Genomic DNA, 144,179 nt, shown 5'->3' with positions numbered 1-144,179 from the left:
GTTTAAAATTCTAAGATTTTTTAAAATCGGTTTAGGATTATCCAACTAGAATTTTCCAAAGAATACAATTAATATTTGGAATTACATATTCAGACATTGTACGTTTATGATTATAACTGATAAATTGGAGCTTTTTCACCTCTCTCCCCCTTCCATATATGTCCAACAATTGCAAATTTGTACGAAATTTTCACCTAAAAATATAATCATCAGAACAATATATGTATATCATTAGTTTGGGCTTTAGATTGTTTGCTTCCAAGTCATTAGCAAACGTGATTTCCATGATTTGAAATGTGTCAAACAATAACATAAGTTTTTAAATAAGAAAAATGTTCAATAAATAGAAACAGCAAAATTTCCTTTAAAATCTTACCTCCACAAGTACTCTTTTGAATTTCTTCTTTAATGGCCTTTATCTCGGAGTAGCTGGTTACGCTGAACACATGAGTACAAGCGGGATTTGATGCTATAGTGTTCAGTGTTTGTTTCTGTATATTGTTACCAACACCTATTGAGAAAACAGTTATACCTGCTCGGTGTGCTCTTTCGGCAGCATGCCTGAGAAACAGAATGACATCTAATGTAATAAGTATATCGTTTAACATAGTGCGTTCAGTATTGTTATATAACAAGTCTTCGTGTGGTACATATTATAGTAAAGTAAGCAAACTGGGGTATAACTTATATAAAGTCAATAATTATTTCGTGATTTCTTACCTCCGCCGTACAACATAACTGTTATTATAAACTTGTTTAACCCTCCAAATGTCGATGTGCATACCCGAAGTCAGGAACTTCGTCAGTAATTGCATTTATTTTTGTTAATATCCTGAATTTATCTTTTATGAAATTCGGTATGAAGATAGATCAGTGACATTTTCTGCTACATTAATTCACTATTCGTCTGTACTTGGAGTGATAAAGAGCTTAGCAATGTATAGACACTTGCCACTTGTTGACAGACTACCGTATGCTGACTTCTCTATGTCTTTTGTTTGTTTTTGTGTCTTTGGATTGCTGCCTTATACCACACATGTATATGATGACATAAAGCTGTAGAGCTAGATAAAGAATTGCTTATGTCGTAATTATGAGCAGGGCTTCAGATAATTATCTGGAAGATATTACGAAATGATAAAAAAAATCTGCCAGATGAAAATTTTAATAATTCTATATGAATTTTATGCATTACCCAGTTGCAATTATATACAGTACCCTTGTCATTTTCCGTCGTTTTAAAATATTTTTTTCGACATAACCTAGAAATATACCTCGTGTCTATTTCGTCATTTGCATCGCCGTCCGTAATGACAACCATTACTTTAACTGCATTATTTCGGCTGCCGTGGCTGGGTGTAAAAATGTTAGTTGTAGCCAGATCTATCGCCTCACTGGTAGCGGTAGAACCACCAATGAATGGTATTGCTGCTATGGCGTTCTTCAAGTCTACTTTATTCGTATATCTATTAAGATAAAACTCGGATTTAGCATGGCTTGCATAAGATACCACAGCTACCCTGGTCTTGTTTGGTGTTATGTCAAAAGAATCAACAACGTTTCTGACAAAGTTTTTTGCTCGTGCGAAGTCATCGGTTGATAAACTGTTAGATCGATCAATGATAAAAGCTAGATCCAGTTTTTCATGTCCATGACATCCTGAAATTGAATAAGTCGGAATTATAAATCACTCTTAACAGACAGGCAAATTAGGAACAATTGACATAATCGTGGATAGATGTAAAACTATTTGTGATGGTAAATATATGCTATGAAATTATTTTTTATTACAGAAACTAGACTCTCAAAAATTATTAAAACTACACTTTACTTGAAATTTAAAATTTCTTGGACCCACACATTAAATTACAGATATTCAAAACTATCAATTTTAAACGATTATACTTTTTGAAATTTTTATCTGATCAAACATTAGACTTTAAATAGTAGAAATTTTTTTTGCAAATTCATAATTGGAGAACGAACATTTACCGGTAATGAAAGGGGGCCGATATAATAAGTTACCAACTGAGAAAACACTTTGTAATATTTGTAATTCGATAGAGGATAAATCTCATTTGTCTTTTTTATTCATTGTTAACTTAACTAAAACCTAAGAAATATATATTATGACTAACTTCTATAACTTGGTTTCCTTTTTAAAACAGTCACTTGCATTTAGGACACGAGGAATTTAAAAATTAATGTGTAACAAATATCATTGCTGTCTTTGTAGACTGTACATTTATTTACTGTTTATTTAGCATTGCAGTTGTTGTTATATGCATATGTAGGAGCCCTTTGCTGAGCGTTATAAGTGCTTGACAAATTTGAATTTGAAATAATGTGTTGATATCTAGCTATTTTACAAGATAACAAAGAAACAATGTAATATCTTTTCATTCGTGGTAATTTCTCAGTTACTCTTTTTGTTTTGCGCATACTGGCCCAAGTGCAAATAACTGTTTTTGCTGATTGATGATGATGAGCGAGACCGGGTGCGTTAAGAGGATATAAGCATGTCCTGTTACGCATGCATGTTTAGGACAGTTCAACTGAGTTCACCTATAACACGTTTTGTCGAATTGTATGGTTCTCGCATAAATGATAATCAATGACTTCTGAACTTATGATCTGATTTATGAATCATTTCTTGGATCATCTTTTTTCCGATAATCGATCTTTACACAATTTTAATATCACAAATCAAGTTTAACTACGAAGAAAACATCTGAACGCAACTTGTAAAATATCTGAACGCAGTGTAGAAAAGTTAAAATCAAACGTAAAAATTATAAGTTGAGCAACGACCTTATCAAATTAACCAAACGAATTTAATACCTTTATCGAGAATTTTTGCTTCATTTGTGAAATTGTTTCCAGCTTTATTTACGAAGTGAAGTTCGTAAAAATGAGCCTGGTCTTCTATTCGCCATTCAGTTCCGCCATGAAGTATTGTATAAAGAGCAGCTGATATTCCAGAATGCAATGGCTTCCTCAGATCAGACCATGTGACTCTACTCCAATCTATCCCGAATTGATTTCTTATAATGTTGTATTCAGCTGTTAGTCGCACTGCATTGCTATGGGTTTCGTCAAAAATGTTCTTATCAACCTTTCAATGAAATATAAGTGAACGTTATCTTTGGAGTGAGTGGTTGCGATGTTTATATTTCTTACTCTTGATGCATTCGGACATAACACAACAACGAAACAGATAGATTTATATTTTTGGCCAAAATATATTATACCTCGGGAAAACAACTATTGTCAAATTACAATTTTGAAAGGCTACCAAAATGGGAACCAAAATGGTAAATTGTTTTATTTAGCTGAACAAGATTAAATAGATAAAGTTTCTGAATTACCTTGATTTAAATATTTTCTTCATGTTGAGAAATTTTTCCAGGACACGTATTTGAAAACTTAATATTAACAAATTTTGGACTATTCTACTTTACAATGTGGCATAAAACTTTGTTTTGCAGATTTTGAGGATAACGTCTGAAATTTACATACCTGCCAAATTCCTCCATGGTATCCATCCCGAAATGTCTTAGCGTCATATCCGTTATGTGACTGAACATATGCTAACCTGACAAGGAATCTTTTGTCGTCAGCGAATAAGCAAGACTCCCTAATAAGATTAACTACAGCATCCACAACTTCTGAACCAATAGCACCGGGCTGGCGGGTTTGGTCGGCTGCATAACAGACGACAGTAAAGAGCACGAGAAGACAGCAGACGTTCAAAGACGCAGACATATTTCTCTTAACTGATAATTCGAAAGTCAATAGATCTTGGCGTAAGAAAAGGTTATCAGGGTTGAAGCTTATGTGCAAGTATAATAAAACCTTATCGAACATTAGATCGAAGATTAGAACAAGGAAGAGAGTCGACTTTTGATAGGCTATAGTCACCGAAAATCCCTCAGGAAAATCCACTAATTTTCAGTGTTGAAGTATTGAAGCTACAAACTACTCAAAATACGTTTTTTATTTATTAATATATACTGTCAGGTATATTGTAATAATATATCTGTAAGAAATCTCTATCAAAAAATTATCTGGCTATCTCTGGTTTTATTGTTTTTATGGTTGTTGTCTCACTCACGTATATTCCACATTTTTTATATCGAATATTCATACATAATCGAGAAAAAAAACCCAAAATCGACCTAATTGGAAATGCCTAAAAATCATGATTATTATCTTAATAATATCTGGCTGTGATCTCTTTAAAAATAAAGTATTGCGTCAAGTGATCGCCGGGTATACCTACGAGGAATAAGAATGACTTTAACTGAAAAGTTATTTCATGTCAATGTTTAAGCGAAAGAAAACTTTTGGGATCAGTTATGGATAAATTGTATATAAAACTAACGAATCAAAAAAGTGTGTTTTTTTAATTTTGTAGCGACGTCGCAGATTTCTTTTATGTACGTATTTGTTTTAACTACAAACCAGAACCGTCAAAACTTACTATATTTTAGCACTATTATACGGATAGAATTTTTGAACAAGAAAAGCCAAAAATTGGTTGAAAGTACACGAGCCAAGCGCCTCATTGCATACTTGGAAATAACAAACATAACAGGGAAATTGGTTTTAATTCTATTCTATACCTTGAAAGTTGCTGGTAGGTATTCATTTATAAATTAAAAAACGTATTCCTTGCAGCAAGTACATTTTGTTGTCATGTTTATTTTAAAAACAACATTAAGTTTGTTTATTATGTGGAGAAATTTTCTAGACTTGGGACAATTAAAAGCTTGACATGTGAGGTGGGTGCTATTCATCGCTGAAGGTCCCCAGATATTTACTCCGTGCAACTATTGTTGTTGGACTGTAGTCTCCAGTATATATGACCACTGATTAAAAAAAACTTTATTTTTATTGCATTTATTATTCCGAACGCTTACATCCGTACCCATTTCCAGTTGGAAGAAAATCTATATATAGAAATATGTATTACTAGAACAAAGCATAAGAAGAAACAAAAATAATTGGAAAATACGACATCAAGATATGAAAAGTAGCCAATACCGATAATAGCTGATCGCAAAAGTTTTCTTGGATAGGAATTATGGGTGAAGTGGGTTGTATGTTACAACAGTATTTTATCCTAACTAAATATTGTGGTACGTTATTCTCTGTGAGGAATGTCATTCGTTCAGTTTTGATGAAACTGGAGTTTACAGACAACTAAATGATGAAGACATACAATGGTTTGTTGTCTGTTTCTACTCGAAGCAATATGATAAAAATGGGATCATAAACCGATTAATATAAAGAAGATTGCTAAATCGGCTAAGAATATCACCATACTTATGGAACTATGTGACACGCTACCAAAGTTACTTGGACTTTCAAAATAAATACACAGTCACCTATCGTAGAACCTTTATTTGATTGCTGGCTAGATTTAATGTAGATGCGATTTGTTGCTGATTTTAACCAAATAAAATAAGCATAATAAGGCCGCCATGCATTAAAGACGTATTACAAAAAGGACACTTTTAAGGTTTTACCAACTCTTCGGTGTATTTGTGAACATTTGGTCAAATTATAGATACTTAATTGATTTTTTTTAATTTTTGATAGACTTGGACGAATTTTAATATCATCCAAAAAAGAAAGGGAAAAAAGCACATTCAGCCTATCCAAAACCCAGAGTTTATTGAATGTATACTCTCTTCCAAAAACAAATTAATTCATTAGTTGCATTTTATTATCATCATTTATTTTGTTTTCATAAATCATATCAAAGTTTTCTGTAAAAATACTAAAAAGTAAATCCAGTACAATTCAGAACACAGGCGCTTGGGGAATTACCCGCCCCCCCTTTCCTCCTTTTTTTATAAATAAGTTTTGTTTTTTTTTTGTAAATATTCTATAGTATTCTAACTTTTTTTAACTTATTAAATATGTTCTGCTATTTCCATACGGTGCAACAATAGGTTATAAACTTTGACCCTCTGTATTATTTTTTTAAATAATAGAGGGTCAAAATTTATAAACTATTGTAAATTCGTACGGAAAAGAGCGGGACACATGCATTAAATAAGTGAAAATGTTATAGAATATTTACTAAAAAAAAAAACCCCACACAACAAAAAAAGATTTAGAAAAGGGCGGGTCTATTCCCCAAGCGCCTGCGATTCAGAATCAAACTTACTATGGTCAGAGACATATAATACTTTTATTATATGTCTCTGCTCTAGTTTTTACTTTGGCTAATTCATTAGTCCCAGCAGAGACATATAATACAATATGTCTCTGGTCCCAGCAAGGATTTGTATAGTATACAATTACTATACAAATCCTTGGTCCCAGCTAGTTTTTTTAGAAATACCCAGCTGGATCCTACTGGAAATTTGGTGCAATCCAGAATCATGCCAGCCTAGCTTGTACAAATCTGGATATCTTGATTTCTCACTACTAAAGCGTTTAAAATCGACCTACAACTACAGTCACTGTGTTATTCATTTTTTTTCTGGGGGAGGGGTCAGGTTTAACCTCAGGGTTTAACTTGACGTCCTCATAATTTAGTCAAGGTTTTGTATAGTATAGATTTCAGTATACAAATCCTTGATTTAAAGTGCTCTAAGTCAGACAGTTGTTTTATTCAATTAGCCCAAGGATTTATATAGTAGAACATACCACAAAATTACTGAGTATACCTCTTCATTAATGCTGGTCAGGGACCTATATATATATTACTCAGTCACTATTAGTCCTAGATAAATGTGAACTATTCGATTCATACGGAATCGCTGCTTTTCCTTTACGGTAATATGCGACTTTTAATTTTACCTAACTGGTATTTTCCGATACTGTTGGAGAAAGGGAGATATATTTTATGTTTTTAAACCAGGCGAAAGAAAAAAGAAGAAAAATACATGTTCACTTGTAAATTACTAAAGATATTACTCTGTCATCACACCATAGATTAGAAAAGATTCAGAATGTCATGTCCTGTAACAATAGAACTAAGGTTAATATTTGATGGTTTTAACTTAAGTTGATGAATAGCAAATAACCAGCCCTTCTATTAGAATATATATTTTCATAAATGTACCCAGGAACATATATATTGTTAGATATACTGTTCCCAGATGTACCATGATGCCCATGCAAATTATATAATTTATAATTATTACGTCTTCGAAGGCTATTTTAATTTTTGCCTTGATGTCAATGAAGGATCTATAAAAATCAACATTGAAAAACACCCTCTGACAATGTCTGATGACATGATTAGGGGAAAATCGCTTAATTGCGGACAGCGCCGATATGCGGACGGAAAACGAATATCTCACCTTTCAATAAAATTATGGAAAATTGAAATAAAATAGATATAACAAATAAGGTGTTTTGTTTACTATTGAATCTATTTTGTTGCAATATAAGGTTATCATGATTATTGCTTACGATTTACTTGTGTGTCATGTGATTGAAATTGCATGCTATAAATAGCTTATGTCAACAAGTTTGAAAACCGGGAAATTTTGAAAAAGGTCCAAAGTCAGCGTGTCACATTCAATACACAGTTGTTCATGTAAGAATGGCAATTTTTGTGTTGAAAAGCAATAGGCATTGCGTATTTTATGCAAGGAAACATTTATTTTAATTATTTTTACTGATTTGTCTAAATTTTGATCACAAAATAGGAATAAGCAAGTGTCCGCATTTTCACCACCGAAAATAATATGATAGCCGAAATGCGGACACAAAATATTTTGAACAACTAACACGTGCAGTGGTGCATATGTCAATACCATGATGACGGAAATAAACAAAACTCTCTTATAATCTAGCATTATTAGTTTCAATCCGATACATTTATATCAATAAAGTGTTTATTTGAGTTTATTTGTTTTGCTTTCATTTTTATATTACGAACATAATGCATTTACAAGTCTGATTTCCACTCTAGTTGGCAACTTGCACACATCTTTAATAGGCCAAAAACTGAAAACGTTATCCCCGGGCGGGATGGCAAGCCAATCTATTTCTCTTTCTTTACAGAATGTTTACATGTTTAGGACTTTTTGCGAAAGCACATGGAATGAAATAAAAAGGTACAGAAAACAATCGCCCGAATGAAATTGCAACAATGTCTCGTAGACGAGTGGCTATTTGACAATGATGTTATTGGCTATTTATTTATGAAATTAATACGTTTATATATCAAAACATGAATATGTATCAACACTACTATGCAAAATTATTGAAAGTGATAAGGAAAATGAATTCAGCAGCATTGTGTTTGTTTCTAGAAAATCAAGTAGAAGAGGTGAAGAGTTGGACATTCTTACTGCTAAAGAGGCAGATGAACTTATTGATATCACGAATATTCTTTTGAAAGAAATGTTTTTACAAAACTTGTCAAAACATGATAGAAATAATGTAACCAATACACAAAAACAAACGAGGCCCCTTCACGGGGAGGTACCAGTAATCGCATAATCACCAAATTTTTGCCAACATAATCACATAATCATTAAATATTTGCTTTGGTAATCAAAAACTTATTTTCTTTAGTTATCAAATAATCATAAACTAAATGCTTTGTAATCATATAACAATTCAAATGTAAACTATTTAATAACTAAAAAGTTTTTAATGAGCTCTTCCCCGTCCTCATCCTTCTCCTCGGGTGAAAATGTATTACCTGCATCTTCCATATTCCTATCGTTAACCTGTTGTGTTTTAGACATTTCCTCTAAAGGCACAGAACTAGGTATGCATGTTCTGCACACGCTGGTATCCTTTCGCGAGTCGGATGATATCCGATGCCATTATTGGTCAGAGAACGGGCATTATATATGTATATATGTGTAAAAGTATATATGTGACGAAATGCACCGACGCCTATAGCGTATCATCATGCGTGACCACAATATACAGCACTACGTCTTTATTATGGCCTGTCGACTTTTGGCGGGTGCCCAATTATAGTAATCACTCTGCCCGTCTATTCATCCGTCCGTCTACACTTTCTATGTCGTAGGATAACTCAAATTTACTCCGACAGATTTGAAAAGAAATTTTAGCACCACATTTAGTAACATTAGAGGAAGCTCCCTTTCATTTTTTTTTACTTTTCATTTTCGAGATATTGGACTTAGGCCAGCAAGACCCTTCAACAATGAACGAATCATTCATATCCTACAAGGTCAAGACGGCCCCTTGCGTCGACTTAAGTGGTACTATTGATAAAAATAAACCAAAGTTCACCTTCTTGCTCCCTACCCGCCTCAGAGTGCCAACTTGTACGATGTTTGTGTACAACGGTTCTCCAGTCGAAAGCACCAGGGATACAAGAAAAGTGCAGTAATTTTGAAAGACATCGATCGCCGCTAAAATATGCTTTGAAGTTACACATGTCGGGAGCGGTCAATGAATTACATATATTTATAATTACGGGCTAGGTTTTTCAACATATATTTGTCATACATTGCCCAACAAAAGACCAATACATTACATTAGAAACAACAAATGATAGACAATACATATAAAACTAAACATAATTCTGACTTTTCCATAATTCCCCAAAATATTTTGGTGTCCATTTTTTCATATTCTTATTTTTTTTTTAAACATTTCAATTTACAAAATTTGCATGTTCCCTCACACCTTGCGTTTTCCCATAAATTTTTGATTTCCCAATTCTTAAAAATTAAGCCTTTTTACCCATTCCATAAACTGTTTACAGATGTTCATGGTGTAGGATGGGCCGCAAAAAAATCATGATTGTCAAAGAGTACATAGAAACCCGAGGATAAATAAAATTATCTTATAAGTATCGGAAAGTGCAAAAAAAAATCTCGCCTCAAGGCATCTTATGCTCTTGAGTGAGGGCTACAGATTTTTAAGTGATTAGGACATTAAAACACATTACAATGAATGCCATACGATTTAAAATTGAAAGTTATCACAACTATATCTCGTATATGTGCATGCATGCATCTTGGAAGACAATATCCCGATGGAAGTTGTCAGTACAAAAAAGTTTCTGCATCTTATATCATGGTATGGCATAAGATATTTAATGAACTTTTTTAATTTTATTTTCTCACCTTTCCACATGTATTACCAGTTCATGCGAGAAAACCATTCTCAAACATGCTTGAAGATGCACTGAAAGGGTATTCCTGAGGGTATTCATGAGATCTAATGTTATATATGCTTAATACCTGCGTTTTGAATAGCAAGAACTGTTTAAAAATAAGTGTCCGCAATTTGACGACAAGGTGTCCGTATTTTAACTCCTCCTGTCCGCATTTACGCGACTCGGCATTTCCGCGGGTTTTAAGAGTTTGCAATCTACCAATCAAGAGAGGAGACCTGAAAACGCGGGAAATAGTCCATTTGATACCCCTCTATCCTCTCCTGTCAAATACAACCACCAGTATGTCCGCAATTGGCCTCCACGGTATCCAAACTTCCAGATTTGAAAAAGTGTCCGCAATTAGGCGAATTTCCCCTATCTGGAATTATTATACCTTACATATATATATTATAAACAATTCAGAGGGAGGGTAGGAGGGGTCCTGATCCCGAAATCCCGGGCTTTAAAACATGAAATCCCGAGGTCCCAAATTTAAAAAAATTAAATCCCGACATCCCGAAATTCGAAAAAAAGAATTCCCGGATCCCAAAAGGGTCAATCCCGAAATCCCGAGCTTAAAAACACCCAATCCCGGAGTCCCGATAAAGGTCCTATCCCCCCTCAATTCAGTTGGGTAACACATTATCACGTGACATAGAATAATTCAGTTAATTTTCATTTAATTGCAAGGAAGGACGAATTACCCTAAAAATTTACACCAGCGGTATGGTTATTCACCAGCGAATAACCTTTTGAGTTTCTTGATTTCTACACGAGTTATCTCCCATGAAATTGATGTCACAGACGTAAGTCAACAAAATGGCAACGTTCACGTCACAAGAAGCCCATCGAGTGACGAGGAAACAAGGCTTTGGACATGCATCTAATGCGGATAATATCTTTTATAAACGGTACCGGTCCTTTTCAGGACCATCAATTTTTTACAAAAAGATTCTACCTTTGTTGTACATACATGACATACAAGAAATTCTAAGACACAAATGTATTTTCAAACGTCAACTTGTGTTTGTGTAACTATAGTAAGGTAAGTGCTTTTTCAATGGTTCAAAAGGCCCTTCCACTGTTCGTTCGGTATAATAAAACAATTGTGGCCCCTAAGAAGTGATAAATATCCAAAATTGTCAACCCTAAAAAATTATTTCACTTCGGGGTGCGCCATCAGTGAAATAACTTTCTCGTGTTGACAATTTTGGAGATTCACCTTTTCTAAGGGCCATAATTGTATATTATCATGATTATTTGATTTTTTTACCATATCTCTCCTATGTAGGCTATGAGTATTTGTATATGTTTCATAGATTTGTTGTCCTCATGGTCAAGAGATATAATTCATTGACTGAGTGGACAATGTAATTCGTTGACATTGATTGTTATGGAAGTGTGTAAACATGGTAAATGCGACTCGATGGTTTCTTAGTAGCATAAATGCAAAGTCTAATATTCAGTTTTCATCATGTTCATTGATTGGAATTGAATAAAAAATACATCAGAAACTAATACTTAAAGCTGGGAACAGCATATCTAACGGGAAATGAATCTGATAGGCTTTTCAGTATAAAATTGATAAAATCTTGGACTCCCCGAGACTTCGTGAGATTTATGGAAATTTTTAGCGTCTGACTGAAAAACTATCGGATCTGCTCAATAAATTAACCAAATAATTCTAATCGTAAATAAATACAAGTTTTATCATAAAGCAGATATATTTTTTCATATAAAATGACCAAAATAAGCAGTGTTCTCCCCAGGAATTTTGGATAGCATCACATTTGGCGTAAAAAAAAAATTGTATTTATATTTCAATGTCATTTGTTGCGTCGCGGCGATGCTCTCTTTCTTTTAAGTTATGTTGAATTTTTTCAATTCATAACTGAGAATACAATTAAAGTATAACTGTTCTTTTAGTTTATTTCTTTAATATTCATTTATAGTTACAGAATTATATTTTTCTTGATAGAAACTACCAACTAAAAATCTAGTACAAAAGAGAACTTCTTTTATATCAAAAAGGAAAAGAAAGTATCATATAGTAATACCATTTCAATTAAAAACTATTCTGTTTATCATGTTTATGAAATTCATTATTTCCTGGGACTCAATGTATCAGTCCCAGTTGTTTCAAACAGATATATGTTTTTAACATTGTTAAACTACTTTATCAGTAAATTAATTGAAACAATATGCGTTTACATAGAAATAAATACATTTTGCAAGGAGATCTAACAAATAGTCTGTAAATTCATGTGGAATGAGAAGCTTTCCCTTTTGGGATCATTATTATTAGCTCACCTGACCTGAAAGGTCAAGTGAGCTTTTCTCATCACTTTGCGTCCGTCGTCCGTCGTCCTGCGTCCGTCGTCCGTCGTCCGTCGTCCGCAAACTTTTACAAAAATCTTCTCCTCTGAAACTACTGGGCCAAATTTAATCAAACTTGGCCACAATCATCATTGGGGTATCTTGTTTTGAAAATGTGTGGCGTGACCCGGTCAACCAACCAAGATGGCCGCCACGGCTAAAAATAGAACATAGGGGTAAAATGCAGTTTTTAGCTTATAACTCAAAAACCAAAGCATTAAGAGCAAAAATTGTTCATCAGGTCAAGATCTATCTGCCCTGAAATTTTCAGATGAATCGGACAACCCGTTATTGGGTTGCTGCCCCTGAATTGGTAATTTTAAGGAAATTTTGCTGTTTTGGGTTATTATCTTGAATATTATTATAGATAGAGATAAACTGTAAACAGCAATAATGTTCAGCAAAGTAAGATTAACAAATAAGTCAACATGACTGAAATGGTCAGTTGACCCCTTTAGGAGTTATTGCCCTTTATAGTCAATTTTTAACAATTTTTCGTAAATCTTAGTAATCTTTTACAAAAATCTTCTCCTCTGAAACTCCGTGGCCAAATTAAACCAAACTTGGCCACAATCATCATTTGGTTATCTAGTTTTAAAAATGTGTGGCGTGACCTGGTCAACCAACCAAGATGGCCGCCACGGCTAAAAATAAAACATAGGGGTAAAATTCAGTTTTTGGCTTTTAACTCAAAAACCAAAGCATTTAAAGCAAATCTGACAGAAGTAAAATTGTTTATCAGGTCAAGATCTATCTGCCCTGAAATTTTCAGATGAATCGGACAACCCGTTATTGGGTTGCTGCCCCTGAATTGGTAATTTTAAGGAAATTTTGCTGTTTTTGGTTATTATCTTGAATATTATTATAGATAGAGATAAACTGTAAACAGCAATAATGTTCAGCAAAGTAAGATTTACAAATAAGTCAATATAACCGAAATGGTCAGTTGACCCCTTTAGGAGTAATTGCCCTTTATAGTCAATTTTTAACCATTTTTCGTAAATCTTAGTAATCTTTTACAAAAATCTTCTCCTCTGAAACAACTGGGCCAAATTAAACCAAACTTGGCCACAATCATCATTTGGTTATCTAGTTTTAAAAATGTGTGGCGTGACCCGGCCAACCAACCAAGATGGCCGCCACAGCTAAAAATAAAACATAGGGGTAAAATGCAGTTTTTGGCTTATAACTCAAAAACCAAAGCATTTAGAGCAAATCTGACACGAAGTAAAATTGTTTATCAGGTCAAGATCTATCTGCCCTGAAATTTTCAGATGAATCGAACAACCTGTTGTTGGGTTGCTGCCCCTGAATTGGTAATTTTAAGGAAATTTTGCTGTTTTTGGTTATTATCTTGAATATTATTATAGATAGAGATAAACTGTAAACAGCAATAATGTTCAGAAAAGTAAGATTAACAAATAAGTCAACATGACTGAAATGGTCAGTTGACCCCTTTAGGAGTTATTGCCCTTTATAGTCAATTTTTAACAATTTTTCGTAAATCTTAGTAATCTTTTACAAAAATCTTCTCCTCTGAAACTCCGTGGCCAAATTAAACCAAACTTGGCCACAATCATCATTTGGTTATCTAGTTTTAAAAATGTGTGGCGTGACCTGGTCAACCAACCAAGATGGCCGCCACGGCTAAAAATAGAACATAGGGGTAAAATTCAGTTTTTGGCTTTTAACTTAAAAACCAAAGCATTTAAAGCAAATCTGACATGAAGTAAAATTGTTTATCAGGTCAAGATCTATCTGCCCTGAAATTTTCAGATGAATCGGACAACCCGTTATTGGGTTGCTGCCCCTGAATTGGTAATTTTAAGGAAATTTTGCTGTTTTTGGTTATTATCTTGAATATTATTATAGATAGAGATAAACTGTAAACAGCAATAATGTTCAGCAAAGTAAGATTTACAAATAAGTCAATATAACCGAAATGGTCAGTTGACCCCTTTAGGAGTAATTGCCCTTTATAGTCAATTTTTAACCATTTTTCGTAAATCTTAGTAATCTTTTACAAAAATCTTCTCCTCTGAAACTCCGTGGCCAAATTAAACCAAACTTGGCCACAATCATCATTTGGTTATCTAGTTTTAAAAATGTGTGGCGTGACCTGGTCAACCAACCAAGATGGCCGCCACGGCTAAAAATAGAACATAGGGGTAAAATTCAGTTTTTGGCTTTTAACTCAAAAACCAAAGCATTTAAAGCAAATCTGACATGAAGTAAAATTGTTTATCAGGTCAAGATCTATCTGCCCTGAAATTTTCAGATGAATCGGACAACCCGTTGTTGGGTTGCTGCCCCTGAATTGGTAATTTTAAGGTGATTTTGCTGTTTTTGGTTATTATCTTGAATATTATTATAGATAGAGATAAACTGTTAAAAACAATAAATGTCGGCAAAGTAAGATCTACAAATAAGTCAACATGACCGAAATTGTCAGTTGACCCCTTTAGGAGTTATTGCCCTTTATAGTCAATTTTTAACCATTTTTTCGTAAATCTTAGTAATCTTTTACAAAAATCTTCTCCTCTGAAACTACTGGGCCAAGTTAATTATAGATAGAGATAATTGTAAGCAGGAAAAATGTTCAGTAAATTAAGATGTACAAACACATCACCATCACCAAAACACAATTTTGTCATGAATCCATCTGCGTCCTTTGTTTAATATTCACATAAACCAAGGTGAGCGACACAGGCTCTTTAGAGCCTCTAGTTCTGTCAGCTGTGCCATTTCTGCGTCTGTAGTTATTACCGTAAAAATGCGGATTTTGATCATAGCTGGTCCGCTTCCGATCCGTAATTAGTACAAATATATCGGCGGTCGAAGAAAAATTTACGAAAATAAACAATGTTTGAGAAGCGAATTGGATGAATATATCACGATTTTACTGTAATAAATAGATGAAACATTACCTAAAGGCAATTTTCATCACGTTCTAATGAAGTATAGAACTTATTTTGCCCAGAATCGAAATGGTTTGTGTACGCTCTCGAGTCACAGGCGCTTGTTTCTATCCATGGGAAGCCCCACTATCAACGTATATTTACGTTGATAGTGGGGCTTCCCATGGATAGAAACAAGTGCCTGTGTCTCGAGTACCGGAATGGAAAGAAAACACTTCTTTACAAGTTGTTAGTTTGAAATAACAAACGACCAGCCTGTTAAGTTCGCTCGTTTTTTTGTTTTGTTTTTTTCTTCTCTTAGGAGACGAATTTGCCTTGATTCAAACGTAGATTTCGAATTGTTTATGATTTTCTCGATGTCAAAATTTTGCAATTGGGCCACGTGTTATCAGTCATGTCATAAGTGTCAGCTTGGGGTATTCGTATCCAAACAGTTATCACCCAAAGGGCAATTAACACCTATTTAATCAATCTTAATTGCCTCTTATGTCCGATTTGAAGGGATTACAATTAAAGGTGATATAATTTTTATGATCACAAGCGGCAATTCAATGAAAGTTCGAAATTTAGGACATCGATATTGCGGCAATGTATAGAGCAGACAAGAAAAGCATAGCGTCCTCAAAATAATTATAGCGTCGCGGAAATTATTATAGCGTCACGGTAAAAAATTATAGCATCGCGGGGCCGCGACGCTAAAACGGCCTGGGGAGATCACTGATAAGTTTGATTTATTTGATGTGAAGTGTTTTATAATGGTTTGTGAGTCATGTGAGTTAGGGAATGCAATCAGCGCCATTTTTTTATTACCCTGTTTGCATTCTGTGATGAAATGAATGCGATTTTAACAAATTTGAAGTGATAGAATTCAAGTTTGATACACTGGCATCACTATAAAACTAGTTTGAATGACTTTTATTGATACTATCAGAAATTATTAGGATAATAGCGAGTACGTTTTAAACACATGTCCGTTTCCGTATTGTGTATCTTTATTAACTATGACCCGACGATAAAATCGGCTACAATTAGGTAGTGTCAAGTCCCGTCAATATATACATTGATATATGTTCCTGCTTATAGCTATAAGAAAAATAGTACATAATACCAAAAATACTTTTTAAGATTCCAGTTTCAGTCCAGCTTAACTTTTGCAAGATATATATATTTTATTATTAGATTGATATTCTGGGAATTCTTCAAACAGTCAATTTGGTCAAGGTTATCCTCGTCATGGGTTTTCGTGCTATTAAGAATGCATTGTGACATCACAATTTCTATTGAAAAAGTATGCATAGTACGAATTCATATGATGTACGAAATCATATGATCTGACCTTAATACTTATTTTTAGCTCACCTGGCCCGAAGGGCCAAGTGAGCTTTTCTCATCACTTGGCGTCCGTCGTCCGTCGTCGGCGTTAACTTTTTACATTTTGAACTTCTAAAGAACCACTGAATGGAATGAAACCAAACATGGCATGAATGTTCCTTATGAGGTGCTGACCAAGTGTTGTTACTTTGTAGCCGATCCATCATCCAAGATGGCCGCCAGCGGGGGACTTAGTTTAACATAGGATCCTATGGGAAATGCATACAAATGACTTCTTTTAGAGAACCACTGAATGGAATGAAACCAAACATGGCATGAATGTTCCTTATGAGGTGCTCACCAAGTGTTGTTACTTTGTAGCCGATCCATCATCCAAGATGGCCGCCAGCGGGGGACTTAGTTTAACATAGGACCCTATGGGAAATGCATACAAATGACTTCTTTTAGAGAACCACTGAATGGAATAAAACCAAACATGGCATGAATGTTCCTTATGAGGTGCTGACCATGTGTTGTTACTTTGTAACCGATCCATCATCCAAGATGGCCGCCATCGGGGAACTTAGTTTAACATAGGACCCTATGGGAAATACATACAAATGTCTTCTTATTGAGAACCACTGAATGGAATGAAACCAAACATGGCATGAATGTTCCTTATGAGGTGCTGACCAAGTGTTGTTACTTTGTAGCCGATCCATCATCCAAGATGGCCGCCAGCGGGGGACTTAGTTTAACATGGGACCCTATGGGAAATACATAAAAATGTCTTCTTTTAGAGAACCACTGAATGGAATGGAACCAAACATGGCATGAATGTTCCTTATGAGATGCTGACCAAGTGTTGTTACTTTGCAGTCGGTCCATCATCCAAGATGGCCGCCAGCGGGGGACTTAGTTTAACATAGGACCCTATGGGAAATACATACAAATGTCTTCTTTTAGAGAACCACTGAATGGAATGAAACCAAACATGGCATGAATGTTCCTTATGAGGTTCTGACCAAGTGTTGTTACTTTGCAGTTGGTCCATCATCCAAGATGGCCGACAGCAGGGGACTTAGTTTAACATAGGACCTATGGGAAATACATACAAATGTCTTCTTTTAGAGAACCACTTAATGGAATGAAACCAAACATGGCATGAATGTTCCTTATGAGGTGCTGACCAAGTTTTGTTACTTTGCAGTCGGTCCATTATCCAAGATGGCAGACAGCAGGGGACTTAGTTTAACATTGGACCTATGGGAAATACATACAAATGTCTTCTTTAATAGAACCACTGAATGGAATGAAACCAAACATGGCATGAATCTTCCTTATGAGATGCTGACCAAGTGTTGTTACTTTGTAGCGGATCCATCATCCAAGATGGCCGCCAGCGGGGGACTTAGTTTTACATAGGACCCTTTGGGAAATACATAAAAATGTCTTCTTTTAGAGAACCAATAAATGGAATGGAACCAAACATGGCATGAATGTTCCTTATGAGATGTTGACCAAGTGTTGTTACTTTGCAATCGGTCCATCATCCAAGATGGCCGCCAGCGGGGGGACTTAGTTGAACATAAGACCCTATGGGAAATACATACAAATGTCTTCTTTTAGAGAACCACTGAATGGAATGAAACAAAACATGGCATGAATGTTCCTTATAAGGTGCCGACCAAGTGTTGTAACTTTGCAGTCGGTCCATCATCCAGGATGGCCGACAGCGGGGGACTTAGTTTAACATTGGACCCTATGGGAAATACATACAAATGTCTTCTCTTAGAGAACCAGTGAATGGAATGAAACCAAACATGGCATGAATGTTCCTTATAAGGTGCTGATCAAGTGTTGTTACTTTGCAGCAGATCCATCATCCAAGATGGCTGCCAGTGGGTGACTTAGTTTAACATAGGACCCTACTGGAAATACATACAAAATGTCTTCTTTTAGAGAACCTCTGAATGGAATGGAACCAAACATGGCATGAATGTTCCTTATGAGGTGTTGTCCAAGTGTTGTTTCTTTGCAGCCGATCCATCATCCAAGATGGCCGCCAGCGGGGGACTTAGTTTTACATAGGACCCTATGGGAAATACATACAATTGTCTTCTTTTAGAGAACCACTGAATGGAATGGAACCAAACATGGCATGAATGTTCCTTATGAGTTGCTGACCAAGTGTTGTTACTTTGCAGTCGATCCATCATCCAAGATGGCTGCTAGGGGGGGGGGGGCTTAGTTTAACATAGGACCCTATGGGAAATACATACAAATGTCTACTTTTAGAGTACCACTGAATGGAATGAAACCAAACATGGCATGAATGTTCCTTATGAAGTGCTGACCAAGTGTTGCTACTTTGTTGCCGATTTACTGTTCAAGATGGCCACCAGGATATTTTATTAAATAACGGGACCAATATTAATCAAAATTTGGCCTCAATCATTATTTGGGTATCTGTTATGATTTTTATCTATCTTTACATGATTTCTAAAACCAAAGTAGAGTCAGGTGAGCGACACAGGCTCTTGAGAGCCTCCAGTTTTATTTACTTATACAGGAAAATTAATTTGGCAGTAAAATTTTATGGATGTAAGATGTTTTGGCCACACTGCCACTGTGGCTATAGTACTTTCCGCCACATTTGTTTCGTACACACTTTGTACAGTACTTTTGGACATGGTTTTTTTTTTTTATCATGTTTATAAAGGGAGGAAAATATAATTGTTTCTACAAAAAATCAGCTTTTAATATAAGTAATAAATTCATATTTTCTTCTTTTCTTGAATTTCCCTTTACTTCATAGATGTAATGGAGTGTTTAATTGTCTGTCATAAATAGTTGTCTTTACTATTCATTTAAGGAATGACTGTAATATTTTTTCTGTCTATGAAGAAATAACATCAAAAATGTGGTGCACACTGAATAACCCGCATAGCGGGTTATTTTAAAGTGTGCACCACATTTTTTATGTTATTTCGAATAGACAGAAAAAATATTACAGTCATTTCTTAAATTCCATTTTAAACCGGAGTAAACCATTAAAAAACGTTGATGACGTCACAGTCACATGACAAAATTATGTCTATGAGCTGATAAACAAAACAACTTCAGCCAATCAGAAGACGCGTTACATCCAAAATTAAATTATGAAAGTATAAATTCATGGACAATGAAAAATCTCATTTGTCTGTTATCTTCAAAATACTGCTAATCAACGAGTCTCCATGGAGCAATTTTTGAAGACCTTGCACACTGTTCATAGTACATTTTTAGCTCACCAGGGCCCAAAGGGCCCCATGTGAGCTTATGCCATCACTTGGCATCCGTTCGTCCGTTGTCTGTTGTCGTCGTCTGTCGTCGTAAACTATTTAAAAAATCATCTCCTCTGAAACTACTGGGCCAATTACCTTCAAACTTTAACTAAATGTTCCTTAGGGTATCTAGTTTATAAATTGTATCCGAAGTTTTGATCCATCGACAAACACGGCCGCCATGGCTAAAAATAGAACATTGGGTTCAAATGCAGTTTTTTTTATACGACCGCAAAAAAATTTTTGTGGTCGTATATTGGTATGACGTTGGCGTCGTCGTCGTCCGGCGTCGTCCGAAGACACATTGGTTTTCGCACTCTAACTTTAGTTTAAGTGAATGGATCTCTATGAAATTTTACCACAAGGTTCAATACCACAAAAGGAAGGTTGGGATTGATTTTGGGGGTTATGGTACCAACAGTTAAGGAATTAGGGGCCAAAAAAGGTCCAAAAATAAGCATTTTTGTAACTTCCAGACATAACTTGTGTGTTAGTGTATGGATCTCTCTGACATTGTACCACAAGGTTCCATATCACAAAAGGAATGCTGGGATTGATTTTGGGGGTAATTGCCTCAAAATTTTAGGAATTAGGGGCCAAAAAAGGGGCAAAAAACAAGCATTTTTCTAGTTTCATACAATAACTTGTGTGTAAGAGTATGGATCTTTCTGAAATTGTACTACAAGGTTCCATATCACAAAGGGAAAGCTGGAATTGAGTTTGGGGGTAATTGCCGAAACGTTTAGGAATTGGGGGCCAAAAAGGGGCCAAAAATAAGCATTTTTCTAGTTTCCAGACAATAACTTGTGTTCAAGTGTATGGATCTCTCTGAAATTGTACTGCAACGTACCATACCACAAAGGGAATGCTGGGATTGATGATGGGGGTAATTGCCTCAATATTTTAGGAATTAGGGGCCAAAAAGGGGCAAAAAACAAGCATTTTTCTAGTTTCAGGACAATAACTTGTGTGTAAGTGTATGGATCTTTCTGAAATTGTACTACAAGGTTCCATATCACAAAGGGAAAGCTGGGTTTGAGTTTGGGGGTAATTGCCCTAAACGTTTAGGAATTTGGGGCCAAAAAGGGGCCAAAAAACACATTTTCCTAGTTTCCAGACAATAACTTGTGTTCAAGTGTATGGATCTCTCTGAAATTGTACCGCAAGGTACCATACCACAAAGGGAAGGCTGGGATTAAGTTTGGGGGTGATGAATCATAAGGGGGTTCAAAAAATTGGGGGGGAGGATTTTTTTTTTTTTCCTTTTTTTTCTTTTTTTCCTTTTTTTTTTCTTTTAAAATTTTCCATTTTAAGTTGGTTATTTCTGATTTATATTTAAAAGCAAATAATAATGATATGGTAGGAGGTACACACCAAACAGGATGTGTAAATTATTATATAATAAGTATTGTGCAATAGCAAGAAATTTTCAATTGCACAGTATTGCACAATAGCAAGAAATCTTCAATTGCACAGTATTGCGCAATAGCAAGAAATCTTCAATTGCACAGTATTGCGCAATAGCAAGAAATATCAAATAGCACAATATTGCGCAATAGCAAGAAATTGTCAATTGTACAGTATTGCACAATAGCAAGAAATATTTAATTGCACAGTATTGTGCAAAAGAAGATACTTCGTATAAATTGCTTATTTCTTGACCAATTTCAATGGGGTTTTATTCTTGAATTTTTGGGGTTCTTTAATATGCTGAATCTAACCGTGTATTTGGATTTTGGGCCCCGTTTTTAAATTGGTCCACATTGAGGTCCAAAGGGTCCAAAATTAAACTTTGTTTGATTTCATCAAAAATTGAATTATTGGGGTTCTTTGATATGCCGAATCTAACCGTGTATTTAGATTCTTAATTTTTGGTTCCGTTTTCAAATTGGTCTACATTAATGTCCAAAGGGTCCAAAATTAAACTTAGTTTGATTTTAACAAAAATTGAATTCTTAGGGTTCTTTGATATGCTGAATCTAAACATGTATTTAGATTTTTGATTATGGGCCCAGTTTTCAAGTTGGTCCAAATCGAGGTCCAAAATTAAACTTTGTTTGATTTCAACAAAAATTGAATATATGGGGTTCTTTGATATGCTGAATCTAACCATGTATTTAGATTTTTGATTTTTGGGCCCCGTTATCAACTTTGTCCACATTGAGGTCAAAAGGGTCCAAAATTAAACTTTGTTTGATTTCATCAAAAATTGAATTCTTGGGGTTCTTTGATATGCTGAATCTAACCATGTATTTAGATTTTGGATATTGGACCATAATAGGTGAATGTCCAATTTAAAATTTTTAAGATCTAAGACCACATTCATTCTGTGTCAGAAACCTATGCTGTGTCAAATATTTAATCACAATCCAAATGCAAAGCTGTATCAAGCTTGAATGTTGTATCCATACTTGCCCCAACTGTTCAGGGTTCGACCTCTGCGGTCGTATCAAGCTGCGCCCTGCGGAGCATTTTATTTGTTATTATTTTGAATATTATTATAGATATATATAAACTGTAAGCAGCAATAATGTTCAGCAAAGTAAGATCTACAAAAAAGTTATTATGACCATAATTGTCAATTGACCCCTTAAGGAGTAATTGCCCTTTAAAGACAATTTTACACAATTTGTTCATCAAGTTTGCTAACATTTAAAAATCTTCTCCTCTAAAACTACTGGGCCAATTACCTTCAAATTTTAACTAAATGTTCCTTAGGGTATCTTGTTTATAAATTGTATCTGAAGTTTGTATCCATCGACAAACATGGCCGCCATGGCTAAAAATAGAACATAAGGGTCAAATGCAGTTTTTGGCTTATATCTCAAAAACTAAATCTTTTAGAGGAAATGTGACAGGGGTAAAATTGTTTAATTGGTCAAGATCTATCAGCCCTGAAATTTTCAGACGAATCGAACAATCCATTGTTGGGTTGCTGCCACCTAATTGGTAGTTTTAACAAAATTTTGGAGTTTTTTGTTATTATTTTGAATATTATTCTAGATATTTATAAACTGTAAGCAGCAATAATGTTCAGCAAAGTAAGATCTACAAAAAAGTTAATATGACCATAATTGTCAATTGACCCCTTAAGGAGTTATTGCCCTTTAAAGACAATTTTACACAATTTGTTCATCAAGTTTGCTAACATTTATATGTAATTAAAAATCTTCTCCTCTGAAATACAGGTGAGTGATTCAGGCTCTTGAGAGCCTCTTGTTTTGTAATTTATGTGTGCATAATATATTTCTCTGTTAAGCTCTTGAGATAAAAGTTTGAACCTTGATTAAAAAATTTGAACAAACCAAAAAGAAAATTGTATAGGCATGGTTTGACCTCTCAAAACTTGAGAATTTAAAGGATTTAGAAAAAATATACTTGTATAAGTAAATTTTTGGAAAAGATGAAAGGGGGGTAATTTAAACCTTGATAGGAAAATTAAAATAATACAAATTTACTCATACAAGTAAATATTACATTCATCTTCAAGTAAATAAACATGACTTGTGTAATTATTACCCCTGACTGACAAAAGAAACCAAAAAATATCCAAAACATACATAGCTAGATATTTCCTACGTATACCACAACCACATAATACCATTGCCATTTCCTACCATACATTTTGAGACCCCCTTACAGGTGACATTTCAATCTTAAATAGATACAATACTTGAATAGATATCTTGCAACAACTTATGCTTTGAATAAAAAATTTGTATTTCACTTGAAAGAAATAATTTAATGAACATGATGAACAAGTAATTGTTTACATGTGTGGATGTACATGTCAGATTGGCTGGATTACAACTCTGATGATTCTTTGATTAATAAGACTTACTGTCTTTTGTAATTTTGACAGGACAAAAGGCTTTTTATATGTAAAAAACTAATTTCAATTCTACATGTGTATTTTCAGTGGAGGAGCAGAACTTTTGTTTGATAACCAGAAGAAACATGAAGTGGTATTACCCGAAAATTCAAATCCATGTAAGTTGCATGTTTGTTAATACATGTAGACAGAAAGTCTCAATTTATACATGAATTAAAGTTTGTCTGGACATTTAGCAACAAAACGTAGAATTATTTGATTCATGATTAAAAACCAATACTGTATAGTCCTCTAAAAAAGGCCAGACATAACAAAATGTGGAACATTTAAAAAAAAAAAAAATATATGATAAAACAATTTTAAAGCATTTAAAGACAACCACTGAATAAAAGGCTCCTGTCATTGAACAGGCACATAAAGAATAAGGCAGGAAATTTGGCCTAACACTGGAGAATGAGGGTATGTTGGACAAGGTAAGGAATTTGGCCTTGCAACAGGTCACCTATGGACTTCTCATTGGGTTGTTGCAGGGTTCTTTAACGTGCACTCTTTCTTCTCAAGGCATCAGATTTTAATGTTCCCATTACAACAGAACTAAGACCTAATAACAGGAGCCTAATACCTTTGTAAAAAATGATTTTCCACTTTATCTTTTCAGAAATCACACTTTTATTATATTTATTGTAAAAAAATATATAGCTATGTACACAAATGAATTATCAAAATTAAGTGACAACATACATTTGTACAATGTAAAGTCTCATGAAATTATATTAACAGGGACTATTAAAACACTTCTTCCATGGGTTAGAGACAATTTGCTGAAAGAAAGGCCAGAACTTTTTATGCAAGGAGAAACTGTGTAAGTTATATTTGTACACGTGTCAGCTCAAAATCTAGAGGGACAAATGGGATATACCTTTTATTGTTAATTCACGGTATCCAAAAGGACATTTAGGAAATATATCATCAGCACTTTGTGTCCTTAATTTGTTTACCTTTTTCAATCTCTAAAACCAGTGTAACCAAGTTTAGCCCACTTAATCCTTTGGGTGTCTAGTTTCAATATGGTATATCATGTTCCTACTAAAATACATATGTAGCAACATGACTTTAGCAGTCAGGGGTCTTATTGAAATAAGTGATTTTTAAATCACTTATTTAAGTAGCAAATTTCGAAGTTTTGTCACAAATTGTGATTTTGTTGTTTTACCAAAATTTTAAACACATAGGTTTAGATAATATCTTTTCATTAGTAAAACTGAAAAAATGAACTTTTTGCTTCTTTTAAGCAGCAAGGTTTATGCCTTTGATGCAATCATTTAGCTGCAAATTCTATTTTAGTTAAAAAAATGCTATAAAAATGGCTTTACATTATAATGAACTGATACTTTCTTAACACATTTTTCCCAGCAGTGGGAGTATTTTTCCTGTAAAATTCAAGGTTTCATCTTATAGATTATGTAATAAAATTCTACTGTTCGCGATCAAAATTTCACTGTTCGGGGGTGTTGAAATTAGTGGGGGTTATTAAAATAATGATACTTAAAGAAGTGATTTTTTGGAAGGAAATTGAGGTATGATACTTAAACAAGTGATTTTTATTTCATTATCCTAGATTTAGTACAAGGTCATCACCTGACATGAGAAAATCACTCATTTAAGTAAGTCCCCTGACTGTTTAGTCAAAATAGTAAGAATATAAAAGTCAGTGGCGTAGCTATATGTACATGTAAGATAAAACACACGTCCTTGCACATCATAATACCCTTCAAAAATAGCATCATAATTTTCATAATAGATAATTATATTATAATGTTTTTTTTTATTTACTTAAATAGATCAGTTCACTAGCGTTTTTTTTATGGACTCTTGAATTGGTTTTCAATGCTCTTCAACTTCGTAATTCATTTGGCCTTCCAGCTGTTTTGATTTCAAGCTCCACTGATAAGTCATTTAAAGAAGGAATACATTTCTGGTTGTTATGTTTTCTGCTATTCTTGAGACTTTTAACATGTTTAAAGCTTGGTTTTATATACCCTTTAAATCTTTAAAGGGGCATTAGCTACAAGATATAAAAAAAATAGAATATGATTTTTTTGTTGTTCAATCATTGATGAAAGTGAAATAGTGAAATAATAATTCACTTTTAGCAGCCAGTTTGGTTCAATTTGATCAAAATAAGCTAAGAAACATCACTGATGAATTATGAAGGTAATTCGACCTTATTGAATCCGTATTCATGTAACCTTCAATTTAACCCCATATCTAGAGATAGGATATGCATAAGCTAGGCATGTTCAGCTATTAAAAGGACTAGAATGTCAACATTGAAAGTGAAATAAGGGTAAACCATTTGGTTGACTGATTCGATCTACAAAAACTCATTCTTATACATGTAAAAACGAAGATTAACATATTTTTTAACCTATAATATGAAATCAAGCAGACCTAGAAAAATCCAATTGCACATGTTCGCTATCTATTTATATCTATATTTATGTTTATAGTGGGTTATATGACTGTCAGCAGTCACTTAGATGATTAATTAGATGGCGTCTAGACTAAAATACACATGAAATGCTGATACATATTATTGATTCCATGCATAGTAAATTGTTTATTTAAGACTTTTTTATAATTTGGATATACGTTTTAGTATGTTATATAAATCAAATATGAGAATTTGAGGCAAAACGGTGAACATGAATTTGACAGCTAATGCCCCTTTAAGAAAATTGCAATCCCAATCACAAAATATCTACAGAAGTTTTTATTTACAGGCGCCCTGGTATATTGGTTCTAGTAAATGATGCAGATTGGGAATTAATGGTATGTTTTATTATTATATATTCTATCTACATGAAAATATATATATGTACTGTGAACACGTTTTGAATATCCAATACCCCTTATACATTTATAGCAGCAACAAATGTTTAATAATTATTATTATATAAAAATAAGGAAATGTGGTATGGTTACCAATGGGACAATTATCCACCAGAGTTCAAATGAAGTGAATGTACGCAATTATAGGCAACTGTAGGCCTTCATCAATGAGAAAAACCCATACCGTATAGTCAGCTATAAATGTCCCCGACATGAAAAATGTGAAACAATTAAATTGAGAAAACCAATGGCCTAATTTATATCAAAACAAATGCGACAGACATGAACCAACGACAACCACTGAACTACTTTCATGGTAGCCATGTGAAATGTACTGTTGTAATGTATTATTGTAAGATTTTCTTTTTTTTTCTGAAATTGCAATGCCAAAAGCAGTGGATCAGAGTGTTCTGCTAATATAAAAGAATATTGTGGATTCATTTATTTTTTGTGGGTACCAATTTTCATGAATTGAGGAAAAATTAGTATATTCGTGGATATTTGAATTTGTGGTTTGGCAGTAGTCTGCATTCAAGTCTTTAACAAATTAAAACTTCGGTGAACATTTAAATTTGTGGTTTACACATGCATTTACTCGCGAAAATTAGTATTCCAAGAATAATAATGAATCCACAGTAGTTTATTTTTCTTGGCTGCCTATAATTTTGAAGAGATTTTTTTCCCTCTTTGCCACTAATCATTCCTTGCATATACGTCTAACTAATGTTCTTAATTGAAATCTTAAATAGATATTCAATACATAAAATATCTTGAAATAAATATATATATTCTAAGAATATTAGACTATCAACCAGTTACTTCTTTGAATTGATGATATAAAACATTTGGGAACCATGTGTTATGTATGACGTAGAAAAATAAATGTATTATTATCTTTCTGTTTATATTAAATTTGTACAGTTTTCATCTTGATATTTAAAATATTTGTAGGAGTCACCAATGTTATAGAAAATGTAATACACATACCGGTACATATATCTATCCTTGTATTCACATAGTTTACCTGTTTAATAAGATTTATAAATATTTCAATAAGTAACTTTTAATTAATAGAAACTAGGTATCATTGTACACTTCAGTGAAATTAGAAACAAATTAACATATTTTTATGCCCCCACTGTAAGGTGAAGGGAGCATTAAGTGTTACCCTTGACCAACCATCCATCTGTCTATCTGTTTTTCCTTCCGTCCCAAAAGTATTTTCACATATTGTAAGCAAGCTTGAGCGGGGACAATTCTTATCCTCAGACACATTTTTCTTTTATTTTGGTTATAAGAAACAGTATAAAAAAGAAAACAGCACGTTTGAAGGACTATCTATTAATTATGTATCTTATGATAACGAGTGTCATGGCATTAGCGCATAAGCATGAATATAGAGAACTATTAAAAAGTAGAAGCCATGATTTGTTTCTTTACATGTTTTATTCCACTTCATTGTTTTATATTGTTTGGTTACAGGGGGAGTTGGATTACAGTTTACAGCCAAATGATAGGATCGTGTTTATATCTACATTACATGGAGGATGATTTTCTCAATGACAGATGAATTTACTTAATAAGATTGCTATATTAGGTGTATGGAATGCTTTGGAAATATCCTATGTTAGGAATGATTAGAATATGACACTCTATTATTTTACATGGGATTTGTAAGAAGCTACCAAGTAAAACAATTTAGATTCTTCTAAACAATTTGTGATATATAATTAACCAATATCTGAATTAAAATTCGAATTGAAATATAATTTCTTCTTTTTTATGTAATTATTACTTCTAGCATAGTGTGTTTTTCTTGTCTTGCCTGCAATGAAAGTTACAGAATGTGAGTCATAGGGATGTTGATCTGGCAACAATAGTGTATTTGTCTAAAGCTTTATATTTATGAGGGTAGAAGACCTAGATAATTCATACCTTGCCTACAGATGCCTCTGTTCCGAACTTTAGTTCTGACATATGTCAATTGTCCATTAACCTTGACCTCATTTTCACAGTTCAGTCACTGTATAGTTTTTTATCATGGGAATTTCTCTCATTATGAGTACCAGGTTAAAAGATAACTTTATTTGGTATATGGGATTCTTACAAGGTCGATATGTCTTTCAAGCAGGGTTCACCTGACCTTGACATCATTTCATGAATCAGTAATCAAGATTAAGTTTTTAAGGTCAAGTCCATATCTCAAATACTTTGAGCATAGATCAACTATATTTGGTGTATGGAATGATTGTATTCTAAGTTGCACATTTTTGTTTGGCAAGAGTTTCTCTGACCTTGACCTCTTTTAATGGGTCAATGTGAAGTTTTTTTATGTTAGGTCCTTTTCTGAGACAAGCAATAAGTCTTCTATATTTGGTGTATTGAATGTTTGCAAAATGTACATATCACCCCTGGACCTCTCTTACATAGATCATTAATAATGTTAGATTTATGTGATACTTGTAGAACAATGTAAAACCTCTATCTTAAAGACTTTCAAAATAAATTCAATTATGATCTGACGACAGTAAAGCATGTGAGACATTTCAGAGTGTTAGCAAATGAACTCTGTCTGCTTTAAGCATTTTGAAATAACTATCTTCTATTATTATATACTAAATCAATTGAATTTTTAACAGTTTTACAAAACAGAAGGCCTGATCGAGGTGAATTAAATCAAGTGTTGCGTCAGGGAACTCAGATTAATTGCTATTGAGAACCAATTTTCGGTGATTATTTTGTAGCCATCTTTTAAGCAGTGTGATTCCATCAGACATATGATATAGATATTTGACTAATATTGAAAACCATATGTTGAAATTCAGATGTATTTTCTGTTTGAATTTCCCATCAGCTGATGGCAACAGCAACCTATGGCGGTAATCACCTTTGACAAAAACTGACAGCAAAACAACAATGGATATGTAATAAACTATTATGACATCTGTATACCAAATCTGTTGGATGTGTACTGATTGCTATATTTGTCTGGGAAAACTTGGTTTATAAATGATTTGAAATTGGGCTTTGCACTTTATTTCAGTAAGTATGAGTACTCTTAAAAGTCTTAGATCTAAGTGGTTGTTATTGGATGCTGTCTGCAATTCTTGTTATTTTTAGCTCACCTGGCCAAAAGGGCCAAGTGAACTTTTCTCATCACTTGGCGTCTGTCGTCATCGTCCGTTAACTTTTACAAAAATCTTCTCCTCTGAAACTACTTGACCAAATTTAACCAAACTTGGCCACAATCATCATTGGGGTATCTAGATTAAACTAGAGGCTCTAAAGAGCCTGTGTCGCTCACCTTGGTCTATGTGAATATTAAACAAAGGACGCAGATGGATTCATGACAAAATTGTGTTTTGGTGATGGTGATGTGTTTGTACATCTTATTTACTGAACATTTTTCCTGCTTACAATTATCTCTATCTATAATTAACTTGGCCCAGTAGTTTCAGAGGAGAAGATTTTTGTAAAAGATTACTAAGATTTACGAAAAAATGGTTAAAAATTGACTATAAAGGGCAATAACTCCTAAAGGGGTCAACTGACAATTTCGGTCATGTTGACTTATTTGTAGATCTTACTTTGCCGACATTTATTGTTTTTTACAGTTTATCTCTATCTATAATAATATTCAAGATAATAACCAAAAACAGCAAAATCACCTTAAAATTACCAATTCAGGGGCAGCAACCCAACAACGGGTTGTCCGATTCATCTGAAAATTTCAGGGCAGATAGATCTTGACCTGATAAACAATTTTACTTCATGTCAGATTTGCTTTAAATGCTTTGGTTTTTGAGTTAAAAGCCAAAAACTGAATTTTACCCCTATGTTCTATTTTTAGCCGTGGCGGCCATCTTGGTTGGTTGACCAGGTCACGCCACACATTTTCAAAACAAGATAACCAAATGATGATTGTGGCCAAGTTTGGTTTAATTTGGCCCAGTTGTTTCAGAGGAGAAGATTTTTGTAAAAGATTACTAAGATTTACGAAAAATGGTTAAAAATTGACTATAAAGGGCAATTACTCCTAAAGGGGTCAACTAACCATTTCGGTTATATTGACTTATTTGTAAATCTTACTTTGCTGAACATTATTGCTGTTTACAGTTTATCTCTATCTATAATAATATTCAAGATAATAACCAAAAACAGCAAAATTTCCTTAAAATTACCAATTCAGGGGCAGCAACCCAATAACGGGTTGTCCGATTCATCTGAAAATTTCAGGGCAGATAGATCTTGACCTGATAAACAATTTTACTTCATGTCAGATTTGCTTTAAATGCTTTGGTTTTTGAGTTAAAAGCCAAAAACTGAATTTTACCCCTATGTTCTATTTTTAGCTGTGGCGGCCATCTTGGTTGGTTGACCAGGTCACGCCACACATTTTTAAAACTAGATAACCAAATGATGATTGTGGCCAAGTTTGGTTTAATTTGGCCACGGAGTTTCAGAGGAGAAGATTTTTGTAAAAGATTACTAAGATTTACGAAAAATTGTTAAAAATTGACTATAAAGGGCAATAACTCCTAAAGGGGTCAACTGACCATTTCAGTCATGTTGACTTATTTGTTAATCTTACTTTGCTGAACATTATTGCTGTTTACAGTTTATCTCTATCTATAATAATATTCAAGATAATAACCAAAAACAGCAAAATTTCCTTAAAATTACCAATTCAGGGGCAGCAACCCAACAACAGGTTGTTCGATTCATCTGAAAATTTCAGGGCAGATAGATCTTGACCTGATAAACAATTTTACTTCGTGTCAGATTTGCTTTAAATGCTTTGGTTTTTGAGTTATAAGCCAAAAACTGCATTTTACCCCTATGTTTTATTTTTAGCTGTGGCGGCCATCTTGGTTGGTTGGCCGGGTCACGCCACACATTTTTAAAACTAGATACCCCAATGATGATTGTGGCCAAGTTTGGTTAAATTTGGCCCAGTAGTTTCAGAGGAGAAGATTTTTGTAAAAGATTACTAAGATTTACGAAAAATGGTTAAAAATTGACTATAAAGGGCAATTACTCCTAAAGGGGTCAACTGACCATTTCGGTTATATTGACTTATTTGTAAATCTTACTTTGCTGAACATTATTGCTGTTTACAGTTTATCTCTATCTATAATAATATTCAAGATAATAACCAAAAACAGCAAAATTTCCTTAAAATTACCAATTCAGGGGCAGCAACCCAATAACGGGTTGTCCGATTCATCTGAAAATTTCAGGGCAGATAGATCTTGACCTGATGAACAATTTTACCCCATGTCAGATTTGCTCTTTATGCTTTGGTTTTTGAGTTATAAGCTAAAAACTGCATTTTACCCCTATGTTCTATTTTTAGCCGTGGCGGCCATCTTGGTTGGTTGACCGGGTCACGCCACACATTTTTTAAACTAGATACCCCAATGATGATTGTGGCCAAGTTTGATTAAATTTGGCCCAGTAGTTTCAGAGGAGAAGATTTTTGTAAAAGTTTACGGACGACGGACGACGGACGACGGACGCAGGACGACGGACGACGGACGCAAAGTGATGAGAAAAGCTCACTTGACCTTTCAGGTCAGGTGAGCTAAAAATGTGTCCGATAACCCCACCTGCCAACCAAGATGGCTAAAAATAGAAACTAGAGGCTCTAAAGAGCCTGTGTCGCTCACCTTGGTCTATGTGAATATTAAACAAAGGACGCAGATGGATTCATGACAAAATTGTGTTTTGGTGATGGTGATGTGTTTGTACATCTTAATTTACTGAACATTTTTCCTGCTTACAATTATCTCTATCTATAATTAACTTGGCCCAGTAGTTTCAGAGGAGAAGATTTTTGTAAAAGATTACTAAGATTTAAGAAAAAATGGTTAAAAATTGACTATAAAGGGCAATAACTCCTAAAGGGGTCAACTGACAATTTCGGTCATGTTGACTTATTTGTAGATCTTACTTTGCCGACATTTATTGTTTTTTACAGTTTATCTCTATCTATAATAATATTCAAGATAATTACCAAAAACAGCAAAATTACCTTAAAATTACCAATTCAGGGGCAGCAACCCAACAACGGGTTGTCCGATTCATCTGAAAATTTCAGGGCAGATAGATCTTGACCTGATAAACAATTTTACTTCATGTCAGATTTGCTTTAAATGCTTTGGTTTTTGAGTTAAAAGCCAAAAACTGAATTTTACCCCTATGTTCTATTTTTAGCCGTGGCGGCCATCTTGGTTGGTTGACCAGGTCACGCCACACATTTTTAAAACTAGATAACCAAATGATGATTGTGGCCAAGTTTGGTTTAATTTGGCCACGTAGTTTCAGAGGAGAAGATTTTTGTAAAAGATTAAGATTTACGAAAATTGTTAAAAATTGACTATAAAGGGCAATAACTCCTAAAGGGGTCAACTGACCATTTCAGTCATGTTGACTTATTTGTTAATCTTACTTTGCTGAACATTATTGCTGTTTACAGTTTATCTCTATCTATAATAATATTCAAGATAATAACCAAAAACAGCAAAATTTCCTTAAAATTACCAATTCAGGGGCAGCAACCCAACAACAGGTTGTTCGATTCATCTGAAAATTTCAGGGCAGATAGATCTTGACCTGATGAACAATTTTACTTCATGTCAGATTTGCTCTAAATGCTTTGGTTTTTGAGTTATAAGCCAAAACTGCATTTTACCCCTATGTTTTATTTTTAGCTGTGGCGGCCATCTTGGTTGGTTGGCTGGGTCACGCCACACATTTTTTAAACTAGATACCCCAATAATGATTGTGGCCAAGTTTGGTTTAATTTGGCCCAGTTGTTTCAGAGGAGAAGATTTTTGTAAAAGATTACTAAGATTTACGAAAAATGGTTAAAAATTGACTATAAAGGGCAATAACTCCTAAAGGGGCCAACTGACCATTTCGGTTATATTGACTTATTTGTAAATCTTACTTTGCTGAACATTATTGCTGTTTACAGTTTATCTCTATCTATAATAATATTCAAGATAATAACCAAAAACAGCAAAATTTCCTTAAAATTACCAATTCAGGGGCAGCAACCCAATAACGGGTTGTCAAATTCATCTGAAAATTTGAGGGCAGATAGATCTTGACCTGATGAACAATTTTACCCCATGTCAGATTTGCTCTAAATGCTTTGGTTTTTGAGTTATAAGCCAAAAACTGCATTTTACCCCTATGTTTTATTTTTAGCTGTGGCGGCCATCTTGGTTGGTTGGCCGGGTCACGCCACACATTTTTTAAACTAGATACCCCAATGATGATTGTGGCCAAGTTTGGTTAAATTTGGCCCAGTAGTTTCAGAGGAGAAGATTTTTGTAAAAGTTTACGGACGACGGACGACGGACGACGGACGACGGACGCAGGACGACGGACGACGGACGCAAAGTGATGAGAAAAGCTCACTTGACCTTTCAGGTCAGGTGAGCTAAAAAGGGGTAAAATGCAAGTTTTGTCTATTATTTTGGAAACCGTTATAAATAGGGAAAATCTGACTTGAGCCAAAATTTTCTACCAATTGTTCAAATACGTCACAACTGTCAAATGACTTCTTATAGGAGTTATTGCCTTTATTATTTTTTTTCATTTTTGCCTATTATCTTGAAAACTATAATAGATAGAGAGAAACTTTAATTTGCAAAAATGATCAGCAAGACAAGTTCTACAAATAAGTCTGCATGGTCAAAATCGTCAGTCGACTCCTTATTAGAGTTATTGCCCTTTGATGACAATTTTTATCATTTATTTTACTGCTTACATCTTAAAAATTATAATAGATAGATAGAAACTTAAATAAAGCAAAAATGATCAGCAAGACAAGACCTACAATTAAGAAAATATGGAGGAAATCGTCCAACGACTCCTTATTGGAGTTATTTCCCTTTAATGATGATTTTTTACCATTTTTTTGCGTTTTGCCTTATAGGATAAAAATTATAATAGATAAATAGACACTTTTAAATCACAACTAGACAAAGTGATGCCCCCGCACTCCACTCTGAAGTAACTGTATTATAACAAAGTCAATGTAGGACTTTCTTTGAGATATTATTGTGTCTGGGAGACACAAATAATGCCCCCGCAGATGCAAAGTGTTATTTTAAAATACACAAAGTTAAGCATGGGAGCACATAGGTCTATGGTTCACTGTAGGATGAGTTATCTGGAAATGTTATGCACCTCTTATGCAATTATATACTCCAAAAATGATAAACTATCTCCCAAAAGAGCAAATATTAATAAAAATCAAAACTCTGACCACATACACACCTTAAATATATGCACAAACAGCCAGCAAAGTGAAAACTTCCTAGCATTCAAACTGTAGGAGTAGTCATCTGGAATAACTATATTCCCATAATGGGACGGACGGAAAGACGGACAGACAGACAGGGGTAAAACAATATGCCCCCAACTTTTAGTTGTGGGGGCATAAAAATGATCAGCAAGGCAAGATCTACTAACAAGTCAAATTTTGCCTATATAAATGTAGACTCACTATTTATAGGAGTGATTGCCCTTAAATGAGGATTTTTATTACCCTCTTTTGTGTTTTGAGCAAAAACTAAAGAAGATAGAGAGAACTAAACAGACTAAATGATCCACAATATAAGATCAACAAAACAGAGATTTTTGTCATGAATTCTATTCTAGTCTACAACGTTGGAGAGTGTCCTTTGTTGAATATGCACAAAGACCAAGGTGAGCGACACAGGCTCTTTAGAGCCTCTAGTTGTTTATTGTTGTAGTATAATCAGGCCTCATTTGAATTGTTTATCAATTTTGCAAGTCAGAGGGCCCTTTTTTTTTTATCAAAACCCTAAGTATAATAGATAAAGATCACTGATATTGAGGATTTTCATTATTAATAAGACGATAACATTTGAATGACTGTTGTGCATTTTATTTCATAACAACTACTTTTGTTGTCAGTTAGAATCACTTCTTAGCTGAAAGTCCACTGGTAAAGAAAACTTATCTCTCCATCCATACACATTTTGAGATTTTTGAAATAGCAGAGCATCATTTAATTAATTCACTCTCCTAGTAGTTCCTTTTGTTTGGCTTCCATTAATTTTTCAGATTCGGCAGTCCTCTCTTGCTTAATGTCTAATATCTGAAAGATACGAGCACGAGACATATTAGATACTTGTATGCTAACATCAATTTTTAAATAATAAAATCATTTAATGCAGTTCACTAACTATGTGGTCAAAAGTAATATTTGGTCAGGTCGTTGTCTCTTTGAAACATTCCTCGTTTCCATTCTCAATTTTATTTGTGCTTTCAATCTATCTTCTTTACCAACTATTTGATTGCTGATATAGTTCTATTTGATAAATTTTTGTATCATATTTCATCTGACTAAAACCATGCCATTTTAAGTCAACTTTGTTCATTTTTTACATGTTTATGAATCACAGTGACCAGACTATATCATCCTTTTCATTTATTATGAGAATTTACATAATTTTGAAAGGTTTTTGAATTTTAGAAATTTTTGGAGTTAAATAATAGCTCTCATCATACCTCCCCCTATTATGTAGCTCTTTTTATTTTCAAACTGAAAGGGGCTAAAAAGGGTTTCCAAAATAGTCATATTATTCTGACTTGTCAATATTTTTTATAACATTGGTCTAGATAGAATTATGTTGAAACAAGCCAATGCCTAATACTTCATATGAACTAACAAGCTAATTAATACAGGACATGTACCAATCTTTTTGAAGTGGTTTCTAATGTTTAACTGATTTGCAACTGAATAATTTATGCAATAAATGATTTTGCTTTTGCAGTGCCTTAATTATTCATTCAATATCATTATGTTTATCTTAAGTATTTAATACTTGAAGAAAGAACGTGAGGATGCTTGACAAAAATGTACATGTATTTTCTTAAATTTGTCTTTTTCCAAAGCTTTAAAGAACACACTGTCAGTTGACAGAACCTATATCCAAGTATGAGGTAGTCATTTTCATAGAACCTATAACAAAGTATGAGGTTTTAGAAATAATACCTTGATCACAGGGTAGTTACCTTGATAGCACTGAATGACTTTAAAGCAAAACAGATTGAAAATGGAATACAAAATGTCGGGCTGGCTTAATTTGCTTTCTCAAAAACAAATTGTTTGTCTTTGAATGGTTTATGAAAATATGTTGATTTTTCCTTAGATGTTTCACAAAGTAGTACAAACTAAGCTCAAGCTGACTTGCTAAAGTCATATAATGCTGTGTTCATGAACTCTTTACTGTCTTTTCAGAATGTAAGAAACTTCACTTTTAATATGGGAAGAGTTTTTAAAAATTTGGGTAAACAATATTTGCAAATGACATTTGAGATTGTGACCAAAAAAAAATGTTGTGCCAGCAATGAGTTATTTCTTCATTTCAAAGTTTTATATTTCTATCAGGAAAATACAAACCATATTATTTAAATTCCTTATCAAATCTTCACTATGTGTTTTCTTCTTAGAATTTACAGTCTTTGTGTGTTTTGCATATAAACCATCCAGATGTGTCTTTGTTTGATTAAACATTTTTTTTGCATCCTTTGCTAATTTTTCTCTATGTTCCCTAGTTACCCTGAAAAAGAAAAAGAATATTCAAGGTAAAATTGTATGCAATTAAAAATATTAAAGAAACTACATACGACTAAACATACGAAAACCAATTTCAAGAAAAATTTCATGAAGCTCTTATCTCTGATTTGTACTTTCTAAGAAAAAAAGTCTTATTGCCCAATAATGATATCATTGTATATACATGCTTAATAAATAAAAATTAAATCAATACAGAAGAAATCGCTACCAGGCAGATAGTGCCCTTAAAACTCCTAGATTTGAAATAGAATATTCATAAACAGAAAATGAAATATACTTGCAAAAATTAAGACCTGAATTTCTATTATCAAACATGTCAAATAGAAGCCTTTAACTTACCTTGGAATAGGTACAAATATTGTGGTTTTTTCCATATATGGATTAACATTCATACCTGTCTCTGATAAAGATTTAAGAACTTGTTTGGTGTACTGGAAGAAATAGATATTAGTTATAAATTTAAAAAAAAAATCAATGTTGTGAATTAAGATTGCAAATTAAATATATATCTTTAGTTATGACATTGCTAAAGCAGAAATACAGTAATGAATATGCTTTGGTGTTAAACGCAATCGGAAAATTTCAAGACTTTATATTAGCATCATGAAGAAAGGGGACCATGGCAATTTAGTTTTTAATAAAGCATAAATTTGTCATGTTATCTTGCATGCTGTATGGAGGCCGTAAAAGTTTCCTTTTTTCTAAATCTTTATTCTCATATTTGACAGTTATGTCATATTTATTCTTGAGATAACTTCTGTCATGTCTGTTAATTATACTTCTTCAGTTTTTTTTTCAGCCGGTATGTTTTATCAAAATTGTTATGCAGTCCATCTGAATTATTTCCCTTTTCATATATTATTCCCTACCAAGTTATCTTACAAATATGATGATGTGTTCTATGTTTATTGCAAAGTTTGTATTGTTTTAGTATTTTGCTATGTGGTTGTTGGACAATAAGATTTCTTTGCCTGTCATAGTTCATAAAATGTAGAAATAAAACGTTTTCCTCAATGTTCAAATATAGAGTGACCAACTTTAAATCAGTGCTGGAGTCGGTTTTGAATTTACAGTATTGAGTAAGGTGTGAGTTTTTGCAGCATGTTGAAGCCATTGCTTGAAGATGAAAAACAGCAATAAAAGTGGTTTTCTTTTTTCATTAGGATTGCTGCCCTAATTCTCTTCAGAAAGGGAATTTGAAGAGTGATTATAATACACTTTGGAGCTGAAGTGTTGTAAAAAGCAAGTTACTGTACATGTTTGTTCCTCAGGCTCAGATATATTATTGGGTGATTGCTCCAGAGATCAGTCAGATTAGCCAGGGAACAGAGAACTTTTTTTTCTTAAATTGTTAACAGTTTTACTACAAAACCCCAAAGACTATTCATGGTAAATATATAACACTCAGGGTTCTTGGAACCCATGTTTAATTTTTTTTACTGTTAGATGTGTCCAATTAAAATGCTATAGAGGGTGGTAATGACTTCAATAGTGTCTTTTGCAGCTACTATGAGAATGATTTTTTTTGTATTATCAATTGAAACATTTACACACAACATATTACAATAAATATGTAACCAAACCTTTAAGTAATTGTTCCTGAATTACCATCAGTTTTCCTTACCTGAGGTGATGATGACATATTAACCATTATAAGTTGTGGACTCTTCTTCTCTATCTGGGCTAATTGACTTAACTTGAATCTTCCATCATCAGTATGCACTACAACTCTTTCAAACGCTCCTGAAAAGAGTTTTTTTTTGTTAAGTAATGGAATACAATTTTTTTTTCAGATTGTATTTTGAATTCAAAAATTAAAATAATTTCGTTTAGTCCTCACTCAGTTTTCTGGCAAGGATATATTTTTGATATATTACATGCATCTTTTTTCCATATTTTAAAAGAATAACAAGAATGTGTCCAATTGTCCATAGTACACAGATGCCCCACTCGCACTATCATTTTCTATGTTCAGTGGACCGTGAAATTGGGGTCAAATCTCTAATTTGGCATTAAAATTAGAAAGATCATATAATAGGGAACATGTGTACTAAGTTTCAAGTTGTTCACCTGTTGTAGTCCTTATATTCAAAACATGAAGATAGTCATCCTTTAATTTGTCCACAACATCTTGCATACTTTGTTTCACTGAGTCTAAATTTAAAATGTCTCCAATTTCATTTTGAGTCAGTTGTACTTTTACTACTTTAGATGATATTTTTCCTGAAAAAAATGAGTAAATTAATTAGTTTGTATCTGGGATAGGTATGCAAGGTGTCTAAAAAGTCAGTTGAGAATATTTCTAAATCTTCCTGATATATGATCATGATATCTTTTGAACTTTTTGTGTTGCTTAGATGTGGTCTCATTAACATATATATACCACCCCTCCTTTGTTTCATACATTTACATGAGGACTGTAAAATAGGAAACATTTAAAGCTGTTTAATATAAATATATATATAAGAAGCAATTTACAAGTCTAAATTGAAAACAACATTCAAACCTATGATTGCGTTGGATAAAAACAGCAATTTTTATACGTGTGCATGCAAAACAAATTTCTTGGAAGAGGGGTCTGAATACAGCACAAACAACATTTTCTAAAAGACCAAAAAAGTGAAAAAGTATATTTTAACAAAACGCATTTGACTAGCAGGTCGAACAATGGATGTTCTTAAACCCTGCTGACTGCCATTGGCAATTTACATATATATTTAATACTCTCTACAAATTTGTTTGCAATTAACACATACATTTTTATTTTCGGTTAATGATAAACACAACATTTTTTGTGACTTGTTTATCAACTTTTCAATTTTCTGTTAGATGAAGTAAAATGGCTGTTTCTATGGAAATACAGCAATCTAACTTGAAACTTACTACCCGTTTCAACAAGCTATTTTTTTTCTGAATTCCTGTGGCAAAAAAGCAATGTGGAATTTATGTTAATATGGATTATACACGACTTTTAAGGTTACATATATTATGTAATTAGTATGCTCAACACATCAAATTTTGTATACATTGTATTAATTATCAGTTCTACATGAACTTGATTACATTGTACTAGAATAAACGGATTATTGTAACAACACTTAAAATAATAAAATGTAACTCAAATTGATCTAGTCCGTAAAACAATATTCATTTTTTATACTAAATTAGTTATTGAACAATGAATACAATTTATGGCAAAATTTAAATATGTGATTGAAATTTGCCATACCAAAATTCAACTTCTACTGTTTTAATGAAAACCACCAAAATATCCTGTCACAAATATATCCTGATTTACGATCAAGTATTGGCTGTTGCTTATAGTTGGAGGTCTTACAAATGACTTTTAGTATTTCACTGTCTAGAGTGCAACTTCACTTCAACCACATTACTTTTACACAGAAAAGAGACATACATGTGTAAACCTCAGATCTGTGTACGGCCTCAAATCTGTGTCCGTTTCTCAAATCTGTGCCCCATCGTGACGTCAATCGCTAATCTATGTCTGTTAAAAAAGATATGGCCTCAAATCTGTGTCCTTTTTTCAAATTTGTTTTCAATCGTGACGTCATTGGCAAATCTATGTTCGTTAAAAAAGATACGGCCTCAAATCTGTGTTCTTTTCTTAAATCTTTTTATGCCAGTCTAATAAGTACGGCCTTATAGGATTTTTGTTTTATTAAGTCATTTCCCATTATTCAATGTTAAGTTGGGATGTGTTCTCCATGTGCGTGCTTGAAAATTTTACAAGTGTGTGTAATTATTGTATGATTCACATTTTATTGTAAAACTACAACATTTTCAAATTGTTTGCTTTTCTTGATCCAGTGTTTGTTCTGTAGTAATTATGGTTACTTCCCTTTACTCATTACTTCTTGATAACAAATACGAAAATGACATCTGTATATACAAGCAACTAAAGATACATGTACGACCTTCAACAATGAATTGAACCTTTTCTGTATCATAATCTGTAAACACATACACCTATTTACAAACTTTTTTTTTTTTTTTTTTTAATTTATCATATTTTATTGAAATCTGTACATTTGTAAGTGGAAAACATCAAGTACCAGTACCTTATCCCGGCCTCGCTAACATTAGTAAATAACATATTTATACAGCTGTTAGTTTTTGTTAGTACTATACATACAATTTTCCATACTTAAAAAAATTATGTACCATGTCAGTAATATCAATAAAGAAGCTTACCATTAAGATTATCAAACATATATTATAATTATCTAATATAACAAATGCACAGGTTATGAAAAATATATAATTTGTGTTGTTTTAGTAGTAAAATATAAAGATATATAAGATATTTCTGTAGATTTTTTTAATTCAAATAATGAAAAAAAACAAAAAAAAGAAAAATAAAAAATAATTGAAAGATAGATAATCAGATGAATTTCAAAGAAATTAAAAGTTGTTTTGTTTGTTTTGGTTATTTATTTGCACAGATGAATCATGTAGTTTTTTTCTCATATAAGAGACAATATATCATATGCAAATTCTATGTCTATTAATTTATGTACACATAAACAATGTAAAAAATAACTGATCATTCACTGAAAAGGATGGCAAAAGCATTCCAACTCTGGTCAAAAATATCTACTCTTTTATTTTTAACAGCAATTAATTTTTCAGTGCTGTTACCTGTATAAAGACTTTATTTTACTTTGCACTGCCTGCAATCTAATTAAAATTAAATCTCCGCACTTGCTCCTCGTTGTTTATATGTCGCGCGTGGGAGATCTAACAACAGCCGCTTGAGGGTCATGTCTAGGGTCAAATTTACTGTAGCCAATCAGCGAAGGTGCTACAAAGTGTTAGGGTATTGGACTGGCATAGGAGTCTTAGTAACGTCAAGAGGTCTTCCGAATGTATATAAACAAAAATGGCAGCCCCCATGCGAAAAACGTTTCGTAACATACAACTGTAATAATAGTTTGTATTATTGCCTTCCGAGGTTAAAATGGCATCAAGTGAAGTATGCACCCCCAAGGAAAATATCAGTATGAACAAACATTTGTGTTTTATGCGGTTTTTCTTTCATCCAGATAGAAATCTCCTCAACGGGAGAACGTGTTGAAAAAAAACTGTTCAAACTGAAACTTCAGCAGAACTCAGAGAGAATCGCAATAATTTCTAGTGTTGTTACTGGTTTTGAAGTAAACACCGAAGTAGACAATGACAATGGCGTCTGTATTAAATGTTTTAGAAAAGTCCAACAGTCAATCAAATTAAAGAAAGATGCATTAAAAATTCAAGAAGAACTAAGTGACTAACTTCGAGTGTCTTACCACCTGACCAATCAGAAAGATTAATTGCTAATAGATTTGTTAATCTGCAAGGTGGAACAAACAATAATATAAGCTTAGATGAATACTTGAGAGATGTTGAACAAGGATACAAAAGTAACATGTTCAGGACATCAGACAAAGGAAAGTATCCTTCAACACTCTAAAGAGTATCCTCACCTAGTTAATTTTGCAAGCCATTTTGATAACATTACCAATTTAACAGGAAAGAAGGGGTTCCACCATATACGGCATACCAAGCTGATGTTCAGAAAATTGCAAAAGACCTACTACAAGAAAATGTACTACATGTAACATATAAAACTTCAAGAATAATAACAATTAAGTGCAAGGAGCTAAAAAAAGACAAAAACCCATTTGACAGTGCATTTATAGGACTTCGTACATTGATTCATCGCCGTGACATCAACCAACAGTCCCCTTCCATCGCCTTCAAATCCACATATTTGAAAAATATTGCTTGGAATTAAATTATTGTGAATAAATTAAGTGTGCAGGTTTAATTTTCTCTTAAGTCATAACCTTAATTAGCTGGTACTTTTTTAGTCGTTTGTTGCTGATATTAAAGTGTCATAAGTCAATGAGACATCAACCCAACAAACAAAGTAATGAAATACTTTCAGTTTAGTTGCAAAATATCATGGTCATTTTGATCAGGCAGCATAACTACCTACAAAAACATGTTTATAAAAATGTGGCATGATTTCTAATGAGACAACTATTCAAAAGGGACCAACTTATTTTTCTGTATTAAAGTTCACAGTTCCACCTCTGACTTTGAGTAAAACATATAGCAAGCTGTACAAAGACCCGAAATGACTTTATGAAAACATCAAGCACGTTTGTACAAAACAACAATGAGATAAAAACCAAACTTTTACAGATTTGTTCACAAGGCGACCAGGCAGCATGCAGATATTTACCCTATATGTACATGTAAAGAGCTGTTGATAAAACTTATACAAGGTGGTGTTGGTTAAATGTGCTTTCCTGAGTGATGAAGTTATTAGTGCACATTATTTGGTTCAATTTCTATCTTAGTCAAATTAAACACAGTAACTTAATATAATAAAATGCTCTGCTGGGCCCAGCTTGATACGACTGCAGAGGTCGAACCCTGAACAGTTGGGGCAAGTATGGACACAACAGTCAAGCTTGATACAGCACTGAATTAGGATTGTGATTAAATATTTGACACAGCATAGGTTTCTGACACAGAATAAATGTGGTCTAAGAACTTATAAATTTTTAATTTACCTATTCAAACACAAGTTATTGACTGGAAACTACAAAAATGCTTGTTTTTTGGCCCCTTTTTTGTTCAAAATTCCTAAACATTTAGGAAAATTATCCCCAAACTCAAACCTTGCTTTTCCTTTGTGATATGGAACCTTGTAGTACAATTTCAGAAAGATCCATACACTTACACACAAGTTATTGTCATGAAACTAGAAAAATACTTGTTTTTTGCCCCTTTTTGGCCCTTAATTACTAAAATTTTGAGGCAATTACCCCCAAAATCAATCCCAGCCTTCCCTTTGTGATATGGAACCTTATGGTACAATGTCAGAGAGATCCATACACTAACACACAAGTAATGTCTGGAAGTTACAAAAATGCTTATTTTTGGCTCCTAATTCCTGAACTGTTGGTACCATAACCCCCAAAATCAATCCCCACCTTACTTTTGTGGTATTGAACCTTATGGTAAAATTTCATGGAGATCCATTTACTTAAACTAAAGTAAGAGTGTGAAAACCAATGTGTCTTCGGACGACGACGCCAGCGTCATACCAATATACGACCGCAAAATTATTTTGTGGTCATATAAAAAAGAAGATGTGGTATTAAGTCTATATTTGACTGTTTTCTTGATGAACACATTGGTCTTGAACAAAGTTGTAAGTAAGATATAGTCCCCCTTCATGTTATTGTCTTGAATATGCATGAAATATTTGCCACTGAAACTAAAGTGAAGAAATCAATAATCAATCAACCTGTCAATGTGTATTTTGAGCAAAAATAATCATCCTCTATGTATACTGTTGGCTACACCAAGTTAAATACAATGAGTTTGCTATATAGAACAAATATAACATCATCAAGAACAATGAACAAAAGGTCAAAGTCATACATATGAACCATGCCAAAACTTAGCACAAAAGGACATACATCAATAGCAATAATTCTATACACCAAAGATAGTTGACTTGTTGATCAATAAACCATGAAAAGTCAAGGTCAGAAACCAACCAGAGTGATTTTTATAGTTCGTTCCTGTGTTGTACTGTTAAACCACTGTCCAAGGTTAGGATCCTGCTAACATGTTTAACCCCGCCACATTCTGTATGTATGTGCCTGTCCTAAATCAGGAGCCTTAGGTAATTCAGTGGTTGTCGTTTGTTTATGTGTTACATATTTGTTTTTCGTTCATTTTTTGTACATAAATTAGGCCATTAGTTTTCTTGTTTGAATTGTTTTACATTTGTCATTTCAGGGCCTTTTATAGCTGACTATGCGGTATCGGCTTTGCTCATTGTTGAAGGCCGTACAGTGACCTATAGTTGTTACTTTCTGTGTCATTTGGTCTCTTGTGGAGAGTTGTCTAATCATGCTCATTGGCTATCATTCCACATCTTCTTTTTTATATAATATGGACATCTTACAATAATTCCACACCAAATATATTTTTTTGTTTGTTTATCATGTTTATAGTAATCGAGATGCAGACTTGACCCCGAATATATGCTTGTTTCATGAAATGAGGTCAAGATTAGGCGAATCTGCAACCATATCTGACAGACATGACAGACATGGCAGACATGGTTTTCTCTTTTGAATTTTTTCATATTTTTCTGGTCGGGGCCTTTTGTAGCCGACTAAAGGCATGGGTTTTTCTCGTTGTACTACAATTGCTTATATCAAGTTATTGAAAAGTCTGGAGGGTAATTGTCTGATTGGCAATCATACCGCATCTCTTTATTTTTAAGATGAAAACAAGTAAATATCTTATGATGTGTGTCAATCAGTTACTGTCTCATTTGTTTTTATACGCTACATCTCTTTTTAGTCACATTGACAGCTGCAGGCATGACATGAACCCAGATCTAGAGTGGCACAATCAATACAGCAATTGTAAGGGGGTTAAAAGTCAAAAAAATTTGAAGAGTCTAAAGTTGAATAAGTTACAGAAACCAGATACTGAAAAATTAAATAAATAAATATCAACTGTTTGAATCATCTTGTATTTCTAATAAAGCCATATCAAGATCTTCGAAGTATTTATAGGCAGACAAATTGTAGTCTTCAGTATCGCTATCTGAAACAGCAGAATCTTCTTGCTCCTCGAGCTCCTCAACAACTTGTTCTGACAGAAATAACTTCTCAAGAGGTAACATATCACAGGATTCACAATTACAAGACTTAGTACACAAGTCACAGCATGAATGTTTCCTGCTTTCTTTCTTCATCAAATCATCCAAGTCTGAATTTCTGAGGAAATTACACATCAGATCCTTTCTCCTACAATCTTTAGCTCTAAGAATTGCCTTAACTTCCGGTTTCAACTTCTGCAAGTGGTATCCATTGTATAGGATATTGGCAACTGATGGATTTCCATCCCTCCCCACTCGCCCTATTTCTTGCAGCAAATCTACCAGATTATTTGGAGGTCCAAATAATACCACTCCACTACACTTTTTTACATCTAAACCCATTCCCAGGGCACTGGTTGACAAAATAAGTCTCAAAACACTACTTTCCTCCTTCAATGCATTAATTATGATGTTTTTGTTAACATCTGGAGTTTCAGAATGGAACATCTCAATATACTTGGCACAATGTGGCAATTCTGTTACAATGTATTTATAAAGTTTGGAAGTGTCATTTATCGATTAACAATACAAAAGTGTACATGGGAAGTCCTGACTTTTTTCCTCTAATGCATCTACTAACCATGTCATTCCCATTTCAATTTAATTTTTAATTTTGGAAGATACTAGTTTAATATTAGACTTGTTTGGTGATAAATTAATTTCTGTTGTGTCCTCCGCTAGCTGCAATATTTTCATGACCTTTTTTCCTAAAGCTTACAGTGCAAGTTGCACTTAAAGCCAATACTGTAGCATCGGAAAAGAGGGATCTTAGTTCACCTACATTTGAAAACCATTTTCGAAAAGCCTTTTTTTCTGTCTCCTTCATCTTGGCCCCTGAAAGAAAAATAGAAATAAGTACTTCTATAAAAACTTTTATAAAAGGTAAATAGCAGCACCTCTTGCCTAGATTGTTAATTCTTATGGCAAAACAAAATTAAATACATGTATGTGCTTGTCCATATTGTTATGTAACAGCCTATCATTCAGTGGTTGTTGTTGGTTGCTGTCTATCACATTTGTTTAGGGTTTTATTTTTCATACATTCTTATAATTACATTGTAATGGTTCATCATTTTGCAAATAGTGGTCTTAAAAGAGCTTACTTTTTAGTATTAGGTTATCTCGTTCTTGAAAGCTGTACAGTTCTGTACCAGTGGTCTTAATTTTTTATTTCTATATTTTTGAAAATCTAAATTCATAAAAATGGGAAGGGAGTACACATCAATATATAGAAACAATTCATCAAAGTTTCATGCAAATTAGTTGAATAGTTTTTGAGTTACTGACAGGTTGACGATTGACAGACAGTCACAGGTTAGGGGAGGGTTGGGATCCCGCTTACATGTTTAACCCTGCCACATTCTGTATAGTGCCTGTCCCAAGTCAGGAGCCTGTAATTCAGTAGTTGTCATTTGTTTATGTGTTACATACATTTGTATTTGTTTTTCGTTCATTTTTTATGCATAAATTAGGCCCTTTGTTTTCTCGTTTGAATTGTTTTACATTGTCATTTCGGGCCTTTATTTATATACATGTAGACAACGGTAATATGTCCTGTAAATGTGCGAATAGAAATGAACATGGGGAATAAACATTGTATCCACTTACCAAATTGCTATTGTGTGAAACTCATCAATTACAAACAACTTAATGTTCAACTTCTTTAAACAATAGGGATCACCAACCAATGTTTCTGGAGATGCAAGAATGACATCTATCAACCCCTCTTTGATTTGATCGTCACTCTGGGGAAGATGATCCTAAAATGCAAAAAAAAATGTAGGTGGGCAGTCTCCAAAAAGACATATTTCTATGATAACTTCTATAATTTAAATGTACACTGTACAAATTATTTGAAATACCCTTTCTCCATTTCACTGCGTTTGATTAAAGATTGAAATCCAATGAAATAATTCTTATTGTTGTAAAGTCCAATACAGAAATGAATATAGCTGAGATTTCAATGAATGCATGGCATATTTTCTCGATTTTGAGATGTTTCTGCCAATGTATCTGTTTGGCCATCCAACAAGGTCTTTTAGACTGCACTTTTTCATACTTTTTTTTATTTTTTCATTGTTTAACACAAACATGACAAATAACAATCTAATTTAAAAATTAAGTTTCCCGCACGTTTCTGAGCCACGTAAAGCTGATTATGCTGTATGATTTTGCTAATTGTTGAAGGTCAGATGGTGACCTATAGTTGTAAACTTTGTCATTTGTTGTCTGGTGGAGAGTTGAGTTGGCAATTTTACTTCAAGTCTTGTACATGTATGACATCTTCTTATTCTTATATGCATGTATATTTGTTTTGAGATAGATTATTAGTACATGTAATTAACAACAATTCCCTTGGACTCTGGCGCTTCATTAATACAACATGTAGTATGAAGAACTAGCATTATGGCCAAAACGACTGTAAAATACTGGCAATATGACCAATACAATCTGTTCTCGGTTAAATGAGACAAATTTATGTGCTACCATGGCTATGATCAACTGCTTCTGCAGTTTTTTTTAACTTTGCTCATGTATATTTAAGTTTCATATTACTGCTTTGTTACTGTTAGTCATGTGTATGTGTTGATATACTGAAGTTTAAATGTATGATCCTGCAAATAAATTTTATTTTATTTGATAAGGCATACATGTACATCTTTGCCTGGTCAGATGCGGATCCAGGACTATGGAAAAGAGGGCCCTGCATCTAGACACCATAAGGTGTGGGAATAACTTCTTAAGACATTTTTGTAAGATAGAGGCATTGCATTAATTATATAAGTAGCTCCAACAGCATAGGTGGATCCAGGGGGCCTAGGCCCCCCTTTTGTGGGAAAAATTTAGTTGATTATATAGGGAATCACTGAAGAATGACTGGAGCGGGCCCCCTCTTAGGTCAGTCAGTGGGCCCCCCTTACAAAAATTTCTTGATCCGCCATTGTACAGGGGGATAACATGTCACCCCCTAACTGATTTCTCATGTGTTATAAACATCTTTATTATACAACACTGCCAACATAATAATTATAATATAAATTAGGTGTTTAATGGCATTAAATACTATAGTATAGACTATTCCATTTATTGAAGCCTTACTACCACTGCATGCTTAAAGTTATACTAACCTTTGTATGCAGCAGTAATATTTCCAATGTGCGAGAGTTTTTCCACCTGGTCCAGCATCAGAGCTACTAAGGGAAAACAGACTAAAACTTTTCAGTCAGAACTGTTTTCAATAACCTCCCGGACAACTGGAAGGTACAGTTGAAACGGCAGTGACTTGCCAAAACCAGTCGGGAGTACAGCCACGCACTTCTTCTTGTTAACTAAACACTCTAAAATTTCCTTTTGCTCCTTCTTTATATCATTTATACCAAATTTTGTCAAAACGTTGTCCAAACTGGGCGCATCCATGTTATTTAACGATCCGATAATGGTATACAAGCCCGTCGCTGATTGGTTACCCGAAATTGATTTTCTGCACGCTGATTGGTCGGTCAAAGTTCACCAAATTTGACCCTAGACATGACCCTCAAGCGGCTGTTGTTAGATCTCCCACGCGCGACATATAAACAACGAGGAGCAAGTGCGGAGATTTAATTTTAATTAGATTGCACTGCCTGCAATGTTAAAGCTTTCTTAAAATATTTGAAGTTGAAAATATATTGTTTTATTTGCAAATAAATCAAATTTGCAGCATTCCCCCTAAATGATTTTGTAATATCCCCAAACAGAAAATGTTTTATGGTAAATGGAACACTTATTTACAAACTTTTTGTTCAATGTTTCAATGTATAGATACCACATAAAAATGTTTAGGGTATAATTTATTGCCGTTTTAACGACGACATTTTGTGCCACTATCTTATTAAAAAAGGTTTTTTCTGGTGACAATATTCCGGTTTCGAATCTATGTATCTTTTAAAATCCATTGTGTACCATGTTATCAACCACAACATAATTCAGTGTACAAATTAATGGCATAACGAGCATACATGTTACTTTATTAATGTGCCTTCAAGAATGAAACTACACATATTTTTTTTTTACTTGATTACGTCTTGCTATGTATTACGTCACTACATTTCGATAAAGGACATAGATTTGAGACAAAAATGGCCATACATTTCAGTTAATAAAGGACATAGATTTGAGACAATACAGGACATATATTTGAGACAATAAAAGACATAGATTTGAGACAATAAAGGACATAAATTTGGAACGTCTATGACGCAATATTAAAAAGGACATAGATTTGAGGCTTACATATGTATATAAAATGAAATAATACTGAAGAGGAATTTACCTTTCTTCTCCTTGCCAGCTTTCTTTGCATAACAACACACACTCCATGTCAGAGGTAAATTGACATTAACTGGAACATGTACAATATTGCTACTCTTCTTGTGGCTGCTTATCTTATTAAATATTCCAGTGTGGACTGTTACAAACTGTCTGGATTGTTGCAGTGAAAATAACAGTTCGTGAATACTTCTGCGGCAGCGAGTCAAGTTTCTCAGCGAGTTCATGGCAGTCCTGTTTATAAAGATAAAAGGATCTGTTATTAATTAACTTGATTTATTTAATGACGATTTTTACCATTTTTTTGCGTTTTTACCTAATATCTTACAAAAATCTTCTCCTCTAAAACTACTGGGCCAAATTTTACCAAACAATGCCAAACTTGGACACAATCATTATTGGGGTATATTCATATTGTTTCACAAATGTCTCGGTTTCTGGTGACCAATGCCTGCCAACCAACATGGCCAAAATGGCTAAAAATAGACGAAAGGAGTAAACATCAATTTTTGTCAATTATCTTTAACAGACAAACGGAAGTAATATAAAATTTGCAGATTGACCTTTCATGTCAGAGTCAGGTGCCACTTTGACAAACTATTTAAAGGCCCCAATACTACCCATTCTAGTTCAAACACAGGTTTGAGTACCAGAGATGCATGTGTGAAGGTTAAAAAAAAGTCAGCATGATACATTTGCCTCAGGTCCATGCACTTACGTAGGGTTTGTTTACCACAAAGTCTGTCCAGTGGCAAGTATTTCATGTATGATGAACCTTGAATACTCTTTATATCCCTGATGTTTATATATTATTAAAAGCTGTCATAACACAGGCATTTGTTTCTATCAATGGGAAAGTCAACTATCAAAGTATAAATGGAGCTACCTGTGTTACATAAAGCCCGTTTAATTTAAGCAAGTCCTAAACGTTGTTAGAACTTACATGTGCATGTGTATACGTTGTAGTATTCGTAGGGTTAGTTTTAGGTCATCAGACAGACCATCTAGAGATTTCCGAAGAACTACCCAGAAATCCCTCTCTTCCGGTAATGAATAATGGCTATACAGACGACATATATCACTGAAGAGCAATCCGGCCGTTCCTGACTGCAGGAACGACCATCCAAGGTATTTATCGGTATTAGGTTAATATCGGCAATCACAACATTGGCGCTGCGAGCACTAATTTGCGTGGTGATTTGCAATTTAGGGCTCATTTTGTGAGTTGAGGCGAGGTTCGCTTCAACAGAATTTCTCGCGGTAAAGGATTCGGGGGAAACCTTTGCCGATCGTTTTTTGTTGTGTAATACTCTGGGAGAGCATATTACATAACATCACAGGGGTTTTGCAGCGCGGTAGAACCCCTGTTTTTTGTGTAGTATTGAGTATTTGTTGTTTTTTCGTATTTTCAAGACGACTTGGATCACGTGACCTGGGAGGAACGGGTTACCAGTCGTTGTGTTGTTGTTTTGTTTACTTCTGTTATCCGCAGACCAGAAGGACGGGTTACCAGTCGTTGTGTTTTTGTTCTGTTTACCTCTGATAACTGCAGACCAGAAGGACGGGTTACCAGTCGTATTATTGTTCTGTTCGCTTCCGCTACTAACCGCAGACCAGAAGGACGGGTTACCCAAAGCGGAAGTATTTGTTATTCAATAAAATAAAATAAAATAAAAACATCTGTATTATTAAAAGTGTTGGTTGTTGTTGTTTATTGATAAATAAATAAACTTTGTTATCAATTGTTGTCAGTAATTTACAGTTACTCATGTCACTGGTAAACATTAACCAGTGCAGTTTTCAAGAGTTGCTCCAGCTCCCAGGTATAGGCATCAAAACTGGGGAGCAAATAATGGACATAAGGGATGGCAAGGGCTTTGTGACTGAGGCTGATTTAGCCACTATATCCCACCTAAGAATCACTATGGCCCTCATAGCTACGCTGGACTTCAGCACCAATGGGGGTGGCCAAAATATTGGGCCACCACCTGAGGCCCGAGGCAAACATCAATTAAAGATAAACACTATTATAGATGGGGGAGTGGTTGTCGCACCAGGCATGCCATGCCAAACACATGGCCAGTCTGTATTTAATCAAGAAAGATGGCACCAGGGGCAAAGTCCTGGGGCTTGGGGAAGGCCCAGCCAGATGGACTCTGCCTTCCTTGAGTATAGAACATATTCTGAGGAGGCCAGATCTAGGCCTGAGACCACAGCTAATTGGAGCGGGATTTAAGGGGAACAGTTGCCGCAAAAAGAGATGGGCCACCACAACGCTGGTGACCCAAACCAGGGTAACAACCCTCACCCCGAGGGTAGTAGTATTATTGGGTACAAGCCGTATTGGCCAGGCGAAGACCATGCGTGGGACAAGAGTGCCCCAACGAAAGGGGGCACACCTTCTTATCCCAGGGGTATTGCAAGCAATTATACTAGTCAGGGGTCAGCACCTGGTACCCAACCGGTGAACACCGGTGGGGGACTGTATGACACACCCCGTAGTAGTTATGGCATGTGGCAAGACAATAGGGGCAAGGACACAAGGCAGACTCCAGCCCATACCTATGGAGATAGACAACCCCTGGGTTGGTGTAATCAAGGGTACACACCCGTGCCCCCAGAAGGGGTCACCATAAGGGGGAGCTATGGGCAGCAGGCCTACCCAGTAGCATATAATGAGGATAGGCCTAGGGAAAATACAAGGGGACCCGACAGCAGAGGTGGGTCACGAGGAGTTTCAAGAAGCGCCTCAAAAATCAGCAACGCCCCGAAAAATATTAAGTATGAAGGGAAGAGCAACTGGCAGGCTTTCTTCACAAAATTTGCAAGGTATGCAGAGGTTTGTGAGTGGGGCCCACAAGAATGCAAAGATCAACTTTGCTGGTGCCTTGAGGGAAAGGCAAGTGAATATTATGCCCTCATTACGGAAAGAGACAGGGAGGTGAGTTATAGGGAGCTAGTTGAAAAACTGCACAAGCGTTTTGGTTTCAAGGCGCTCCCTGAGACTGCCCGGGTCCAGTTCAACAATGCCAGGCAAGCCCCTGAGGAGTCTCTTGAGGACTGGGCTGACCGTGTGTTGTCCTTGGCGACCAGGGCATTTAGTAACCTCCCTGATGAGTATATGTATGAGCAAGCCGTAACACAGCTGTGCCAGGGCATTGAAAACAAAAGAGTTGGGAGTGCAAGTCTCTAACCTCCAGCCCCAAAGTATTGAGGAAGCAGTAGATAAAATACGGCTATTCCAACATAACACCAAGGCAATATATGGCAAGCCAAATAGGCGTGAGGTCAGGCAGGTAATGGGTGGGCGGTATGAAGATCACCCTGAGGCCTTCCATGAGTATCAGGTGCCCCATGTAAGGGCTACCATGGCTCTTGAGAGGGCCCCAGACAGTGCATGGGAAGCGGAGTTTGAAAAGTCCAATAAGAAGTTTGACAAAAAACTTGGTCAGGTCCATGAAAAACTGGACGACATGATGGACCAATTTAAGAAACTCGTCACAAGCCCCATTGCAGGAAGCCCCTCACCGGGCAGACAGACAGGGGCGGAAGGTTACCACCACTGTGGGGAGAGGGGCCATTTAAAAACGGATTGTCCAAACTTGGGAGGTAAGTCCATCTCAGGAAGTCCCTCCACTCATAGAGGGCCTCCAAGGGGAGTGTGCTACCACTGTTTTAAGCCTGGACATGTAAGGAAGGACTGTCTAGATTTCCAGGGGAGGGATAAAACTGTTACCTTCATAAATCAGTCAAGCAGAACTGCAACTGGACCATTAAACTTCAACGGGACTACTCAGGAGGCCGGAGTGAGTCCCCGCAAATGAAGTTAGGCCTCTCAGAAGTTGCGTCTGTACCCCAAGCCAGAGTAGCGGAGGTAGCTATAGTGGGCCCAGGGGTAGGTGCCAGGGACAGGGAGGGGAACAGAGAACCGAGTGTGTTGGTGAAGGTTAGAGCAGAGATTGAGTCAGAGCAGTGCTCCAATTCTGACAAAGAGGCAACTCCTTCAGGCGGATTGGACTGCTACTTATTTAAATGTCTTGCGGACATATTGAGGCATGGTGCACTGGAGTTGGTCCAAAGCCTCCTCCCAGGTGGGTATTTGTTGGTGGAGGAAATCCTTAAAAGGCACCCAGGCTTTGCCGGGTACTCTTTACCGGATATTCATAAACTGATCAAGGTTGACGAGGACAGGAGGTTCACTTTAATAAAGGACACAGACAGTGGTTGTTGGAAAATAAGGGCCAACCAGGGGTATTCCTTGATGGTGGATACCCCAGCCATACCATTAGTAGAGAAATGTGAGGTGCCCCAAAGCAACTTAGTTGCTCCAGCATTGCTCACAGGGGACCTGGAGGGTCCAGTAGCCAATATTATGAGGGAACCCATAGGAGCTATCTTGGCAATTGAGAATAGCAGTAGCATTCACAAGGTTGCTGCCCAAACAGAGACAACTTTGGCAAGTGATGAGGAGGCCCAAGAAAGTTGGGACTCCACCTCAGACGATGAGGTAGAAGGGGCCAGTGATGAGAAGATAGTCACAGTTTGTCCGCAATACCAGGATTCGACATGTCCTACTCCTATTGTTGACGGAGGAATGACTGACAATACTGAAAACAGTCATACATCTCTCACTTTTGAGGACCCTTCCTCAGCGGGAGAAACTGACAGAAAGGCCGCAACTGAAAGCAACAGTCCGCTCAACAAAGAAAAAGTTATTACTGTAGAATCTTTATTAGACAAAGAATCTGCATACTTTAATCCAGACAATCCAAGTTTGAGTTTGGGGTCACTTTTGAAAGCAGATAATGTGGGCACTAATTATTTTTATCTGCAGCCGCCCCCAGTAGACAGTGGGACACCAGTCTTATGTGTGACCATTGCCACAGTTAGATTGGGTCCCACCAGAAGACAGTGGGACCCTGGAATTCCCTACCTTAACAAAGATATATTTACAGTGCAAGGGAGGAAAAATGAGACCAAACTCTTCACAATGGAGACGGGATCAGCACAACCTCCTGGGTCCAACTATATAGAAGACTTGCAGCCACTTAGTGTCCAGGGCATAGTTTGTATAAAGGAAGGGGAGAGTTGGCATACGATTCAGAGAACAATTCACAGTTGGCTGGGTTCCCAATTTGTTGGGAACCCATTGCACTAACTTTTTAGTGTATCAGTAGACCCGTGAATAGGGTCTGTTTGGGGGGTAGGTTGTATACTTTTTTGAAATTGTTGGGGGGATAGGGTGTATACTGTGTATTATAAATTGATGCATATTTTCTCTAAATTGGGTATGATTTCCGTATTTTGTTAATTTTTGGCGAAATTCACAGGGCCCATTTCAGTAGAATGGGCCTTATTAATAAAACTGGGGGGAGTGTAGTATTCGTAGGGTTAGTTTTAGGTCATCAGACAGACCATCTAGAGATTTCCGAAGAACTACCCAGAAATCCCTCTCTTCCGGTAATGAATAATGGCTATACAGACGACATATATCACTGAAGAGCAATCCGGCCGTTCCTGACTGCAGGAACGACCATCCAAGGTATCTATTGGTATTTAGATATACTCGGAATCACAACAACGTCATCATTTTCTGTGTAGCCTTCGGAAGCGTATTATTTTTGTTCTCGGATTTTATCAAACTGAACAACACTGCAGACAGCATCAAACGAAACTGGGTAGGTTCTCTTTTTAAACAGACATACATGAGATGTAAAAGTTCTTAATTAATAATTTGATGGAAAATGAATTAATAATGATAATGGTAAAATGAAAACTCTTAAAGTTATAAGATGTTCATTAATATTTTTAGGGCTAGGGTCAGAGTTTGTTTTAGGTTTATTAAGTACCTCCAAACTGACCATGCATCACTCATAGTTTATTAAAAATAAGAAGTGTTTTATGATATTCAATGATACAGCTATCCAAAAGAACAAAATAAAGAACTGCAATTTAACCAGTCAAGCTTGACATGTACCTTGAACAATAACCAAAACCAATTATCCCATACAGTATGTATACATGTGTAGCAAACTGCATAAGTGGTCTTGTGATACAGTGATAGCCAGCTGTTTGACTCAATTGCGGGATGTTGTAGGTACAAAACCTGGCTGGTTCAAAACAAAGACTAATTGGTATTTGCTGCCTCTTCACTAAGCATGCTAAGCAGACAGCATTTAAGAAGGTGTAAGAGCAAAGACTGTTCGTCTTGGAGTCAGAATATAATGTGTCTAAAAGCTGACATGTCTTCCTGCAGACTGTTACCTTGTACATGTGAACTAGCACGTTTAAAATCCAGCTCGGTGTGTGTTGGTCTAGTAAAAATCAGGGTAATATTCATATCAAACTAGCATATTCTCGTCCTGAATGTATGCATTTCATTTGCCTCTGGACGAGCAATGAGAACTTGTTGGCAATAATGTTAATATTTCCCATCATGCCCATGCAGTGTTCCTCGAAAAACCATCGAAAACTGGTGGTCTTGTCTGTCCTGACCACCTAAAGTCAGGTTCACCAATTTTGAGTGTAGTGGTGGTCCTGATGTTCATTGAACTAAAAGATTGTGGTGGTTTTATTCTCTTTTAGCTATATATAGGCTGTCTGGTATTTAGTGTAGCTCCTGATTACAATGTATATCAATATAATTATGATAATGGGACCATATAATTATTTTTGTGCAAATTGTTCTTATCTAATTTATGCCCACATGTACATGTACAGTATAGAAATACGTGATTACAAAAAATTTTCACTGGAACCACCAGATGTGCATAATGTGTAGTCTTGGTGGTACTAATACCTCCAGCCTAAAAAAGATTTCGAGAACTCAGCCCATTCCAAAAATTGTTATCTAATTCATGACTGAATAGGAAGAGATACATGTATGTAAAATTATTAATAGCTTTTGTCCTATGATTTGACAGATTGTTAGAGTAATTTGATAAATTTTATATACTGAATATATATACATTTGTACAATGTATTAAAATGAAGTGTTATATTTTCAAAAGTACTGTGGATTCATTTATTTTTGTGGTTACCAATTTTATTTGTATTTTTAAGGATCATTTGATTTTTAGGTAGTCTTACATGTACAATATTAAGTTTAACCCTTGTCTGTCTTTACGTCCCCAAATTGGTTTCCGTTCTCTAACTTTAGTTTGCCTCAACCAAATGTTATGAATCTTATATACAATGCTTATTACCACAAAACACAGATCAAGTTTGAATTTTGGTGGCGTCACTTTTAACGTTCTAGAGTTATACCCCTTTACTAATGGCAAAAATTGATGAATTTTTCGTTTCCGTTCTCTAACTTAAATTTGCCTCAACCAAATGTTATGAAACTTATACACAATGCTTATTACCACAAAACTCAGATCAAGTACAAATTCGGGTAGCATCACTTTTACTGTTCTTGAGTTATGTCCCTTTATAAAGTTATATGCAAGCGGGGGCATTATCAGTGTCCCATGGACACATTCCCCATTTATTTTGTTGTTATTTTGAGAATTTGATGGTGATGGAAAATCTATGCTAGTCTTTAAGCTCTGATTAATTTTATCATTACTATTTCAGACCGGGGCAATTTAGAATTTAACATATTGATTGTATACACAGTGATACATGTAGACACCTGTCTGTTGTTAAAAAAAATTTTGTTGACTGACCCTCTAGATTTATTTTGGTTATTTGTGTAAATGGTTTGCTGTCTCATTGAGATACATGTATATATATTCAGTCATGATAATGAAATACAGATTTAGATAAATTCAGTAAAGTAGTATTCAAAGCTCTAATTAAAGAATACAGTTTGGAAAGGAAATCTAATTTATAAAAACAAACACACATGAAACAATCATCTCATGATCTCAATCCAAATGTACATTTGTATTACCATGATTACAATACACAACTGGTTTCTACCAAATCCAATTATAAAAGATGTAACAGGAATGTTTATATATATACATGTATATATAATTTTGATAAAATTATTAAAATAGATAAAATTTTAGAAATGGAAGAGCAACAAATTAGATTTACAAAATAATGCATTAAAGATTGGTAAGGAAAAGATACAATCTGAGGCATATATTGCTTTGTTATTTCACCAAAACTAATACATGTAGTATAAAAAGTTTTGTGTAAGGGATTTCAGAACATGTAGATATAAATTAAGGTATAATGCATATGTCAGCAATAATTTGACTGTGATGTTATGAGGGAGAATTGTCCTGGATGAGACATTCAGGAAAAAGGGTTATATATATATATATATATAGGAACATTCTGGCTAACTAAAGCTAGTGTCATCCCCCCAAAATTTGTGTAAGTAAATACATTGTACTTTTAAAGATTATATAAAAGAATACACAGTCTTTGTGATTACATCATGTATGAATAGTTATACTCTATGTTATTTCTTAGCATATACATTTTTATACAACCGCAAAAATTAAAAAATTTTTGGTCGTATATTGGTATCACGTTGATGTCGTTGTCAGCGTCGTCCGAAGACAGATGGTTTCTGGATAATAACTTTAGTATTAGTAAATAGAAATCAATAAAATTTTAACACAAGGTTTATAACCACTAAAGGAAGGTTGAGATTGATTTTGGGGGTTATGGTCCCAACTGTTTAGGAATTAGGGGCCAAAGAAGGGGCCCAAATAAGCATTTTTGTAGTTTCCAGACAATAACTTGTGTTAAAGTGTATGAATCTCTCTGAAATTATACCACAAGGTTCCATACTACAAAGGGGTGGTTAAGATTGACTTTGGGGGTTATGGCTCAAACCATTTAGGAATTAGGGGCAAAACAAGGGTTTTTCTGGTTAAAGGACAATTGAGACAATTTAAAAGCAGTGTAAGGGAGGTAATCCAAATCAAAATCCAAATCAATTTAAATAACAATGTTTGATTACCTCCCTTACACTGCTTGTAAATTATGTATTAAGAAATTATGATTGTCTGAGATACTGACCATAACTTGAGGGAAGGAACTATTTTTTGGAATAAGGGAAAGGGGGGAGGTGAAAAAAATTGGAGGGGGACAATTTTTCTCATTTCAGATTTCAGAAATTAAAAGAAAATTTCTTCAAATATTTTTTTTTGGGAGATTAGTATTCAACAGCATAGTGTATTGCACAAACGCAAAAAAACGGGGTAAAATTTTTTTTTGGGGGGGGGGGGGGGGGGGGGGGGGGGGGGTCAATTCGCATAGTGTATTGCACAAAAGCAAAAAATTGAATATAAATTCAAATCATATAACCAATTTGAAGTTCTTTGACTACAGTTATTCTGTGCCAGAAACCTATTATGTGTCAAATATTTAATTACAATCCAAATTCAGACCTGTATCAAGCATGAATATAGTGTCCATTTTGGCCCCAACTTTTCAGGGTTGGACATCTGTGGTCGTATACAGCTGCGCTCAGTGAAGCAATTTATTGTATATATGAGTTTAACAGTCAGGATTTTGTGCAACTTTGTCATTTTACTTAATTTACCGTTTTAACCAATATGAAAAAGAAATTTTCCAATTCAGACTGCTAAAACGCCCCCCTCAAAAATGTTAAGATCTATATTTGTGTACCAACAGTATATTTCTACAAAAATTATTAGACAATTTCTTACAGAAGTTGTTGCCCTTAAATAACAATTTTTTAACCAGTTTTGGCATTTATGCTGTAACAGCAGAAATGGAAACAGAGTACATTATCACCAATAAAAAATCTATGTGTATCACAATGCTCTTTGACTGAAACCATCATTTAACCCCTTATACCAGTAGGTGTTTTAATTCTAATAAATCATGAATTTTAACCAGTTTCAATGTATAGCATTTTTACTCATTTTCTGTAAATATAAATGAAAGACAGAAACTGTAAACAATAAATATTATCAGCAATATATGATATGATCTACATACAAAAAGATAAAAGTACATGTATAATAGTGTTAGAAAGGATCTATGTGCTAAATAATGGGAGATAATAAACCTGTGATTTGCGTTAGGTTGCGTAACAGTTCATTAGGAAGGCAAATTGTCCAAGGAGTATCCTTAAAAGGTTAATAAGTTACAATAAGGATATTTATGCTGCTAAATGTTGAAGAGTATGACTCAATTTCATCAAGGTATAAACACTGAAAAGAATAGTCATAGGATGTCATTAGTTAACATACATTGTACATATAGGTACATAAGAAAATAATATTTTGCAAATATTTCTTAACACAGCAAAAACCTTTATGAACCATTCAACTGTATACATATCAAAATATAAACAAGTCAAAATATATATATATACATGCATGTATATATATATGTTAAAACCAATAATCTAAGTTGAACTGTTTTGTTCGCATAAAAAAACGAAACTGGACCTTTAAAAAAATTGTAAAAATTCCTTCTCTTACATGTATATAAATGGCCCCCCCTGCCTTCGACTTATTGGGGATTTTCACCCATGAGATGTGCTGACTTGACTCTTGAAACTCTTTGGTATATATATACTGAATACCCCAAAACAGACATTCAAAGAAGTCAAAATGGCATTTAATATAAAAATGATGAGATGAGGTATGATTGCCACCAAAGTTCAAATAAAGTGGATGTGAGCAATTAAAGCACATTTATACAGTTTTTTGCCTCGCTTGACGGAGTCAAAAAGCAAGACAAAGGTATGCTGTTTCCGGCGGTGGCGTCGTCAACAATGTATTAGTTTGTGATTAGGTCTAGTTTATGGTGAACCACTAGTGGTAAGTCAAAGATATCTGGTATGCAGTTGTATTAGTATTGGCACATCTCATTACCATGGAGATTATTTGGCCCTGCCCCCTCAGTTATGGTCTATTGACTTTGAAATTTATGCTTAGTTTTCATGTTTTAGATTGTGATTAGGTCAGTTTATGGGGAACCACTAGTGGAAAGTTAATGATAATTGGTATGCATTTGTATAAGCATTGGCATATCTCATTTCCTTGGAGATTATTTGACCACGCCCCCTCAGTCATGGTCTATTGACTTTGAAATTTTTGCTTAGTTTTCATGTATTAGTTTGTGATTAGGTCAGTTTATGGGGAACCACTAATGGTAAGTTCATGATAATTTGTATGCAGTTGTATAAGCATGGGCATGTCTCATTTTCCTAGAGATTATTTGGCCCCACCCCCTCAGTCATGGTCTATTGACTTTGAAACTTTTGCTTAGTTTACATATATTAGTTTGTGTTTAGGTTTGTTTAAAGAGAACTACTTTAATGATAAGTCAATGGTATTTGGTATGCAGTTGTATTAGCATTGGCACATCTCATTTCCTTGGAGATTATTTGATCCCGCCCCCTCAGTCATGGTCTATTGACTTTGAAATTTTTGCTTTAAGTTTTCATGTATTAGTTTGTGATTAAGTCGGTTTATTGGGAACCAAGAATGGTAGGTCAATGATATTTGGTATGCAGTTGTATTAGCATTGGCACATCTCATTACCCTGGAGATTATTTGACCCTGCCCCCTCAGTTATGGTTAATTGACTTTGAAATTTTGATTAGTTTACATTTATTAGTTTGTGTTTAGGTTTGTTTAAAGAGAACTACTTTAATGATAAGTCAATGGTATTTGGTATGCAGTTGTATTAGCATTGGCACATCTCATTTCCAAGGAGATTGTTTAGCCATTTACCTTCAGTGATGGTTTATTGACTTTGAATATTTGCAAACTTACATGTGAAAGTGTTGCTACTTTAAATTCAACATTTGCATTATCGAAACTACAAAAAAGCGAGACATATCTACATGATAACAGTTTATTATACTCATTAAAAACTTTTGTACAGCAGAATGAAAACATCTCATGACATGACAGACATGTTAAGACATTCATTAGGTCCTCTTGTGCTTAAAATCCTCCCTGGAGATTTTAATAAAGGAAATGCCTGATAGTTAATTTAGAGCAATAAGAGTTAATTCCCTTTGCATATAAGAATAAGAAGAGTTACACTTGTACCTTTTTCCTTATTTTAGTAACATATCAAATCAGTATCTTTAATCATATGTGTACAATGTAGTAGGTTACCCTGTAGGCCAATTTTCATTCATATTTTGAATTGATATTGCTAAGTCAGTCAGGGGTACTACTTGTACAAGTAATCCTTATTTACTTGAAGAAGTAAATAAAATAAACTTATATAAGTTAATTATAATATTTGAATAATCTCCCCTTAATTTTCTCAAAAATTTACTTGTATAAGTAAATTTCCCACAAAAATTCTCAAGTTTTGAGATGTAAAGACATGCCTTTAACAATTTTTCTCAGGTTAGCTCATAATTTTTGAATAGAGTTCAATGTTTCATCTCATTAATTCAACAAAGAAACTGATTGCACAAAGATCTTAAGTATTTGCGCAAGGCCTTCAAAAATTGCCTCTTGGGGCCTTGTAAATGAACAGTGTTCTGAAGATAACAGACAAATGAGATTTTCATTGTCCATGTAATTACACTTAAATGATTAGTAAAGACATCTGCAAAGGACAGACAATCAAAAATTCTATTAGAGCAAAGAAGTCATAAGAATTCAAGAAAAGAAGATAGGATGTCTTTTTTACTTGTGTAAGTGAAAAAATCTGAATGTCTAAGGGACATAACTAAGCCCAATTTTTTTTTACCTATACAAGTAAATAAAATACACTTGTATAAGTATCCTACAAATTTACTTATATAAGTATATTAATATTTACTTCTTCAAGTAAATAAAAATTACTTGTACAAGTAGTACCCCTGACTGTAAGTTATATGCTGAAAAATATGTGTTCTGTGTTATATAATTTGATCATGATCAGTTTGAATATTTTCACTGAAAAAATCAGGAAATCTGTGTTAAAGATAGATATTAAATAAAACTATATAATATAAATCATGTAAATTTTAAAGATGGAGAGTAACATTGACCCTACCCTGATATCTTCTAGTTCGTCATACACGTATCAACTGCCATTCCTGAAAGAACAATAATTAAATCATGTTAGTTACCAGGAATTCATTGTAATTTATTTAGTGAGATTGCTATACATGACTTACCTTATTGGACACATTACCATAGATTCACAGATTTTGCTTCTTGCTGTATGTTTTTACCATAAGATCTAATTCAATGATACAGGCTCCTTTCATGTGTATGAATATCATACTGTTGCTTGTTCATACAAAAATGGATTGAAAAGTACTTTTCAGGTAAACTTGGTAAGTATAGAAGTGTGAGATTAGAAAAACCAGATTTTACATGGGCCATAGTATGTATGGTACAGATTGAAAAAAAAATATACATGAAATGTGAATTAAGTAGCATGCTACTTCACATTTCATGTATATTTTTTTTTCAATCTGTGCAGTTGTTTACTTTTTGTCTCGCCTTGACGGAGTCAAAAAGTGAGACATAGGTATGCTGTTTCTATCGGCAACAACAATGTATTTATTATGCAGTTGAATTAGCATTGGCACATCTCATTACCATGGAGATTATTTGGCCCTGCCCCTTCAGTCATGGTTTATTGACTTTGAAACTTTGCTTAGTTTTCATGTATTAGTTTGTGATTAGGTCAGTTTATGGGGAACCACTAGTGGTAGGTCAATGATATTTGGTATGCAGTTGTATAAACATTGGCATATCTCATTTCCATGGAGATTATTTGGCCCAGCCCTTTCAGTCATGGTCTATTGACTTTGAAACTTTATCTTAGTTTACAAGTTAATGTTTGTGTTTAGGTTTCTTTAAAGGGAACAACTTATGAAAGTCAATGGGATTTGGTATGCAGTTGTATTAGCATTGGCACATCTCATTTCCATGGAGATTGTTTAGCCCTGTACCTTTAGTCATGGTTCATTGACTTTAAATATTTGCATAACTTACATGTTAAAGTATTGTTATTTTAATTTCAACATTTACATTATCAAAATAACAAATAGGCAAGACATATCTCTGTGTTAACAGTTTATTATTTTTGACAGCAAACTTTGTTTGTTACATTACAATGATTGATGATTTAAGTACTCTTTCATGTTTATTAGTTACAGTAGATTGTTTACTGGTGGCCATTGGATAGCCACTTATATTTGTATTTTTTTCCCATTTGAAAGAAGCATAAATGTAATGCAATTTGTATTTTTACCTTTTAGACAGCTCACAAAATCTAAACACAACATATTTTCATCACAGATGTTGTTATATTTTGGTACTCTCCTTTGTTCTGGTTACATGGGAAACAGGGCAAACCTTTTGAAGAATTTCTCAATGATATTTTAAAGAAGAATTTATTGAGCCCATTCCTCCTTGGATAATAGCAACAAGGGAAGAATATTTTTCATGATAATGATGATTGAGATATTTCTTGTCACTTCTAGTCATGGTGCCAAGCTATTAGTTTCAGACAATATATACCTGCCATCTTGAAATTATTATTCAACAAGAGTAAGTTGTAATTGGCTGCCTAATGATGTGAATTAAGTTCTATTGGCTTGAATAAGTTGAAAAATATGGAGCATTTTACTTAAAGAGATGAAGTTATAAAAGAGCAGAATTTTGGATCAGTGTGGGTATTCCAGACCCAATTGATGAATATATTTCTAAAGGATTACTATAGGATTGCTAAAGGATTGCTATAGGATTGTGTCAGATACACACTGTTGGATAAGCACTGATAGTCAAAACTGATACAATATTGTGCATCCCCTTTGTTTAAGTGCCAGTCTTTGTAATTATAAGAATCAGGCAATTTAGAAGAATTTCAAAATATGGCCGAAAAAACCCTGCCAACCTAATCATTATATTTTGAAGTTACCCTCATCCTGAGTTAGAAATGGTGGGTTTTTCATTTCTGAGTGTCTGGTAATTCGAGAAGTCTCTAGATGACTTTTTGTTAGTACAAAGGCAAATTATGGAGTTAGTTCCCCTTAATTGTAAATTTCTAGTACATTTCAACGAAATTATATTTTGAAATACCAGAACTGGAAAAGGAAAAGAATGTTATATTTGTACATCATTATACATTTTGAACTTACATGCATGTAAACTTTGGTGGGTTTTTGTTTGTCATTTTGTCACCACTGTCTGATTCTTAAGCGGATTGGAACTTAATCGGCATTAAACACAATTCATTTTTCACATTATTTCCTATAGATGATGTTAATAACACCACCAGTCTTTACTTTCCTATTATACAAAATGAAACATAAAAGCTCTTTCATAGTCCCTCATTATTGACCAAAAGAACTGATGGCGCTATTTTTTTCTTTGTGTGCCATTCCCCTTTAAAGTCACTTTGTTCCTTTTTACTAAGGCCAAACAAAAAAGTATTTGTGTTTACTGTTACATGCTGAAAAGGTATAGGTAGGTAATTTTTTTTATTTTTAATATTTTTTTTACATTGAGTCTATGGGAGCAACATTGTGACTAAAACAGTGCTTAATCAAAAATGGTCAAAAAAACTTTAGGGTAGGGGATAAAAATTAGGGTAGGTAGGGGTACATTAAAAACACATACTTTTTTGTTTGGCCTAATAAAACTGAAACTCAAATAAAAATACTTGAAATAAAAAAATATAAAAAAAATGATAAATATTTATATAGTAAAAAGCTTACATTCATAAAGTTTGTGATTAAGTCAGTTGAAAGGAAACCACTAGTGGTACATTTGTAGGTCAATAATATTTGGTATGCAGTTGTATTAGCATAGGCACATCTCATTTCCATAGAGATTATTTGACCCCAAACCCCACAGTCTTGATTGATTGACTTTTAAACTTTGTTATAATTTTTTGTTATCTAAGTTTAAGATGAACCACTAATGATATTTGGTATGCAGTTGTATTAAGCATTAGCACATCTTATTTCCATGGAGATTATATGGCCCTGCTCTCTCATCATGGTTCATTGACTTTGAATGTTTTGTATACATGTAGTTTACATGTTAAAGTACAAAATGTATTGCCATTTTAATTTCCACCTTTGTTATACTATCAAAATTACATAATGGCGAGACATATTTCTGTGTCAACAGTTTATTATAGTTGCAACTACATCTATATGATACTTTATAATTCATGATGCATTATATCAATATATTTTGGTAATTTTGTGATAAATTATTTCACTTTTTATTATAATAACAGCTTTAATATGCAGTTTTTGCAACTATTATTTGATGTTGCAGATTAATTTATTTAACCTTTTAAGAAAATGCATCCCTACAAATACTGGTAAGAATGCCCATTTGTTATAATCTTTTGATATAATGATTGAATAATGATATTATATACATATCGTGATGATAAACAAGTTGTAAGTTTCTTAGGTTGCTCAGGCGTAAATATTAAATGATGAAAAATTTACTTTATTACAAACAAACTATTGCTTAAGGCAGAAAATTGGCTATAGAGATCAGTTTGTACTCTAGAGTAGATCTTTCTGGAACATAATTTACGTTTTTCTTGAATTACGCTATTGGTACTTGTGTATAAATACTAGGTCTCTTATAAATTTTGTTTAGTGATCTTCTGAAAATTTCTTGACCTCTTCAAGACTATCAGCTATATATTTTTCATCACTAACTATTTTCAGTATTATGAAATATTTTGGAATACACAGCTTTTGAGTTTATTAATTATTTTGACATTGTGTGTTCGTTCTGTTATCAAAGTTAAATTCATATTTATATTGGATTTAGAGGAGATTGTTTGCATATATATAACAGCTGAAAAAAAATGTCACTTGTATCTAGAGATGTGCCCATAAGATATGAACCAGACTTTTGGCCATCTTGTTATGAAAGACATACACCAATCTACAGAGATCCTATTCCATATGAAAATGGACTTTCTAGATATGATGACTTTTATAGTATGCCATATGGTTTTGAAAGCAGACCATTAATGCGAAGCCAAATGTGGTCAAGTTTTGAAAGAGAAATGGCCAGAATGAATGAAGAAATGAAAAGAAACTGGGCTGTTTCACGTAGAGTGGCAGACGATAACTTTGCTAAAATGGGAGATAATTTCCTTGCTCCATCAGCAGAAAATTGGAGGTTAATGGAAAATTTTCGGATGGATAATCCTATAACTGAAGATCGTTCAGGAAGAAGAAAATTTTATTTGGAATATGACACATCACAATTCAAACCAGAAGAAATAACTGTAAAAACATCTGGCCAGCAATTAACTGTTCATGCAAAACACGAAGAGAAGGATGAGAATCGTTCATCTAGAAAGGAATATTTGAGAAGCTATCTATTGCCCAAAGAAGTAAATCCAGAACTTTTGACCTCTAAGCTAAGTGAAACTGGAAAATTAACAATTACGGCCTCTCTTCCAGCTCTGGCATTCGAAAATAAAGAAAGACTTATAGCAATTGAGCACACAAAATAATGCATATAACAGACTGTCAGTTGAAAGGAGATTTAACATCTTAAAACAGTTTTAAAATCACTGAGCTTTAAAGACCATATATGAAGACATTTTATTAACAAAGAATTTCTGACAACTGACTTGTGAAAATGTTTTGTCAGAACTTTTATATTTTACATTATGTAAATATACATCTTTTACTGGTATATACTTTTCATAGAATTTTGTTGTTGCAGTTGTTGTTTATTTACTTTACTAATTGATGATTTTAAATTAAATATTCAATGTTGTTTCAATTTTTTTATCTAATTCTTTTTTATGGCTTATTTTCATTAGTTCAAACTATTACCTTTTTTATCCAAGTAATGCATTTATTTTTGAAGTACTTGCACAAAAGTAGTTGTATTGAGATATTCTTATTAAATTACTGTTGAATCATTTATTTTCATTTTATTGGTACCAATTTTAGAATTGCCTCGACAAAAGAGTATGATCTACAATGATCTGTATATATGCCCTTGCTACTGTGTTGCAAGGACAAGAAAAAAAAGCAAGATAACTTTGATTCATGAAATTTACAATGATTACTGTGAATGCATTCCTTAATTTGACTTTTTTTTTACAACAAAACACCAACCAAATGATGAACAACAAATATAAACTTACTGTCACAAAGAAGGATCCATGTTTGATAAGAACCAAAATTAAAACTGTTCCAAAGACATATGTCCAAAAATTAGTTTTAGTAAAAAAGAAAACATATTGGTACTTGCTGCATCAATTGTAATATTAATTATATAGATATAAGACAGTTATATTTCATTATATGACTATAACATGTATAATTTACAAAGTTAATTAAACAAACATTCTTCATTGTTCTTTAGATTTTAGGAGGAAAATTAAAAATGAAAAAATATACAAGAAATTGTTAATTACATGAAAATACAATGTAGGTATTATATAATAATAAAATGCTCCGCTGGGGCGCAGCTTGATACGACCGCAGAGGTCAAACCCTGAACAGTTGGGGCAAGTATGGACACAACATTCAAGCTTGATCCAGCACTGAATTTGGATTGTAATTAAATATTTGACACAGCATAGGTTTCTGACACAGAATGAATGTGGTCTAAGAACTTAAAAATTTTTAATTTACCTATTCAAACCATATCATTATTATTTGCTTTTATATATAAATCAGAAATAACCAATTTAAAATGGAAAATTTTAAAGAAAAAAATGGAAAAAAAAATCCCCCCCAAATTTTTTGAACCCCCTTATGATTCATCACCCCCAAACTCAATCCCAGCCTTCCCTTTGTGGTATGGTACCTTGCAGTACAATTTCAGAGAGATCCATACACTTGAACACAAGTTATTGTCTGGAAACTAGAAAAATTCTTGTTTTTTGGCCCCTTTTTGGCCCCAAATTCCTAAACGTTTAAGGCAATTACCCCCAAAATTAATCCAAGCCTTCCCTTTGTTGTATGGTACCTTGCAGTACAATTTCAGAGAGATCCATACACTTACACACAAGTGATTGTCATGAAACTAGAAAACTGATTGTTTTTTGCCCCTTTTTGGCCCCTAATTCCTAAAATTTTGAGGCAATTACCCCCAAAATCAATCCCAGCATTCCCTTTGTGATATGGAACCTGGTGGTACTATGTCAAAGAGATCCATACACTTACACACAAGTTTTGTCATGAAACTAGAAAACTGCTTGTTTTTTTACCCTTTTTGGCCCCTAATTCCTAAAATTTGGAGGCAATTACCCCCAAAATCAATCCCAGCATTCCCTTTGTGATATGGAACCTTGTGGTACAATGTCAGAGAGATCCATACACTAACACACAAGTTATGTCTGAAAGTTACAAAAATGCTTATTTTTGGCCCCTTTTTGGCCCCTAATTCCTTAACTGTTGGTACCATAACCCCCAAAATCAATCCCCACCTTCCTTTTGTGGTATTGAACCTTTATACGGTAAAATTTCAGAGATCCATTCACTTAAACTAAAGTTAGAGTGCGAAAAGCAATGTGTCTTCGGACGACGCCGGACGACGGTGACGAAGCCAACGTCATACCAATATACGACCTCAAAATTTGTTTGCGGTCGTATAAAAAAATAAACGGTTACCAGAATTTGGAATATACTAAAAAGTTTTTTTTCTTTAAAATGAATTAATCAATTAAAATTTTCTTACATACATTTTTAAATTATCACTTAGTAATCTGTATAAAGAAAAAAAGGTCAGTTGTATACGTCACTGAGACAGCAACTCAAAGACACAAAATATCAGAAGACATCTAAAGGGAGTGTTGTGGACACTTAGTTAAAGATGAGTGATCTGAAAGAAACAATAGAATTAGTGAAGTGTAAACTACTGAAATTATCTTGGACCTGACCTGCTGTTAGCCAAATTAACACATGCAGGAAAACAAAAAAAAACTGAACAGGGAGCACTGGACCATCTATAATCATGAAGGAAAATTATTCGTAGTTGGAAAGTTGAAAAGCTGGATATTTTGCTGAGAGTGCAAAATTGAATGGAATTCTTTTTTTCCATTGTAGAAAAATAAACAAGCCTTCCTTGTTACTGTCTGTTATTTGTTAGGAGTGCAGGGCAGAGAATAGAATGAGTAAATATGCATCATACTTTAATTACTTGACTGCCTTGGTGGTCTCATACTTACCTAGAATGAGGAGGCTGTGGTTTTGATCCCTAGCCTGGTCAAACCAAAGACTTGGAAATTGGTATTGGCTGCTTCTCTGTTAAGCAGTAGAGCAAAGACTGGTCGGCTGGGAGTCCAAATAATATGTCCGGGAAGGATGACATGTATTCCTGTGGCCTGTTACCTAGTGAACTAGTAAATTAAAAATCAGTCTCAGCCTGTTGGTCTAGTACAATTAGCAGGGTTTATATTCATATCATATTATTGTAACGAAATGTGGGTCCCCTGAATTGCAACTTGTTTCCCCTAAAATTGTGTGATGACGTTGTATCTTACCGATAATTGACTTTTCTTATTATATATTTCTTGTATAACTATGTTTAAACATTGATAACTCTAAAACTTTTTATTATTCTTGCCTATGTTTTTACATAGGAACACCTGTGCATTGTGTACTTAAAATGACGTACAATGACGTCATTACCTATTTTGGTAATCACCAGTTCCGGCTTTGGTAATTTAGGTATTTTCCGAAATGGTAAATGGTAAACCGAAATGGTAAATGGTAAACCAAATCGGTAAATTGGTTTACCTAAGTATAAATACGGCGGAGAATACAGATAAGTCTTTAGCACGATTTTACCCTGGGCAAGTAACACACGTTAATTCCATGCTATTTTGATATACGTACAGATACCATGTACCAGACCAAGTAGTTAACCAGACAGCCAACACTATTACAATGTCCGAGGAGACGACGTCCGTATAATGTGGGTTTGTTAATTCCTTTCCAAGTTGCATTTAGAGAATAACTTCTCGAGAGAAACTTTTATCTTTTGGCATTGAATTTGATTTACCATTTGCCGATTACCAAACTACAATTAGTAAACTTTCTGGGTATATTTTTTTCCGCTATCCATTTTCTTTAATTCACGATAAAAGGTTAATAAAGTATTTATCTGTAAGTCTAAAATACTGTTAAGTTATTTAATATTTATATGTATTGTTGATATTTAATACATCTTAAAGTTAATACAAGTTGAGTTTTATTTAACGAGTCTGTTATTCTTACAAACATCGAGAGTTACCATACAAAAACCTATACTCCAATCTACCCTTTTATATCAGAGTCATTACCTTACCAGAGGAACCAAACCTTACCAGTGTGTATTCAGAATACCAGAGTACCACATAGTACCACGATACCAGAGTACCACATAGTACCACGATACCAGAGTCCACGCTACCCAATAAGAGTCACCAGATATAACTTTTTTAATATACTCGTTCATTCTAACATAACACATTCTTATAGCAACGCACTAAGGGATAAATATTTATAGTTTAACACTAAGGCCCGACCGCTCGGTTTTCGTTACATTATCATGTTCTCATCCTAGATATGCATTTAATTTGCCACTGGTTGTTAAACAGCCAATTATCCATCCATCCATCCATCAATAATTTCAAATAGAAAAATGAAATCCTTTTTTAGTTGTGTTAAATTCTTTCACAACTCCATATTCTTATGTACTGTAAATTTAGAAATTTTAACAATGTTTTTATTTATTGCAAAAATGAGCTAAGAAAAACTGTCCAGGCATGACAAAATGTGAAAAAATATACAGCTTGATTTACGTTAATACAAAAAAGCATAAACAAATACATGTATGGCAGACAGCAACCAACAACAACCATTGAATTGCAGGCTCCTGACTTGGGACAGACACACAAAGAATGTTATCAGGTTAATTATGTTTGTTAGCACTTAACCCTCGCCTAACAGTGAAAGATATTGAAGTGGATCCCCCCCCCTACCCCCAACCCAAGAGAAAATAAATCTGGAATCCCACTGAAATCCCAGCTGGAATTTTGATGGGATTCCAAGTGGGATCCCACCTAATTCCACCGGGATAAAATTTCGGGAATCCCGCCAAAAGTCCGGGAATTCCGATGTAAATCCCGGTTGAAATATACTGGGATCCCACTGGGATATTGTGGGATTTTGATTGGAATATACTGGGATTCTGATTGGGATCCCGCTCTTTTAGCGGGAATCCCGAAATTTTATCCCAGTGGAAATATACTGGGATTCCAGTATATTTCCACTGGGATTTACATCGGGAATCCCGGACTTTTGGCGGGATTCCCGAAATTTTATCCCAGTGGAAATATACTGGGATCCCAGTATATTTCCACTGGGATTTACATCGGGAATCCCGGACTTTTGGCGGGATTCCCGAAATGCTACGATTTTGCATTTTCTGAGGGAATATACACATTTATTACTCATTATAAGGTAGATGAATATTGCCCTTGTTGTATCAAATCTGTCACGTATATATAAACATTGCGGCATGAATTACATTGTATTGGCCATGTTTAATATCTTATTTCAATGGCTGTCAAGTTCCCATTAAAAAAAAATGTACTTGTATTTAATGTCAGATCCTTAAACTTCCATCAAAATTATAGATACTAGTACTACTAGCAAACTTGTTTGCCATTTTTAATGGCTGCTTATATTGTTAAATTACCCATTAATTAAATATGGTACTCACCCCACCCCTCCTCCCCATGTTCACTAACACCTTCAAGCATTTCATTGTCTTAATTGTATTTAGATACGCAGTTTTCACCATGGCTTAATGATGCTCGCTGTTCAGTTTCAAATATTATAAAATTAAAAATGTGTGTCAGATATAAAGGATACATGTGAAGTTCTCCTCCTTTCTGTAATTAAATTTACTGTCTCTGTACTTCCAACTAGTATTGCTGAGTAAAATTAAGGTAACTGGAATCTGCATGCAATCCGTTTACTTTCAAAATTGGCAGCTCCATTTAATCATTTAATCCCCTAAAAGTATCAAAAAAATCCACAAAGAATCAATTGTTCTAGACATTTTGAAGCAATAAATTCAATAGAAATATTATTGCATGTTTATACAGTATACATTGGAAGCCAGTTGGAATCAAATTAATTACCCTCCCTCTTTTTTTATCCCCTGAAGATAAAAAACTAGCGACTTATTATTTTCACCAAATAACCATTCACACAATTCAATTAAATTTTTACATATCTACCAGTTATGCCTGTTATGTGACAACAAGATTATTCAATGTTGTTAAAAATAAATATATTTTTCAGTTTATGCAGGAACATATATATATTAGATATATCTGCATGTTCCCAGGCAATCTAATTAAAATTAAATCTCCGCACTTGCTCCTCGTTGTTTATATGTCGCGCGTGGGAGATCTAACAACAGCCGCTTGAGGGTCATGTCTAGGGTCAAATTTGGTGAACTTTGACCGACCAATCAGCGTGCAGAAAATCAATTTCGGGTAACCAATCAGCGACGGGCTTGTATACCATTATCGGATCGTTAAATAACATGGATGCGCCCAGTTTGGACAACGTTTTGACAAAATTTGGTATAAATGATATAAAGAAGGAGCAAAAGGAAATTTTAGAGTGTTTAGTTAACAAGAAGAAGTGCGTGGCTGTACTCCCGACTGGTTTTGGCAAGTCACTGCCGTTTCAACTGTACCTTCCAGTTGTCCGGGAGGTTATTGAAAACAGTTCTGACTGAAAAGTTTTAGTCTGTTTTCCCTTAGTAGCTCTGATGCTGGACCAGGTGGAAAAACTCTCGCACATTGGAAATATTACTGCTGCATACAAAGGTTAGTATAACTTTAAGCATGCAGTGGTAGTAAGGCTTCAATAAATGGAATAGTCTATACTATAGTATTTAATGCCATTAAACACCTAATTTATATTATAATTATTATGTTGGCAGTGTTGTATAATAAAGATGTTTATAACACATGAGAAATCAGTTAGGGGGTGACATGTTATCCCCCTGTACAATGGCGGATCAAGAAATTTTTGTAAGGGGGGCCCACTGACTGACCTAAGAGGGGGCCCGCTCCAGTCATTCTTCAGTGATTCCCTATATAATCAACTAAATTTTTCCCACAAAAGGGGGGCCTAGGCCCCCTGGATCCACCTATGCTGTTGGAGCTACTTATATAATTAATGCAATGCCTCTATCTTACAAAAATGTCTTAAGAAGTTATTCCCACACCTTATGGTGTCTAGATGCAGGGCCCTCTTTTCCATAGTCCTGGATCCGCATCTGACCAGGCAAAGATGTACATGTATGCCTTATCAAATAAAATAAAATTTATTTGCAGGATCATACATTTAAACTTCAGTATATCAACACATACACATGACTAACAGTAACAAAGCAGTAATATGAAACTTAAATATACATGAGCAAAGTTAAAAAAAACTGCAGAAGCAGTTGATCATAGCCATGGTAGCACATAAATTTGTCTCATTTAACCGAGAACAGATTGTATTGGTCATATTGCCAGTATTTTACAGTCGTTTTGGCCATAATGCTAGTTCTTCATACTACATGTTGTATTAATGAAGCGCCAGAGTCCAAGGGAATTGTTGTTAATTACATGTACTAATAATCTATCTCAAAACAAATATACATGCATATAAGAATAAGAAGATGTCATACATGTACAAGACTTGAAGTAAAATTGCCAACTCAACTCTCCACCAGACAACAAATGACAAAGTTTACAACTATAGGTCACCATCTGACCTTCAACAATTAGCAAAATCATACAGCATAATCAGCTTTACGTGGCTCAGAAACGTGCGGGAAACTTAATTTTTAAATTAGATTGTTATTTGTCATGTTTGTGTTAAACAATGAAAAAATAAAAAAAAGTATGAAAAAGTGCAGTCTAAAAGACCTTGTTGGATGGCCAAACAGATACATTGGCAGAAACATCTCAAAATCGAGAAAATATGCCATGCATTCATTGAAATCTCAGCTATATTCATTTCTGTATTGGACTTTACAACAATAAGAATTATTTCATTGGATTTCAATCTTTAATCAAACGCAGTGAAATGGAGAAAGGGTATTTCAAATAATTTGTACAGTGTACATTTAAATTATAGAAGTTATCATAGAAATATGTCTTTTTGGAGACTGCCCACCTACATTTTTTTTTGCATTTTAGGATCATCTTCCCCAGAGTGACGATCAAATCAAAGAGGGGTTGATAGATGTCATTCTTGCATCTCCAGAAACATTGGTTGGTGATCCCTATTGTTTAAAGAAGTTGAACATTAAGTTGTTTGTAATTGATGAGTTTCACACAATAGCAATTTGGTAAGTGGATACAATGTTTATTCCCCATGTTCATTTCTATTCGCACATTTACAGGACATATTACCGTTGTCTACATGTATATAAATAAAGGCCCGAAATGACAATGTAAAACAATTCAAACGAGAAAACAAAGGGCCTAATTTATGCATAAAAAATGAACGAAAAACAAATACAAATGTATGTAACACATAAACAAATGACAACTACTGAATTACAGGCTCCTGACTTGGGACAGGCACTATACAGAATGTGGCAGGGTTAAACATGTAAGCGGGATCCCAACCCTCCCCTAACCTGTGACTGTCTGTCAATCGTCAACCTGTCAGTAACTCAAAAACTATTCAACTAATTTGCATGAAACTTTGATGAATTGTTTCTATATATTGATGTGTACTCCCTTCCCATTTTTATGAATTTAGATTTTCAAAAATATAGAAATAAAAAATTAAGACCACTGGTACAGAACTGTACAGCTTTCAAGAACGAGATAACCTAATACTAAAAAGTAAGCTCTTTTAAGACCACTATTTGCAAAATGATGAACCATTACAATGTAATTATAAGAATGTATGAAAAATAAAACCCTAAACAAATGTGATAGACAGCAACCAACAACAACCACTGAATGATAGGCTGTTACATAACAATATGGACAAGCACATACATGTATTTAATTTTGTTTTGCCATAAGAATTAACAATCTAGGCAAGAGGTGCTGCTATTTACCTTTTATAAAAGTTTTTATAGAAGTACTTATTTCTATTTTTCTTTCAGGGGCCAAGATGAAGGAGACAGAAAAAAAGGCTTTTCGAAAATGGTTTTCAAATGTAGGTGAACTAAGATCCCTCTTTTCCGATGCTACAGTATTGGCTTTAAGTGCAACTTGCACTGTAAGCTTTAGGAAAAAAGGTCATGAAAATATTGCAGCTAGCGGAGGACACAACAGAAATTAATTTATCACCAAACAAGTCTAATATTAAACTAGTATCTTCCAAAATTAAAAATTAAATTGAAATGGGAATGACATGGTTAGTAGATGCATTAGAGGAAAAAAGTCAGGACTTCCCATGTACACTTTTGTATTGTTAATCGATAAATGACACTTCCAAACTTTATAAATACATTGTAACAGAATTGCCACATTGTGCCAAGTATATTGAGATGTTCCATTCTGAAACTCCAGATGTTAACAAAAACATCATAATTAATGCATTGAAGGAGGAAAGTAGTGTTTTGAGACTTATTTTGTCAACCAGTGCCCTGGGAATGGGTTTAGATGTAAAAAAGTGTAGTGGAGTGGTATTATTTGGACCTCCAAATAATCTGGTAGATTTGCTGCAAGAAATAGGGCGAGTGGGGAGGGATGGAAATCCATCAGTTGCCAATATCCTATACAATGGATACCACTTGCAGAAGTTGAAACCGGAAGTTAAGGCAATTCTTAGAGCTAAAGATTGTAGGAGAAAGGATCTGATGTGTAATTTCCTCAGAAATTCAGACTTGGATGATTTGATGAAGAAAGAAAGCAGGAAACATTCATGCTGTGACTTGTGTACTAAGTCTTGTAATTGTGAATCCTGTGATATGTTACCTCTTGAGAAGTTATTTCTGTCAGAACAAGTTGTTGAGGAGCTCGAGGAGCAAGAAGATTCTGCTGTTTCAGATAGCGATACTGAAGACTACAATTTGTCTGCCTATAAATACTTCGAAGATCTTGATATGGCTTTATTAGAAATACAAGATGATTCAAACAGTTGATATTTATTTATTTAATTTTTCAGTATCTGGTTTCTGTAACTTATTCAACTTTAGACTCTTCAAATTTTTTTGACTTTTAACCCCCTTACAATTGCTGTATTGATTGTGCCACTCTAGATCTGGGTTCATGTCATGCCTGCAGCTGTCAATGTGACTAAAAAGAGATGTAGCGTATAAAAACAAATGAGACAGTAACTGATTGACACACATCATAAGATATTTACTTGTTTTCATCTTAAAAATAAAGAGATGCGGTATGATTGCCAATCAGACAATTACCCTCCAGACTTTTCAATAACTTGATATAAGCAATTGTAGTACAACGAGAAAAACCCATGCCTTTAGTCGGCTACAAAAGGCCCCGACCAGAAAAATATGAAAAAATTCAAAAGAGAAAACCATGTCTGCCATGTCTGTCATGTCTGTCAGATATGGTTGCAGATTCGCCTAATCTTGACCTCATTTCATGAAACAAGCATATATTCGGGGTCAAGTCTGCATCTCGATTACTATAAACATGATAAACAAACAAAAAAATATATTTGGTGTGGAATTATTGTAAGATGTCCATATTATATAAAAAAGAAGATGTGGAATGATAGCCAATGAGCATGATTAGACAACTCTCCACAAGAGACCAAATGACACAGAAAGTAACAACTATAGGTCACTGTACGGCCTTCAACAATGAGCAAAGCCGATACCGCATAGTCAGCTATAAAAGGCCCTGAAATGACAAATGTAAAACAATTCAAACAAGAAAACTAATGGCCTAATTTATGTACAAAAAATGAACGAAAAACAAATATGTAACACATAAACAAACGACAACCACTGAATTACCTAAGGCTCCTGATTTAGGACAGGCACATACATACAGAATGTGGCGGGGTTAAACATGTTAGCAGGATCCTAACCTTGGACAGTGGTTTAACAGTACAACACAGGAACGAACTATAAAAATCACTCTGGTTGGTTTCTGACCTTGACTTTTCATGGTTTATTGATCAACAAGTCAACTATCTTTGGTGTATAGAATTATTGCTATTGATGTATGTCCTTTTGTGCTAAGTTTTGGCATGGTTCATATGTATGACTTTGACCTTTTGTTCATTGTTCTTGATGATGTTATATTTGTTCTATATAGCAAACTCATTGTATTTAACTTGGTGTAGCCAACAGTATACATAGAGGATGATTATTTTTGCTCAAAATACACATTGACAGGTTGATTGATTATTGATTTCTTCACTTTAGTTTCAGTGGCAAATATTTCATGCATATTCAAGACAATAACATGAAGGGGGACTATATCTTACTTACAACTTTGTTCAAGACCAATGTGTTCATCAAGAAAACAGTCAAATATAGACTTAATACCACATCTTCTTTTTTATATGACCACAAAATAATTTTGCGGTCGTATATTGGTATGACGCTGGCGTCGTCGTCCGAAGACACATTGGTTTTCACACTCTTACTTTAGTTTAAGTAAATGGATCTCCATGAAATTTTACCATAAGGTTCAATACCACAAAAGTAAGGTGGGGATTGATTTTGGGGGTTATGGTACCAACAGTTCAGGAATTAGGAGCCAAAAATAAGCATTTTTGTAACTTCCAGACATTACTTGTGTGTTAGTGTATGGATCTCTCTGACATTGTACCATAAGGTTCCATATCACAAAGGGAAGGCTGGGATTGATTTTGGGGGTAATTGCCTCAAAATTTTAGTAATTAAGGGCCAAAAAGGGGCAAAAAACAAGTATTTTTCTAGTTTCATGACAATAACTTGTGTGTAAGTGTATGGATCTTTCTGAAATTGTACTACAAGGTTCCATATCACAAAGGAAAAGCAAGGTTTGAGTTTGGGGATAATTTTCCTAAATGTTTAGGAATTTTGAACAAAAAAGGGGCCAAAAAACAAGCATTTTTGTAGTTTCCAGTCAATAACTTGTGTTTGAATAGGTAAATTAAAAATTTATAAGTTCTTAGACCACATTTATTCTGTGTCAGAAACCTATGCTGTGTCAAATATTTAATCACAATCCTAATTCAGTGCTGTATCAAGCTTGACTGTTGTGTCCATACTTGCCCCAACTGTTCAGGGTTCGACCTCTGCAGTCGTATCAAGCTGGGCCCAGCAGAGCATTTTATTATATTAAGTTACTGTGTTTAATTTGACTAAGATAGAAATTGAACCAAATAATGTGCACTAATAACTTCATCACTCAGGAAAGCACATTTAACCAACACCACCTTGTATAAGTTTTATCAACAGCTCTTTACATGTACATATAGGGTAAATATCTGCATGCTGCCTGGTCGCCTTGTGAACAAATCTGTAAAAGTTTGGTTTTTATCTCATTGTTGTTTTGTACAAACGTGCTTGATGTTTTCATAAAGTCATTTCGGGTCTTTGTACAGCTTGCTATATGTTTTACTCAAAGTCAGAGGTGGAACTGTGAACTTTAATACAGAAAAATAAGTTGGTCCCTTTTGAATAGTTGTCTCATTAGAAATCATGCCACATTTTTATAAACATGTTTTTGTAGGTAGTTATGCTGCCTGATCAAAATGACCATGATATTTTGCAACTAAACTGAAAGTATTTCATTACTTTGTTTGTTGGGTTGATGTCTCATTGACTTATGACACTTTAATATCAGCAACAAACGACTAAAAAAGTACCAGCTAATTAAGGTTATGACTTAAGAGAAAATTAAACCTGCACACTTAATTTATTCACAATAATTTAATTCCAAGCAATATTTTTCAAATATGTGGATTTGAAGGCGATGGAAGGGGACTGTTGGTTGATGTCACGGCGATGAATCAATGTACGAAGTCCTATAAATGCACTGTCAAATGGGTTTTTGTCTTTTTTTAGCTCCTTGCACTTAATTGTTATTATTCTTGAAGTTTTATATGTTACATGTAGTACATTTTCTTGTAGTAGGTCTTTTGCAATTTTCTGAACATCAGCTTGGTATGCCGTATATGGTGGAACCCCTTCTTTCCTGTTAAATTGGTAATGTTATCAAAATGGCTTGCAAAATTAACTAGGTGAGGATACTCTTTAGAGTGTTGAAGGATACTTTCCTTTGTCTGATGTCCTGAACATGTTACTTTTGTATCCTTGTTCAACATCTCTCAAGTATTCATCTAAGCTTATATTATTGTTTGTTCCACCTTGCAGATTAACAAATCTATTAGCAATTAATCTTTCTGATTGGTCAGGTGGTAAGACACTCGAAGTTAGTCACTTAGTTCTTCTTGAATTTTTAATGCATCTTTCTTTAATTTGATTGACTGTTGGACTTTTCTAAAACATTTAATACAGACGCCATTGTCATTGTCTACTTCGGTGTTTACTTCAAAACCAGTAACAACACTAGAAATTATTGCGATTCTCTCTGAGTTCTGCTGAAGTTTCAGTTTGAACAGTTTTTTTTCAACACGTTCTCCCGTTGAGGAGATTTCTATCTGGATGAAAGAAAAACCGCATAAAACACAAATGTTTGTTCATACTGATATTTTCCTTGGGGGTGCATACTTCACTTGATGCCATTTTAACCTCGGAAGGCAATAATACAAACTATTATTACAGTTGTATGTTACGAAACGTTTTTCGCATGGGGGCTGCCATTTTTGTTTATATACATTCGGAAGACCTCTTGACGTTACTAAGACTCCTATGCCAGTCCAATACCCTAACACTTTGTAGCACCTTCGCTGATTGGCTACAGTAAATTTGACCCTAGACATGACCCTCAAGCGGCTGTTGTTAGATCTCCCACGCGCGACATATAAACAACGAGGAGCAAGTGCGGAGATTTAATTTTAATTAGATTGGTTCCCAGGTTTATGCTTTCAGATTTTCTGATGTTGATTTGCTAAAAAAAAAAACCATAAAAAAATCATATCATAGTTCCTCAATGAATTATATTTTATAATCTCATTATATACACATGTTAAATTAAATTTTTAATGCACTTATCTGAAAACATCTTCACCATCACATGGAATCTTCTATTTTGCTACAGCGTAATCACATTTTGATGACGTTTTTATTGAGTACTCTAACGTCGAGGTGACAATCTCGCCCCATATTATATCGGCCAGAAGTTGATCCGTCCCCGTAACGGTATTATAAAAATAAATCAAGGGTGTCGTATAAAAGTATTTATTACTGGCCAGTTTTTAAAAATAAGAAAAAAAAACCTTTAATTTAATCGGCACAGGGTGCATGCGGATGAACTAGTGGCCGCATTATCTAGGACGGTATTTTCTAGGGTCGGACTGTTCAGTACAATTACTAAAAACCACGTGGTCATGACTTGTTTACTTAAGTTGAGAACCAAGGTTTTACGATGTCGATCGTTGGCCTATCATTGATCTGATAATTTTTCTATGTTATTTAAATGCCGGACAACAGGTAGAAAATCAGAAACGATCCAGCTTGTCTGGCAAAACAGCCGTTGGCGTTTCTCGGGCGCCCTTTCGTTTTTATCGCGAAAATCTCGGCATTTTTCTGACTTTGAAATACTGTCAAACTAAAATTTGTAATTCTTCCATCAACAGAAGTTCAGCTAGCTGTGTAAACTGTCAAATTAAGTGACCCATTAAGTGCAGGGCTTCACCTGACAGCTTTGGTGTCAAACACATTGTTAATTAACACAAATAACCTTTGCTTTATGTCATAAATAATTTGTGTATTTCAAAAATGTTTCAGTTACTTCCCCTTTTTTATCACCTTTTCACAATATATTCCTTAAATTTATTGGGTTTTTTTCTAAAAAAAAAAAAAAATAAAACAAATTGAATGCAAATGCATATCAGAATATTACTTTTAATTATTTTTAACCTGAAAACACTTCAAATATAAATATTTTGAAAATTATTTTTTTCATCTTTACTTCCATTAATTGATCTATCAAGTGCATTCAAATAATAATTCAAATTTTCATTGAAAGAGGACAACTTTTATTTTTAGAAGCAATAAGTGGGGGAGAGGCATTTAAAAAAGGGCATCCAATTTTTCAAAGCACCAGTTTTAAGTGGGGTCATTCAAAATATATTGATTTAAAAAGGAAAATTTACAAAATTTAGGTTTTTCACAGAAATCTATAACCAGGATATATTTTACATTTCCAGGATAATTTTTTTTAAATTCCACACAAAATTCTGGTTTATGTTTCCCTGTTTAAAGTAAGATGGGATCCCGGTTTCAGACAGTTATCCCAATGGGATCCCAGTTTCGTATATTTATCTTGCTTCAACTGGGATTGGATCCCAGCTTGAGACAGATATCCCAATGGGATCCCAGTTTCAGACATATATCCCGAATGGGATCCCAGTTTCAGATATTTATCCCGAATGGAATCCCGACTTCTGAGGCCCATCCCGGCTTATCCCGCTAATTTTACCGGGATTTGACTGGGATCCCGATAGATCCCGTTTTCATTTTCTCTTGGGAAGATCTAAGAGTTCTCTCAGTTACTAAAAGTTAGTTTAAAGCCAATTTCAACTGATAAATAAACCACATCTTCTCAGACTAAAATATCAATCAGTTCACATCCCATAGATTTAGTGTGAAGTAAGGGTAAGATCAAACTAATATTTATAGGTAAGAACTATGATTAGTTATTCTGCCAACCATATCTGACTATCTTTTGAATTTACTGTTTGAATACTTAAAAATTTTGTCGTTACAAATGAACCTTGTGACTCTTGTAAAAATTGGTATTCCAGTCCCTTGAAAGTGCACTCTGCTGTCAGTTATTACTTAAATAAGAAAGACTGACAATAACAAAAGTTTTTCAAAAGAGAAGGTAGCTTTATTAAAGGATGTATTCTTCTGATGTTTCAGTCTCGTTGAAACCTTGGCGTCGTCCGAAGACACATTGGTTTTCGCACCAATACTCGCTGTATTTGATTTTGGGGGTAATTGCCTCAAAATTTTAGGAATTAGGGGCCAAAAAAGGGGCAAAAAACAGGCATTTTTCTAGTTTCATGACAATAACTTGTGTGTAAGTATTTGGATATTTCTGAAATTGTACTACAAGGTTTCATATCACAAAGGGAAAGCTGGAATTGAGTTCGGGGGTAATTGCCTGAAACGTTTAGGAATTGGGGGCCAAAAAGGGGCCAAAAATAAGCATTTTTCTAGTTTCAAGACAATAACTTGTGTTCAAGTGTATGGATCTCTCTGAAATTGTACTGCAAGGTACCATACCACAAAGGGAAGGCTGGGATTGAGTTTGGGGGTGATTAATCATAAGGGGGTTCAAAAAATTTGGGGGGGGGGGATTTTTTTTTTTTTCTTTTTTTTTTCTTTTTTTCCTTTTTATTTTCTTTTAAAATTTTCCATTTTAAGTTGGTTATTTCTGATTTATATTTAAAAGCAAATAATAATGATATGGTAGGAGATACACACCAAACAGGATGTGTAAATTTTTATATAATAAGTATTGTGCAATAGCAAGAAATTTTCAATTGCACAGTATTGCGCAATAGCAAGAAATCTTCAATTGCACAGTATTGCGCAATAGCAAGAAATATCCAATAGCACAATATTGCGCAATAGCAAGAAATTGTCAATTGTACAGTATTGCGCAATAGCAAGAAATATTCAATTGCACAGTATTGTGCAAAAGAAGATACTTCTTATAAATTGCTTATTTCTTGATCAATTTCAATGGGGTTTTATTCTTGAATTCTTGGGGTTCTTTAATATGCTGAATATAACCGTGTATTAAGTTTTTGGATTTTGGGCCCCGTTTTTAAATTGGTCCACATTGAGGTCCAAAGGGTCCAAAATTTAACTTTGTTTGATTTCATCAAAAATTGAATTATTGGGGTTCTTTGATATGCCGAATCTAACCGTGTATTTAGATTCTTAATTTTTGGTTCCGTTTTCAAATTGGTCTACATTAAGGTCCAAAGGGTCCAAAATTAAACTTAGTTTGATTTCAACAAAAATTGAATATATGGGGTTCTTTGATATGCTGAATCTAACCATGTATTTAGATTTTTGGGCCCCGTTATCAACTTTGTCCACATTGAGGTCAAAAGGGTCCAAAATTAAACTTTGTTTGATTTCATCAAAAATTGAATATATGGGGTTCTTTGATATGCTGAATCTAACCATGTATTTAGATTTTGGATATTGGACCATAATAGGTGAATGTCCAATTTAAAATTTTTAAGTTCTTAGACCACATTCATTCTGTGTCAGAAACCTATGCTGTGTCAAATATTTAATCACAATCCAAATTCAGAGCTGTATCAAGCTTGAATGTTGTGTCCATACTTGCCCCAACTGTTCAGGGTTCGACCTCTGCGGTCGTATAAAGCTGCGCCCTGCGGAGCATTTTATTGAGTAATAAAATTTTCAAATTCTATAACCAATCCAGTCAGTGTCATTAGCCAAAATGTTGAGAAAATGGATGAGGGGTTCAAAGTAATGATTTTACCGAAAATCTGTACATCCCATATCAATTTTTCTTTTCAAAATTCTTAGATATGTATTTTTTCAATCATTTATAACAAAGAAGTTGAATTAATATGCTTTTGTTCTAAAAAAGAGAAAAATCCCAAATTTACAAAATTGACAGCATGCATGGTCAATTGACACAAAAAAAGCAACAAAATTTTATAAAACTTTCTAATATTAACACCAACCTATAGTTTTTTAAAGGACCCCAAAAAAAATTTGCAGTTGTATATTGGTATGACGTTGGCGTCGTCGTCATCGTCGTCCAGCATTGTCGTCGTCCGAGACACATTGGTTTTCGCACTCTAACTTTAGTTTGAGTGAATGGATCTCTATGAAATTTTACCATAAGGTTCAATACCACAAAAGGAAGGTTGGGAGTGATTTTGGGGGTTATGGTACCAACAGTTAAGGAATTAGGGGCCAATAAAGGGCCAAAAATAAGCATTTTTGTAACTTCCAGACATAACTTGTGTGTTAGTGTATGGATCTCTCTGACATTGTACCACAAGGTTCCATATCACAAAGGGAATGCTGAGATTGATTTTGGGAGTAATTGCCTCAAAATTTTAGGAATTAGGGGCCAAAAAAGGGGCAAAAAACAAGCATTTTTCTAGTTTCATGACAATAACTTGTGTGTTAGTGAATGGATCTCTCTGAAATTGTACTGCAAGGTACCATACCACAAATGGAAGGCTGGTATTGATTTTGGGGGTAATTGCCTCAAACTTTTAGGAATTAGGGGCAAAAAAGGGGCAAAAAACAAGCATTTTTCTAGTTTCAGGACAATAACTTGTGTGTACATTTTTTTTTGTAAGTGTATGGATCTTTATGAAATTGTACTACAAGGTTCCATATCACAAAGGGAAAGCTGGAATTGAGTTTGGGGATAATTGCCTAAAATGTTTAGGAATAAGGGGCCAAAAAGGGACCAAAAATAAGCATTTTTCTAGTTTCCAGAGAATAACTTGTGTTCAAGTGTATGGATCTCTCTGAAATTGTACTGCAAGGTACCATACCACAAAGGGAAGGCTGGGATTGATTTTGGGGGTAATTGCCTCAAAATTGTAGGAATTAGGGGCCAAAAAGGGACAAAAAACAAGCATTTTTCTAGTTTCTGGACAATAACTTGAGTGTAAGTGTATGGATCTTTATGAAATTGTACTACAAGGTTCCATATCACAAAGGGAAAGCTGGGTTTGAGTTTGGGGGTAATTGCTCTAAACGTTTAGTAATTTGAGGCCAAAAAGGGGCCAAAAACAAGCATTTTTCTTAAAAGTTTCCAGACAATAACTTGTGTTCAAGTGTATTGGATCTCTCTGAAATTGTACTGCAAGGTACCATACCACAAAGGGAAGGCTGGGATTGAGTTTGGGGGTGATGAATCATAAGGGGGTTCAAAAAATTGGGGGGGGGGAGATTTTTTTCCCCCTTTTTTTTTTAAATTTTCCATTTTAAATTGGTTATTTCTGATTTATATATAAAAGCAAATAATAATGATATGGTTTGAATAGGTAATTTTTAAGTTCTTAGACCACATTTATTCTGTGTCAGAAACCTATGCTGTGTCAAATATTTAATCACAATCCAAATTCAGTGCTGTATCAAGCTTGAATGTTGTGTCCATACTTGCCCCAACTGTTCAGGGTTTGTCCTCTGCGGTCGTATCAAGCTGCGCCCAGCAGAGCATTTTATTTTAAGTTAAATTTATTCAGATTGGTCCACTTCATCTTTAGTGTAAGTATGAAAAAAAGTTTAATTGTGAAACTGATTTTTTTCATGATAATAGCCCAAAAATGGGTAAAAATTGATGAAAAATGGGAATATCATCAAAAATGGGGTATTTTCAAATGGCCGTTACCAAAAAGGAAGTGCACCACCATATGATTTTTACTTCATCAAGTACTTTTTATACGACCGCAAAAATTAAAAATTTTTTGGTCGTATATTGGTATGACGTTGACGTCGTCGTTGTCGTCTTCGTCGTCATCGTCGTCTGGCGTCGTCCGGCGTCGTCCGAAGACACATTGGTTTTTGCACTCTAACTTTAGTTTAAGTGAATGGATCTCCATGAAATTTTACCATAAGGTTCAATACCACAAAAGGAAGGTTGGGATTGATTTTGGGGGTTATGGTACCAACAGTTAAGAAATTAGGGGCCAAAAAGGGGCCAAAAATAAGCATTTTTGTAACTTCCAGACATAACTTGTGTGTTAGTGTATGGATCTCTCTGACATTATACCACAAGGTTCCATATCACAAAGGGAATGCTGGGAGTGATTTTGGGGGTAATTGCCTCAAAATTTAAGGAATAAGGGGCCAAAAAAGGGGCAAAAAACAAGCATTTTTCTAGTTTCATGATAATTACTTGTGTGTAAGTGTATGGATCTTTCTGAAATTGAACTACAAGGTTCCATATCACAAAGAGAAAGCTGGAATTGAGTTTGGGGGTAATTGCCCAAAACGTTTAGGAATAAGGGGCCAAAAAGGGGCCAAAAATAGCATTTTTCTAGTTTCCAGACAATTACTTGTGTTCAAGTGTATGGATCTCTCCGAAATTGTACTGCAAGGTATCATACCACAAAGGGAAGGCTGGGATTGATTTTGGGGGTAATTGCCTCAAAATTTTAGGAATTAGGGGCCAAAAAGGGGAAAAAAACAAGCATTTTTCTAGTTTCAGGACAATAACTTGTGTTCAAGTGTATGGATCTCTCTGAAATTGTACTGCAAGGTACCATACCACAACGGGAAGGTTGGGATTGAGTTTGGGGGTGATGAATCATAAGGGGTTTCAAAAAATTTGGGGGGGGGGGGATTTTTTATTTTCCTTTTTTTTCTTTTATCCTTTTTTTTCCTTTTAAAATTTTCCATTTTAAGTTGGTTATTTCTGATTTATATTTAAAAGCAAATAATAATGATATGGTAGGAGATACACACCAAACAGGATGTGTAAATTATTATATAATAAGTATTGTGCAATAGCAAGAAATTTTCAATTGCACAGTATTGCACAATAGCAAGAAATCTTCCATTGTACAGTATTGCTCAATAGCAAGAAATATCCAATAGCACAATATTGCGCAATAGCAAGAAATTGTCAATTGTACAGTATTGCACAATAGCAAGAAATATTCAATTGCACAGTATTGTGCAAAAGAAGATACTTCGTATAAATTGCTTATTTCTTGACCAATTTCAATGGGGTTTTATTCTTGAATTCTTGGGGTTCTTTAATATGCTGAATCTAACCGTGTATTAAGTTTTTGGATTTTGGGCCCCGTTTTTAAATTGGTCCACATTGAGGTCCAAAGGGTCCAAAATTGAACTTTGTTTGATTTCATCAAAAATTGAATTATTGGGGTTCTTTGATATGCCGAATCTAACCGTGTATTTAGATTCTTAATTTTTGGTTCCGTTTTCAAATTGGTCTACATTAAGGTCCAAAGGGTCCAAAATTAAACTTAGTTTGATTTTACCAAAAATTGAATTCTTAGGGTTCTTTGATATGCTGAATCTAAACATGTATTTAGATTTTTGATTATGGGCCCAGTTTTCAAGTTGTTCCAAATCGGGGTCCAAAATTAAACTTTGTTTGATTTCAACAAAAATTGAATATATGGGGTTCTTTGATATGCTGAATCTAACCATGTATTTAGATTCTTGATTTTTGGGCCTCGTTATCAACTTTGATCACATTGAGGTCAAAAAGGTCCTAAATTAAACTTTGTTTGATTTCAACAAAAATTGAATATATGGGGTTCTTTGATATGCTGAATCTAACCATGTATTTAGATTTTGGATATTGGACCATAATAGGTGAATGTCCAATTTAAAATTTTTAATTTCTTAGACCACATTCATTCTGTGTCAGTAACCTATGCTGTGTCAAATATTTAATCACAATCCAAATTCAGAGCTGTATCAAGCTTGAATGTTGTGTCCATACTTGCCCCAACTGTTCAGGGTTCGACCTCTGCGGTCGTATCAAGCTGCGCCCTGCGGAGCATTTTATTTAGTCATATAAACCCAAAAACCAGGTTAAGAAAAAAAGTTTAAAATAATTCTAGAAATTTTTGGCTCCTCGGAGGTGTACATCCTTAAAAGTAAAGTCCATAGATTTCTTACTTGGACAGGTAAAACAAGATACAAGAGACAGGGATAAACTAACATATGATGGTACAATATAGGGGAGTTGTTAACAACTAGATAGTGCAATAAATTTGATTTTAAAAAGGAATGGTAGCTAAAAGTAAAGTCCATACTTGGACAGGTAAGACAAGAGACAGTGATAAACTTATATAGGATGGTAATATTATAGGGCAGTTGTTAACAACTAGATAGTGCAGTAAAATTTGCTTTTAAAAAGGGATGGTAGCTAAAAGTAAAGTCCATAGATTTCTTACTTGGACAAGTAAAACAAGATACAAGAGACAGGGATAAACTTACATATGATGGTACAATATAGGGCAGTTGTTAACAACTAGATAGTGCAATAAATTATTTGTTGTTGTTAACAAAAAAAGCAAGATACCAATGATATAGAGAGATAAATCAAGACAAATTTATTCTAATTCCAACAAGTAAGAAGATTGATTCTGACCTTTACATGTAGATTGCCCGACTTATTTAAAGGTTAGAATAATGAAGGATGATTTAGACAGGTACACAAATATATTTACTGTTTTATTATTTACTTTTCATGTTTTTCAGACAATGTTTACATCACCAACCCAGGCAGTATATACTACACCTGTTCCTGTACCAGAGGATCCAGCAGGCAACATCAAAGACGATTGTAGATTATGGATTGGAAATTTAGATACTAGACTGACAGAGTAAGATATACATAAAAAAAACTAGAAAATTCTCATAGATCTATTCTCAAATTCATGAAAAAATATAATTTATTAACTTTAACCATGTGATTGGATACAATTGTTCCATTTGCATATTAATTATAAGGAGTAATAACTTATGATTAAACTGTAAATTAATATGTGTATATGTAATTAGCTTGCTGTAATATCTTACCAAACTATTATTTAACCAATGAACCCAGTTTATTGTAAAAAATTAACAAGTTATAACCATAAAAAAATTGCAGACTGGAAAAATCTTTCTGATTATGATATTTATTATAATATTAGATTTAGAACAAATTTGCCTGAAGCAATGTATTTTTTTTTACAAGATTTCCATTTCATGTAAACTTAATGTGGTTCAGTTGCCTAATTCAATATTATAAGGATGTTGTTGCCATATACAACTATACCAAAATTATCATTATTAGTGAACTTTGCCTTAAACAACATGTGTCCCCTTGAGTGATATTTTTGTCCTCGAGTGATTTGGGAGGCCAATATAATGACTACCATATATAATATTGCTTTCTCCTTTGTAGCTAGGTTTGAGGGATATTTAAGTAGACAAGAATTTTGGGGGAACAGTTTATGTTGAGGAAAGGTCATACAAAGCACTTTATCTTTTATTATTGTTGCAGAACGAACATACATTACATGGATATCCTTTCAGGTACACATTGTTAAAGCTTCTACAAAAATTTGGGGAATTGAAAAGATTTGATTTTCTTCTTCACAAACTAGGACCAGAAAAAGGAAAACCTAGAGGATATTGTTTTGTTAGTTATGAAAATAGAAAGGTGAGAAATGATAGTTTATGTCCAACAGTGTTCATCTGACCTTGACCTCAATTTTTTAGATCATTGGTAATGTTAAGTTTATGTGATGCATGTAGTAAGACCTTGATATTAAAAATTTTCAACATAAAATCAAATCAGTATTCTTAAAGCAGGACAGACTTTTCAGCATGTGCACTGTTAGATTTCAAGAGTTAAATTTTGCACTATTAAGAGTTAATAACAGGTGCAGATTTAGGAGTTAATAACAGGTGCTGGTCCAGGATTTTGAAAAAGGGGGGTCCTAGCAAGCCAAAGTTTGGAGTGATACTTGGAAAAAGTCAATGCAATTATCACATATGAAACTCGATAAAGGGGTCCCAGGCCCCCTGCCACAGACCCCCTCCCCCCCCCCCCCCCATTTGTAGCCATCACTTGGCATCCATCGTCGTCCTCTGTCGTCGTCGTCCGTCTGGTGTAAACTATTTCAAACTTCTTCTCCTCTGAAACTACTGAACCAATTCCAACCAAACTTCAGCTGAATGATCCTTAGGGTATTTAGAATAAAGATTGTGTTTTATTTTCTGTTTCGTCAAAAACATGGCAGCCATAGCTAAAATTAGAACATAGGGGTAAAATGCAGTTTTTAGCTAATATATCTCAAACACTTAAGCAATTAGAGCAATTCTGATGAGAGGTTAAAATGTTCATTAGGCCAAGCTCTATCAGCCATGAAATTTTCAGACAAATCTAACAGTCCATTGTTGGGTTGCTGCCACTAAATTGGTAATTTTAAGGAATTTTGCAGTTTTTGGTTATTATCTTGAATATTATTAATGATAAAGATAAACTGTGAACAGCAAAAATGTTCAGCAAAGTAAGATCTACAAATAAGTTAATATGACCAAAATTGTCAAATGTGTCCTTAAGGAGTTATTGCCCTTTAAATTCAATTTTTCACAATTTGTTCACCTAGTTTACTTGCTTTAAAAAATCTTCTCCTTTGAAACTGCTGAATCAATTTCAGCCAAACTTGGGCTGAATGAGTTTCAGAGTATCTAGTATAAATTTTGTATTTTATTTTCTTGTACGTCAAGAAACATAGCCACTATGGCTAAAATGGAACATAGGGGTAAAATGTATTTCTTTGCTTTTGAAGAAAATATGACAGATACAAAGAACATCTCAATGGAATTTTTAAGCCACTCATTAATATATATTAAAAAGCAAAAATAATCATTGATGAAAGATTTAAGCAAAAAATTACAGGTGAGTGATTCAGGCTCTTGAGAGCCTCTTGTTTTTTTTTTAAATCCATCTCTGATAATATGGTTATTTTGCTATAATCATTTAAAATGAATAATGCAGATCTAAGATTTCAGGAATTTGTCACAATGTGAGCTTAATATTCAAACACTAAACTGCCTTCACTCATTTGAGATAGTATGGAATTAGTTTGAATATTTTGTTTTATCTCATACTTAAATTTGGGTTTGCTTAAAGATATCATGCACTGGTAAAGAATTATTGATGAGTATTTAAGGGGTGCTTCTCCACCCTCAAATTTTAAGCACCACTCTTTGATTTCCAGCACAATTCTTAATTTCTCAGAACCTATGTTAAATTTTGAGATTTATGAGAGAGAAGTTTGAAAAATAATTCCTAATCAGTATAAATATGTGTTTGAATAATAGTATTGCCAAAAAGGTACAAAATTATACACATTTCTCAACAGCTTAAATCAAAATTTTCTAAGCAACACTCTTGAAAATTTATCAGTGGTTATCCCTGAATATAAAATTATTTCAATGGAAAACTATTCCGATGAGGAACTCATCAATATAGCATTAAGAAATATACATTCAAAATAAATAGAAAATTGACAGCTATAAATTGATGTTATAAAAAATATGGAAATTAACTAAACATGTTTCAGTTAGAACTAGGTATGAAAGAAAATTACAATAGAAATTAGGTCCAACTTTTTGGTAACATGTTCTTTGTTTCTAAACAATTTTAGGATGCTGAGAAGGCAAAGAGGAATATGCATGGTAAACTGGCATTGTCCAAAAAACTGGTAGTAAAGTGGGCACATGCAGAAACGGAGGTAGTTATTTTACTTATACATAAGTGAATTCTATTGTATTATCATGGCTATATTTTCTTCTATTTATGCATTTTATTCTCCTTTTTAGTTCATTTGTCCCAGTGGCCAGTTAAACTTTATTTACCACCTTGAGTCTGTAATTATAATTTATTGCTGCTCTGGCCATCTTTATTGGTATTGGCATCAGCTTGTCAGTTTCAAGGTCAAAGATGGCAGCTTACCTTCCAACCTCTTGAATTTTTCTGTCATGGAATCGTAACAATATAAAAAAGAATAATAATTTAAAACTGCCCCCAAAACAGCAAACTGTATCAGTTGCAAACCTGTTCAAAACATTGTATCAGTTTTGATAAATTCCAGGCTGAAACATCTACTAGTAGTTGGCATCCTTTTTTCAAATTTTGTTTCGTCTTTTGCATCATTCAATATACTTTACTATAGATCAGAGTTAAGTTATCAGATGTAACCACCCTCTTGTAACCCCCCCCCCCCCCTCCCTCCCTCCCCTCTCCATTTTTCTCAGGAGCTGAGTCAAAATTTGGTTTTTAAACGACCACAAAAATTGTATATTGGTATGACACAGGCGGTGTCGTCGTCGTTATCCGAAGACACATTGGTTTTTCGCACAATAACTTTGTTTTAAGTGCATAGTTCTATGAAATTTTACAATAAGGTTTAATACCACAAAAGGAAGGTAGGGATTGATTTTGGGGGTTATGGTACCAACAGTTAAGGAATTAGTGGCCAAAAAAGGGCCAAAAATAACCATTTTTGTTACTTCCAGACAATAACTTGTGTGTTAGTGTATGGATCTCTCTGACATTGTACCATAAGGTTCCATATCACAAAAGGAATGCTGGTATTGATTTTAGGGGTAATTGCCCCAAAATTTTAGGAATTAGGGGCCAAAAAAAGGGGCAAAAAAACAAGCATTTTTCTAGTTTCATGACAATAACTTGTGTATAAGTGTATGGATATTTCTGAAATTGTACTACAAGGTTCCATATCACAAAGGGAAAGCTGGAATTGAGTTTGGGGGTAATTGCCCGAAACGTTTAGGGAAATGGGGCCAAAAAGGGGCCAAAAATAAGCATTTTTCTAGTTTCCAGACAATAACTTGTGTTCAAGTGTATGGATTTCTCTGAAATTGTACTGCAAGGTACCATACCACAAAGGGAAGGCTGGGATTGATTTTGGGGGTAACTGCCTTAACATTTTCGGAATTAGGGGCCAAAAAGGGGAAAAAAACAAGCATTTTTCTAGTTTCAGGACAATAACTTGTGTGTAAGTGTATGGATCTTTCTGAAATTGTACTACAAGGTTCCATATCACAAAGGGAAAGCTGGAATTGAGTTTGGGGGTAATTGCTCAAAATGTTTAGGAATTAGGTGCCAAAAAGGGGCCAAAAATAAGCATTTTTCTAGTTTCCAGACAATAACTTGTGGTCAAGTGAATTGATCTCTCTGAAATTGTACTGCAAGGTTCCATATCACAAAGGGAATGCTTTGAGTGATTTTGGGGGTAATTTCCTCAAAATTTTAGGATTTAGGGGCCAAAAAGGGGCTAGAAACAAGCATTTTTGTAGTTTCAGGACAATAACTTATGTGTAAGTGTATGGATCTTTATGAAATTGTACTACAAGGTTCCATATCACAAAGGGAAAGCTGGAATTGAGTTTGGGGGTAATGGCCCTAAAGGTTTAGGAATTTGGGGCCAAAAAGGGGGTTCAAAAAATTGGGGATGGAGGTTCCTTTTTTAGCTCACCTGGCCTGAAGGGCCAAGTGAGCTTTTCTCATCACTTGGCGTCCATCGTCGTTAGCTTTTTACAAAAATCTTCTCCTCTGAAACCACTGGGCCAAATTTAACCAAACTTGGCCACAATCATCATTAGGGTATCTAGTTTAAAAAATGTGTCCGATGACCCCGCCAACCTACCAAGATGGCTGCCATGGCTAAAAATAGAACATAGGGGTAAAATGTAGATTTTGGCTTATATCTCTGAAACCAAAGCATTTAGAGTAAATCTGACATTGGGTAAAACTGATTATCAGGTCAAGATCTATCTGCCCTGAAATTTTCAGACAAATCTGACAACCTGTTGTTGGGTTGCTGCCCCTGAATTAGTAATTTTAAGGAAATTTTGCAGTTTTTATACGACCTCAAAAAAATTTTGTGGTCGTATATTGGTATGACGTTGGCGTCGTCTTCATCATCGTCCGAAGACACATTGGTTTTGGCACTCTAACTTTAGTTTAAGTGAATGGATCTCTATGAAATTTTACCATAAGGTTCAATACCACAAAAGGAAGGTGGGGATTGATTTTGGGGGTTATGGTACCAACAGTTAAGAAATTAGGGGCCAAAAAGGGACCACAAATAAACATTTTTGTAACTTCCAGACATAAGTTGTGTGTTAGTGTATGGATCTCTCTGACATTGTACCACAAGGTTCCATATCACAAAGGGAATGCTGGGATTGATTTTGGGGGTAATTGCCTCCAAATTTTAGGAATTAGGGGCCAAAAAGGGGCAAAAAACAAGCATTTTTCTAGTTTCATGACAATAACGTGTGTAAAAGTGTATGGATCTCTCTGACATTGTACCACAAGGTTCCATATCACAAAGGAAATGCTGGGATTGATTTTGGGGGTAATTGCCTTTAAATTTTAGGAATTAGGGGCCAAAAAGGGGCAAAAACACAAGCATTTTTCTAGTTTCATGACAATAACTTGTGTGTAAGTGTATGGATCTTTATGAAATTGTACTACAAGGTTCCATATCACAAAGGGAAAGCTGGAATTCAGTTTGGGGGTAATTGCCCAAATCGTTTAGGAATAAGGGGCCAAAAATAAGCATTTTTCTAGTTTCCAGACAATAACTTGTGTTCAAGTGCATGGATCTCTCTGAAATTGTACTGCAGGTACCATACCACAAAGGGAAGGCTGGGATTGATTTTGGGGGTAATTGCCTCAAAATTTTAGGAATTAGGGGCCATAAAGGGGCAAAAATAAGCATTTTTCTAGTTTCAGGACAATAACTTGTGTGTAAGTGTATTGATCTTTATGAAATTGTACTACAAGGTTCCATATCACAAAGGGAAAGCTGGGTTTGAGTTTGGGGGTAATTGCCTTAAACGTTTAGGAATTTGGGGCCAAAAAGGGGCCAAAAAACAAGCATTTTTCTAGTTTCCAGACAATAACATGTTCAAGTGTATGGATTTCTCTGAAATTGAACTGCAAGGTACCATACCACAAAGGGAAGGCTGGGATTGAGTTTGGGAGTGATGAATCATAAGGGGGTTCAAAAAATTTGGGGGGGGAGGATTTTTTTTCCCCTTTTTTTTCTTTAAAATTTTCCATTTTAAATTGGTTATTTCTGATTTAAATATAAAAGCAAATAATAATGATATGGTTTCAATAGGAAAAATTAAAATTTTTTAAGTTCTTAGACCACATTCATTCTGTGTCAGAAACCTATGCTGTGTCATATATTTAATTACAATCCAAATTCAGTGCTGTATCAAGTTTAAATGTTGTGTCCATACTTGCCCCAACTGTTCAGGGTTCGACCTCTGCGGTCGTATCAAGCTGCGCCCCAGCGGAGCATTTTATTGGTTATTATCGTGAATATTATTATAGATAGAGATAAACTGTAAACAGCAATAACGTTCAGCAAAGTAAGATCTACAAATAAGTTGTCATGACCAAAATTGTCAGTCGACCCCTTTAGGAGTTATTGCCCTTTATAGTCAATTTTTAACAACTTTTCGTAAAATTTTGTTATCTTTTACAAAAATCTTCTTCTCTGAAACTACTGAGACAAATTTAACCATACTTGGCCATAATTATTATAAGGGTATTTAGTTAAAAAAATTTGTCCGATGAACCCGCCTTCCAACCATCATGGCCGACTTGGTTTAAAATAGAACATAGGGGTAAAATGCAGTTTTTGGTTTATATCTCTGAAACTAAAGCATTTAAAGCAAATCTTACAGGTGACAAAAATGTTCATCAGATTGAGATTTATCTGCCTTGAAATTTTCAGACGAATCCGACAACTCGTTGTTGGGTTGCTGCCCTGAGTTAGTAATTTTACAGAAATTTTGCAGTTTTTTGTAATTATCTTAGATATCATTATAATATCTAATATCTAATACTATTAATTATGATTTTAACCTTATTTTACATGATTTCCAAAGCATCAGTAAATACAGGTGAGCGACACAGGCTCTTGAGAGCCTCTAGTTTTTTTTTCCTGTTTTCCCTCTTTTTTTTTTTCTTTAAAATTTTCCATTTTAAGTTGGTTATTTCCTGATTTATATATAAAAGCAAATAATAATGATATAGTTTGAATAGGTAAATTAAAAAAGTTCTTAGACCACATTCATTCTGTGTCAGAAACCTATGTTGTGTCAAATATTTAATCACAATCAAAATTCAGAGCTGCATGTATCAAGCTTGAATGTTGTGTCCATACTTGCCCCAACTGTTCAGGGTTCGACCTCTGCGGTCGTATCAAGCTGCGCCCAGCGTAGCTTTATTAGCTTAATGTGATCATGCTGTATAAAGTGATGCATTTTCATATTCATTGAGCATCAACTTCCTGTTTATAAAGTCTTATAGTGGGGGTATCATTAGTGAGCATTATGTAAAATCACATCTTGTTCCATTATAAATGTAATTAAAAACAGTGTTTTGAATATTTGTAGTTTAGTTTAATGTCAGAATTTTATCAAATGCATCCACTAGACATAAAAGAAGTCTAACAATGCAGCGCTTAACATATGGTTTAATGCATTGAAGTATTTAATATGATTTTATTTAATCATGAAGGTCATACAAGAAAGCTAAAATCACAATAACATCTGGCTGGTCCTCAATCTTCAGTCTTTGATTTGTTTTCAACAAAGAGACCAAACACTTTCATTTGGCATGTTTATGCCATTTAACAATGAATAGTCACAGATCATTGAGTCATAATGCTGTCTCATTTCATTGAAGATGCCACATGTGTTTTTATATCATACAAAAGTTCTTTTCTCAACTTTGATGTTGTAGTTATATCATATTTTATGTTGTTTTAGCAATCATTGATTTATCCTTTAAATTTTAACACAAAGTCAATATGCACTATTGAAATATCAAAGAAAACTAATCCTTCATGTCTTACTTTAATATCCAGGTATCTCAGTTTGATTTTGGCTTGTTTTCCTTAAGTTTTCCTTAATTTAAAGGTTTTTGTCTCGCTGGCATAGAAAGTCGCGGAAAGCGAGACATAGGGATTGCTTTTCCGGCAACGGCTGAGGCAACGGCTGCGATGACGGCGTCAACAATTGTTAAGTTTTCTGCTTAAGTTTGTTTGATAGGAACAACTTGTGATAGATCAATGATATTTTGTATGAAGTCTCATTATTATCAGTACATATCAGTTTGATGACAATTTTGCGGCCCTGCCCCCTAGGCTATGGTCCAGTGATTATCGAGCCTTCGACTTTAGTCGAAAAAGCGAGACATAGCGATCCTACATTCCGTCGGCGTCGTCGGCGGCAGCGTCCACAAATATTCACTCTGTGGTTAAAGTTTTTGAAATTTTAATAATTTTCTTAAACTATCCTGGATTTCTACCAAACTTGGACAGAAGCTTGTTTATGATCATAAGATAGTATCCAGAAGTAAATTTTTGTTGAGCCTGCGATTAACAGAAAAAGTAGGCGAGACACTGGGTTCCGTGGAACCCTTACGAATTTTTTTTAATTAATAAGCAATTTTGAATGTTAAGTTTTCTGCTTAAGTTAGATTGATAGAAACTACTTGTGATAGATCAATGATATTTTGTATGAAGTTGCATTACTATCAGTAAATATCAGTTTGACGACAATTTTGAGGCCCTGCCCCCTAGGCCATGGTCCAGTGACTTGATTTAATTAGCCATTTTCAATGTTAAGTTTTCTGCTTAAGTAATTTTTGATAGGAACTACTTGTGATAGATCAATGATATTTTGTTTGAAATTGCATTACTATCAGTACATATCAGTTTGACGACAGTTTTGAGGCCCTCCCCCCTAGGCTATGGTCCAATGACTGATTTAATTAGCCATTTTCAATGTTAAGTTTTCTGCTTAAGTTAGTTTGATATGAACTACTTGCGATAGATCAATAATATTTTATACAAAGTTGCATTACTATCAGTACATATCAGTTCGACGACTATTTTAAGGCCCTGCCCCCTAGGTCATGGTCCAGTGACTTTCAATCAATTAACAATTTTCAATGTTAAGTTTTATGATTAAGTTAGTTTGATATGAACTACTTACAATAGACAATATTTTCTATAAAGTTACATTGCTGCTGCACATCTCAGTTTATCAACCATTTTTAGGCCCTACCCACTAGTTGGTACAACGACTTTGAATTAATTAGCAATATTGCTGTCCATCAGATTGTCTTTTTCTGAATTTTATGCTGACAGGCGAGATATATCTCTATGTCAACAGTTAATTAAGATATATCTCTATGTCAACAGTTAATTAAGATAGTTTCAAGTTAAAGGTAAAATCAGTTAAAAATTGTGCAATTATTGGTAACAGAAAGCTTTCCAATACAATTAAATGCAGAAAAAAGTATTATGTTGAATTTTTTTTTCCAATTATGACAAAACATTCTTGAAGCTCTACACAATTGATTGCAAAAGGAAAAGAAAAAGAGGTTCATGCGCTTGATTTTTGGCTAAAAGCAGAATACCTCATTTTTGTAATGCTTTAAAATAGGACTAATGCCTCAAAATAAAACCACATTGTAGTTGCAGCATTTCTACAGTAGACCATAACGTTATATGAATCTCTGACATTTACTAAATATTTATGGTGACAAAAAGAAACCAGTAACTTGAGTTGTTTTTCAAATAGAGCTTTGTGTCCCACAGAAGATTTATGTGCTTCCTTAAACAGCATCTCTGTCTTCCTTTAAAACTGCATTCAAATTCATGTAACCAATTTGGTGGTGTCTGCTTATTTTTCCTGGAAATTCAGATGCATATCATTACAATCAAAAACAAGGTGCTTAATTCGAATGACTTTTTATCTGCCCCAGCTACTGTATGGTATGCCCCTAATTCAATAACATTAGCTAAAGAAGACAAAACACAGCTACATGAAGAACAATATTATATAATATTTTATCAAGGAATTCTTGTAATTACAATAAGTAGGCTAAAAGCATCATCAGTTAACATTGAATTCAGGTCTTCTTATACCCTCTCTTAGAATCTTTCAAGTTTTTAGTTACCGGTACATTTATATACATTGAAATACAAATGTTGAATATGAACTACATGATATACTTCACCACAATTTCATATAATTTTCAGAGTGAACAGCAAGAAATTAAAGTACCATGTGGCATTTCTACTGGCAGGTGAGAAAGCTCTATCTAACATGCCTACCAACAATACCCCAAAAAAATTGGCAAAAATTAAATTGAAACAAATTTTGAAAATCCTTTACAGCCAAATTGCTTCCAAACTTTGGATAAATGACCTATTTAAGGTCTCCTTTAGAAATAAATGTGATAATCAACTACCATTATTAATGAGAAAAGAATGTTTGTGCTTATGCTTAAAGAAAACATTTCTACAAAGGTTGAATTACTGCCAAACTAATGGAAATGATACATTTTAAGATCCTCATTTGGAATTATTGTTTGTAGAAAAGGAGAATTTAGGGGTAGGGTTTTTCTTTATTGTTCTTTCATTTTTTTTAGCTGGTAGTTGCTAAAATATTTCTGTTGTCACTGTGGTGGTTCTTTTAGAATCATGTTGGATTTCCTCACCCAGTTTTTTTCAGAGATAAGCATCCTGTCCAGCTCAGCATTTCAGAATCTTTTGGAGCTCTAAATTTTGTTATTCTTGCAAAATTGTACCTGATGTAAGGAAAGAGTTCAATATGCATATATGTATTACTGTGACTTGATTGTAACTCAAGTTCAAGTGTTGCTCTATACCTATTGCAGTTCATTCAAAATTATGCCCCAATTGCAATTTTTTTTTATCAAACCAAACTGTTCAAATGGTCAGACATTTTAACCACCTGATGTAGAAAACCACAGTTAAGTCATCAAAGTCCAAGGTGGTAAAATTAAGCATACTTACAATCATAAAGTACTTTAAAAGTTAAAAAACTTCAAAGCTTAAAAAAACATGAGTTGAGTTACTTGAGTAAAACAAACTTTTTCCAGACATCATACATTTCTTAAATTATTGTATATTTTTTAGCACTGATAGTCAGATTAGAGCCATAGAAGACAAATTAAGGAAGATGGAAGAATCATCATCAGACTTCACCATCTCTACAAAACCTGTAGCACAACCAGGAAGTAGCCAACTATATCAAATGAACTCTGCCAAACAAGAACAAATCAAGAAGCCCTACAGCCGCAAAAAGTGATCTTATCATGGTATTTTGATGTCTGAAAAAAAATCAATCTTGGTTGCAAAGTTGATGGTATTCTGCCATACTTGGAATTATTCCAGTATCAATGGTCAAAATGATCATTTGTTGTACCAAGGAAGCTGTGTTGTACTGCAAATAACAACAGAAGAAATGTACATCAAAGAGGACTAGAAATCTTGAAACATTAATTGCGAAATATATAGATTGTTTTGTGTTAAATTTCACATAGGAGATTGTTATGCCCCCGCCGTAGCTGAGGGGGCATTAAGTTTTACCCAAAATTGGTTTCCTATCTCTAACTTTAGTTTGCCCCAACCAAATGTTATGAAAGTTAAACTCAATGCTTATTACCACAAAACACAGATCAAGTTTGAATTTTGGTGGCGTCAATTTTACCGTTCTAGAGTTATGCCCCTTTACAAACGGAAAAATTGCTAAATTTTTCGTTTCCGTTCTCTAACTTTTATTTGCCTCAACCAAATGTTATGACACTAGTACACAATGCTTATTACCACAAAACACAGATCAAGAATGAATTTTGGTGGCGTCACATTTACTGTTCTAGAGTTATGCCCTTTACAAATGGAAAAATTGCTAAGTTTTTGGTTACTGTTCTCTAACTTTAGTTTCCCCCAACCAAATGTTATGAAACTTATACACTATGCTTATTACTACAAAACACAGATCAAGTTTGAATTTGGGTAACGTCACTTTTACCCTTTTTTAGTTATGTCCCTTTATCACATTATATGCAAGCGGGGGCATCACGTGTGTCCCATGGACACATTCCCCATTTATTTAGTGTTAAATTTCACATAAGAGATTGTTTTGTGTTAAATTTCACATTTAACGCTATGCATTTTGTTTTATTTTAGATAAAGATTGTAAGATTCTTGTAATCTTACATACTTGAAATCTGTTCTCATTGTTGCCACTCTGTTGAATGGGATCTCCACTATGGTGGCAAAGAGATTACCATTGAGTGTAATGGGGAATCCCATCTGTTCCATATACACTACAAGTAATGTCCAGTCTTTTTAGTCCCCTACCGACGAAGTCGAAGGGGACTTTAGGTTTGCACTCCATCTGTCTGTCCATCTGTCAGTCCGGCAAATCAGTTTTCCAGACTTTTTTTCTTTGTGCTTGAAGATATTGATTTGAAATTTGGTTTATTGATTTATCATGACAAGTTACAGGTCAAGTTCAATTTTCACGATTTAAGCTTTTCTCTTTGTTCAGTTAAAGCCCTTTTCCAAGAATTAAATTTTTGATGAAATACTTATTAATTAGTAGATTTCTGTTCAAAGGGAAATAACTCATTTTTAAAGGCAGTGCTTTAATGCCTTTCTAGTTGCCGGGTTAATCCTTCCTTCCGCGATATCCAACTTATCTACGTGGGGGGTCGTTAGGCTCCAAGTAGATCCGGAAATGTTGAATTCTCTCCTCTTCTTATTGTGATATAAAATGTTTTTTGTTTCATTTCATTTACATTGGAAAATTGAGAAACGATCATTGTGTTTTGCTAGTTTTAAAAACTTTTGATATATTTGTATTTTGCATTATAAGCAGTCAACCGATTGACAAACTAGAATTATTTGAATTCCGTGTGGAAAGAGCTCGGGTTAATTTCGAGTGTTATCTGCAATCTATATGTTTATAAATCATTTCAGTCGTTGATATAATAATTAAAGGTCGACTGAACATGAATTATATTATACAATTTAAAGCGCATTTCTGTTTATGCACGTGAACCCGTCTAACGTTATTGTTATTTCGCAGTTATATAAAGTAGCAAATTATCGTTCCTGAATAGGTGGCGCCGTGGTAGCCGATCCTGTTCCTCAACTTCCGGTTTCTGCACTGTGCAACTATTTCAGTTACATTTTCAATTAACGATGCCAAATACTTGTTGTTGTGTACCTGGATGTCATTTTAGAGGAGGACATGCATTTCCAAATAACTTAAAAAGAAGGTAAAGTTGGATCAACGCCATGGCCCATACGCAGATTGGACGAGAACACGATGAAATCGTGGAGTCCATCTCAATCAGCTGTTGTTTGCAAGGCACATTTTACTGAAAAAGACTACGTGCAGGAAATTATTCATGGTAAAACTCTATTTTCTTTTTGAAATATATAGTTATATATGTAATCGCCATGCGAATAAACCAAAGTCTGTTTACAACCGCAATTATCGTTTTAGAATAAAAGACGGTGGTTAATTCAAGACGTCATAATTTTTTGGATTACGATTCAATGTGATCTGTTTGAGATTTTTTGGTGATTGCTACAATTATAATGATTTCTTACAAGAGGTTTATCATACTGAGAATTATTTTAGCAGTAATTATGCTAATGTAGTAATGACAGGAATGCATAAGCTATGCCTCATAGACTTTCTTGAAAAATATCAATGACAATGTTAACAGGAACAAAACAATGACATGCTCTCATCTATATTATAGTTATTTAGGTACAAACAATGTACGTTTGTTGCATAAGTCTCTCATTGTTTGTCCTTTGGATTTACATAACAAACATTGAATCAGGCAAACATAGTTTTATCCAGATTGTAATGAATAAATCTAGTTAATATTTCGCCATGTAATACAAAGTATACATTGCTAATGGAAGTTCATTTAATTATCAAAAAACTAATGTTTTATAACCTTTTTCAGGGCGCAAACCCACCATTCAGAGACTTAAGTCTACTGCCATTCCCAGCCTATTTTCCTGGACCAAGCAAGAGACTGAATCGTCCGCAAAAAGAAAAATCAGGACAGTTTCCTGTGAAAACAAAAGAACTAAACTTGATGAATATTGTAGTAGAAATCTAGAGGAAAGTTTTGATTGTAAAGTTGGTTTTCCTGAAGAAGTCATTCATACTGCAGAAAGGATTTATGACTGTCCACCACCAACTGCCGAGCTAATGTTGAGCTTCACAGATGGAATTATGCAAACACCATCAATGCCTATGTTTTCAGCAGAGAATTTTGAAATGAAGACACGTGACACAGCCATGCATTTTTATACCGGTTTAGAGTTGTATACTAAATTTTTATTTGTTTTGACCACACTTGGTCCAGCAGCACATTGTTTAAGATACATATATTTTCAAATTGATAGGGTGTCAGTTGAAAATCAGTTTTTTTATGACTTTGATGAAATTGAGGCATTATACAACCAACTTTGAACTTTCTAGATTCTAGATTGAATCTAGTGTTAAGAATATTGTGTATACATGGATTGTTTTTATGTCTAAACAGTGGTGTGAGGCTAACACTTGGCCATCTAGTGGTTTAGTCAGGTATTTTTCACCATCCAACTTCAAATTAAAGTTTCCTACGACTTGGATTATTATTGACAGCACAGAATATCCCGTGATAAAACCTAAAGCTCCTAGAGCTCAGGCAACCTTTTCATCATATAAAAACAGAAACACTGAAAATACTTGTATGTTCGACACCTGGTGGTTTAGTCAACTATGTCTCTAATGCATATGTTGGTTCTACCAGTGACTATGAAATAGTTGAAAGATGTAGAATAGTTCAATTATGTGATCCAGGTGACAGTGTGATGGCAGACAAAGGTTTAAATGTGCAAGATTTGTTTGCTAACTTTTTTCAAAAAAAGAAACAGAATTAGTTCCAAAACTCTTATACGGGATAGAAAAGTCTCCAATTAACATGTGCACATAGAGCGAATTATTGGACTTGGCAAAACATACAAAATTCTAATAAATCCTATGAATGGAACTGAAACAAAACTTTCATCTGAAATAACATTTAGTTGTACTATGTTGTGTAATTTTAGAACTTGTATTGTGCCAAAGGATGCATAAATAAAAGTGACGCAATGAATTTTGTTCTGATATATATATATTTATAATTACATGCACATGTAGATTGTAATGCATATAAAAATAAGGAGATGTGGTATGATATTCAGTGAGTTTATCGAACTAAAGTGCATAAGAAATGGGTTTAAGCAGTTACAGGTGTTACTGTCACCTTACAATCTCCAACAATGAGAAAAACTTGTACCGTGTAAAACATTTCAGAGATCTTACCACTAAGTTTTGTTGTCTCACCTTGACTTTGGTGAATTGTTTATATCTGTTGATGTAAATATAAAAAAGAAGATGTGGTATGATTGCCAATGAGACAACTCTCCACAAGAGACCAAATGACACAGAAATTAACAGCTATAGGTCACAGTACGGCCTTCAACAATGAACAAAGCCCATACCGCACAGTCAGAGCTCTATAAAACGCCCCGAAATGACAATGTAAAACAATTTAAACAAGAAAACTAACGGCCTAATTTATGTACAAAAAATGAACGAATATAACAAATATGCAACACAAAAACAAACAACAACCACTGAATTACAGGCTCCTGACGTGGGACAGGCACATACATGTGCATACAGAATGTGTCGGGGTTAAACATGTTAGCGGGATACCAACCCTCCCCCTAACCTAGGACAGTGGTGTAACAGTACAATATAAGAACGAGCTATAAAAATCAGTTGAAAGAGGCTTAACTCATCAGATGGATAAATACAAATACAAGTGGACGTGGTCGGGTAGTTGTACATCCAAACAACAAAAAGACACTAAGTACAGATCTGAGAGTACTCAAAGTTACTGACAGCTAGTTCAAAGCCACTAACAACTGATAAAAAAATCTTGCATCTAAGACTAAATTATCAATCGGTAAGCTCCCTTTAGAATTTTATAAATTTTAGATTTTAAATTTCTGAGTTATGGTGTTTTATTCATTAAAAAAGGGGGGATTTTCCAGTTTTTGTCGCGCCTGCGACTTTTGTCGCAGATAGCTCGACATAGGGATAGGGATGTGGCGGCAGCGTTAGCTAACTTCTTAAAAGCTTTATATTTTAGAAGGTGGAAGACCTGGATGCTTCATACTTTGTATATGGATGCCTCATGTTACGAAGTTTCCGTCAGCCACATGTCCAATGTCCTTGACCTCATTTTCATGGTTCAGTGACTACTTGAAAAAAAAGTTAACATTTTTTGTAATGTTAAATTCTGTCTTATTATAAGTAGTAGGATAACTATATTTGGTATGTGCGTACCTTGCAAGGGTCTCATGCCCGTCAGACAGTTTTCACTTGACCTCGACCTCATTTCATGGATCAGTGAACAAGGTTAAGTTTTGGTGGTCAAGTCCATATCTCAGATACCTTGACCTCATTTTCATGGTTCAGTGGTTATAGTTAAGTTTTTGTGTTTTGGTCTGTTTTTCTTATACTGTATGCAATAGGTCTACTATATTTGGTGTATGGAATGATTGTAAGGTGTACATGTCTAGCTGGCAGGTCTCATTTGACCTTGACCTCATTTTCATGGTTCAGTGGTCAAAGTTAAGATTTTGAGTTTTGGTCTTTTTTTCTAATACTATATGCAATAGGTCAACTATATTTGGTGTATGGAAATATTTTATGATCTATATGTCAGTTGCGCAGGTTTTATTTGACCTTGACCTCATTTTCACAGTTCATTGCTCAGTGTTTAGTTTTTGTGTTTTGGTCTGTTTTTCTTAAACTATAAGCAATAGGTCAACTATATTTGTTGTATGGAAGAATTGTTAGCTGTACATGCCTGCCTAGCATGGTTCATCTGACCTTGACCTCATTTTCATGGTTCATTGGTCAATGTTTAGTTTTCTTGGTTAATGTTAAGTTTATGTGACAGTTGTAATAAAGCTTTATATTAAGGACTATCAACATAATATCAGTGATTAGTAAAGAAGGTGAGACATTTCAGCGTGTTCACTCTTGTTGGACAACAACTCAAAAATGCTTTAAGCAGTTCGCATGAAACTTTGGTGAATTATTTATAGCTATTGATGTAATCTCCCTATAGATTTTCATAAATTTCAAATATGACATTGAGAAGAAATTGAACTTTATTTGTTTATAGTCTGGCAACAGATTTATTTAGTATTGCGCAACAGCACAGTGTATTGCACAACAGCAAGAAATCTTTAATTGAATATAAATTCAATTCATATAACCGATTTCAAGTTCTTTGACTACATTTATTCAGAAACTATAATATGTCAAATATTTAATTACAATCCAAATTCAGACCTGTATCAAGCTTGAATATTGTGTCCATTTTTGCCCCAACTGTTCAGGGTTGGACCTCTGCGGGTGTATCCAGCTGCGCTCAGCGAATCAGTTTATTTCTTAATTAAGAACTCCTTTTTTCATTCATAAATTACTTTAAACTTGGAAATATAATTTTGCTTGGAGTTATAGTTTCTTAAAAAAGTATTGTCATTGAAAGAGTTGACATGTTGCAATGTACATTTATTCTACATAGTTCTATGGTACCAAATCAAAAGTTTATATAAAAGAAAGAAGTCAAAGGTTTCCCATCATAGTTAAGTTACATACATTTTTTTTGTACCTGAGGTCGTTGAATATAGATCATTATATAAATAAGGAGATGTGTTATGATTGCCAAAGAAACAACTATCATCCATACTTAACAGTAACAAACCACATTTGCAGAGTTGAATAAAATACAGTTGATAACATTTACTTATTACTAAAAAGAAAATGCCTAACTATTTTAAACAATATTTGAATATCAATTACATGGTCATTTTTATAAACTTCCTGTTACAAAACTTTGAATTTTTCGAAAAACTAAGGATTTTCTTTTCAAAGGAATAGATAACCTTAGCCGTATTTGGCACAACATTTTTTTGGAATTTTGGGTCCTCAATGCTCTTCAACTTTGTACTTGTTTGGCTTTATAACTATTTTGATCTGAGCGTCACTGATGAGTCTTATGTAGACGAAACGTGCGTCTGGCGTATTAAATTATAATCCTGGTACCTTTGATAACTAATTTGACTATAAACATAGATAAAAAAGGTACAAACTGGACATAATGCACTAGTTCATAAACAAGTGAGAACAATCACCTTCATATAGTGCTCAGAATATGACATTCATATAACTTGTTCAATATCATTAGAGAACTCTAAATCTTAAATACTGAAAGCCACCTCTGATAAGTACACAGTACTATGCAAGATAATGATATAACTGGACTAAAAATACACACAACCTGTAATTAACTGCCTTTACAGCGCTTTCGCGCTTTGATTTAAAAGACAAAATGACATTTTGGACTTTTTTCCTTTTCTTTGGTAAATTGTTTGAAGAATTTAGTGGTAGGTTTGTTTGTCATTCTTGAAGATATTGATTTGATAATTAGTATATAGTTTAATCATGACAAGTTACAGATCAAGTTGGAATTTTGTTCCAATCTGATAATTATGTGCAGAGTTATGGTCTTTGGACATAGAAAATTCACTTAAATAATCAGTTTTCAACAGTTTTTTTCGTCATGCTTGAAGATTTTGACTTGATATTTTATGTAGTTTACACCATTACAAGTTATAGATCAAGTTAGAATTTCGTTCCATTACATGGAATTTGTAACCGGTAGGGGACTATGTATTGCCATGCAATACTCACAGAATGCTTGTTGTTTATAGCCGAACATATTATTTTAAGCAAAACATATTTGTTTTGACAGCTTGTCATTATACGACCGTATATTGCTGTCATGTCGTCCGAAGACATTTGGTTTCCGGACAATAGCTTTAGTATAAGTGAATGGATCTCTATGAAATTTAACCACAAGGTTCCATACCACAAAGGGGAGGTTTAAATTGACTTTGGGGGTTATGGCCCAAACTGTTCAAGAATTAGGGGCAAAAAATAGGGGGGAAAAAAGGTTTTTCTGGTTAATAGACTTAAGTATTAGTCTATGGATCTCTATGAAATTGTACCACAAGGTTCCATACCACACACAAAAGGTTGGGGTCGATTTTGTGGTTTGTGGCTTTAATCGGGAAGAAACTAGAGGCCAAATAGGGGCCAAAAACAAGACTTTTCTAATACTGGCTAAGCCTGTTCTAACATAAATTTTTTCTGATCTATATAAAGAAACAACAAATACTGATATGGCAGGAGACACACACCAAACAGGGTGTGTAAATTATTATATTTAATTTGTAAACAGATTTACTAAGTATTGCACAACAGCAAAGATTTGCACAACAGTAAGAAATCTTCAATTGAAAAATAAATACAAATCTTTTAACCAATTTCAATGAGGATTTATTTAAAGTCTTGAATTGTTTGAGGTTTTTACCATGTATTACTATATTAGATTTAGATTAAATGTCCCATTTCAAATTTTTAATCGTCGTCGTCAATAACTTTATATATCTTGAACTTCGTCTAGAGAACTACTGAATGGAATGAAACCAAACATTGCATGACTGTTCCTTATGAGGTGCTGACCAAGTGTTGTTACTTTGTAGCCGATCCATCATCCAAGATGGCCGCCAGCAGGGGACTTTGTTTAACATAGGACCCTATGGACAATACATACAAATGTCTTCTTTTAGAAAAACACTGAATGGAATGAAACCAAACATGGCATGACTGTTCCTTATGAGGTGCTGACCAAGTGTTGTTACTTTGTAGCCAATCCATCATCCAAGATGGCCGCCAGCAGGGGACTTCATTTAACATGGGACCCTATGGACAATACATACAAATGTCTTCTTTTAGAGAACCACTGAATGGAATGAAACCAAACATGGCATGAATGTTCCTTATGAGGTGCTGACCAAGTGTTGTTACTTTGTAGCAGATCCATTATCCAAGATGGCCGCCAGCGGGGGACTTTGTTTAACATAGGACCCTACGGACAATACATACAAATGTCTTCTTTAAGAGAACCACTAATTGGAACGAAACCAAACATGGCATGACTGTTCCTAATGGGGTGCTGACCAAGTGTTGTTACTTTCAGTTTGAAGCCGATCCATCATCCAAGATGGCCGCCAGCAGGGGACTTCGTTTAACATAGGACCCTATGGACAATACATACAAATGTCTTCTTTAAGAGAAGCACTGAATGGAATGAAACCAAACATGGCATGACTGTTCCTTATGAGGTGCTGACCAAGTGTTGTTACTTTGTAGCCAATCCATCATCCAAGATGGCCGCCAGCAGGGGACTTCGTTTAACATGGGACCCAATGGACAATACATACAAATGTCTTCTTTTAGAGATCCACTGAATGGAATGAAACCAAACATGGCATGAATATTCCTAATGAGGTTCTGACCAAGTGTTGTTACTTTGTAGCCAATCAATCATCCAAGATGGTTGCCAGCGGGGAACTTAGTTTAACAAAGGACCCTATGTGAAATACATACAAATGTCTTCTTTTGAAGAACCACTGAATGGAATGAAACCAAACATGGCATGAATGTTCCTTATGAGGTGCTGACCAAGTGTTGTTACTTTGTAGCCAATCCATCAACCAAGATGGCTGCCAATGGGGGACTTAGTTTAACAAAAGACCCTATGGGATATATACAAATGCCTTCTTCTAGAAACCGCTTAATGGATTGAATGTTTCTGTTGAGGTGCTGACCAAGTGTTGTTACTTTATAGCTGATTTGTCATTGTCCCTATAAAGTCATTTTCTAAAATTTCAATGAGTTTATTAGTAATTTCTGTAAACTTTACAAAAGTCTTCTGCTTTTGTTTAAATTACGGGGCCAATATTAAACCAAATTTGGCCTCAATCATTATTAGGGTATCTGTTTTGATTTTAATCTATTTTTACATGATTTCCAAAACCAAAGTAGAATCAGGTGAGCGACACAGGCTCTTCAGAGCCTCTAGTTAAGTCATCTGACCACATTTATTCTGTGTCAGAAATCTATAATGTGTCAAATATTTAATCACTATCCAAATTCAGAGCTGTATCAAGCTTGAATATTGTTTCCATACTTGCCCCAGCTGTTCAGAGTTCGACCTCTGCAGTCGTATCCAGCTGCTGCAGGCGGAGCGCAACTTTTGTGGTCATATATTGGTATGACGTTGGCAACATCGTCGTCGTCGTAGTCGTCTTCCGAAGACACACAGGTTTTCGCACTCTAACTTTAGTTAAAGTGAATGGATCTATATGAAATTTTACCACAGGGTTCAATACCACAAAAGGAAGGTTGCGATTGATTTTGGGGGTTATGGTACCAACAGTTAAGGAATTAGGGGCCAAAAAGGGGCCAAAAATAAGCATTTTTGTAACTTCAGACATAACTTGTGTGCTAGTGTATGGATCTCTCTGCCATTGTACCACAAGGTTCCATATCACAAAAGGAATGCTGGTATTGATTTTGGGGGTAATTGCTTCAAAATTTTAGGAATTAGGGGCAAAAAAAGGGGCAAAAAACAAGCATTTTTCTAGTTTCATGACAATAACTTGTGTGTAAGTGTATGGATCTTTCTGAAATAATACTACAAGGTTCCATATCACAAAGGGAAAGCTGGAATTAAGTTTGGGGTAAATTGCCGAAAACGTTTAGAAATAAGGGGCCAAAAGGGGGCCAAAAATAAGCATTTTTCTAGTTTCCAGACAATAACTTGTGTTCAAGTGTATGGATTTCTCTGAAATTGTACTGTAAGGTACTATACCACAAAGGAAAGGCTGGGATTGATTTTGGGGGTAATTGCCTCAAAATTTTAGGAATTAGGGGCTAAAAAAGGGCAAAAAAACAAGCATTTTTCTAGTTTCAGGACAATAACTTGTGTGTAAGTGTATGGATCTTTATGAAATTGTACAACAAGGTTCCATATCACAAAGGGAAAGCCGGGTTTGAGTTTTAGGGGTAATTGCCCTAAAAGTTTTGGAATTTTGGGCCAAAAAGTGAAAAAAAAACGCATTTTTCTAGTTTCCAGACAATAACTTGTGTTCAAGTGTACAGATTTCTCTGAAATTGTACTGCAAGGCACCATACATTGTAACACAAAGGGAAGGCTGGGATTGAGTTTGGGGGTGATGAATCATAAGGGGGTTCAAAAAATTTGAGGGGGGATTTTTTTTTCCTTTTTTTTCTTTAAAATTTTCCATTTTAAATTGGTTATTTCTGATTTATATATAAAAGCAAATAATAATGATATGGTTTGAATAGGTAAATTAAAAAATTTTAAGTTCTTAGACCACATTCATTCTGTGTCAGAAACCTATGCTGTGTCAAATATTTAATCACAATCCAAATTCAGTGCTGTATCAAGCTTGAATGTTGTGTCCATACTTGCCCCAACAGTTCAGGGTTCGACCTCTGCGGTCGTATCAAGCTGCGCCTAGCGGAGCATTTTATTGTGTTCTGAAAATACATGAAATACTTGCCACTTGACATGAAACAAGCCAATACCAATCAATCTTAAATCACTTCAACAAAAAACTACTGCTTTAAAGTTTGGAACCCTTTACTTTATATGTTATTAGAACTGCATGTTAAACTCTATATTAAAAACCCATATTGAATGCGTATTTCTGATATTTGCTTCTTCTTCCCATAGCATGTGGCATTAAAGAGTAAAAGCAAAGACTGGTTGCCTTGGATTCAGAATAATGTGTCCAGGTAGAGTGACATGTCTCCCTGCAGATTGTTATCTTGTGAACTAGCATGTTAAAAATACGGCTCAGCGTGTCGGGTCTAGTACAATGCAGGGTTAATATTCATATTAAATTATCATGTTCTCATCCTGAATATGCACTTATCTTGCAGCTAAACATTAAACAGCCATCCATCCATATTTCTGATTTGCATAGCAAATACAGAATAGGAATGGTAGTATTAATTAAACATTTTGAAACTGGTGGTTTTCACACTGTATACTTTATATACATGTGCAAAAAGTAAATGTAATGTATATGGTAGCAATCAGATTCTTTAAAGAATATAATTTCCAAATATCAACGTGTAATTTCAAAGGAAAACATTACTTTTGTGGATTGGTTCCATTCTAGAGGTTATCATAGATATTCATAAATGTAGCCTTCATACAAAAATTTGATAGCCAAATTATTGAGTGAGTAAGACTTAATTCACATATGAAATCTCCCATTCATAAAAATAATCTTATGATTCCAGAAAGTCCTCAAGGTAAAAAAATCATTATCCATATACAAAATGTATTAAAACGGCTAGTTGTTGAGGAAATTTCTCCAGATACTTATGAGAGCAATCTTATGGTCCTGACTTGAAATCTTTCACTGTACTTAGATTTAAACATCTAGTGAGGAATACAAATTAAACACTTTATATGAGGACCAGTTCAACATACAACATTACAGACCATCTACAGAAAGGATCAAAGATATAAAAGCACAGTAATGCAAGGTATAGGCTCTGCAGAATGAAAGTATTGTGTTCGGCTTGGTTTCACAGCTATCCACGCCTCTAACATGTATAACAGTTATTTCAGTTCCAATTAAGTAGGTTTCATGGAGTCCACATCACCAGATTGATGTACCGGTAGTACGTTGGGTGTATTAATGCATCATGCACAGCCAACTGGATTTGGTTTCATATTTATGCATTTTTCAAAGGACATTGCAGCAAGTGTATATAAGTAAAGGCTAATATACATCCCAATAACTTGGCATGTATTTAAGTTAACGGTCCGAATCAAATCTTTTGGACTACATTTTTATATACCTGGCATTGCCAAACAGCCCATCATTAAAAAGTTGTAAATATACAGAATGCAAACTAGTGATTTGTATTATGTATCAAAACACTCAAATACTTATATTGCTCCCTAAATTAGAAGCTGGAAAGTCCAACCAAGAAGATAGAATCGGTCACCTGCTAAATATTCCATTCTTTGGCTATAAACTTTTTTCAGAAACAAAATATACAGCTTATAGGTCAATAAAACAAACATTTCTTCACTGACAGGATCACAATTCATCTAATTAAAAAAAAACAGTATTAGAAAATGCTAAATGGCTTATCTGGTATAAAATATATGCCATATTCATATAAACGTAAAAATCAGGATAGGATTATTTATAAAATGTTACAAGTCGTCCCCACCCATTCCCAAAATAAAACGGTCCTCCCCTAAGCAGTCGTCCAATGGGCTTATATGTAGAGTATAATTTGCTTGTTTATCAATTGAGCTATCAACAAATTTTCTGTATTCATTGATTTCAGAATAATATCGGGAAGTTTATAAAAATCCAAATGACATTTCACCAGTGAGGAATCGTCACTTGACAGTTTTGGTCATGTAGCCTATTTGAATATCTTGCCTTGAGGATCATGTTTATGTTTACAGTTTCTGTTTATATTTAGCAGTTTTAAGGACAATAGGCAAACATTTTCCATTAAGTGCATTAAGTTTCGTAACAAGTCTCCTCATGGCTGCAGCAAGGATTTGTATAGTCTCACTATACAAATCCTTGGTTGCAGTCAATTAGCACTTTTGTTGTTCTTGGATTGCTGATACTTTTTTTTTTTGCTGAATACAGCAATATGTGTATCTGTATGAATACGTTGTTGATATCAATACTGGCTTTAATAGAAAAGGGGGCAGATACCGTCGATTTATTGACGATGAAGAAAGTGCCGTCGATTTTAATGACGGTGTATGAGGGCAGTTTTAGCGGTGTGCACAGTCATGGTTTCCATTCGATCAATGTTTTCACAAAAAATGTGTTCGGTATTTGGTGGGGTTCGTGTTGATCAGTCTAGTTTTCTATGTTCTGTGTTGTGTACTATTGTTTGTCTTTTGGTCTTTTGGTCTTTTTCTTTTTTTATTTACAATGGCGTTGTCAGTTTATTTTCGACTTATAAGTTTGGATGTCCCTTTGATATCTCTCGCCTCTCTTTTAAGGTGATTTGCTAGTTGGAATGTCAAAACACCTTGTATTGGTCTTTAGTTGTTATTACACAATATTTGTTGAATGATGGTTTTAAATTTCCTGGCATTACATGTTTTTCAATTCAAAGATTTTATTGTTTAAGCATTCAAACAAAGGGAATGGATAAAGGCTCAGGCTATATAAATCCTTTCCGATACAAGATGGATAGAATAATAATTGACTTTTACATATAACGTTAATTCATACATCATATAGTCTCACAGTGAGTCAGGGGAGGGAACCCTCCCTCAACTAACAATACCTAGATTACACTCAGAAAACATTTAGTATAGTTTCGTGGACCCTCAGTCAGTACACTAGTGAATAGAATGCTCTCAGAAAGATTTTATGTATGATTCTAATAATAAAATAGGTAGCACTCTATTAAAGGAGGAATGCATAGAGTTTTTATACGACCGCAAAAAAATTTTGCGGTCGTATATTGGTATGACATTGGCGTCGTCATCGTCGTCGTCGTCCGAAGACACATTGGTTTTCGCACAATAACTTTAGTTTAAGTGAATGGATCTCTATGAAATTTTACCATAAGGTTCAATACCACAAAAGGAAGGTTGGGATTGATTTTGGGGGTTATGGTACCAACAGTTAAGGAATTAGGGGCCAAAAATAAGCATTTTTGTAACTTCCAGACAATAACTTGTGTGTTAGTGTATGGATCTCTCTGACATTGTACCACAAGGTTCCATATTACAAAGGGAATGCTGGGATAGATTTTAGGGGTAATTGCCTCAAAATTTTAGGAATTGTGGGCCAAAAAAGGGGCAAAAAACAAGCATTTTTCTAGTTTCATGACAATAACTTGTGTGTAAGTGTATGGATCTTTATGAAATTGTACTACAAGGTTCCATATCACAAAGGGAAAGCTGGATTTGAGTTTGGGGGTAATTGCCCAAAACGTTTAGGAATTTGGGGCCAAACAACAAGCATTTTTCTAGTTTCCAGACAATAACTTGTGTTCAAGTGTAAGGATCTCTCTGAAATTGTACTGCAAGGTACCATACCACAAAGGGAAGGCTGGGATTGAGTTTGGGGGTGATGAATCATAAGGGGGTTCAAAAAATTGGAGGGGGGATTTTTTCCTTTTTTTCCTTTTTTTTTTCTTTAAAATTTTCCATTTTAAGTTGGTTATTTTTGATTTATATATAAAAGCAAATAATAATGATATGGTTTGATTTCATCAAAACTTGAAATATTGGGGTTCTTTGATATGCTGAATCTAACCGTGTATTTAAATTCTTAATGTTTGGTCCTGTTTTCAAATTGGTCTACATTAAGGTCCAAAGGGTCCAAAATTAAACTTAGTTTGATTTTAACAAAAATGGAATTCTTGGGGTTCTTCGATATGCTGAAACTAACCGTGTATGTATTTAGATTTTGGATATTGGACCATAATAGGTAAATTAAAAAAAAATTAAGTTCTTAGACCACATTCATTCTGTGTCAGAAACCTATGCTGTGTCAAATATTTAATCACAATCCAAATTCAGAGCTGTATCAAGCTTGAATGTTGTGTCCATACTTGCCCCAACTGTTCAGGGTTCGACCTCTGCGATCGTATCAAGCTGCGCCCAGCAGAGCATTTTATTTTCATGATATTATCAGATTCACTGTGACAAAAATGATATATATTTATAACTTATATACATGTTCACACAATATCAATATATTTCAGTACAGCTATTTGATGTATATCACCTACATTCATGACATTTACTTTGATATATATTGTATTTTATTAAATTAATAGAAAACAAGTCTAAATTGAAAACAACGTTCAAACCTTGTATTTAATTATATATATATATATATATATATATATATATTAAGCATGTTTAAATAATGAACTAATTATAGCGATATAATTCATATATTAGTTCAAAATAAGAAAAGTGGAATGTAATTCAAAGTTCACCTAATTTGGAGCAATGAAGAACCTTGGTGGTGCAATATCAAAATTAGACAATCTGTCATTTTAACATCATTGAAATCTTCTTGTATTTTCAATATATTGTTGTACACTTGTAAATATTTCAATATTTTCCTCTATATTGAGATCTAGGTTGCCATAAAGCAGGACATCAAGATTAATATTTGGAAACTTCCTAATACTTCCAAAAAGTTCATATATCTGTCTAGTATAGAGTGGACAAACATAAAAATAATGAAAGTTATCTTCGATAGGGTCGCCACAAGCACACCTTGAGCTATCAGACAAGTGGTCAGTAACAAGATGTCAGAACAAGGCACTTGCCTCATTCCTAAGCTGACAATGTATAATGTTGTATTTTCGTTAACCAATGTCAAAATATGCTGGACAGTGGATGATATCCTCGTTCAACACACTCTTAAATTTGGCAAAGCTAGCAATACATTTAGTATCATTGTCAAGAGAATTCCACTTATCCAACATATTTGGAATATAACTGTTTTTATAACATGAAGTGCGACATAGGGGAGTTGTTAATTCTCTCCGATGTCGTAAATTGTATTATGTACAATTGTTTGTAAATGATGCGATCTCTGCAGCTATGTATTCTGGGATCTTTCCAGATAAAACTTTATGAAAATATAGTAATTTATTTTTTTGTCGTCTACTCTGGAGGGAATCCCATCCAAGTTCTTTATATATTATTTTTCTTGAGGTTCCTTTTCTGAGACCAGTAATTATTCGAGCAGCATCTTTTTGAACTGACTCAATAAGCTCAAATTCTTCCTGGCTACAGTTATCCCAAATAATGTTCCCATACTCCAAAATGGGTCTAATAAAGCCAATATAGAGTTTTCAAGTTCTAATGAAGCTCTGTCAATCTTATTTTTTAAATATCTCATAATATTAATGCGCTTGCAGGTTTTAGTATAAATTCCTCTAATATGGTCTGTACACTTGGCTTTAGAAGAAAAAGTAAGGCCCAAGTGTTTATGTTTAGACATATTTTCCAAGGAAATATTATTCATATGCAGTGATGCGACATCAGGATTATTTTTTCTGGTAAAATATAAAGATTTGGTCTTGGCAGCATTAAATGTTACACCCCCGGCTGAAGACCAGTTGTGCAAAGATTCCAGATCATCATTTAGGGACTCAGTTGCAGAAATCTTATCATCAACAATACAGTACAGGCAAATGTCATCAGCAGAAAGTTTGATCTTGTTTGTTACAACATCAACCATGTCATTGACAAACAAAAGAAATAAAAAGGGACCTAAATTGATCCTTGTGGAACACCAGCATTTACTGTCTTCCAGTTCAAAAAGTATCCTTTGCTATCTATCTGATAAATAACTTTTAAACCAATTTGAAAGATTTCCCGCTATCCCATATTTTCTAAGTTTATACAATAGTCCCTTATGCCAAACACGATCAAATGTTTTTGAAATGTCACAAAACACAAATCGTATATCTTTACCTAGGCTTGGTCTAGATTTTTTACTATTTCATCATAAGTGAGAAGTAGTTGGTTAATAGTCGGGTCTTTCTTTCTGAAATCCGACTGGTGATCAGTCAGAATATCATTATCATGTATATAGTTATGCAAGTATTTGAAAATAATCTTTTCCAAAATTTTACTAAAACAATTTGTAACTGATATCGGTCTATGATTTGTGACATTATCTTGTTCCCCTTTCCCCTTGAAAATGACAGATACATTATAGCTAGTTTCCAATCACTGGGTACTGTTCCTGACTGTAAGCTTTTATTGAACAACAGAGTTAGAGGTGTAACCAGCGACGGGAAAATTGCTTTAAGAAATTTTGGTGGAAGTTTATCAGGACCTGCTGGTTTATTAATGTTAAGAATTTGGAAGTGATCAATCACATCTTGCTCAGAGACCACTATGTCGGAGAGTTCACAGTGGAGGAATCTGCGGTAAGCCAGTCTGGTTCTGTATGGAATATTGACACAGAGCAGAAAAAATCATTAATAGCTGTAGCTTTTCAACAGGATGTACTAAAATTTCCCCATTTAATTTGAAAGGGCTACTAGTAGTACTTCTATTGTTAAACTTACATATATTTTTTGCTCGATTCGCCACCATTTTCCTGGTGGGACTGACTTGTCAACTAAGGAGTTATGAAGTTGGATTAGATACTTCTCTTAGCTTGGCGGACAGCATCCACAACCTCATTTCTTAGTTGTCTATATTTGTGGCCAGTCCGATTCTAAGTTTCGGGATTTTGCTATCTTATGAGCACGGTTACGTTTACATTACATGTTCTCTTTTAACGTTCTTAATTGAGATATTCGTCAGTAACTCATTTCACAAAAAAACCTTGAAAGAAAAAATACTCTCAATTCATGACCATTTCAGAATAACTTACGATCAATTTTAATCATTTAATCACACTTTTACCTCACCTGGCTCAGTGAAAGTGATCATCACTTGGCGTCCTACCTATGATCATCTGTCGTCGTCAGTCGTCTGTCTCCTCTTAAACAACTTGGCCAAATGTACACTCATCATTTGGGGATCTAGGTTTAAAAATGTGTCCGATGGCTAAAAATAGAACAAAGGTGGTAAAATGCGAGTTGTCTATTATCTTGAAAACTGCTATTGATAGAGAATATCTGACAGGGTCAGAAATATTACTGTTCAAAAGTTGAGATCGACCAATTTTACGTTTAAACTGTCAGACCACTTCTTACATGTCTTATAGAAGTCATTGTTCTTGAATGACGAATTTTACCCATTTTCAAGTTTGAATAAAGATTGCATGAACAATGAAAACCCTATGGTACTGACTTGATATCTCTATCTTCCAAGGTTTATCACTACCTTTGATAGTTCAAACAAAATAGTGCGTTGAAGTGATCATTATTTAGATCCTATCTAGTCAATGTCTTGCAATTTATTTATGATATGTTTTACATTGTACTTTGATATTGAAGTTACAATATGATGTGGATTTGAATTACCATACTTGTCAATATATTTTTTTTATTTATTACAAATTACATTATTAAGAATTGCATGGTGTATGAATCTGTTATAAAAATAGGTTCAACTGCAAATGACAATCATAAACAAAGGAAGATAACTCCAACTGAAATTATAATAAGATAAGATAAGAAAACTTTATTTTGATTCGGCATAAGTTAAAAGACACAACACAAGCTCTAAGGAGCTTTTGACCGAATATAAAAACATATACATAACATAAAAACAGTCTAATTTGACATATAAAACAACCTGTTATACGAAGTTAAATCTCACTTACATAGCATGCAATAAAAATTTAGCAACAAAATTAAAATGAAATAAAACATGCTAGACCAGAGCAACCAAAAGCAACATAAATAATAAATATCTCGAGAATTATCTGCAAGCAGAACAGCGACATTCCAAACCGTTCCAGGACTGAACAAGACTTTTAAAATGTGAAAAACTATTTTCAGTCCTGAAATGGTTTGGAAGGCTGTTCCATAAAGTAGCGGCAGCAAATTTGAAAGATTTTTTACCGTAACGGGTTGACTTTACCTGTGGAACATCCAGAATATTTACATACCTGAAAGAATACTAAGATTTTTTGACACTCACCAAATTTTGTAAGCACACAGGAGCTATATTATTTATAATCTTAAAAGTTTCTAGAGTCATTGTTCTAATCCGTCTAATCTGCAAGGAGGGCACCTTCGCTTTAAGTAAGAGGTCCTCGTAGGGGCTGGTAAAATCCTCATATACAAAACGGAGTGCTCTTTCCTGCACCTTTTCTAATTTTTTGGAATTTTTCTCAGTGCAAAAATGCCATGCCAAAGGACAAAAATTAAAATTACTAAGAATAAAGGTATGAAAAATAGTAAGTTTACTAAGTCTATCCAAAACTGAGCCCAAACGTTTTAAAACATTTAATTGCTGTGATGCCCTACTACAGATTGAGCTGATATGAACATCAAAATTTAACTGATAGTCAATTTCAATGCCTAATAATTTTACTGTTTTTTCACATGTAAGGTTCGAGTTTTGAATATGTATAGATGGGTTTTGTTCAAAGGTCTTTTTGCTAACAGCCAAAACTTGAAACTTATCGGGATTTGCTTGCATTTTATTCACCCGGAACCACTCAATAAGTATTTTTGACTCAGATTCCAAAGTTGAAATTAATAAATCAAAATCTATAATTTGCCTAGCAAAATACAATTCAATGTTTTATTGAAAACTTCCCAAAATTGCAAAAGGAAAGCAATCTTACTCAGCTTTTACAAGCACTTTGATTTTTCATTTTTGCCTATAGTCTTGAAAACTATAGATACAGAGAAACTTTTAATCCCCAAAATGATCAGCAAGACAAGATCTACAAATAAATTTGATGGCTAAAATCATCAGTCGACTCCTTATTGGACCTATTGCCCTTTAAAACGATTTTTGCTTTTTATGCATTTTTGACTATTATCTTGAAAACTATAATAGATAGATAGAAACTTCAAAATAACCAAAATTATCAGCAAGACAAGATCTACAAATAAGTCAGCATGGCCAAAGTCGGCAGACGACTCCTTTTTGGAGTAATTGCCTTTGATAACGATTTTTATCATTTCTTTGGTGTTTTAAACTTTGATCATGAAAACTATAATAGATAGATAGAAAATTTAAAAAAGCGAAAACGATACGCAAGTTAAGATCTACAAATAAATCTAATAGCCGAAATCGTCAGTCGACTTCTTATTGGAGTTATTGTTCTTTAATTGTATTTTTTACCATTTTTTAGGGTTTTTGCTATTTTCTTGAAAAAAAATTAATAAATAAAAAGAAACCTTTAACAGCAAAAATGATCATCAAGACAAGATGTACAAATAATAGATAGTCTTAGATAAATGATTTTTATTAGTTGTTATTGGCTTTGAACTAGCTGTCAGTAACTGCGAGTACTCTCAAATTTGTACTTTGTGTTTTTTTGTTGTTGTTAGGGGTGTATAAATACCCTGCCACGTCCGGTCTGTGTTTTTGTTAGAGGTTTTTCTTCTTTGTATCGATCTGATGAGTTAAGACCATCTTGACAGATTTTTATAGTTTGTTCTTATGTTGTGCTATAACACAACTGTCCCATGTTAGGGAAGGGTTGAGCGCTTACAAACATGTTTAACCCCGCCACATTCGTTATGTGCCTGTCCCTAGTCGGGAGCCTGTAGTTCAGAAGTTTTCGTTGGTTCGTATCTGTCATATTTGTTTTTCGTAAATTTGTGGGTTTTAAATTAGGCCGTTAGTTTTTCTCAATTCAATTGTTTCGTGTTTTTCATGTCGGGGCCTTTTATATCCGACTAAACGGTATGGGTTTTTCTCATTCTTGAAGGCCATACGGTTGCCTATAATTGCTTACATTCACTTTATTTGAACTTTGGTGGATAGTTGTCTCAGTGGCAATCATACCAAATCTCTAGCTTATTTTTATATAAATAAGTGAACATGGTCAAAATTGCTAGTCGGCTCCTTATCAGTGTTCTTGCTCTTTACTGATGATTTTCACCAATGTTTTGCGTTTTGACTGTGATTTTATAAAAGACAGACACTTTAAATGTCAACAATGATAGCAAGACACAATCAACAAGTACGTCAAATTTAGCAGAAATTGTTTATAAAACAGAAATTAACAACTATAGGTCACCGTACGGCCTTCAACAATGAGTAAAACCCATACCGCATAGTCAGCTATAAAAGGCCCCGAAATGACAAATGTAAAACGTACAATTCAAACGAGAATACTAACGGCCTGATTTATGTACAAAATAATGAACGAAAAACAAATATGATATACCGCAACAAACGACGGCAACCGAATTACAGGCTCCTGACTTAGGACAGGCACATACAGAATGTGGCGGGGTTAAACTAGTTTGAAGGCGCCAACCCTGCCCTAACCTGGGACAGTGGTGTAACAGTACAACATAAGAACAAACTATAATAATCTTCAATTTTGGAGAGTGTCTATTGTTGAAGATGCGTAAAGGAAAAGGTGTGCGCTCTAGTTTGTAAAAAGAGCCTCTTGTTTTATAGCAGGAATCAGCCCCTCAACCACTTCGTACAAAAATATAAGCTTTTGATTTGAGGGTCTTGAAGTTCCAGATTGGCCAGCGTATTAGAGAGATCCATCTTCTCTCGATTTGTAGTCTGTTATGAACCTTGTTGTCTTTCAATGTATCCTTTTAAGCTTGTTGATGATTGTAGTTGTGTAGCCGGGGTCCCTCCTAGCTCTCCATATTCCATTGTAGACCTGTTTGCAGTATCACAAATAACTATCAGGAAGCCTTATATTGAGTTCACCTTTTTAGTTAGGTTGGATATATGTGTGGTCCATTTTTGGTCTTCTGTGAATTGTAAGCTTAAGTATGGGTTTTGTAGAATTTGTCCGTTTAAACTATATAATTTTGACTTTTATTTTTATACTTGAAATGTAGCATTAATATTTCTCTGCATTACACATCTTTTCCCAGTTGTTTGCCAATACTTCTAGGTTCCTAAGGTCGTCCAGGAGAATGCCATGGTCTTTTTGGTGTCTTTAAATTATGGTTCTATAGAGTAGGGTCTTTAAATTATGGTTCTATAGAGTAGGGTCTTTAAATTATGGTTCTATAGAGTAGGCAGTCATCGGCGAATAGTCGTCCTGAAGATTTACGGGATATTTGGGGGTCGTTTATATGATATAAGAAGAGTAACGGTCCAAAAAATGTACCTTGTCACGAATTGGTTAAGCCAGAGTCAACTGTTACTTGTAATTGTATGTAATAATTTAAAGATGACAGAAACGCTAAAATTGACAATGGGTAAAACTTGAAAAAGATAGTTGTAAGCTAAATCAAAATTAAAGAACTGAATAGTGTTACGAACATTCACGCTACGTATATCTTGGACGACCAAAATATTGCTTAGCACTTGTCTACTATCTCTATGGCAATTATCTTGTTGTACCTACAGACAAAGCTCCACACAACATCATTTTTGTTTGTAAATCCGAATTTTATATCAATAAGTGAATAAGATGTTAACAATTTACTTGAAAACCAACTTGACATATACTCTAAAGACACTTAGTAAAGAGGAAATCTGGAAAATATCAGATGATGTCTTATGTTACTTTTGGAATTCCAACCGATGAAGAACTAAATCTTTCTTCAATATCTTGGATAACCGCATCTTCGCTAGCCAAGGGTTATGATCCACTTCCCTTCTCTCCACAGGAGGGAAGTGGATCGTAACCCTTGGCTTGCGAAGATGGCTGCAATGTTGAATTGATGGGTATGCAGAATGCTCCATACAATTGTTTTCCAAAGTATGATACATCTATTTTATCAGTAATCACAACCAGATTGCAATAGCAGTGGCGAAGAGGGCGTTCGCTTCCTCTTTTGATTGGAGAATAAATCATTTTTTAATATAAAATAGTCTCATAAAAAAACACCTTGCTACGCTCGGTGTTATGGAAGTACGTCCCTTTCAAAAATCCTGGATCCGTCCCTGAATAGAGTTATTCTGAAATTACTTATTCTAAGGAAGGTGAAGGTACTAACAAATTCCAAAGATCTGTTAAAGTACCTACGACCCAGAGACAAACAATACCAGATATTGCTCCTTCGTGCAACAGAATTAAAACATTTCACTACCCTTTTTTCAAGTATGTCTCATTCTATTTTTCAAGAAAGTTTGAAAGAATTATATTGCAGACAGCAACCAACAGCAACCATTAAATTACAGGCTCCTGCCTTTGGAGAGGCACATACAGAACTTTGACGGGGTTAAACATGTATGTGGGTCCAAAGCTGGGACAGGGGTAGAACTTCACAATATAAGAAAAAAACGTAAAAACAGATGAAAATAATCTGAATAAAATTCAAATCTATGTTAACTCGCGTGCTCGTATAATTATTATGAGGATAACGAAATCAGAGGTCTATGTTTTAATTAGATTGAGTTGGAAAGGACATAACTCACCAGATCAGGACGAAGCACGAAAAGCTATAGACAAAGTGATTCCACTCTGTGAAGTAACTGTAATATAACAAAGTCAATGTAGAACTTTTTTTGAGATATTATTGCGTCTTGGAGACACAAATGAAGCCCCCGCAGATGCAAAGTATTATCTTAAAATACACAAAGTTGAGCATTGGAGCACATAGGTCTATGGTTCATTGTAGGAGGAGTTATCCAGAAACGCTATGCACCCAGGCTCTTATGCAAGTATATACTCCAAAAATGACAAAGTTCAACTATCTCCCAAAAAAGAAAATATCAATAAAAATCAAAACCATGACCATATGAACACCTGCAATATATGTACAAACAGCTAGCAAAGTGAAAACTCCCTAGCATTCAAACTGTAGGAGGAGTTATCTGGAATAACTATATATATATACCCATAATGGGACGGACGGACGGACGAAAGGACAGACGGACGGACAGACGGACGACAGGGGTAAAACAATATGCCCCCCAACTTCCAATTTCGGGGGCATAAAAATAAACAAAAATTTAGAGCAGAGTATCTTGGCTTGGTTCTAGAAATTGACAATGAGGGTTCATTGAAAAGAAACTTTACGCCAAAGGAAATCCAATGGTGAACTTTCATTTGCTGTGTATCTACATTACAATAGCGCCTGCCTGACATGGGGTATATACATCAAAGTTGATAATAAATTTCCAGGCTTGCGTTTCCTGTGCATGATTTCCTTGATAGAGTGTTTCTGCGTACAAGGAAGCTATTCCGAATGGTAAATTGGAGTCATCCCCTCAGTTCGAAAGTTGTTTTTTTTATCGATCTCCACTTGATATCTCCTCCCTTTTCTTGAGATTTCATTCATAGAAGTAATTTTGTTGATTTTGTATCATGCCGTGTGTCGTCCGTAAACTTTTCACATTTTCAACTTTTGAAACCACATAATTCAATTTTAACTTTTCAGGAATGATAATCCGTATATGAATGGACTTTTAATTTGGTTTCGAACTTTGAAATCATGGCCGTCAGCGTAACATTTTGATTCTGACTGTCCAATTTTAATAAATCTTCTCTTCTCAAAGAAAAGAGCAAATGTTTTGAAATTTAGGGGATTAATAATTGAAATGCACTTTACAAAGGGTCAATTAATAATGATCGATGGGGTGATATGCTTTGTGGCCGGCATATATAGTTGGCACAAAGTTCTCATTTAAACCGTGGCCCCTAAGAAACAACGTTTTTTAATCTTCTTTTCTGAAACAAATTGGTCAATACGTTACAGTCCTATAACATATGACCTAGGGGCCATATTATTTTCTATTTCTGTGTGACGGTATTCATTTTGCTGTTAGTCCTTCAATATTTCAGGGGTTTGGTTAAATTTCTTTCCTTTTATTCTATCTCCGTTTTAATAATATTTCTTGTAGTCTTCTATCCCCGCCGGGCCACTTCTGGTGAAATATCAGCATAAAATAAAGATTGAATAAGAATGTGAAGCCATAATTATGTTAAAACTAGCCCGATGGTTTCCCTTAATCCTGTTTTTTTTGGTAATTTTTCCCACTTCCATCATTTTATCCTTCTTTTTCCCAGATCCAACTTATTTACTCCTATATCCCATATCCTCACTTTTTTACTCCTATATCGCACATCCACAGCTTTTATCCCCTATATCCTACAATGATCCCACAAACTCGTCCCCCCTTTGCATGGGAAATAAGACTAGACCGGGGACAGTTTATATAAACTAAAGTTTTTATGATATGTAATTTCGTAAGGATGAGTTAAAGAACACATTAAATAAGTGAAAAAAAGTTTGAAAAATAGGGACTACTTATTTCAAAATATTAAATACCAAAAAAAGGAAAAACGGGGGATCCATGCCCCTAGCGCTTGTGGTCGTTTTAGAAAAAAATGATGACTGGGGCCTTGTGGTACAGGTATATCAATAAAACTATTGAAACTAAATTAAAAAAAAAACAAAAACACGGATATCGATTTTTATAAGTATCACAGTCACAGTCAACTGTTTCATCAGGACGATATACTAAATATTTGCATTTGGGTCGTACACGGGATTGATCTCCTAAATTTGTCAACTGGATGAAGATAAAAAACTTCCGGTTTTGAAAATGACGGACCTTCCAGGTCTATTGTGCTCCTTTTTCTTTATTTTGGTAAGAAAATTTTGTGTTTCTTTGTCCTTTATTTATTCTAACGATAAAATATGGGACCAATAGATTAGACCCAGACAAAACAAATGTCATACAACTAGATTTATTTAAGGCTGTTATCTAGGCATGTACACAAACCCGGGAGTGATATAAATGAAACGTCAGAATGCCACGTGTTTTAAACTCCTCTTTCATATTGTAACACATGCATACTTTTGCAGTTGTTAATTAAGAACCTTACATATAAGTTGTAGACACTTTTTAAATCGTTTATATAAACAGTATGTTTACCTTTAATTAGGGTCTTTCTCTGATTGATGTTGTTGTGCACTTTATTTCTGGGGGATGGGGCAGGGTATTTGGTGTTTGCCCCATACGTCATTTCTGGAATCATGTCTTTCACCGGTAAAGACCGTCAATTTTGCACCCCTTTATGACGTCATTTACCAGCTAGAATGCACGCCTGTTTGCTTGCTCTATTAAAATTTATTAATTTAAAAGTTTCCAGCACTTTTAGAATCATCATTCTGTAGGGTAGTATAGAAATAATTTATGTTCTGTAAGTACGTAATCTTGATTCCCATACGACTGAGGGAGGGTGACCATCTTATTAGATTTTAGTTTCCCAAATATTTTGAGCAGTATAAAATCAAACTTTTTCACCCGTTTGCTCAACATGTGTTGGAAGTTACGATGCATACATTTTGGTCACGTGGTGATGGAAGTCACATGACAGATTCAACTAAAAACAGTATCCCGGAAACTGACGTATTGACATGTTTGCCATAGGTTCCTTCGCCCTCAGAGTCTGTTAGCACTGGGTCCATTCATCCTATTTAAACCATATATATTAATTTAATAGACGACTTTCGAGTTCATTGCATTTCCGTCAAAAACTTTGGTTTTAGTGAACATCATTCGTGCACTTAGGCATGTTAGGGGATTGGTCACTTCCTTCGCATGTTGAGTGAGCAGTTGGGGGGCTATATTGCACAAATTATTCGGCAAATTAAATTCTTATGATTAATAATCAGCACTGCTATCATTAAGGAATTGTAATTAAGTACCTATGGAAGAATTCATGACAGCTCACCCCACTGCCAAATCGCCCTACTTTTTTCACATACATGTGACAGAGTTGTCACAACTGGAGATTTGAAAATTTTCAGGTGGAGTTTGGCCCTCAAAACTGGAGATTTTTTATTGACATTTTTATCAACTTTTCTCATTGTTTGTGTTAAGGATTGGTAAAGTGTACAAATCCTTGATCAAGTTAATTTGTCATGATAGTTAAACTACACATTCCCCATTTTTGTAAGTTTACAGCATAACCTTTAATGTACTAGTATTCTCTTTATAACAAGATAGAATTTTAATGCAGAACTTTTACATTTGTCGAATTAAAATTAAAATTATTCCATAGCTTTACACCTGATTTGATCCCCATGCATTAATAGTGAATTTATATTTAACTGATTGTACCCCCCAAAATGTAATTAATTTTTTTAGAGTTGAGTAACCAAGACAACTACATTATTGTTGATGGCACTGCTTGATTTTTTTTTTTTATCTTTATTCAATTATTCAACATTTTTTTACAATAGATATATTACATATTACACAAAAATAATCACAAAACAATGGTTAAAAGTATAATGACATATATCATCAACACAATAATCAAAAATTAAATGCAATGACACCTTTAGTCTCTTGCACAAGAATATTATACTTTAAAAAGTGTTTCTCAAAAACATTTCTCATACATCTTACACCATACAAATATTCATACAGGTAAATTTTTCTAATGTTTAGAAGTGTATTTATTAAAGTAGTCTGGTAAGATTATTATTCTATTCAATGATTTAAGTAAGTTATACAATGCAATGGCATTGATGGATTCAAAATTTTAAAAATCTTCAATTAACAACATTTATAAGACTACCTATTTATAATCCTAATGGGTCTGTTATTTTAAAAAAGTATGATTATCAAAAATAATTTGCAATATACTTTTTTTGGGTATGTTCAAAGAAAGTTTTTACCCTTAAGGTAACATTCTTATATAATTTCGTATTCAATTTGTAATTTATTCCTAATTTTATTGATAGATAATATTTTAGGAGCATTTATTTGTAATATTCTAAAACAGGGGAAGTAAATCCAAAATTAATTTCCAACACAAATTATTTATGACCTAAGGCTTGGGTAATAGAAGTTAATTAACGGGTTGTTTGACACCCAAGCTGTCAATTGAAGCCATTGAATATGCTGGTAATAATCACCTTGATTAATGACACAAATCGATATTAATAAGGGTCAACAAGGGAATGAAATCGATTGTATAACAAAAATGGACATTGGAAAAATTTTCGGGATTAAACTTTTTGAAAAAGCGGAAGATTTTAATTCTTAAACAGGAGAGATGAAGAGAGCTTTAAAATCAGGAGATTTTGACTCCCGCCGGAAGAATCACATGTATGTTTTAACCAAGATTCAAGTTTCAAGTTATTATTTTCTCAAAGACCCCAACAGGGGTATGTGAACAATAACACAAATACAATATAAGTATTCATAATATAACAAAATAACAAACTAACAAAGTAATGCAGTGAACATTATAAACATTCATTAACATATATACATGAAAAAGTAATACATTTTAAGGAAGACAATAAATTTCAATAGACATTATTGATGGTTGAAACAATATTAATTTAATGTTAAAACAACAGCTACATGTAGTATAATTTTACAGAATTTTGCAATTTTAAGAACAACATTGTAAGAGTCATAAAATTTGTCAGTATTATTATTGGTAATAAGATAACAAGGTACTGGTAATAATGATTTCCTTTCAACATTGAAAAATGTACAATCAAACAAGTAATGATATTCATCCCCTAGTTGACTTTTATAAGCTCACCTGGCCCAGTGAGCTTTTCTCATCACTTTCCGTCGTCGTCGTCAGCTTTTACAAAAATCTTCTCCTCTGAAACCACTAGGCCAAATTTAATCAAACTTGGCCACAATCATCATTAGGGTATCTAGTTTAAAAAGTGTGTCCGATGACCCCGCCAACCAACCAAGATGGCCACCATGGCTAAAAATAGAACATAGGGGTAAAATGTAGATTTTGGCTTATATCTCTGAAACCAAAGCATTTAGAGTAAATCTGACATAGGATAAAACTGATTATCAGGTCAAGATCTATCTGCCCTGAAATTTTCAGACAAATCTGACAACAAGTTGTTGGGTTGGTGCCCCAGAATTGGTAATTTTAAGGAAATTTTGCAGTTTTTGGTTATCTTGAATATTATTATAGAAAGAGATAAACTGTAAACAGCAATAATGTTCAGCAAAGTAAGATCTAAAAATAAGTCAAAATGACCAAAATTGTCAGTCGACCCCTTTAGGAGTTATTGCCCTTTATAGTCAATTTTTAACAATTTTTTGTAAATTTTTGTAATCTTTTACAAAAATCTTCTTCTCTGAAACTACTGAGACAAATTTAACCATACTTGGCCTTAATCATTATTAGAGTATCTAGTTTAAAAAATTTGTCCGATGACCCCACCTTCCAACCATCATGGCCGACATGGTTAAAAATAGACCATACATGTAGGGGTAAAATGCAGTTTTTGGTTTATATCTCTGAAACTAAAGCATTTAGAGCAAATCTGACAGGTGGCAAAAATGTTCATCAGATTTAGATTTATCTGCCCTGAAATATTCAGACGAATCCGACAACCCGTTGTTGGGTTGCTGCCCGAGTTGGTAATTTTACAGAAATTTTGCAGTTTTTTGTTATTATCTTAGATATCATTATAATATCTAATATCTAATACTATTAACTAATCATTATAATATCTAATATCTAATACTATAACTATAATTTAAACATTAGTTTACATGATTTCCAAAGCATCAGTAAATACAGGTGAGCGACACAGGCTCTTGAGAGCCTCTAGTTACAAATGTCACAAATTCTGTCGTCTATTTCTATACCCCAAAAGCGACCCCTTTCAATAAGGAGTAGATGATTAAGATATCTGAAATTGCATAAGGCTTTCTTCAAATCATCTGGCAAATTAAGTAAATAATATTCTAAACCATGATTACATTTAACATGTTTAAAAATTCTGTGGTTAAGACATTTTGGTGAGTTAAAAATAGTTGTACCCCAATTCTGCTTAAATTGATCACATATATATATATAGTCTCTGTTTTACAAGTTTTGATAAACATATACATTTAGGTACATTTTGTGCAATCCAATATCTTCAGAAAATCCACAATCATTTAAGATATTTTCAATACATGTAACGTTTGTTATCCATTTAGAATGGAAAAAATCTTTCTTATGCATGTTAAATAACAATTTGTACAACATAGCGGATATCTTGTCTTGTTTATTACATATGAGCCTTTTCCACATACCTATCATTCTGCTCTTTATAAATATGTCAGTAGGATATCTACCTAGTTTTCCATATAAAATACAATTAGGAGTAGATTTTTTAACACCCAGTATAATTTTGTTAAATTGTAAAAATAAAGATTCAACAGCATCATTATTCTCATAACTCCACACTTCACAACCATAAAGCAGAATTGGAGAAACCATAGTATCGAACATTTTAAGTTGGATATCAATAGGCAAACCTAAGGATCTACATTTTCTCAACATACTATACATTGCTTTTTTACCCTGATCCAACAATTTAATTCTATTTTTGGAAAAAGATCCATTTGACATAAAAATTATACCTAAATACACAAAGTCATCTACAACATTTAAAATTTCACCATTTAAAGTAAATACAGGTTTTTCAATTTTTTTTACGTTTATTAAATATCACAACTTTTGCCTTTGAAGCATTAATTTCTAAATTCCATGTTTTACAATACAAGTACATTGTGTTAAGAGCAGTTTGTAACTCTACCTTGGAATCAACTAAAATAACTGTGTCATCAGCATATAACAACAAGTATAATCTTAAATAAACAGAAAGGAGTAGGTCCGGTAAGGGCAGATTTTGGCCTCAAAATTCAGGTTCATCTGATGAAAGATTTTGGACACTTTTTAAACACTTAAGTGTCTACTTCAGTCGATTCAATTAGTTTATGTGAAAGATTTGAACTGATTTAGTCATTAGAGACGCTCAAATTCAAGCTTAAATATGAAAAATCTATCAAATATGCCATTATATGTCACTTTTCAGATGGTTTTTGTCAAAAATGAAAGTGGCCGCATCCGTGTTCATTCTCAACCTTTATATATGTTATGTAAAATCATCAAATACAACTTACATTTAAATATTAAGAATGAACACAAATGCGGCCACTTCCATTTCAGAAGGAAACCGTCTAAAAATTAACCAAAATGCTAAAATTTCGAAGATTTCAGTAATTTAGCATGACTTAATGATGCTAGTATCTGATACATGTGCATTGTATTGTCAAAAACAGCCCATATTTATGTAACAGAAGTATTCTTCTTTCCAATAAATAGCTAAAAATTTACATTTTAACAATTTTGTAAAACTGCTATATTTTGGGGCCAAAAAGGGGTCTTACTGGGCCTACTCCTTTCATCAGTATCAAGTACAAGGTGAGTTGCATCACATACATCAGATAGACCATCATAAGCTTTGGATATAAACTCTACCAGGTCATTTACAAACAGTGAGAAAAGTACAGGAGACAGATTTTCGCCTTGGCGAACACCAATATTACTTTGAAAATATTCAGATAACTTTGAACCTTGCCTAACACAGGACTTAGCATTTTCATACATAGCATGTATAACAATAAACATATTTCCATCAACACAGTTTTGCAACAATTTATGCCATAAAGCTATTCTATTTACAGAGCCAACTCGCCTCACTTATGAAAAAGAGTAAACTCCCGATGAATAAAGGTCTACTAACTCGCCCCACTTATGAAACATAGTAAAATCCAGATGAATTTAGTCCAACCAACTCGCCCCACTTTTGAAAAGGAGTTTAATCCCATTGAATAAAGGTCAGCCAACTCGCCCCACTAATGATAGAAAGAATTACACCGTACGGAAGTAAATGTAAGGCCTACCAACAAATTGCTGTTAAATCGGAATCCTTAAATTGTTGTGATAATATATTTCATTATGATACAATTTACTGGTTTCTTTGCATTTATTATGCATATAAATAGTATGACGTCCATTTGGTGGCGTCACTTTTACCTACTAGAGTTATGCCCCTTTACAAATGGAAAAATTGCTGAATTTTTATACGCCCGTTTACGGGACGTATTATGGTATACCGTTGTCCGTCTGTCCGTCCGTCCGTCTGTCCGTCTGTCCGTCCGTCGTCAACATGTCGGACATTAACTCAAAAACGCTTTAACCAATTTGCATAAAACTTTGGTAAATTGTTAATATCTATTGACGTGAGCTCCCTTTCGTTTTTTATAAATTTTAGATTTTATGTTTCCGAGTTATGGGGTTTTATTCATTAAAAAAAGGGGGATTTTCCAGTTTTCGGACAATAACTCAAGAATGCTTTCACCAACTTGAAAGAAATTCTGGTGAATTGTTTATATCTATTGACATGAGCTCCTTTTCGATTTTTATATATTTTAGATTTTTTGTTTCCGAGTTACAGGGATTTATTCATAAAAAAAGGGGGATTTTCCAGTATTCGGACAAAAAATCAAAAATGCTTTCAGCAGTTTTTTATGAAACTTTGGTGAATTGTTTATATCTATTGATGTAAGCTCCATTTAGAATTTTATAAGTTTTGCATTTTACATTTCTGAGTTATGGGGTTTTATTCATTAAAAAAGGGGGGATTTTCCAGTTTTCGGACAATAACTCAAAAATGCTGTCAGCAATTCGCATGAAACTTTGGTGAATTATCTATATTTATTGATGTAAGCTCCCTTTACATTTTCATAAATTTCTAATATGACATTGAGAATTAATTGAACTTTAATTGTTTATAGTCTGACAACAGATTTACTAAGTATTGCGCAACAGAACAGTGTATTGCACAATTTAACAGCAAGAAATCTTTAATTGAATATAATTATATATATATTCATATAACCAATTTCAAGTTCTTTGACTACATTTACTCAGAAACCTATAATATGTCAAATATTTAATACAATCCAAATTCAGACCTGTATCAAGCTTGAATATTGTGTCCATTTTTGCCCCAACTGTTCAGGGTTGGACCCCTGCGGGGCGTATCCAGCTGCGCTCAGCGAAGCAGTTTATTCGTTTCCGTTCTCTTACTTTAGTTTGCCTCATCCAAATGTTATGAAACTTATATGCAATGCTTATTACCACAAAACAAAGATCAAGTTTGAATTTTGGTGGCATCACTTTTACTGTTCTAGAGTTATGCCCTTTACAAATGGAAAAATTGCTGAATTTTTCGTTTCCATTCTCTCACTTTAGTTTGCCTCAACCAAATGTTATGAAACTTATGCACAATGCTAATTACCACAAAACACAGATCAAGTTTGAATTTTGGTGGGGTCACTTTTACAGTTTTAGAGTAATGCCTCTTTACAAATGGAAAAATTGCTGAATTTTTTGTTTCCGTTCTCTCACTTTAGTTTGCCTCAACCAAATGTTATGAAACTTATGCACAATGCTTATTACCACAAAACTCAGATCAAGTACAAATTTGGGTAGCGTCACTTTTACAGTTCTTGAGTTATGTCCCTTTATAATTTTATATGCAAGCGGGGGCATCATCTGTGTCCCAAATTCCCATTTATTTTCTATTGTTATTTTAGTTATTCAGTTGCCAACTCGCCCCACTTATAAAAAAGGGTTAAATGAAAAGTAGTTTAATCTACACAATCTCCCCAACTCGCCCTGCCATGTGCATTTGACTTATGACAACATGATGAAAAAGGGTTAAATGAAAAGTAGTTTAATTTAATCTACGCAATCTCCCCAACTCGGCCCACTTATGAAATAGGGTTAAATGAAAAGTAGTTTAATCTACACAATCTCCCCAACTGTTGGGGAGATTGTGTAGATTAAACTACTTTTCATTTAACCCTTTTTCATAAGTGGGGTAAGTTGGTGAAAAAGTGGGGCGATTTGGTGTGGGGCTAAATGGCAGTGGGGCGAGTTGTCTTGCTTCCCCTACGGAACAAACGCTAATTCTAGTTTAACCTGCATAATGACAACACTTGATGAATTTTAATAGTGCAGGGATACAGGCTGTCCCCTCTGTCTGATAAATGAAGTCATAAAGGCACACATTATTGACGAACTTCTCCAGTGAAGGACATTATAAACTCGAAAGTAGTATATTGGTATTTAGGTTTTTATGTACCTTTGCCGATATTTTTTTGAAAGTACATATATCTTAAAATTCATTAAAACATTTTGAAATTAATTGCTTGTATTGGTATTTACGTTTTTATATATGCATGTACGTGATATTTTTTTGAAAAAGCATATTTAAAAATTCATGAATTTTAAAAAAAATTAATTGCTTTTTTTCAAGCAATGATTGGCTTCCTATACTAATTTGGATTAATATCCTGGAGGGTATTGCACCAGATTATCATGAGATGAAAATTAGTCCTTTATTTAAAGCTTATTTTTCACTGACATGTTCTCACTGGCTTCACTGTTACATTTGTTTTTATTTAGAATTAATTTTAATGATTGTAATGCTAATGAGGTATAATTTAAACATGTATGATGGCTGATGGATTGTTGAATTGTCTTTGGTGGTTTAATGATGAAATTTATTTTTCATAATAAATTAGTCAGCTTGGATTGAGTTAATATACAGCATGAATGAATTGTAAGACTTGTAAGGAAATTTATATCAAAGCTTGGCTCCTTTGATCTCATGTGTGTTTATCTGCTGTTTGGTCGGGTTGTTGTCTCTTTGACACATTCCCCATTTCCATTCTCAATTTTATTTCAGTGACAATTTTTTATGTATATGAAAATAGATTATGGAATCAATTTTTCCATAAAGTATATTCATACAAATAAGTTGCTAAAACATGTAAAAAGAAAAGAAAGAAGAGAAAAAAAAACAAAATTCCCCCCCTAATGATATATTTTGTGATATGAAATATTAAAATTCGGTTTAAAAAGTCAGTTCCATGTCAAATATAATATCTCATTGTTTGCTGATTCCAAAAATATATGGTTTCTATACATTTTTATGTCCCCGCCCTAGCAGAGGGGGCATTAAGTTTTACCCTTGTCTGTCCGTACGTACCTATACACAATCGAGTTTTTAATCCCCCAGCCAAAGCGGAGGGGGCATTAAGTTTTACCCTTGTCTGTCTGTCCGTACGTCCCAAAATTGGTTTCTGTTCTCTAACTTAAGCTTGCCTCAACCAAATGTTATCAAACTTATACACAATGCTTATTACCACAAAACACAGATCAAGTTTGAATTTTGTTGGCGTCACTTTAACTGTTCTAGAGTTATGCCTCTTTATAACTTTATATGATATGCAAGCGGGGGCATCATCTGTGTCCAATGGACACATTCCGATTTATTTTTTTAAATAAGGGAGGTAATTAGTTACTTCCGGTCTGAAGAATGTCATTTCCGGTATTATTTGATAGTTAATTTGACACTGCTTTCAAACATATACTGTTCGCTATACTTTTACTTGAAATACATGAAATAAGTACAAAAAATAGCCACTTCCGGTTTACACAAGGTCACTTCCGGTTTGATTTTTCTAGGCTATGTCTTGTAACCTAATGCATAATGTCCTATGGGTTTATGATGTCTAAATATGAATTTAAAGCAAAGGTCAAAATCTAGAACATCAAATTTACCTATGACCTTGACCTCAATTTCAAGGTCATAAACCAAGGACCTCAAATCAAAAGACCCTAGGTCTTTACTGTATATTGTTCATGAGTCATCATACATGTAATATTAAATATACGAGGGGCTAAAACTCTAATAAAATGTTTACGTATCCTTTCAACTATAATTTACGTGTTACAACATGTCGCAACTAACAATTCTGTAAAAATATTTTGTGGATATCTTCTTAGATGTCAAAAAATAAGTGATAACAAGCCATAATCAAAATTTTGAACATGAACCTGACCTATGACCTTGACCTTATTTTCTTTTTTATGGACCAAGGACATCAAATCAAAAGACCCTAGGTCTCTATCACTTATAGTTTGCCAGTTACAAATACATTTCACTTATATCAAATACAGAAGGGGAAATAACTCTCATATGGAATCTCTATACGGCTTTGGTCAAAATTAAACAAAACATCCTGAGGATATAATGAGCAGTATGGAAAAATAAATTTGTCGGTTTCTTATACGTTTGCGAAATATTAGAAATAACAAGAAAAACAGTGTTCGGGGAGATAATTCTTACATGGGAAAGTATTGGGTTAAGCGCGGTGTCAGTTTTAAAAGCGTATAAACTGTTTGATATCATATTCCAAATATCTAAGCGACATCTTGCAAAACAACAAAACAGCGAAGGAAAAAAATTAGGTGGAAGAAAAAAAATAATGATCAGAACAAAAGCAATAGGTCTTTCCACGGAAAAGTGGAAAGACCTAATGAAAACAGATAACTTTGTCTATGGTTGTTTTATATTAAATACTTTGAATTCCTGTTCACTTCAGTGCAAATCAGAGGAAAATAATTATCTGGTAGCAGCAATTCAACATAGATATTGGATGAAATTTTCAACACAGACTTTAACATACTCTATTGAAAAAAATACATAATACCATTTTACAACAAGATAAAGTAAGGGCTAAATGAAGCAGGGCGAACAGACCCTGATTCATGGGGAAGTGACCAGGTTTGTTGCAGTCTCAAAATGTGTTTACCTTTAAGCACATTATTCATCAATAAGTCACCATATCAAAACTCCAAATGATTTCACTATATATAAAACCTCAATCAAAATTTTATATATTGATAAAATAATTTGTCACAGAGGTCGAAATACATCTTATTTTTACTTGTCCTCATTTACCATGCATGTTTTCTAGTTATCACAGATTTCGTTAAACTTTTGACCGGATAAGAGAAATGTCTGACATGTCTGATGGCATATTACAAAAGTATTTGTTGTTTAATGTTGGTCATGTTGGTAGTGCAAGTGTGGCAAAATTCTAAATCATGTAAATAGCAACAAAGTTAATAAGAATTTTGTTTTCTATGGGACACATTAGAAGCAAACCAGTATGGAGGACTATAAGTAAATAGAAATGTTGTCGTTCATGGGGATACTTATAAAAAACATCTTCATCAATAATTCAGTGATTCAATGCAATGTCATTCTAAAGAAATCAAATTGTTTGGTAGATAAATTTTATATGAACTCAGTGATTGACTTGCAAAACACATATTTTACTTGTCATGGCATGTGGGAGAGTGCCTATTGTTGAACCTTGGTACAATAAATGTACATGTATATATATCATGTATATGTGCTGCACTCAGAATAATTATGAATAATATACTAAATATACAGACAAGTATTACAATACATAACATACTAGTATTTAATCCTATAACAAGCAAAATTCATGTTCATACATGTTACAGCTAATATTCTCACAAGTGGTTAATAGAAGGTACATGTATGATAAGGTGGTATATAGAAGGTACATGTATGATAAGGTGGTATATATATAGAAGGTACATGTATGATAAGGTGGTATATAGAAGGTACATGTATGATAAAGCAACTTATTTGGCCCAACATATTGAATTTCGTTTTGAAATTATAAAATTGTTATTAATTAACTTGATTTTTTAAGGCACATAAACCTATTTTCAAAATTCATGGGTAATTGTAAGATAATGGCTCCCCTCCTTTAATTAATTTTGATTTTAACATGAGCTGTTTAAAAAATACCTGATGTTGAAATCAAAAATATTGTCATTTAAAGATAAGAAGTCACCTCAACTTAATCATGTTTATCAGCTCTAATAAAGATTTCTAGTAATTAAAGTGTATCCCGATAAAATTCAAATTAGGCCAATTGCAAGCTAGAAAATTGGTTATAAAAACTTGAATGTTATATGTTGTAAGATTTTGATATTTCTGAAATTGTTTTTAATTTTATTTTTTCTAGTTGTATTTTGATGATGTAAAATGTAGTCTGCTGTCAGTTGAAGAATGCAGGTCATTGGGGTTTGCACCAAGTTTGGTATGTTCACAGTGTAAAGAGTTGGACCAGTTTAATCTGTCTCAGTTAACAGAATCATGTACCAATTGTTGCCAGAAGGATGAAAGTGACAGTAATACATTAAAAGTAAGTTTTTGATGAATAAATATATTACAGAAGTACAAATTAAATCCTTAGATTTATATTTAGATAGGATGTCAGACTGGGCATCCCAGACACCAATACATTGTAACTGCTAGTCTATTATGGCTGATATGAATACGTCCTTCAATCCTTTAACAGCTATTTATTTGATAAAAACTTCCCAAACTTTAAATATAACTTGAAATGAACATCAACAATATTTTTATACGCCCGTCAATTTTTGACGGGACGTATTATGGTATACAAATGTCCGGTGTCTGTCCGTCTGTCTGTCCGGCGTAAACATGTCGCACCGTAACTTGAGAATGACTTATCCAAATTTCATGAAACTTAACATAGTTGTTTCTTATGATGGTCAAACGATCTGTATACTTTTTGGTGAAAATAAGGTTAAAACTTTTTGAGCTACGGGACTTAGTAACTAAAACAGGTGTGTGTTTTTTTTCACATGTCGCGCCGTATCTCAAAAACAATTTATGATTATTGCTTAAAACTTTACACACTTCTTAGTTATATTAATCTTAAGATCTGTATACTTTTTGGTGATGATTCAAAATTTTATTTTAGAGATATTGAGTATTTTGTTAAAAAAGGGGGAGGGGTTTTTCACATGTCGCGACGTATCTCAAAAACAGTTTATGATTATTGCTTAAAACTTTACACACTTCTTAGTTATACTAACCTTAAGATCTGTATACTTTTTGGTGATGATTCAAAATTTTACTTTTTGAGTTATTCAGTATTTTGTAAAAAAAGGGGGAGGGGTTTTTCACATCGCGCAGTATCTCAAAAACGATTTATGATTATTGCTTAAAATTTTACACACTTCTTAGTTATATTAATCTAAAGATCTGTATACTTTTTGGTTTTGATTCAAAATTTTATTTTTGAGATATTGATTTTTTTTTTTTTTAATGGGGGGTTTTCACATGTCGCGCCGTATCTCAAAAATGATTTATGATTATTGCTTAAAATTTTACACACTTCTTAGTTATATTAATCTAAACATGCTAAAGATCTGTATACTTTTTGGTTTTGATTCAAAATTTTATTTTAGAGATATTGAGTTTTTTGTAAAAAAAAAGGGGTTTTTTCGCATGTCACGCCGTATGTCAGAAACTATTTATGCTTATTGCATAAAAATTCACACACAAGACGATGGGCGTATCATGCGCTCATGGCGCAGCTGTTTATTAATCGATTTCAACAGTGCAATGCTTTAAAAGAACTAGCTCACAGATTGTCTGATTCAGAACATGTGATCTTTACTAGATTTTTAAAAGCAAAAGAATATCTTCACTTTATTGGAAATATTATTCAACATTTATGACTTTGCATGCATTTCAAAATATATAGCAGATTTATTGTTTTAGTTTTGTTTTGAAGTCTGCATAAAACAACGTGCACTGAAACATAATTAATATAATTATGATTAAAAAAAAAATCAAATTCCTGGAACAAATGAAACCGTGTTTGTTTTGTTTATATAATTTAGTAGTCAAATATTGTTTATATAATTTAAAAGTCAAATAATTCATGTCACTTTTGGCCGAAAAGGTATTATAATTTGTGTTTATTTATTCTCTATAGGTACATCCATATGCAGAACTCCATATCTGTGGATGAAAATTGGGGCGGTACCCACAAGTGCAAGGTTTGTTTGATTTTATAAGTACATCTTATTCCTTTTTTTATTATTATGGATTGATCGATCCTTTGTTAGTCCCCTACCGACGAAGTTGAAGGGGACTTAATTAGGTTTGCACTCTGTCTGTCTGTCTGTCTGTCTGTCCATCCGTCAGTCTGGCAAATCAGTTTTCCACCCTTTTTTTCCTTGTGCTTGAAGATATTGATTTGATATTTGATATATTGTTTTATCATGACAAGTTACAGATCAAGTTTGAATTTTGTTCCGGTCTGATAATTTTGTGCAGAGTAATGGTACTTGGACTTAAAGAATTCACTCAAATATTCAGTTTTCTGCCCTTTTTTTCGTCATGCTTGAAGATACATGTATTGATTTAATAACGGTACATTGTTTTATCATGACAAGTTACAGATCAAGTTTGAATTTTGTTCCGGTGTGATGATTTTGTGCAGAGTTATGATCCTTGGACATAGAAAATTAACTCAAATAATCAGTTTTCCACACTTTTTTGTCATGCTTGAAGATATTGATTTGATAATTTGTATATAGTTTTAATATGACAAGCTACAGACCAAGTTCGAATTTTGTTTCGGTCCGATGATTTTGTGCAGAGTTATGGTCCTTGGACTTAGAAAATTCACTTAAATAATCAGTTTTCTGCACTTTTTTTCGTCATGCTTGAAGATATTGACTTGATATTTGCTATGTAGTTTACACCATGACAAGTTATAGATCAAGTTAGCATTTTGTTCCAGTACAATTAATTTTTAACTGTTTCATCCATGATATCAAAAACTGGCTGTTTCAGGCTAAAATACATTCTGGGGAGACATTTTTAGTCCCTTTTACATGTTTATTGGTAGGGAAATAGATTTATGATTATTTTTCAGATATCTTTGATGATATTTCATTGAAGAAATATATAACACAATTTAATGACATTTGCGTTTAGTATGTTAAGGTATTTATTTCAAAAACTCAGCATTTCTTTATTGTTTGTACAAAACCAAACTCACAGCATTGGGTCCCCATGGCATCTTGATGAAATTCTGAATCTGAACTATTATAAAATATCACATAAAGGTCAATAGTACTAGTTCATGTATTATATTCATGTATAGTTATATCATATTTCATTGAGACTTTCCCATAATATTGTAAAACACAGTTCTTATACAATTAGATCATGTTGACCCATATTTTATGCCTGTTTGCAGTTTTTCTGTAGTCTATTTAGACAACCAAGAATCATCTTAAGATTCGCATGCAAGATTTGTTAATTGATCAGAATACATGTACATTCATAGTATAATTTGAATAATCCTACATAGCATTTTAAAGCTCAGATTTAATGTCTTTTAATCCAAAATTTAAGAAAAATTGTACATCAGAATGATTTAATTTATTTTGTAGCATTTGTGAAGAGTGACCGCCCAAATCAGTTCCCTGGCTTAACAATCCGTTATATCAGAGGAGCAGATCCCATGATAAAACTCCTAGATGAGAGTAAAAATGTTGTGGAGACCCTAGGTATAGAAAAATGGGATACAGATACTGTAGAAGCTTTTTTCAAAGAAAGATTAAAGGATTAATATGTTAGCATGATGTGTATTAAGGGTTGAATCTGTGACAGTATGAGAGATGGTGTGAAAATTTGTAATAGTTTATGTATATTTTGTTAATGTATTGTTCATTCCAAATATGTCAAAAAATCATTTGTATCTTTCAGTATCTGTTTTCATCAGCATTCTTGGAAAAAAAATTTTTTACAGTACACTCAGCATTATTTGCAGAAATGAAAAAGTTTTATAAGTTTAAAATTATTGAAGTGAGATTTTGTGGCATGAATTAATACAACATATTTTTTTCTATTCATTTAATCTCTAACCTACACCTTACAACTTACAGTAAAAGTAATGAAACAAAATCATACCACACATGCCATTTTAATCTAACCACCAGAGTTTTAATTTCAATTAGAGGGAATGAATGACCATGACAATGTTGAAAAACTCAACAGTTTCAGTTCACACTTTCAGTGCAATAATTCAAATACATAAATCAAAAAATAAAATGGCAACAAAATATGCTTATATAGCCATACACCTGAATTCAGTTGAGTATGTATTTTATCAGGACCATGTGATAATTCATCTATTTGGGACAAACAAATTTAAAATGTTGATTTTGAGAATGTTCTGAATTACTGTCAGTTTACTTGAAATTCTGTGGAGGAAAAGACGAAATTTTGTTTAAAATGTAAATTATTTGCATTTTTTAATTGAAACAGAATGTCATGAATGTTATGTTATACAACTTCAAACTTTATTTGGCCTTTTTAACTTTTTTATACAAAATTTTAAGCCTGGTATCTATGATGAGTTTATTTATAGTTTTGAACCATTTGTACTTTTTGTTTAACTTATTACAGTTGCGCTAATTGCCATCTTATCTGATTAAGCATAGAATTGCTTCATAGAATGTAAACTTCCAAAAGCTATATTTTTTTGGCATAATGTTTTTTTCAAAGATACATTGCTTTGTGAATTATTTATAATTTATTAATGTGTAAAGCAAGAAGATCCACTTAAAAAATGAGTGCTTTCTATGCAATAAAAAGTGGAAATAAAAAAATAAATACAACAGATATGTATAACAGTTAAAGGGACATACATGACAGACCACTTTAAAATAACATTTTCTAGCATTTGACCCCTGATATTTGAATGTATCATAAATAATACTTTTTGTTTTTTAAACACACAAAATCAGCAGTCAAAGAAAAATAATTGATATTATATCTGGGTAAAAGATGAGTGGTTAAGGTTCTTTCATTTGGATATATATTTGCTTTATATAATTATTGCTGATTTATTAGTTGCGCAGTGAAGTCATCATTTCTTTGATTCATAAGAAGTGCCTTCATAAGTTCATGGTATTGTTGTTAGATAAATGTTTTGTATTTTTGTGTGTTATGTTAACCTCTAGTATGAAGGTCTAACAATAAAGCCTTGTGGCATGTTTGACTGGAGAGGATAGAAGGAATTACACAATACAGGAAAATATGAAATGTTTGTCTTATGTCTAATACATGAGGCCAAAATATAAGATATAATAAAAGTATTTTGATAAATGGGTTTTTGTTTTTACCTTATTCACATTGTATGCCATTATGTCATTGTCAAAAATTT

The 144,179-nt window shown here is 33.9% G+C and overlaps 6 protein-coding genes, 1 long non-coding RNA gene and 1 pseudogene across 10 annotated transcripts; 5 read left to right on the top strand and 3 right to left on the bottom strand.

The window, feature by feature from the left end:
- Positions 1-3,765, bottom strand: part of LOC127729016 (collagen alpha-1(XIV) chain-like) — a 10,208-nt pseudogene extending 6,443 nt beyond the window's left edge.
- Positions 3,766-6,836: 3,071 nt separating this feature from the next.
- Positions 6,837-28,530, top strand: LOC127730207 (ubiquitin-related modifier 1-like). Its single transcript, XM_052238493.1, has 5 exons — positions 6,837-6,997; positions 23,968-24,038; positions 24,661-24,742; positions 26,664-26,712; positions 28,255-28,530. Exons 1-5 carry the CDS (start codon positions 6,969-6,971, stop codon positions 28,321-28,323), a joined length of 300 nt encoding a protein of 99 aa, XP_052094453.1. The 5' UTR covers positions 6,837-6,968; the 3' UTR covers positions 28,324-28,530.
- Positions 28,531-35,682: 7,152 nt separating this feature from the next.
- Positions 35,683-51,363, bottom strand: LOC127730198 (ribosome-recycling factor, mitochondrial-like). 3 transcript variants are annotated; one of them, XM_052238480.1, is made up of 7 exons: positions 51,289-51,363; positions 50,407-50,636; positions 39,467-39,619; positions 39,021-39,139; positions 37,736-37,827; positions 37,220-37,379; positions 35,683-35,911 (listed from the first exon to the last, which is right to left on the bottom strand). In XM_052238480.1, exons 2-7 carry the CDS (start codon positions 50,627-50,629, stop codon positions 35,831-35,833), a joined length of 828 nt encoding a protein of 275 aa, XP_052094440.1. In that variant the 5' UTR covers positions 50,630-50,636; positions 51,289-51,363; the 3' UTR covers positions 35,683-35,830. The 3 variants fall into 3 exon arrangements, with proteins under 3 accessions (XP_052094440.1, XP_052094439.1, XP_052094441.1); XM_052238479.1 differs by having other exon boundaries at positions 51,346-51,357; XM_052238481.1 differs by lacking the exon at positions 51,289-51,363 and adding an exon at positions 51,121-51,247.
- LOC127730208 (uncharacterized) lies at positions 46,818-49,507 on the bottom strand. Its single transcript, XR_007994993.1, has 3 exons — positions 49,223-49,507; positions 47,703-47,854; positions 46,818-46,928 (listed from the first exon to the last, which is right to left on the bottom strand). It is a non-coding gene; the product is annotated as an uncharacterized LOC127730208 (long non-coding RNA).
- A 4,681-nt stretch (positions 51,364-56,044) lies between the features above and the next one.
- Positions 56,045-102,031, top strand: LOC127730203 (probable RNA-binding protein 18). 2 transcript variants are annotated; one of them, XM_052238488.1, is made up of 6 exons: positions 56,045-56,080; positions 89,639-89,763; positions 90,461-90,587; positions 92,584-92,670; positions 100,036-100,082; positions 100,939-102,031. In XM_052238488.1, the coding sequence occupies exons 2-6, from the start codon at positions 89,642-89,644 to the stop codon at positions 101,108-101,110; spliced, it is 555 nt and encodes a 184-aa protein (XP_052094448.1). In that variant the 5' UTR covers positions 56,045-56,080; positions 89,639-89,641; the 3' UTR covers positions 101,111-102,031. The 2 variants fall into 2 exon arrangements, with proteins under 2 accessions (XP_052094448.1, XP_052094447.1); XM_052238487.1 differs by lacking the exon at positions 56,045-56,080 and adding an exon at positions 70,046-70,436.
- On the top strand, positions 66,820-68,233 carry LOC127730202 (alpha-crystallin B chain-like). Its single transcript, XM_052238486.1, has one exon. The coding sequence runs from the start codon at positions 67,155-67,157 to the stop codon at positions 67,812-67,814; it is 660 nt and encodes a 219-aa protein (XP_052094446.1). The 5' UTR covers positions 66,820-67,154; the 3' UTR covers positions 67,815-68,233.
- Positions 76,835-77,431, top strand: LOC127729015 (ATP-dependent helicase wrn-1-like). Its single transcript, XM_052236588.1, has one exon. It carries the CDS (start codon positions 76,835-76,837, stop codon positions 77,429-77,431), a length of 597 nt encoding a protein of 198 aa, XP_052092548.1.
- Positions 102,032-126,953: 24,922 nt separating the features above from the next.
- On the top strand, positions 126,954-143,130 carry LOC127730204 (selenoprotein F-like). Its single transcript, XM_052238489.1, has 4 exons — positions 126,954-127,025; positions 139,143-139,322; positions 140,931-140,994; positions 142,402-143,130. The coding sequence occupies exons 1-4, from the start codon at positions 126,981-126,983 to the stop codon at positions 142,578-142,580; spliced, it is 468 nt and encodes a 155-aa protein (XP_052094449.1). The 5' UTR covers positions 126,954-126,980; the 3' UTR covers positions 142,581-143,130.
- Positions 143,131-144,179: the final 1,049 nt, after the last annotated feature.

Source organism: Mytilus californianus, unplaced genomic scaffold (genome assembly GCF_021869535.1).
Source record: "Mytilus californianus isolate M0D057914Y unplaced genomic scaffold, xbMytCali1.0.p SCAF_2, whole genome shotgun sequence".
NCBI classification, from domain to species: domain Eukaryota; kingdom Metazoa; phylum Mollusca; class Bivalvia; order Mytilida; family Mytilidae; genus Mytilus; species Mytilus californianus.
Note: the sequence above shows the minus strand (reverse complement) of the source record. Positions and strands in the feature narration are given on the sequence as shown.

Excerpts from the sequence above, each read along its gene's own strand:
- LOC127730207 (XM_052238493.1), top strand. The coding sequence starts at position 6,969 with ATGTCATGTCCTGTAACAATAGAACTAAG. Across the intron at positions 24,039-24,660 it reads ACCCGAAAATTCAAATCCAT|GGACTATTAAAACACTTCTT; the intron begins GTAAGTTGCATG and ends TTATATTAACAG. Across the intron at positions 26,713-28,254 it reads ATGCAGATTGGGAATTAATG|GGGGAGTTGGATTACAGTTT; the intron begins GTATGTTTTATT and ends GTTTGGTTACAG.
- LOC127730198 (XM_052238479.1), bottom strand. Across the intron at positions 39,620-50,406 it reads AGCTGGCAAGGAGAAGAAAG|GAAAAATATCATCTAAAGTA; the intron begins GTAAATTCCTCT and ends CATTTTTTTCAG. Across the intron at positions 37,380-37,735 it reads ATATTTGTACCTATTCCAAG|GGTAACTAGGGAACATAGAG; the intron begins GTAAGTTAAAGG and ends TTTCTTTTTCAG.
- LOC127730202 (XM_052238486.1), top strand. The coding sequence starts at position 67,155 with ATGTCACTTGTATCTAGAGATGTGCCCATAAGATATGAACCAGACTTT.
- LOC127729015 (XM_052236588.1), top strand. The coding sequence starts at position 76,835 with ATGTTCCATTCTGAAACTCCAGATGTTAACAAAAACATCATAATTAAT.
- LOC127730203 (XM_052238488.1), top strand. The coding sequence starts at position 89,642 with ATGTTTACATCACCAACCCAGGCAGTATATACTACACCTGTTCCTGTA. Across the intron at positions 89,764-90,460 it reads TTAGATACTAGACTGACAGA|GTACACATTGTTAAAGCTTC; the intron begins GTAAGATATACA and ends ATATCCTTTCAG. Across the intron at positions 90,588-92,583 it reads TTAGTTATGAAAATAGAAAG|GATGCTGAGAAGGCAAAGAG; the intron begins GTGAGAAATGAT and ends AAACAATTTTAG.